Source organism: Erigeron canadensis, chromosome 3 (genome assembly GCF_010389155.1).
Source record: "Erigeron canadensis isolate Cc75 chromosome 3, C_canadensis_v1, whole genome shotgun sequence".
NCBI classification, from domain to species: domain Eukaryota; kingdom Viridiplantae; phylum Streptophyta; class Magnoliopsida; order Asterales; family Asteraceae; genus Erigeron; species Erigeron canadensis.
The window spans coordinates 21665312-21809490 of NC_057763.1; the positions used below are offsets into that span (position 1 = coordinate 21665312).

General features: G+C 32.5%; 12 protein-coding genes and 1 long non-coding RNA gene across 16 annotated transcripts; 4 read left to right on the plus strand and 9 right to left on the minus strand.

The window, feature by feature from the left end:
* Positions 1–6485: 6485 nt before the first annotated feature.
* On the minus strand, positions 6486–12828 carry LOC122593113 (protein SCO1 homolog 1, mitochondrial). Its single transcript, XM_043765470.1, has 7 exons — positions 12630–12828; positions 12288–12461; positions 10785–10875; positions 8837–9049; positions 7763–7852; positions 7539–7671; positions 6486–6887 (listed from the first exon to the last, which is right to left on the minus strand). The coding sequence occupies exons 1-7, from the start codon at positions 12762–12764 to the stop codon at positions 6770–6772; spliced, it is 954 nt and encodes a 317-aa protein (XP_043621405.1). The 5' UTR covers positions 12765–12828; the 3' UTR covers positions 6486–6769.
* Positions 12829–20713: 7885 nt separating this feature from the next.
* On the minus strand, positions 20714–29382 carry LOC122593701 (probable sphingolipid transporter spinster homolog 2). Of its 4 annotated transcripts, none has more exons than XM_043766145.1 (14): positions 29281–29382; positions 27355–27486; positions 27177–27278; positions 25158–25262; positions 24991–25066; positions 24828–24902; positions 24619–24721; positions 24458–24533; positions 24174–24342; positions 23406–23519; positions 22538–22657; positions 22309–22437; positions 21486–21564; positions 20714–21184 (listed from the first exon to the last, which is right to left on the minus strand). In XM_043766145.1, exons 1-14 carry the CDS (start codon positions 29340–29342, stop codon positions 21051–21053), a joined length of 1476 nt encoding a protein of 491 aa, XP_043622080.1. In that variant the 5' UTR covers positions 29343–29382; the 3' UTR covers positions 20714–21050. The 4 variants fall into 4 exon arrangements, with proteins under 4 accessions (XP_043622080.1, XP_043622079.1, XP_043622082.1 ...); XM_043766144.1 differs by having other exon boundaries at positions 23340–23519; XM_043766147.1 differs by lacking the exon at positions 29281–29382 and having other exon boundaries at positions 23340–23519; positions 25169–25262; positions 27355–27447.
* A 15255-nt stretch (positions 29383–44637) lies between these two features.
* On the plus strand, positions 44638–48743 carry LOC122593627 (bifunctional monothiol glutaredoxin-S16, chloroplastic). Its single transcript, XM_043766052.1, has 2 exons — positions 44638–45181; positions 48116–48743. Exons 1-2 carry the CDS (start codon positions 44792–44794, stop codon positions 48617–48619), a joined length of 894 nt encoding a protein of 297 aa, XP_043621987.1. The 5' UTR covers positions 44638–44791; the 3' UTR covers positions 48620–48743.
* A 181-nt stretch (positions 48744–48924) lies between these two features.
* Positions 48925–50662, minus strand: LOC122594061 (metacaspase-9). The gene is made up of 2 exons (XM_043766539.1): positions 50266–50662; positions 48925–49757 (listed from the first exon to the last, which is right to left on the minus strand). Exons 1-2 carry the CDS (start codon positions 50621–50623, stop codon positions 49168–49170), a joined length of 948 nt encoding a protein of 315 aa, XP_043622474.1. The 5' UTR covers positions 50624–50662; the 3' UTR covers positions 48925–49167.
* A 1290-nt stretch (positions 50663–51952) lies between these two features.
* LOC122591147 (acyl-coenzyme A oxidase 4, peroxisomal) lies at positions 51953–56833 on the minus strand. Its single transcript, XM_043763364.1, has 13 exons — positions 56686–56833; positions 55565–55669; positions 55377–55483; positions 54900–54977; positions 54692–54815; positions 54360–54433; positions 54225–54284; positions 53679–53788; positions 53384–53543; positions 53218–53294; positions 52947–53118; positions 52761–52853; positions 51953–52232 (listed from the first exon to the last, which is right to left on the minus strand). Exons 1-13 carry the CDS (start codon positions 56714–56716, stop codon positions 52104–52106), a joined length of 1320 nt encoding a protein of 439 aa, XP_043619299.1. The 5' UTR covers positions 56717–56833; the 3' UTR covers positions 51953–52103.
* A 9781-nt stretch (positions 56834–66614) lies between these two features.
* LOC122594384 lies at positions 66615–68783 on the minus strand. Its single transcript, XR_006322978.1, has 3 exons — positions 68630–68783; positions 67073–67167; positions 66615–66656 (listed from the first exon to the last, which is right to left on the minus strand). It is a non-coding gene; the product is annotated as an uncharacterized LOC122594384 (long non-coding RNA).
* Positions 68784–71293: 2510 nt separating this feature from the next.
* LOC122591684 lies at positions 71294–74698 on the minus strand. The gene is made up of 4 exons (XM_043763934.1): positions 74674–74698; positions 73276–74102; positions 72658–73181; positions 71294–72524 (listed from the first exon to the last, which is right to left on the minus strand). The coding sequence occupies exons 1-4, from the start codon at positions 74696–74698 to the stop codon at positions 71294–71296; spliced, it is 2607 nt and encodes an 868-aa protein (XP_043619869.1).
* Positions 74699–75886: 1188 nt separating this feature from the next.
* On the minus strand, positions 75887–79550 carry LOC122593152 (PLASTID TRANSCRIPTIONALLY ACTIVE protein 6, chloroplastic). The gene is made up of 6 exons (XM_043765517.1): positions 78987–79550; positions 78276–78344; positions 77740–77844; positions 77039–77158; positions 76306–76395; positions 75887–76228 (listed from the first exon to the last, which is right to left on the minus strand). Exons 1-6 carry the CDS (start codon positions 79476–79478, stop codon positions 76112–76114), a joined length of 993 nt encoding a protein of 330 aa, XP_043621452.1. The 5' UTR covers positions 79479–79550; the 3' UTR covers positions 75887–76111.
* A 12534-nt stretch (positions 79551–92084) lies between these two features.
* LOC122590525 (agamous-like MADS-box protein MADS9) lies at positions 92085–93852 on the plus strand. The gene is made up of 7 exons (XM_043762722.1): positions 92085–92279; positions 92458–92524; positions 92816–92877; positions 93008–93107; positions 93210–93239; positions 93321–93365; positions 93754–93852. The coding sequence occupies exons 1-7, from the start codon at positions 92092–92094 to the stop codon at positions 93850–93852; spliced, it is 591 nt and encodes a 196-aa protein (XP_043618657.1). The 5' UTR covers positions 92085–92091.
* A 1724-nt stretch (positions 93853–95576) lies between these two features.
* LOC122590526 (floral homeotic protein PMADS 2-like) lies at positions 95577–97612 on the plus strand. The gene is made up of 7 exons (XM_043762723.1): positions 95577–95767; positions 95924–95990; positions 96381–96442; positions 96553–96652; positions 97180–97209; positions 97357–97401; positions 97507–97612. The coding sequence occupies exons 1-7, from the start codon at positions 95577–95579 to the stop codon at positions 97603–97605; spliced, it is 594 nt and encodes a 197-aa protein (XP_043618658.1). The 3' UTR covers positions 97606–97612.
* A 5154-nt stretch (positions 97613–102766) lies between these two features.
* Positions 102767–105897, minus strand: LOC122594293 (trihelix transcription factor GT-3a-like). The gene is made up of 2 exons (XM_043766770.1): positions 105522–105897; positions 102767–103410 (listed from the first exon to the last, which is right to left on the minus strand). Exons 1-2 carry the CDS (start codon positions 105774–105776, stop codon positions 102874–102876), a joined length of 792 nt encoding a protein of 263 aa, XP_043622705.1. The 5' UTR covers positions 105777–105897; the 3' UTR covers positions 102767–102873.
* A 16109-nt stretch (positions 105898–122006) lies between these two features.
* LOC122594497 (calcium-dependent protein kinase 13) lies at positions 122007–129342 on the plus strand. The gene is made up of 7 exons (XM_043766945.1): positions 122007–122752; positions 124052–124195; positions 124428–124580; positions 125950–126065; positions 126200–126367; positions 128405–128635; positions 128955–129342. Exons 1-7 carry the CDS (start codon positions 122134–122136, stop codon positions 129105–129107), a joined length of 1584 nt encoding a protein of 527 aa, XP_043622880.1. The 5' UTR covers positions 122007–122133; the 3' UTR covers positions 129108–129342.
* Positions 129343–130156: 814 nt separating this feature from the next.
* Positions 130157–131180, minus strand: LOC122593516 (protein SRC2). Its single transcript, XM_043765935.1, has one exon. The coding sequence runs from the start codon at positions 131144–131146 to the stop codon at positions 130265–130267; it is 882 nt and encodes a 293-aa protein (XP_043621870.1). The 5' UTR covers positions 131147–131180; the 3' UTR covers positions 130157–130264.
* Between the last annotated feature and the right edge of the window lie 12999 nt (positions 131181–144179).

Genomic DNA, 144179 nt, shown 5'->3' on the forward strand with positions numbered 1-144179 from the left:
CTAGAGGACCAAAAAAAGCATGTCACATCCACAAGTCTTGTGAAGCAACGACTTCAAGCGTAACCGTGGGGTATGAATGATCATCTCTCTTGTATTGTCCCTTCAACGCTTTAGGACAATTTCTCCAAACAAAATGCGTACAATCAAGACTTCCTAGCATTCCCGGAATCTTGTGTCTCCATTCATGCGCTTCGTACAACCGGGCAACAAGCATATCATACACAACCCTATAATTTATTCAATAAAGACTACTGGCAAGTCCTTAGTCACTAAAGTACAAATTTATATACATTTACGATAAGAACTTTAAAACACCAAAACAACAAGAAAACTACAGTGTAAACACCCTTTTATATCCGGATCTTAACTGCGAGGGGACTAAAATGGATGAAAATACCTGAGATAACTCAAGAAAAATCCACGAGACTAGGGATCATGCCACCGGTTTTCACCCTAGCTCGTTTTTTATAGAACCCCATTGAGACCTCGACGAGCATGAATCCCCCAAAACATTCTAACCCAAAATAATAAAACACCATCCAAAATGAAGGGCACGTCTTTGTTCAGATTCTTTTTATTTGAAATCTTCATGAATCTTAAACTCGCACCACTTTTCCTGAGATAAACTGTGATGTTTTGCACGATTCTTGATCCAAAGGAAGCTTAAGCTTTTTACCTCCTCTTTCGGTCGTTGCCACGAGGGAGGTACTCCGTTAAAAAATTATTTCTCAGTTTCCATAAGCACCAGCAATCCGTGAAGATAATTGCATGAATGACTAAGTTTTTTATACTTTTATCCTTCTCAAAAAGACATATGAGATCGCAGATAGAAAAAGCAAAAATGAAGGTTATTTTACACCATGCACTAATATAGCACCATAACATGTTAGCATATTCACAACAGATCAAAAGATGATCGATGGAATCTTGGAACTAGTTGCATAAAGAGCAAAACGAAGAAGAAACATGAATCTTTCTTTTTGCCAATGCTACTTTAGCGGGTACTTGATCCATTTCTCCCTCCTGACGAAGATATTGACTTTTGCAGGAACCCATTTACTCCGATTGAAGTGGAACTCTTTAGCTTGAATAAAGGAGTTTTTTAAAGTATTTCTTGCTAAAGCAACTGAGAAACAACCAAAGGTGTCTCCCATCTATACCCAACTGAATCTTTTTGAAAAGATGGGAAACATCTAGATTGTAATTTGAAATTTAGTTTTCTATACAAATACATTTCTTTCTACAATAATTAGTTGTACATTATATATAAATGGTGTTATAACCGGTCATTGACCGGAGATAACAATTGAACAAAGATTTGAATGTGGGTAATTGATTTAACATGTCAACCGTTGCCATTAGACAAATAAATATATCGTTAAACAATACACCGTTAATTTTAGAACATAAAACTTTGATGGTGAAATATTACTTACAATGTTCTTGGAAGATAAAAATAAGAACCTAAAAAATTTTGATGGTGAAAATAAACAATCTTAGAAAAATTAATTGTTAAAGTGTAAAGGACTAAAGTATTACCACCTAAGAAAATAAAATAAAAATAAATTTAAATCAAAAACACAAGAAGTCAAACTAACATTCACACAACGCGTTAACTTAAAAAAAATAGAAAAATAGAAAAAAAAAAAAAAAAAAAAAAGCAGGCAGGCAGAGAGGCATCTCGTTGAACCAACTTGCTTAACTACTCACGCGAATTTTATTTATATAGTACTACTGTTATGCTCGGCTGTTGGCCGGGGATAACAGCCATATATCAACTTGAATACATGTCTTAAATTTTAACATGTTAACCCGTTACCATCAGATCGAGGAAAAATATCTACTTAGACATACGCAATAAATCTTAAACACAAGTTTTTGGTAAGATTCACGTTGACGAAATATAAAATTGCAAATCTTTTAGTGATAAAAGTTAAAAGCTAAAAACTTTGATGATAAAAAAAGCTAAGGTTTTATAAATCCAAGAAAAAAAAAATTAATCTCTCAAAGATAAAACTTTAATGGTAAATTTTTTTTAAAGATTTAGTAGGTAAAATGTGAAACATTGAAATGTTGAGAAGATATCTACACAATTGTTAATCAAAAAGTTAAAAAAATAAAAAGAGAAAAATAAAAAAATCAAGCATGCAGACAAACTGCTAAACCAGCTGCCTAGCTAGATTCACTATTCACTTAAAAACATTTTATATAGGTTATAATTAGAAAAATGAAGGCGCAATTATGATTTTCAATCATAGTTCTTAACTTTTGACAAAGCTACTAAAACATTTTTTCAAGCATTGACAATGGTGTTTCACAATAGTTTAACTTTAATCCAATAACTTTCTAGTGGTCAACTTCACGATAAATTGGATGTTAGTTAACGAAGTTGGTTAAAGCTCTATGTTTGGTATGGATAATCTGCTGATTATCCTATGTATTTTCTGCTTTAAAAGATTTTGGTATAAATCATTATGAAATAAAAATTTATTACCATATGCATAGCTTATATTGTTGATGTATAATTTCGGAAAATTTTTTTCTTTTAAAAAATCATGAAAACTTCTAAATTATGTATTGAGTCACATGTAAATTGTTATAATAATGTATGTTGTAGAAAAACAATAACATGCATGATAGCTTTTGGGATAACTGCAGAAAATGGAAATGAACTTTACTCGATTTCACAAAATTAACGATATCCTTTGAAAACTTTACTTTTTAAAAAGCACCTGTTGTTTATTAGCAAAAAAAATAACTTCTGACCAGGTAACCTGCTGACGTGTCAGTTTGATTTTTAATTCACGAAATTATAAATGAACTTTCGATAAATTCACAGAATTAACAATGTTATTATTCTAATTAATTAATTAATTAATTGATAATAATAATAATAATAATAACCACTTTTATAAATAGTAATAATAATACATGCAGATATAGAACCGATAATAATATGAAGAACTAGTAAAACATGGATCTACGATAAACAGTGAAACACACTCCATGAGATCTAACAGATAAAATAAAATAAATAAACGTCTACATGATCACATCGATCCAAACAAGTATTCAGGATATTAGCTTACCATTATTAAAGGAATAACAAAGTCTGAAAAGACGAAAGACATTGTTTACCAAGTGAAATTAAATAAAAGAGATAGATATAAGATGAAGATCATAAGGTGTTATCAGCTCCAAAACCTTCTTGGAATCTGCAAAGTCAACCTAGGGTTTATAAGTGGCGGCTAGGGCTGCTGAATCGGCTCTCTCCTAGGGTTTTGAGGGCTGCTTCAACTTAAATAGAGGCGAAAGTCGGTTGCTGTGCTGGGCATGGGCTCCTGCGGTGCTGGGCTCTTCTGCTAATGGGCCAGGGCGCTGGCAACTCCTGCTGCTATCTGATTTGATTTGTTTGACTCCCGAATCACCTTCTTGTGTCTTATAACTTCATAGGCCTCCATGTTGAGTTGCCTGATGTCATTTACCCTCACTCGCATCTTTCATGAACCTGCGTATTTATCGAATCCATTAATTGTCAATAGTTTCGAAATATTAACTCATTTGTACAGTCATTGTCCACATCACCATGGACTTTGCCTTTAAATAGAAGACATCTCGCAGTTGCAAAAGTGCTCGAAACTTTGTCATTGCAACTTGTGTTTTATACTCCAAGATAATTCTTTCGAGTATTTCCAAGTTTACTAAACCACTTGTATTTCAACGTTGTTTAGATATTATATTTGGATATTTATCTTGGATGCGCAACAATCTTTGTATTTTATTTAACATAATTAATAAATTACATTGAAAAGTACATCCTATAATTATTACGGAGTACTATTTATAAAAGTGGTTGTTGTTGTTGTTGTTATTATTATTAATCAAAATAATAACATTGCTAATTATGTGAATTTATCCAAAGTTCAATTCTAATTTCGTGAATTAAAAATCAAACTGACACGTCAGCAGGTTACCCGGTCAGATGTTACTTTTTCTGCTAATAAACAAAAGGTGCTTTCTAAAAAGTAAAGCTTTCAGATGTTAATTTTCAATGGATTTTAGATATCTATATCTATATTTTCTATAAAGTATGGTTTTCACACAAACGTTTTTTTTTTTTAAAAAAAAAAAGAAGAGTTGCTCCTGCCTTTTTCATTTGCACTACACAACCAAAATTTCAACTAAAATCTATATCAGCCATATTACATGTAGGATATAATCCAATCAACCAATACAATGTTGCTACCCCATGCCATCTAACCTCTAGAATTCAAAAGACAAGAATAGTCCCATGCTTAGTGGACCTCCCACCAACACCCAATTTATAACTACTAATTGTGACAATCACATGTATTATTGAATGCATCAATTTCTAGTGGTCATTAATTAACACAAATCCAACCATTTGCATCTCAACACTATATCCAACTTTTAAGTCCGTATAAAACCATCCATTAATCCAAGCTTTTAACCAAAAGCTTAACCATGCATAAATTAAAGCCAACCCAACCCTGCCTAAAAAGCCAAAAAACAAAATTCAACAATTGTTTCTTAATTTCAACCAGATAATGACCTACATAAAGACCAGACCAAGCCAGAAAGTGACTCATACAATTGTGAGACACAACCTTTATTGACTCGACCAGTTCTAAAAAACTTACACGTTTTGACCTCTTATCCAACTCGCCCATTTTGACCCATCAAGTTATATCTATGTAGTTGTTATGTCAACTACAGTTTTTTGAGAATACTCCACATACACAATTAATTAATGACCAGAATTAATTCCCAATTACTGAACTGCAGATTTAATAAATTCCCAATTAACATGTATTTTCATCATTATATTAGAAACCATCTGTTTGCCAAGACCAGAACCAATATGTTAAGGTGTGACCAGTCCTTCCATATCCACCACAATGCCACATATACGTCAAACACAAACTATATTACTACACAATAGGCATGACCAACACCTACATTCAAAAAGTTTATGACAATAGCATTAAACTATTATATACCAAAAAAGTTAATGTAAAAAAAAAAATACCTCAAATGTCTCCAAATTTCTTACAAACTATTATATACCAAAAAAGTTGATGTAAAAAAAAAATACCTCAAGTGTCTCCAAATTTCTTACCATCCACCTAAATCTGCAAGCAATATGCAATCAACATAGTTATATCCGAATAATAATACAACTTTAAAAGTAAATAAATTTAGATCCACTTGATGTCTAATAACTAACATTTAACAAAAACTTTCTTATGGAATCACCTGTTGCAGCTATGGTAGCGTTCGGAGAGTGACCAATTTTCCAATATCATCAAGTGCACGACGGCTTTTGTTTTGTCCGGCTACTGGACCGACTGCCATGTTCTTCTGCTTCGCCATTCCCACTGCTTTACATTCACAATCACTATAACAAGATTTAATCTTTTATTCAAGAACTTCAATAGACAACATAAAAAAAACCCATTTATAAAGATATGAAATTTAATCAATAAAACATACAGCCCTCCAAAAATTGGATTAAAATATGAAAGAAAAAGAAGCGTGGTGAAAATCTAGATCTGAGATTACAAAACCTTTTTATCTTTCTCTCTATTTATCTTTTTTTCCCCTTTCAAAAATTAAAAGGCTCGCCATTTTTTAAATATATAAATATTACTTACACACTCTTTTCACCTCCAAAAATACACCATTTTCATCACCCTGTATGTCATAATTCTAATGTGGCAACGTCCATAGCTTGACAAGACACAAAAGTGATGTCACCGGGGTGGTCTCCTTTAGTATGAAAAGAGAGATATGTATCAGATTTTTTTGCCAGATATACAACTTTGACTAGTGAATCCGATTAAACCACATTAAACTGTATGATTATCATTTTTGACAACTAGGCCAGTTCATTTGCAAATTAGGTTAATGGTCTACTAGTGTAATTTTTATCTTGGAGAGAATCCACATGGATCGAGTCCAACTCTCCACATTTGTGGAGATAGATTATTTGGGGATTTTCGAAAGTTCTTTGTTTCATCACAGATATTTGTATAATTTAAAAAATGCGTAGAACAGTAGGCGGTAAAAACGGTTCAGCTAAAACCAAGTTTTAAAAAATTGGTATGAAGTAAAAAATATAGACAAAAAGAAGGAAAAAACGGACATAAACAAATAGAGTATAATGAAACAAGGGAATTGCTAACTAGTGCACTTAATGAATCATTTATTGAAGTCGAAATTTCCTAACATATGAAAATATGTATTAATTATTTATTTAATTGTTAGGTTGAATTAATACACATTAAATATATTTTTTGATTAATAAAGAAATAACGAGTTAATTAAATGCTTCTTAACTGATGCACTAGTTAGCAAATCCCATGAAACAATGTATTCAAACAACTAGTGTTTGAAAGTAGTTTATACACTTTAAATTACCAATCAATTACATATCAAGCATTTTGCAAGTGGGTAAAGAATTCTAAAGATAAAATGGCTGTAGGTATTTAAATAATAAAAATCAGTGTAGCTACTCCAAAACTCATTATTTTACCCAAATCATCTCTCTGTCTCTCTCCCTACAAAAATTCTTAATAAGGTAAAAATATAAAGTTAATAAAAACATGAACTCCTTGATTCGTTCCAATTAGTACTACGACTTTTCTCAAAAATACTAACGTCTTGATCCTTGTTCGGAAACGTAGAAAAATATACCCATGAATAGGGCGTCAGTTGAGCACCCTCAGCCGATATGCTGCTAAGAGCATTACGCCCTGGCTTTTTTGTATTGCTTGATCTCATTTATGATTCCTTCTGAAAGGGCATCAACATCGTTATTCTTCCCAAAAAACTTTACAAATTCCATGTTCGGATCCATCAAGTACCTGGGGAACATATGAAACTAGTAAGACTCATGTAACGGATTGTCAATTGCCCAAAGTCTAGTACTATTTTTCTTTTTAACTTCAAATCTACAAGTCACTTTTCGAGAAAAGGAAGTGCCACATTTCAAGCAGACATTTAATATAAGGACAAGTGCACAAATGAAGAGAGACTGGTTTCATATCGTCCAGTCAAACTCCCATCCAAATACATCATGAAATCGAACAATCAAGTAAAAACCACCAAATATATGGTACAAGAGTGATTTCCAAAGAGGCAATATAATACGAAGTAAGTAGAGGGGACAAATTTGAAACATTCAATAACAAAAGGGTTGAGTTAGGTAATATTTTCTTGCATACGGATCGGCAGTATTAGGGTGATCCATCAACCTAAACGTTATGGGTTCAAGTCTCATTAGACACATTTGAAAAGCATGTATTTTTAATGCACAAGAGATAAGAACTCAATATTAATTTATTCAATAGATTAAATTATCATTGACATTCAAACCTTGGTCATCTTTAAGACAAACTATTTATGATAAAAATTAATTTCAAGTAGATCCACTTTCGCATGTACCAAATAATTGTGCAATTTAATGTGTCGCCCAACCCGCCCATTTTGCCACATCTAAGCAGCAGTATACTTACATGATTATCGAATGATCAACTAGGTAATCTGAGCCTTCCTCCTCTGTTTTCATATAGTAAACTCTATAAGCACGAGCAGCCTTCTTGATCTCATCCGGACTACCGGTAAGTCCAATCAACTTCGGGTGGAACTCTGGAATAGAAAATGAAAAGTAATTAAAAATGTATGCAACTTGTGAGATACAAGGCTAAACTTCCCAGATGAGGGTTGAAGCTCGTCATACCTTTGACGTACTCGCCAACTTGCTCTACAGTGTCCCTTTCCGGATCAACTGAAATGAAAACCGGTACTATCTCAAAACCAGCTTTTGCTTCTGCGAAGATGGAAATACACGTTTTCATCACTAACAGTACATGTTGTAGCAAAATGCAAGACTAAATAGTGTTTACAACGGATCAAAAGCTACACATGAAGTGGTTGATTGTGGCCTTTAACCCATTTAACATGTAGCATGGGTATGAAACTACGAATTCAATGTTAATACATACAAACAGGTCAACTTGGTGGATGCACTTAGGTAAAACTAGTAAAAATAAAAAAATTCTAGGAATAGAAAGTTGCAAACAGGGTAAGAGGGCGGAAACTCGTAATATACAATTAATGTTTTATTGATCATTACACCCTTATACTTTTTCCTTCTAAAAGTTTCAATTGGGTAAAAGTTTTTCTCTAGATTTCTAGATCAACGTGATTTAGAGTCATTGCAGCAAAAACAATATACAAATGTATTTAGTAAATTTCACCTTTTCTTCTCCAAACATTCAGTCACCAACAAGCCAAAAAATTGTTTGAAAAGCCATGAGTATCCATTACTCATGTGATCTAATCATCTAAAAGGTATCCTTTTTCTTTTTGTTCTAGACCAAATATAATATCAGTCCATTATGAAAAGTAATTAAAAGATCGATGTCCAGCATGGATGCAAGAAGAACATGGGAAAAACAGTCAATATTCAGTGAAAAAAAACAACACAACAAACAATCTATAAATAAAGATATAAATTCTAGAATGAGGATGAGTAGAGTAGAATAGTCGGCATTTTATTTACTCATCAAGAATGACAATGACTTGGGTAGAAAGTCTATAATTTATTTGAAGATTACTTAATGATCAAAACTATTATTTGGGTAAATATGATATAATATAATATAGATATGTATGTGTATAAATATACATTATCTTTAACTTTTAGAAAGGGTATATTCGATACAAAAAATTATATTGGACAAATATGATATAATGACGTATAATATGGCTATGCATGAAATTCTCGCCAATACAAACATCACGAACTTACTAATTTTATCGATTGCAGCAGCAAGTTTTTGAAGCTCATCTGGACAGATATCTGGACAATGGGTAAAACCGAAGTATATCAAGGTCCATTTCCCCTTGAAGTCATTCTCAGTAACAGATTTCCCATTATGGTCAACAAGGTTGAATGGACCCCCAATGGCTGCTTTACCAGCAGAAGGTCCTTGCTTTACAGCACTAGAAGAAGTATTTATTTCTGCAGCAATAACATAATAAGTGTTAGAATCACATCTAATCATTGCAAAAGATCAAAAAACTGAGTATAAAACAAGTGGACAATTTACGGAGAGAACATTATGAAATCTACGATTAGAAGAAACCTCAATAGATGCATAATTTTCAAATGTGAAATCGAGAGTCATAGAATAACTGACAAAGCACAAAAATTAACAACATGAAACATCATTGTCCATGTTGACTTTTATAAGATCATTACGTACGCTAAGTTCTGAATTCCAAGAAAAAACGAAAAGCAAGTCCCCTTCAATAATCAAACATCACAATGCCCGCTCTATCTGACAATGACCACACGGGTGTGAGTATGCATGCATGCTATGTTGACCATCTCTGTGATAATTTGGGTATGTTGACACCAAAACCCTTCTTTCTGATCAACACATCTTTTACCGGATTTTAACATGTTATTAGCAATTAGCCAATTATGCAATTCAACAATCAGAGAATTTCCTAATTTAAAGTTGGTTCCCTGAGTAAAGTACTGCAATCATAAGAAGCTCTTTTCGAACCAGAAAAACTCCGGTATAAAAAGTCTATAAGTTAACTTGAACGTTTCCTTTGAACTACAGTCGTATTTTTAAAAAGTAGCAAACACAAACCAGTTTGGTGGAAATTGGCCTTTTGGCCCATTAGTTTAAAAGATTGCCTGTAAGGGATATTGAAAACCAACTACTGGTTGGTCAAACTGAGCTCTCAATATGACAACAATAGTACATGTGTGATATGGGTACACTATGGATAACAGGTGAGAACTACCCAGCTGGGTTATACATCCATTTTAACTCTCATGTGAATTGCTTCAACTGTTTAAAGATCATAACATTACTGGTTTGTTTTCATTAAGTTCTAATGTTTAACAAGTTTTGCAAAGAGAGCTAACCCTACTAGGCTGGGATATAAGGTTTAGTCAGCATGATGTTGTAAAGAAAAGGGGAGAAGAAAGATATAATTGAGCCTATAAGTGGAGATATATAACATGTAAAGACAATCATGGTTACAAAACAAAAACTCTCTCTAAAAGTTTGGACAAAAAGGTTCATTCTTGATGATGTCATAAAAAACCATTTAAAAAGGAGCCGGCTTCCAACTTAGAGATATAGTAAAGCTCATTACCGGAAACGAACCAACGGTTAAAGGTTAAATAATTATTTCACCTTATCACTTTATCAGGTACTAAGAAAAAAATCAATACCCAATCCCACTGGTATGCCGGAGATAAGTTACTAAGATGTAGGTGGTCATACCCCTACCAAAGGTTCTAACATCTAAGAGAATTAGCGAGAAAAAAATCTGCTAAGAAGTTGTAAATACATGTAACATGTGACATTAGTTGGTATTCTTCTGTTTATCAGTAATTAGACTTAAGGACTATCTAATCATATAGAGACAACTATATGTAAAAAAGAACTCAAGTTAGAAGCTTCAAAAACGTATAGCCCATATAGGAAGCAAAACTTGGCTGCAGTCCAATGTTAGCTAATAATTGATGTATGACCACATCAACAGGAGTTGTGCTTAATCTCATCTTATGAAAACACTTCTTACAAGATGCAGGATAAATCATGTTAGTTTTATTAGCAATGTACATTTAATACAGAAAAAGATTAGTAAAATTGAAACTAAGTCTGATACTCTATCTAATCAACCTACATGGCTACACCTACGCAAATATCCTACTCACCATAGTTATCTACCTTCAATATGCCGTTTCTTTTCCTGGTCATAGTAGTAGACAACCCCTGCTCCAGTGGCAACCAGAAGAAGAAAGCTCAACCAAGAAATAGGCTGTAAATCATTTCGGTAGTATCAGCTAAATTTAAGGTCAATGAACTAAAATGGATGAAAGCATAGAATATCAAAGACGAACTTCCCATTTGGTTGCACGATTTTTAATCAGGATAGATTTGCTCATGAAAACATGGTAATTGAGTTTTACCAGCTCACTATAAATAAAAATAATCCAAATACTAAAAGATGGGCGTTTTTCAAGTTAACAAGGCACAATGCCCTCGGTCTACTTGCATTAGGATAATTTATCACCTTTTCAATGACCACATAGTAGTTTATTTTAAAGCATAAACAAATCAGCATTCTTCTTTAACAAGATTACAAGAATCATACAAAAAAGAAACCTAAACCGAATGCTGTCCACATTAACGATGTAAGTTTATTTTTTACAATTGCAAGCAATCTTACCTGTCATTATAAGTAATAGCACTAGTTTTCTTATAGGAAATGAAAGGAATGAAGAGGAGGGAGTTTTCATTCAAAAAGATCGATCTCAAATTGGGATGTTCGTGAAGGAACCATATTATTTTTGGTTGTTTGCATTTTCGTGTTTGGAAAGCATAATCAGTTTTCCATTTCCAAAATATAAAATACTATAAAACAGTAAAACTGAATTTTGCAAAGTGTATCTACATGTCCGAAAAGTGAGTTTTGTGTTTTCAATGAAAAGTTGTCAAAAAATCCAATTTGAACATGCCCTACTTTTTTGAGGTTTCTATTAAAAGATTTCTTTAAAACACCCTATCATTTTCAAGTATCTTCACAGGGGACGCAACGTCCAATTGTATCTTAATCTTAGCAACTTGGCATCCCAACCGAGCATTCTGATGAGACAGAACCCCCTACCTCTTTTAGGCTATGTGCTACTTGTGTTTTTCAAACATGACGACTAAATGCATCTTTAAAGTTTTTATGTCGTTCTCTAGAGGTAGAATACCTTTTTCATTTTCTCTAATACATAAACATAAGATAGCAGAAACTGCTATTCTAAGTTCTAACAAGCAACACATATTTCACTGCAACTGATAACTTTCATAGTTGCTAACTTCAAATCAGTAAAACAAGAAAAAGTATGTTCGTATTCTAAGTAACTACTTATCCGGTCAAAACCAATGTGGGAGAGGTATATCATGTAACACTGTTGTTAAATAGACTGGGGAAAAGAATTTGAACCATTGACCTCCATATTTTAAAGCATATCCCCTACCACTAGACTACCATCTCGGAAACAATGTTGCTATTCTACGTAATTACTTATCCAGCCTCATCACACTTGCTCATTTCTAATTTAAAATTTGTAATGCCACATTTCGTAACAAAACACATAAATACGTATACGATGAATTCATTAAGTAAGTATGTAACCAAGAAAGTAATAAATAAATAAGGTATAAAAACGATGATATTACCCCGCCGCGAACAGATTTCCCCTGTTCGGAATTCTGATTGGAATCCTCGGAATGCTTAGATTGAGAATCCGAGGAAGCGGTTTGTTTGACAGCTTCAGTATTATTACCAGCATTAGCATTAGTAGACAAAAACCTAAACCTTGTATATGATCCTCCTCTTCCTGCTATTAAATCCTGTAATAATTTAAATAAAATAACACTATCAAATACAATTTTTATTTCACATTTTTATAGCATAATTACAACAACAACAACAACATTAATAATAATAATAATAATAATAATAATAATAATAATAATAATAATAATAATAAGAGAGCGAGAGAGAAATAAGGAACAAACCGATTGGTGGAGATAAGTTTTAGGGATTTGGTTTGAGAAATGATGGTTAGGTTTTGTTGTTGATAAAAGAGATGACGAGAATAGTCGGTAACTGCGGCGGAGATTACCGGTTTTTGACAGTACGGCGGCGGCCATGGTTTTCCTACGGCTGTCAGTCGGTGTATGTTCCTCAATATATGTATCTAAAAATGTCAGTAGGTGTATTTTTATGTGGACTTCCCATGTCATTTTATAACCCCACCCCGGCTAGTATTATGATAACCGAGTAATGTAAAACGTAAAAATAGGACAACACAAGTAATTACGAAATAAGTAGTCAGTTAAAATAGAAAATGCTAAAAGTTTATTGCAATAAAGAAAATGTATATCAATGTAAGCAGTAAACAATGTAATATTTACACTAAACAATCTAAACATACAAACGGTATAAAAAAAAAGTATCTAAGTAGATCATATATGTATTTATGTAATCATTAAAATAGATAATTAATCAATTATATGATGGAAAAGAAAGGTTTTACCAAGCATGAAAGGATATTAGCCGATTAAAATGATTTATGTAAACAAATAAATATTGCGTATGTCTGTCGTTTGTGTTTTGTTTGAGTAGATTATGTAACTATAAATACATTAATCACCAATGTATATCTTATGATTTAGTTGCATTTTGTTCGTTAAAAAGGATTATATGTTAATAATAATTATTTGGTGTTGCATGACGCCATTAAAAGATTTATTTTAGTTAAGTTAATGAATGTAAGCTTTTGTTTAGCTATTTTTTAGGCTTGGACTTTTGTTTTATATATGAAAAAGATTGGGAAATGTTATTCTTACACCACAAACAATATAATATCTTCATTATGCAGTTGTACTATGTGTAATAAAATTTATAACTTTGTTGTAGATAACAAAATTATGTTGTAAGAATATCAATCCCTTTTTATATTACTTAAGTTTAATTAGCACAGTATCCGTACAATGCGACGGTGGTTATGGCGGTGATGATTTGGTGGTGAGGTGACTTTTGGTTGTAGAGGCGACGTCGAATGGGTAAATAATTGATGTAAAAAGTTAATTAAGATATTTTAAAATACATAAGAATAATAGTTTATTTAATCATTAAATATATGTTTGACAATTCTCATTATGTAACTTTGAATAAAAAGGCTAATGTTTTAAAAATATAGTATAAATAAACTTAGGTGCAGTTTGGTTCACAGAATGTTTTTGAGGGAATTGAAATTTGTCAAAGAAATTGGAATTTGAAGGAATTAGAATCTGAAAGTTTTAATATTTGCCTTGTCTTTGGTTGACAGAATTTAATGGAATTCAGTAAAAGAAATTTAAGTGTAAACTATGTCAAATGACAAAATTAACTTTTTTTTATACTTTTATGATATAGTTTTTTTCAGTTTAACAATAACATTACTATTATAAATCTAATTAAATAATAATAATACTACTATATAAATAAATAAATAATAAGAATATACATAAATGATGATAGAATTACTCATTTACGGAGTAACACACATTACAGACCACACAGCCTGATGTGCAAAATCGAGCTTTAAATTTATAAAACTAGAACTAACTAAAAACTCACTACTACGCACTCACGGACAGTGGACCCGATCGTTTGTAATATAGTTAAGAGATAAGTCTGAGTTCGTTCTCAGGGATTGGAAATGACTAGTTGCTTATGAAATGGTTTGGAAAACGGGTGTTGCTTTGAAAATTCTCTTGACAGTTAAAGTAAAATTGGTTTGCAAAATAATTGCATAAATTTGTAAAGAACTTCAGACAATATAATTAAAAGTCATCCACCTTGACTTCCCTCGACTTCAAATGTGATTGCATTTGATTAAGAACAAATTCTTTAGAGTTTGAAGATAATCGTGACAAGATTAAGGTACTCACGTGGTACCACCAACCGTGAACAAAATATCGAATCACCTAACTGCTAGTTAAATTACCCAAGCCGGTACCACCAAAACAAAGACAATTCTTCCAACAATCAGTTTTATTGACTATCAAATTATCAATTGAACATATGTGACAATAACGTGGTACCACCAACCGATATCAATCACGTTGACAAAATTAATCTTTTCTTAAAATGATATTCACTATCATACCATGAATTAGTGATAATTACTTATAGAAAAGTAACCGTTTTGAAATCACATACACATTCAACTGGTACCACCAACGAAGAATTATATGCAACCAATATCAAAATTAATTAATAAAAAGAATTAACATCATCAAGATCACAAAACAACGATAATTAAATAAACTCTTTTGAATTAAAAATATTGCAATCACATTATCCGTCTTGTTTCATCAAGGTGGATGATTAAACGTTTAGCCACTCATGATCAATCCACAATAATAAATAAAATAGAAGAGAAACATGATGTACCAATCGTTTGATGAAAAATAAATTGCAAGACAGTAAGTAGATACGATCTAGATGGGTGCCCGTGAATCTTCAATGAATCCGCCTAAGAAATTATCTTGATTGGAGAGTAAAGAAACCTTGTTTTTGCCTGAAATTCGACCTAGATTTTTGCTTATATACCCTCTAAAAATCTGATGCAAAACCGACCTAGGTTTCTTTTCCCCGTGCACCCACTGCGGCGCAGTGGGGTTGTGCCTTCCCTCACTGCGGCGCAGTGAGGTGTGGTTGACTTTGACTCCTTGATGAATGCGGCGCAGTCATTCACATGCAACCCCCACTTCGGCGCAGTGGGGCAATCTCCAATTGTTTCCGAAGATTTTGGCTGCGGCGCAGTGGGCTAAGTGCATCCCCACTGCAGCGCAGTCCCTTACTTGTGTGGCAATTCTTCTCTCGATCTTGAACTTGCTTAATTCGCCGTCTCTTCCACTCGATTCAACTCTCGATATCATAAATCATTTCTGGGCCAATAAGTCTTCCAAAAATGCACCAATCGAACGCGTAACCTGTTTAGAGACCGAAAACACTAACAAATACCATAAACGCGCCAAATGCATACGAAAACGACTTAAAACACTATAAGAAATAGGCCAATAAGGATGTGGGTAATGGGTATAAATTAGTCACATCACAGCCCCATTAAAAACAAAAAACCCCATCACCAATCGATTCACTGATAATTTTTTTCACCCCATCCAACAAGCACACACCGGTATGTTACTCCGACTATCCCTCATCAAAAGTCTTTTTCTTTTTTCGAACACACCCATCAGGATCTCTTTTTCATCTTTATTAATCTTTCTCTGATGCCTATCTATGGTGGTTGTTACTCCGATCGCCGTGAATAAATAATGGCGATAGTGACTGTTATTCTGATATACATCAGTGGTGGTGGCTATTACTCAGATAAGCATCGTTTTGGTGGTGGCTACCGTTACTCCGATGAATGGTGGTGGTTGTTATTCCGATAAACAACAGTGGTGGAGAAGATGATATGGTGAAGAAAAGATGAGAGGTATGCTAAATAAATAATATAGGATTTAATTGTAAAGAAGGGTTATTATTGTCAAAATAGTTGAATTCCAATGGAGTTTATAACATTCCATCAATATGTTGAAGGAATCTCAAATTCTGTATATTAAGGAATTTGGTGGAAAATTTTGAATTCCAATTCCATCATATATGTCAACCAAATGTGATCAGCAATGGAATTTAGATTCCAATTCCAAAGAATTCTAAGGAATTCCGTGAACCAAACACCCCTTAGGTTAAATAACATAATATAGGATCACTCTTGTTTCATAATATCAAGTAAGTAAATAAAGGAGAAAATAGTTAATTGGTTAAAAAGAATGATATGATTGGGCCACATCACAAGCCACCTCAATTTGCGGATTTGTGTTTGTAAGAAATGAGTCATTATAACATTTCTCAACATGATATGCATTTAACAAGTGTTAGGTATTGTAAAATAATTATTAAAGTAAAACAAATAATACAAGATCTTGACCCTTAGATCATGGTTAAATTGATGCACGAAGATTCACGAAGCAATTAATGTACTATGATTTTCATGATGCATAGTGATTTTTAGTGAAGAGAAACATATTATTTTATTTGTTTTACTTTAATACTTGTTTTATTTTACCTAAAACATAACAAGTAATGTTTAACTTTAATAGAAAATCAATGTTTATAGCTTGCACCTTAACTTTTAGCATTTATTTTTTATTGCATGTATTTTTTAAATATTTATGTTTTATACAATCTGCTTTAATATAAGTAACAATTATACTCTTTATTGACAATTACATAAATTGTGATATGCGAAATGTCAATATTACACTTAGGGCGTGTTTGGTACGGTGAAATGCCATCAGAGAAATGGAAATATACTCATTTTCTTTGTTTGGTAGTGTTTGAGAAATAAGAACACGGAGAATTCAATTTCCTGAGAAAAGCTTTTATGTACAACTTGATTTCTTCTCTTTTGGTTAAGAAAGGAAATTCTCTGGATTCTCAATACAAATTACAAAAACACGGAGATAACATTTCTCCCATAATATGTGGTTGTAAACAAAGATATAAAAGCTCAAGGCACATGACTTACACATTTCAATAAAAATCATTGAAGACTCCAAACCCCTCACTGTAGTGTATATCTTCTTCCTTTGCAAATTTTTCTCCCCACTCCTTGTATGTTTCTCTGAAACTTCTCATATTTGGAATCTTCATTTTATGTTTGCCTTCTCAGAATTTCTTTCTAATTAAAAGTTGAAATGTTTTTGCTATGTGTTTTCCTAGTCAAACATTTCCTATCATTTAGATCGGAGATTTTGATCGGAACACTGTACTCCTTTTTCTTGAAAACATCAACCATGGTAATATTTTTTTGTATTTTTGGTTTAACTTCATGCGGTCAACATCAGAAATCATTTTATATATTTTATATATCTTGCTTTAGTTTAAGGGATTAGTTTCCTGAAATGTAACTATCTTTGACCGAATGTCTATAGTAGGAAAAAGCTAAAGTTATGTGTATTGTATGTAAGCAACTTGAAAAAATGTTTATTGTATGTAAGAAAACATACGTGGCAACCATATACAGGTGCCACTTGTCAGATTTTAATTGGTTGAAACGAAATTCTTACATACAATAAACATTATTTCAAAGTTGTTTACATACAATACACACAACTTTAGTTATTTCCTACAATAGACATTCGTTCAAAGTTTCTTACATTCGAGGAAACTAATCCCTTAGTTTAATTGATAACATATTTGTAATTCAAAAAATATATATATTTGCAATTACTTTTTTTTATTTCTCTGCTTTTGTTCTATCAAACAATGGAATTGATTTCTTTTTAATATCTCGCGTTGATTTCTCTGTCAATACCAAAGAAGGAATTCATTTAATTTCTCAGTCAATTTCATTTCACTCCAATTCATTTTTCTAAGTTATTTCATTTCACTGAATTTTTCTCTACCAAACATGCCCTTAATGAATTAAATCACACAACCAGTTCTTTATATTTTAAAATATCTCTATTACTCCTCTTTAAATTATATATATATATATATATACTAGCTTAAGAACCCGGGTGATACCCAGGTAGCATTATGATAACTTATTATAGGTTAAACGCGTTGTAATTTAAATATTAAACGTAAAAGCACGACTACATAATTGCTTCCGTAATAAGTAGTCATTTAAAGTAGTATACGCTAAATGTTACCGCAATTAAAAAAAGACTTTATAAAACTCTAGATGTTGAAATAAAACGCGATACTAAAATTAATCAAAATAAAAAAAAATTATCAAAATAACAAACAACAATCTAAGACATTTCGACATGTTTTAAGGTATCCATATCCAATTTATGATATATAATTGATGGAAAATATATTGAAGATTATGTAAGATCGATACACCATTTGATTCCTCACCACCACCATAGGTCACTATCACCATCGCCTACTACCACTACCACCATCATTACCACATGTCACCACTACCACCAATCGCCGTCAGCCCGCCACCACCACCACCGCCTATCACCATCCGTCGTCGCCACCACCACCACCACCACCACCACCACCAACACGAGCACCAGCACCTGTCATTACTTGTCCACCACCACCAACTACCACAATCACCACCACTTGATTTATATAATGATAATGAATAATGATTCATGTGTATCAACTAACCAGCATTAATGCAATAACATGTGAACCAAACGCCCCCTAAATATTAAACCATTTGAATTCATGTTTTTTACCTAGTCAAAATTTTTTCTACCTCCCACCACACATAAATCGACAATAAAATAAAAATAAAATATATATTCATATGTCTTTAAGTTTATATCATAATGTTCCGCTTTAAAGGAATTGATTGCATGATAAAAAAAATGAAGCTTAAAAGAAAATATATATTTTATGGTAATTTCAAATATATCAACCATCAATCATAAAGATTAATATTTAGTGGTTTTGAGACATTAAGATCTTCGACCAAGTCATAGTATGAGTAAAATTTCACAAGTTTTTTCAAAATGAAATTTTTTTGTAATTATTGGAGTTGATATAAAAAGACATATCTTTTAATCAAGTTACAGTTAAAAAAAAAAATTTCAAAGTGGTTACTTAATGTTTTATATCTATACTCCTTATTAAAGAAAATTCCCTCATGTTGAAAGTTACATGGGAGAAATGTCTAAAATGCTCTTCCATGTAATATTTTAATCTACTACCCTTAAAATATATAATATTTTCACTTAGCACTCAAATATTTTCAGTTACACTACCCTTAACATTAATAATTACGTTACATTATCAATCCTTTATCTTTTAAAATATCTCCATTAACCATTTATCAATAATTTACACCAATCGACGCCTCATCTGCCACTAACCGTCGCACCTGCCACCACATCATCGCCGCCACGATCACCGTCGCATTGCGCGGGTAACGTGCTAATAATCTTTAAGCATAATATTGATATTATTATATATTACAATTTAAGACATGCTTTGTTTTTTTTTATAAGATAAAGGGTTATATATTTGTTGTTTTCGGTCTGTAACTTTCAACCCAAATTTCTACATGAAGTGCACTACCATAAATAATCGTAATTATGTTTAGTAATTATCTTCATTTTAATTTTTTTTGCAGTGTAGAATTTTCGTAACTACCTTATTTTATTAAGGAGTTCAATTAGTATTTATGAAGTGATGATGTCATAAATAAATTTCTTTTAAATAAATCAATGAATTAAAAGATTATAGTTGTGCCAAGTAAGCATTTTTTTAGCTATTTTTTAGGTTAGGACTTCAGCTTTATATATGATAAAGATATATATACATCAATTACCTACAACACTTCACGCCGCCCCCACCACCATCTGTCGCCGCTACCATCACCACGGTCGTCGTTGCATTGCACGAGTATCATACTAGTTATCTTTTAATCACGTATGGCGTGAATCTTAATATATAAGAAGTGTTAAAGAGGTCAATGTTAAGTTTTACATGTTACCATATATAATAAACGTAATGTATTTCAGGACGACTTTCGTATGACAAACCTTATTTATATGAAATTGGAAAGTAAATAAAAAATTTTAGGCCTTTAAAAGGATACATCATAATCCCTTATTCAATTTATTAACTGGTGAGCAGGCACCCATAAATAAATTAAATCATATTTGGCCCGTGAATTCTCTTTTCAAGTGGAAAAATTAAATCATATTTGGCTGGTGAATTTTCTTTTCATGTGGAAAAGGGGTTTTTTTCAACTCAAACAAAGCAAAAGGATTTTATTAAAAGTTTCTTGACATACAATTTTGTGACTTTGTCACGTTATGAAAAGTAATCTTTTTTAAACCATGTTATTATACTCCTAAAACACCTCAAATAATCTTAAACTATCTCATACCAAAGATTAATCTCGGACTTTACCTCAAGAGAAGGTTCAAGTAGGCTAACCAAATTAAACCATTAAGAATAAAGTACTCAAATTCATTTTTCTTTTTGAAGGAGGGAGGGGGGGAACTTTCGGTATACACGATGGTAGACTTCAATATATATAGTTGAAAATATCTGTTACGAACCAAGCTTTTTCAACAAGTTCAATCCAAGAATCTTCTAATATTTGCCATGCGTGAGCTCAGGTTGAGTTATTTAAGTTCAACCGGCTTACAACACTAATTACATATATGAGAATTTACTGAAAACTTGATAAGATGTTGAGTCGGGTAGTTTGCATATTGGATCAGACTCTGTCCAACACATGCTAAACGAAAGCTACATAACTGCTAATTGAGAGTTCACGCATACTTTGCCAATAAAATGATACAACATAAAATGGAAAACTTTTGTTGAGTTGAAAACATCAATGGTTGATGATGTTGTACATTTGCTTCGTCTTGAATCTATGATCCATCATTTCATGCTTAAAGTGAAGTAGAAGTAGGAATCACATCATCCGACTTATTTTTAAGCAACGGTATTACGTCTGACTGCTTGGAAGTAGTCACTAGAATTTCGTTGTCTTCATCGTATCTGTCTAAGTTGTGAAGAAACATGCCTGCATAAAAAATGCAACAAAGGAACATGAAACTTTCAATGCCACTTGACCTGATATTATCTACTACTTGGAGATTTAAACCACTTAATCCTCATTAAAAGTCTATTCATTGTTCAATACAGGGGTATTGACCTTGTCAAATATATATGATGCCCTTCTTGATTATAATATATAGAAAAGCTTAATGATTAATATCATTTAAGACTTGTAAAGATAAGGATGGAAAGATACATAAAACGATGGTGCAATTTTAACAAAAATAAGAAAACAGTTAAATGAATATGTTCTTGTAACATCATACCCATAAACCATATTCCAGTTGCCAAAAACAATACTAAAGTTAGGATCAGAATGGATGTCCTCCAGTTGTCAACTTTGTCCTGTGTAAAAAAAATAAAAAATCTTGTTAAGAACAAGATTCTTATTGCATATATAGCTTATCTTCAGAAGATAACATTGAAATCCATCACATCTAAAAAAAGTCCAGAAATGATATTGAAGATGTAACTTGAGGTAGAACTAGGTCAAACATCAATGTACGGTTTAGTAATCTAGATTAGAATATACTCCAATACAACCAGTGAAGCCAATGAAATTAGCTCCCATATTTTCTATTGATTGAGAAATCTCAGTTTTCGGGTTTTTTCTATTATATGGGTCCTCATCAACTTAAGGTGGCTTCACAAACTAAAAGATGTAGAAGGAAGGCAAATGTTATTGTATCAGTTCCGCTACGAATTGGAGGTGCCAAATTTGACCAATTTACCCTGATGAATAGGTCGCTTTAGGTTCGAACATGCCAACTAAAAAATAGCTAAAATGGAAACATGTAAAAGGATCATAAGTTTCCCAAAAGTTTGCTTTTAATGCATAAAACATCCTAAATCATGTTACTCAGAAAAATCAGATTACATATTTATATGCAATATACTTGATCCCTATTTTTTTTTCCGAAAAAATTAAAATAATTAATATCTGGGATAAACTGCTTCGGGTCTATACAGCCTTGTCCATTTCAAACCTTGAAGATTACCCCTTGTTATGAAACTTTATTACATGACCCGTTTTAACCAGTTGTATTCAACCCACCCATATTGTCACCTAGCAGGAACCAAAAGACAAACCTGGAGTTTTCCAACAAGTGCAGTGGATAACACATCACCAAAGATGTGAGAAGACACAATTGACATAGCCATAGCTAATGGTCGTAAAGTTGGTGTAACAGTATGGAGACATACAAAATTTATAGGTCCCTGCAAAGTATACCATGTACTTCTCAAATCTGAATAACAAGTATTATATAAAATATATGCCAAAGTTTATAAATAACATACTTAACAAAAAAGAAGTTACCATATTGGAAAAAATGAGAATCTCCCCAATAAGGAAAAGAACCATGTAAACGTACAAGTTACTGAAACAAAAGGCACTAAAGCAAAATACTGCTGCAAAGAACGTCGTTGTGAAAAGCAGCTGCAAATTGTAAGCAAATACAAAACACAAGTTTATGGCTGAATGTTCAAGAAATGGGGTAAGTAGTCAAAGTTACACAATATTCAGATTCTCAATGTACAATTTGAAGCAAGGGTGGCAAAAATGACCAGGTCAGATGGTTTGGGTAAATGATATTTATTAGTAGAGGCGGTACCAGGAAAAAATTCCAAAGGGGGCAAACTTAGAAAACTTATGAAAAATAAATCTAAAAGGGGCAAAATGTTAAAAACCTATAGAAATTTTTAAAATTTCATGAAAAATTTAAAAATACATGACAAAATTTAAATTTGGAGGGGGCATTGGACCCCCTTGCCCCCCCCCCCCCCCTCTTTAGTACCGCCCCTGTTTATTAGGTATGTGTTAATACAGGTTGGGTCAATACAAAACACTTTCTATTTTTTCTATTATAATTATTTATAATATGAAGCACTTTTTTCCATGTTTATATTATTAATTTTGGAAATAATAAGTATGTCAAATAATAAATATGGAATTTATACGAGTATTTCAAAAACTACATAAATTTTCACCATGTGACCTGTCCGAACCATTTGGATATTTCCTCTTAAGCTTGTTGTTATTTTTACCAGTTTGAACCATTAGAGATTAAACCAGATGGCCAGATAAATCCATTATGAAATAAATGGGTCAAAATTGTCACCTCCAACTTGAAGATTTTATGGATGTCCGATGTCTCCATAATACAGTATATAATAGAAATCTCTACCTTAAAAGCATTAGGTATAGTGGATTTCATGCGATCCAAGATAATACTTCCCCCCAATGTTCCAATAATTCCACCAGTTATTGTGATTCCACCAAAAAAGATATCAACATTATTCTGTGGAACAAGAAATATTTAGATGAAAAACTTGGCAGCTTTCTTCAAATTCATTATATTACACTGAAGTAGGTCTGTAAACGAACCGAACGAACACGAACGGTTCACAAACAGATTAGCGAACGAACGAATAAATGAACATAATGATATGTTCATGTTCATTCATTTGTGTTTGTGAACGAATGTTCACGAACACGAACGAACAAACACTAATGAACAAATTCAAATGAATGAAATATTTATAAAATAAGTATTATATATATTATATATATATATATGTTATAATAGAAACTTTTATTTTTAAACTATTTTTTAAAGTATAATTGATTAGGTCTTAATAGATGTAAACGACATAAACGAACAAATGTTCACAAACATAAACGAACTATTGCTCACGAACGACGGTTCACGAACATAAACGCATGAATGTTAAAGAACTATCGAACGTTCATGAACATAAATGAACGAACAAGAGTTTTGTTCGTGTTCGTTCATTTAACTAAACGAACAGATTTTTGTGTTCATGAACACGAACGAACTTTCCGTCGAACGCTTCGTGAACTGTTCACGAATTGTTTAGTTTGTTTACAGCCCTACACTAAAGTGTATCATTTGTAACACAAACCAAAAATCAATGCAAAAGTCATATGTTACCATTTGATATATGCTATAACCAGCCTTTGGTCCCCAGTATGAATATCCACCAAGGACAAAGTAATAAGCATTCATACCCAGAACATTTATTAGATATATCTTCTCGTGCAAAATAGCTTGGATATCTACCCAAAATCTGGATAACTGATTGGATGTAATTGAAAGGTAGCTGCGACAAAATAAATCCAAATTTATATAACTTAAAACAATTTTAATCCTTTAATACACATATTAATAATTTTATAAAAACAGAGTTCTATATAATGTTGTTGCTTGAGAAACACCTAGCATGTTCCTTGGAGCTATGGTTAGGAAGATTGTCATTCAAAGACATTGGGAACTTCTTATCAATTGATATACCTACTTAGATAAAAACTCATCAAATAATGGTGAAAACTAATATTCTGTTTATATTATAATTGAAAAGCTAAAAAAAAAAATGTACCTTTCATATGTAAAGGTTTCATTGTGAAAAACAAAATAGCAAATGGCAACATTAAAATTGCCTCACCAAAAAATGCACAACGCCAACCTAATTTAGCCCCAACCTATGAAACGACGCAGAACAACAACCATTAATTTTGACTTATTAAGATCAAATAGAATACTTGAGTAATCATCAAAGACCACAAGAAAAAAGGATCAGGTACGTACCAATCCTCCATAAGCATAACCGACAGCAACTCCAGTCGGTAAGGACATGTAGAATATTCCCAGCCATGTTGTTCTCTGTGGAACAAATGGATAGAAGCTTTTTAATAAATCTACTAGGTCGGAAACCGAACTTCATATTTTTGCCTACTATGAGAAAGAGAACCTGATCGACAGGAGCAATGTCATCAATGAATGGAGTTGCAAGACATGAGAAAGAAGCTTCACCAACTCCAACTAGCCTTAAAACAGTAATATATTAGTGATGCGAAAAAGCTACAACGCGAAGGCACATTTTACAAAAGTCTATGGTGCTTGAATTAATCAACTCACATTCGACATACCACGAGGGACCAAAAGTCAACTGAAAATCCACAACCAGCTGCAGCAAGAATCCATACCGACAATCCAACTCCAATAAGCCTAAAAGGATTGATGCTGCACATATAAATCCACTATGAAAATTTTTTTTACCCAAAATGTACCATAATAGAAATTACAAAACATATTAGTACGTAATACTATACAACATAGTACAAATTAAACATTCTGATAAATTACAGTATGTAATAAAGTAAAAAACATGTACAGAAATGGTATTACACAACACATAATGGTGTTAAATGATAAGATACTAACATAGTAAGATACGTGACAATGGTAAGCAATAATTCAAAACGACGCCATAAGGGATGAACGATATAGTGAGTAAATAATTTGAAAACGTGAAAAAAATAACTTATAACAAGCTTGATGTTTAAGATTTTATCTATCTCGATGCTTAAGAATTATTCCTATCATTAGGTCAAGAAAACTCATGTAGTATTCATATTATTATTAATGTAAACCAAAAGTCCAAAACTTTCAACGGACATTTATATAAGCACATCATCATATCAATTTGTTACTAAGGCCCGTTTCTTCTTCTAATCTTGTGCTAAGTGTATTAAGTGGTTAAATGCAAGTAAAATATATGTAATTGACGGTTATTTTTATTTATTAAGTTAAAAGGGAAACATAAAATTTGACTGAATGATTAAGTTTTTAACTATTAACTTTATTAAGTAAAAAAGAAACATGGCCTAAGTGATTAAATAAATTAATTTGTATTTATGTAGTGACTAGTGAGCATATACACATATGGTTAGAGTATTGTGCAACACATTATATCAAGAGCCGGTCCTGAAAATTTTTTCGAAAATACGCCTTTATCAAAAACTTTATAGAATACAAATTCTATAGTTTAACCTAAGTCAAACTAAGGACTCATAATTAACTCAGAATAGCACAAGAATTAACATTATTTTCTTTAGTTATTATTTTCACAACATTATTTTTACCAACATTTTTCTTTTTAAAAATATTTTCTTTAAATATTATTTTTATGTCTAACAAAATGTTTATTTATAAATCTTTGTAAAAAATAAAGATTGAGTAAATTCTTATTGTTATTTTTCCTTTTTGGGCAACTGATGGTGAAAAAATGTATTTAGATTTCAAAAAAAAAAATGTAACTATTTTGATTTTAACAAAATTTATACAAACAAATAAACAGTTCAAACATAAATATTATTTCCGCACATCCAAATAAATCCTAATGTATATTATATTAAATAAAAAATTAATATATAGAAAAATTAGTGAAAAAATGTCACCTTGAATAGTAGAATTGCTATACAGTGAAAGTCATGTGTTGTATTGGCTTTTCTCAAAATTTTAAGGTTTTTAATTTTGATCGATGACAGGACTCTAATTTGTTTTCAAAACTTGTGTTGATATTTGGAACTAGATATGTTAAATCTGATGGGCTATCAATTAATTTTCTAAATCATAATGTTTAATGGGCCTGGTATATATCTGAATGGACTTGAAGCCCTCTGCCCCCTTCCATCTGCTTGTCTTAAAAAGGCCCATAACAGTTTTTCTTTTATGGTAATTACAATAGAGAACTTCATAGTGGTAGATAAGGCATTTGCCTTAAAAATCAACCATCAGGTAGTAACAGAGTTTAATAGAAAATGAAAACCTGGATTTAATATTCTTCATGCTGGATTTATACTACTTTTTTTTTCTTATAAGTGCCAAGGGATAAGAATTTAATAGACAAATTTTTTTTATATAACTCTTATATAGGGAACAAGCTCATACACTCTAGGTAGATTACACCCTAGCTAGATGATGTTACATATGACAAAGATACCCACCAGCCATTCGGCCCATTCCCCGTATATCATACTTGTCTTAAAAAAATTAGTGTAATAGATATAAAATTTAACTGGTTGTTAAACTAAACCTAGCAAGCATTTTGGTATTTATTAAAAAGTGTAAGCTAAAGATTTATGAGAGACTTACCTCTTAGCCAATGATGCAAATATGGGAGAAGCGACAAGAAGCCCAACCATGAAAGCGGATGATATAACACCATCTTTAAAATTGGTCAGATCAAAATCACCTCTGTTAACGAAAACACACTGACTCATGATGTTATCCAAAAATACAACACAACTAAGAAACGGGGAGTAAAACTTACTGAATTCCACTACCATCAGAGCACACACCACTTTGCGTGCAAATTCTGGGACTACCATTTACACTATTACTTGCAATTGTTCCTCGATCCATATAATTCATCACGTTGATGACAAAAAATACTACAAGTAACCTGTGCATATAAGTCCCATGAGATCATATTACACTCAAAGTTAACTAATAAGAGAACTATGGAGGATTCAATTCGTTCTATAGAAAAATTAGTAAGTACAACAACAACAACACAACAAGGACACTCAATCCCGACAAGAGCCGGGGTTTGAAGAGGTATGATGTAAACAACCTTATCCATACCCAAAGGTAGAGACGCTATATCTAGAAGAACTTCCGGCCTAGGGCTTTAGCCCTTGTAAAAATTTCTCGACAACTTTGTCTCAATCTCAGATTTAGAAAGAAAACTCTCGATCTAGAGAGAGATGGAGAGAGAGAGCCGTTAAAAGCAGTGACGGCTTAAGGTTTTTTGAGGCCTCAAACGGTATTAATTTTTGAGGCCTAGTTCATTACCATATAAATTAAAGTAAAAGAGAAAAGCAAAAGAAAAAAAACTCGATTTTTATTATAAACTACTAGTAATAAAAAAGGCGTTACTATAATGCAAATTATATATCGTAGTTAATCCAAAATCCAAACATTAAGTCAAATATACAATATATTGAGGCCTCGAAAATTTGAGGGCCTAAAACAACCCGCTTAATTCCATAGTATTGTTGAGTCACCTCTGGTTAAAAGAGATATTGAGAGAGTACATGTTGTGTGACCAAACCCCAATAATAGCACTAATCCAAGTAATCACCTAAAATATTTTTAATGCATGCATTAGTTTAAGACTCATTTATACCACTAATTCCTAGTGCTGGTCCTAAAGATTTGGATGATCCGTACAAATAGCTCAAAATATACCCATATAAAAAACTTAAAACAAAACAACACAAAATTTTTGAAGAGTTTTGAATCTAGTCAAGCACTTAATTATTAGCTACACGTTCACGTGTTAAAGAAATAAAAAGTTGACAAACTACATGAGGAGAAGACTCTAAATCTAGTGAAAGTATGTCATAGTGAATCATATAAAATAAAGTTTACTTACATTTGTTGTTGCAAAGATGTCACTTATTTTTGACATAATCTATATTATATTAGATAAAAACTTAACTTTTACAATATAGTGATAAATGTACAAATTTTATCTATCCAACATGTTGAAATGTACAAATTTTATCTATCCAACATGTTGACCACTACAGTTCTGATGTATTAACTTACTGATATTAACTTACTGAATGGAACCAAAAGATCAAAACAACTAGCTTTTTTTGCTCAAACATAGATCAAGGAATTGTAATATTAGTTGGGAAGATTGGAACCGATTCAATGTTTGTACATAACTTGTAATTACTTGTGCCACTCCTCAATTGTGTGAATCGACGATTTTTGTGAATAATAATTATTTTTCCAAAAAAAACTTACTGAATGATATAACAAAATATAATGTGAAATTAATAAATACATATGTGAATTGCCACACTACCTTTATTAGTGAACCAATGAGGAGCTGGAGGCTGAGATAAAACATCTGTATCTATTGCCATCTCCCTATCTATGTATACCTTTTATGATTTTTTAAACTTCTGTAAGTCTCTTGATATATATATATATATAAAGTATGTCATAGTGAATCATATAAAATAAAGTTTACTTACATTTGTTATTTGTTGTTGCAAAGATGTCACTTATTATTGACATAATCTATATTAGATAAAAACTTAACTTTTACAATATAGTGATAAATGTACAAGTTTTATCTATCCAACATGTTAGTCACTACAATTCTGATGTATTAACTTACTGAATGATATAACAAAATACAAATGTGAAATTGATAAATACATATGTGAATTGCCACTACCTTTTAGGAGTGAACCAATGAGGAGCTGGAGGCCGAGATAAAGCACCTGTATCTATAGCCATCTCCCTATCTATGTATATAGGCTTTTATGATTTCATAAACTTCTGTAAGTCCCTTGACATATATATATATATATATATAGGGAAGCACTATTCACACCATTTGTTTTCATTATAGGCCCCAATTTTTTATATTATCCACACTAAAGTAACTAAAGTTAACATAATAACATACTAATCATGATGTTTTTTTTTAGAACATTTGACTTTTGTTATCATCAATAATATAATAATAATGACATAGTAATCATGATGTCTTGTTACTTTTTTCTTAAAATATATTATTTTATTTGATTTTTTTTATTTACAATATCATACATTTTACTTTTTATTGCAATTGAAAAACTAAAAATATAATAAAATCCGTTACACTCACCTTATATAATTATACATAATAGTAGATGTAACACCCCAAGCTTGCTTTTTCATACAAATTATTTTTTAGAATAATAATTTTATTAAATTTTAATATATTATATAGATAATTACTAACTATGTTATTGTAATATATTAATATATTAATCTCGCATATAAGGCGGAAAAATAATCTTGTTTAGCTATTAAAAAACTATCAAAAATTTATAGTAATATTTTATAAATAAAATACAAAGTCGTAAATTCAAACTATGTGTAACATCCCAAACTTTTTAATTAACGGTTAACTTGAGTCGTTAAGTCAACACTGTGTGTCCGTTAAGTCGCTGGGAGATTTAATGCTTAGAAGTGTTTAATGTGCTATATGTCTAAGGCTTTAATGCCTTAGTGATTGATGTACTAATGTGTTTAAGGTGTATTTATGTGCCTTTAGAGGTGCTTGAAGTGTTTAACGAGTTGTAACTATTCCCTATAGGTGTTTTGAGCTAAATATGAGTCGTTTAGAAGTTTAGGGACTAGTTTTGACATAGGGTTAAACTAAAAAACGAGATTAGGGTGCAGAAGATGGTCATTAGCCTCTAACTACTGACATTATCATCTTCTCTTTGAACCCTAACCACCCTCTTGTGCCACAATCAATTCCTTGTTCAATTCCATTGATTTCGGGTCGATTCGGAGAGATCTAGGGCTTATATTTCGATCTTCTAATCATCTTCAAGGTATAGATTGCAATCATTACTGATTTTTGATCATTTCCATCTATTCAATTTGTTCATACCTGGTCTTGATCGATTATATGCTTTTCGTTGCTAGAATCGTTGATTTCGAGTTACCCGGTAACCGTTATTGCAATCTATTGGTGTGTGGAGATTCCGGAAGGTATAATCTTGTTGTTACTGATATTTTTATGATATAATGGAGTCATTATGGGTGTCATATATCTGGACCATAGGGTGTGTTAATCTATTGAAAATTGTCCGTTTTGTCGATTCGGTAACCTAAAACGTTTGTTATTGTGATGTAAATCAAGTAGGAGTTAATCAATGATTTCATTGCATCATTAGGCCTTAAAAGAGTCTTCTTTTTGGTGTAAAACCCGTTTTTGGGAAAAATGACAGAAAGAGACTAACTACCTGAGGTACTAGTCTAGAAATAGACAAAAGTTGAGAATAGACAAAAAGAGATTAACTACCTGGGGTAATAGTCTAGAAATAGACAAAAGTTGAGAATAGACAAAAAGAGACTAACTACCCGGGATAATAGTCTCGAAGTAGACAAAAAGAAACAACTTACTAGGGGTAATAGTCAAAAAAGGGACTTTTATCTGGAGTGATGGTAATTACAGGGTATGTGACACATATTTAGACTGTAGGTCAGTTTAGTCTCGTTATACTCATAAATCGGTCCTATGTTGATTATAGGTAGTCGAGAATACTTGCAAAGCTCGATAACTTACGTTATCATTTGTTGTACGCTTCTACGAGGTAAGATACACTACTTTGACACGCTGAGGGTTCAACATAAACATGGTTTTCATACAATAACTTCCCCAATAATAACTTGTTTGCTTATGAGTATTCGGGGTTATACGGGAGGTGATATGGGCTATGTACATGACTATTGAGGCCTGAAATGCAGTCCCTATGATATGAAATGTAACGATATGTTATGCAATGATATGATATGTAATGATATGCTATGAAATGTTATGCAATGATACGATATGTAATGATATGCTATGAAATGTTATGCAATGATATGAGATGTGATGATATGAAATGAAATGTGATGTATGATGATGATATGTGAAATGTGCATGATTACATGGCTTGTTCATCTAGTTCACTAGACTTATTAAGTTGCCATGACACGTGCACGTTTAAGGGCCCAAACGTAGAAGATGTATATGTGATGATTGTTTAGGTTTTGTAAACACCTAAACTATATGTGATGTGAAATCGAGCTCGTAAATTTGATGTGAAAGTGTTAAGCTTAACCCGTACTTGCCCTAGCCCGGTTAAGTGCGTTGATATGGTTGCTCGGGTGGCTCCTTGCAACAAGGTACAACGTGAAGAGTAATACGGGAGGTCTTACCAGCCCCATTGTCCTTGAACATACAGATTACTCCTGGAATTGGCTTGCCATTCCTTAACGACATTGATGTACAGCCGTAAGGTTGTTCATCTAGTCGAGTGTGACTTATGTCTCACTTATAATGATGTATATGTTATACGAGATGCGTGACTTATGTCACAATTATAAAGATGTTCAGATGTGATATGTGATGATGCAAAAGATGACTAGGCACATTAGGATGACCCATCCTAATATGAATGATGTTGATGCTATGATATGTATATGAGATGATATGTTCAATGATATGTGCCTTATCGACTTAATATGACTTTTATATAATGTTTTAAATAGATAAACGTTTTATAAATTATGTGTTATCTTACTTAGCTAATTCGTTAGCTAACACTTGCTCTTTTAAAATGTGTTGTGCCCTTAGGTCCAACAATAGTGAGCAGGTAGATGTGAGGAGATGTGAGGCATGGGTAGATGATCTTGAAGCTGGCTATAGTTTACCCATAGTGGCTGCTCGCTTTAGACATTTGCTTATTGTTTAGATAATAATGACTTGTATTGATGATGTGCTTGGTTGTTTAATGTTGGGCAACCGATGGATTTCCATTTAGACTTATTTTGATGATATGGCTGGTAACACCATTTAATGAATAAACCAAACAGATTTTGTTGGTTTGGACTTTTAAAGTTTAATTACACTTTCTTTAACGCCGTTAGGCAAAACTTTTTGGAAATCCTTATTTTTAAACGACGGGTGTTACACTATGCACTCCATTCAAGATTTATGCGATCTCTTAATAAAAAAGGTACAATTACTATAACCACAAACATATTTATATACTTTAAACTGTGTTAATTGAATGATAATTATTATTTTGCAAATGAGATTGTTTTTCATATTGTATTTAAAAAATATAAATCATAATAAAGATTCTTATAATTTATAAATAAAGATCATCATAATATTATTAATATTTGACATATATCATATATTAGTCGTAATTTGACAATTTTATATCTCTAAATATTTATAAAAGATAAACCTTATTTAACTTTTGTAGATTTAATTTTATTTTAATAAATTTAGAATATTATTATTTCCTTATTTAAATTTGTATACATTAATAATTAATGTTTTTAATGATATAATTATGTAAACTAATATTTTTATATTTTACGATATTACGATATTTTTAATGATATAGTTAAGGTTAAGAGAAATTTTACGATATTACGAGATTTATGATATTATCAATATTAGATCTTCATACATTTTAAGTCATTAAAACTTATAAATTTGAAGATATACGATTCCAAGTATTATACTTTGCAAGTTGTAGTACAATAAACACATGTTCGTCACTTTCATTATTAGTTGATACATATTGATGGAATTATTTGTCGTAGTCATTCTACAAGGAACATGCTATAATAATTTATCTATTATAGAATTTTTTGAAACTATTTTACTCATAATGTGATATTATTATGAAAGATTATTAAGAGTTATAATAAAATATACTTGTGATATTGTACTTGACATCAAATATATGTATTTAATCATGATGCGAGGTCATAAGACGAATAGATTGATTTTCAATCAATTATTCTACGATAATTAGATAACAATTATGATTGTTTTCATATTATTTAATAACAATTATGACTCTTGATTTTAATGTTAATTTTAACTTCAAATATTAAACTTTTTATATACGCAATACTAATATATAAAAAAGAAGAAAATTATGTACTTTTTTGATTGAGAGATAAAAAGCTTCTTAAATGGAGTTCATATTGGATAATGATTATTAGAATTTATAATTAAATTAAATGATGACATAAGCGAGAATCAATTTGATGAAATTGAGCAATTTCATTGGTTAATAAGTCATTAAGTTTTAAAATATGTTTTTTAGATAATATTTCATATTTTATGAGTATGAAATAATCACAATATCTGATACATGATTTAAAATAAAGTAAAATTAAAATGCCTTGAAATAGCAAAAAGTAACATAAAATGTCTCTGTTCAAAAGTTTTACCATAATCATTTATTTGATGCTCTCAAGAATATTAGTTTTGGGCCATTAAAATATAAATAAATGGAAAATATTTATCCTCCTAACCAATTAACTTAAAAATCCTCCTAATAACTTTAAATGGTGACATGTGGATACCACTAATTCTTTTTTCTAATCTCACCCCCTGATTTTTACATATATCCTCATCTAAAAGTTAAGAGGATTTTTAGGATAATATATTAGGAGGATTAATCATTTTCCTAAATAAATAAATGTTAACTTAGGACCAATTACATGTTTAAGTCAGGAACGGGAAATGGGATGTGCACTTAATGACAGTGGGACCACATTAATAAAAAGATACTTTTAATTTTTATTTTGGTAGCTATAATAGAATTCTATATATATAAGGGGATGAGAATATAAGGCTGTTAGGTACCTAAGCTTAAATGCCAGACACTCACATATTAATTTTTTAAACCGTAAAAATCATGGGGCCCAAACATTTATTCATTAAACAATAAATAATAAAATATTACTATGTGAGGGGTTCCATACCTAAGCTTAGGTGTCGGACAGCCTTATATTCCCTTTTCCCATATATATATATATATATATGTATATATATATATATATATGTATGTATGTTAGAGTTTATGTGACTGTTAGACACTTAAACTTAGATGTAGAACCCCTCACATCTTCTTTTTTAATCCATAAAAAGCATGGGGGCTAAAAATTTATATATATAATATTAAAAAATTAGTATGTGAAGGGTTTTATACCCAAGCTTGGATGTCTAACAGCTAAGGGTGAGTACGGTTTGGTTTGGTTAGGTTTTTTTGACTAAAACCGAAACCGAACCGTTATAATTCGGTTTTTGAAAATTAAAACCATTGGGTTTCGGTTTTTTCGGTTTCGGTTTTTTCGGTTTTGGTCTATTTCGGTTCGGTTTTTCGGTTTTAGTCGGTTTTTAACCACTTGTGGTTTGGGTCAAATTGAGCTTCAAAAGTTTATAAGTTTATATCCTATAAGTACACCTTAATTAATTTTAAGAAGTTTTCAAAACAATATTAGTAACAATAACACAACAATAATGACAATAAATCCATAAAAGTGAGTTGTACAAACTTTAAACAAATTTTATATATATCTTTTACGCGTTGTTTAATTATACAATTATTAAAACAAATTAATTTTGTTGTGTATTTTCACTTAAAACATATAAATGATATTATTATATACACCTAAAAATGCAAATATAATAACATATTTATCAAAAATTAATAATAAAATGATATAAATATAAAATAAAGTAAAAATATATATTTTTGGTTCGGTTCGGTTTTTATGGTTTGGTTTTTCATTAGAAACCAAAATCGAACCACAACTTTCGGTTTTTAGAAAATCAAAACCAATGGTTTTTGGTTTTTTCGGTTTTTTCAGTTTTTATGGTTTTTGGTTCGGTTTTTTGCTCACCCCTACTAACAACGACATACTTCATTTTCTTACATATATATATATATATACATATATATTGAAAAAGTGAGTAATTTAAGTTTAGATGGAGAACCCATCACATACAAATATTTTAATATTTATTTGAATTTTAAATAAATACATGAGCCCTATGAAATTTATGATTATAAAAACCAAATTTGAGGGGTTCCCCATTTAAGAGGGACAACTCCATATTCACTTCTATATATATATATATATATAATAATTTGTGATATCTTAAATAGGGGTGTTCAAAATTTTGGATCGGATATCTGAAATTTCGGATAGTAGATTTCAATATCCGAACATATATACGAAATTTATGATATCCGAATTTTAAGAAATATATATACTTTTTCTCGAATATTTTTGGATACTGACTACAAATTTCTCGGATAGCTTAGGATAGTTTCAGATATTTTCAGATAGTTTCGGATATTAAATAACAAAGCATTAAAAATATTTTGAAAAATAACGTTTACGGATATCCCAAATATTCAAAATTTTCAAAAATTACTATCCGAATCCGAAATCAGAAATTTCAGATATCCGATTTTTCGGATAAAAAGTTTATTGGTAGAAAGGTTAATGAAATGAAATATTCTTTTAGTTTATTGGTGAATAGTTAAATGAAGGAGTGGATTAATAGGGGTTTTCGAAAGTCCTGATTTTTAAGCATACGTGTAAGATAAAATGCCGTTAAAAAATAAATAAATAAAAATGAAATGAAATATTCTTTTAGTTTCGCTCCCTGTGTAATTGATGTGTACAAGCACGTTTCGATAAATGAGCCTTTTACACCATTAAGATTGATAGATATTTATTGAAATATTCTTTTAGTTTATTGGTAGATAGTTAAATAAAGATAGTGAATTAATATGGGTTTTTAAGAGTCATGATTTTTAGACATACGTGTAGGATAAAATGCCATAAAAAACAAAAAATAAAAATGAAACGAAATATTCTTTTAGCTTCGTTGCCCCGTGTAACTGATGTGTACAAGCACGTTTCAATAAATGAGCCTTTTACACCATTAAGATTGATAGATATCTTCTGGATTTTGCCATAAATTTCAATAATGATGCATCTCAATTCGGGGCACAATATATGCATATGCATTAATATATAAAATTGACATGCAACTACTTCAGGCTATTGACCCTTACAATTGTTTATCATAATCAACGTTTAAATTAAATTCGACTAACTATTCGACTTCAGATATTAAAACTGGTTTAAAACTTGTTTACAATTGCCAATATGATTTATTAATTTAGAGCAAGTGACAACTCGCAGATGACATAAAGTTCAGTGACTATAAGGTCTTTAGTTTTAATCTTACAAGGGTATTTTCTAGAAATATTGAGTTTCCTCATGAATGGATGATTTGGATACTTGGGTTGCGTTTGATTCACAGAATTTGATGGAAATGAAATTGAATTCCATTCTTTAGCTTGTTTGGTAGGTTAAAGATGGAGGAATCACATTCCGTTGGAATGTTAACATTCCCTCATTTGATGGAATCTTCATTCCTTGGGGATAGGGGAAGGAATTTCATTCCATCTCTCACTTGAAGCTTCAAAAAATCAAAAACATTCTGTTAAATTCCATTCCTTCAAAAAATTTCATTCATTCCAAAAACATTATGTGAACCAAACACGCCTTTGATTTTGACATATGATTGGGTTATAAAATTACAAGGTCTTTAGGTTCAATCTTACAAGGGTGTTTTCTAAAAATATTGAGTGTCCTCATGAATGGGTGATTTGGAGACTTGATTTCGAAATATGATTCGGTAATAAAATTATGATTATACTTATTTGTCATTGATAAAAAATATTTGCCATTAAAACAAAAAAGGTCTCCAATTAAATTAACATAAAAAAATATTAGATGGATCATATTGTTATACAAATGGATCAAAGTCTTTTTGAACAATTAGGTGTGGTATATTTTTAGTGTTTTTTAAATAAAAATTAAGTGCGTGCACAAATTATATATTTTAAAAAATAAAATAATATATATGCACATTCAATATATATGTTCGATATGTTTGTTATAATGATAGACGCACATTACACGGGAGGGGTTCTCTCAAGTTCTCCCAACATAACTAGTTAAGTTAGAAAAACTTGAAGGAATCTTTTCCCACATTACACAAGTGTATCATAAAATTAAAAAAGTCTTGTAATAAAGTATATAAATGACTAACCGGTTGTTGACCATGGGTACACAACAACCTTCGAGTCAAGATGCTTACAAAATGAATTTTAAAAATAGCAATTGCACAAGTACCGAGCATGTTGCATTATAGCAAAGCCATTCATATGATGTTACGTATATTATTACAAGTATATATATATATATATATATATATATGAGAGAGATCAAATAAGAAGGTGTGTTAAAGAGAGAAGGAAGAGAAGGTTATATTAACCAATCAGAGTGTGACACGTCGTTTTTAAAAAAAAATTACGCAGTGGCATTTTTGTAAATAAATCAAACTTTTGGTCAGCCTGGGTTCTGGGTCAGCTTGGGTTCTGGGCCAGCTTGGGTGGTCAGCTTGGGTGGTTAGCTTGGTTGGTCAGCTTGGGTCAGTTTGGTCAGCCCAGGTTTTGGGTCAGCTTGGTCAACCCCAAGCTAACCCAACCCCAACCTGACCCAACCTGGCCCAGAACCCAAGCTGATTTAACTTGACACAGACCCGAAGCTGACCCAACGTGACCCAAGCTGACCCAAACCCATAATCTACATTTGTGTATATTATGTGTAAATTGTGTCAAGCTAACTCAACCCCAAGCTGACCCAACCTGACCAGACCCCAACCTGACCCAGAACCCAAGCTGATGCAACCTGACACAAACCCGAAGCTGACCCAAAACCCATAATCTACGATTATGTGTAAATTATGCCAAGCTAACCCAACCCCAAGCTAACCCAACCTGACCAGACCCCAAGCTGACCCAACCTGACCCAACCCAAAACCTAAGCTGACCCAAAACCCATAATCTACATTTGTGTAAATTATGTGTAAATTGTGTCAAGTTAACCCAACCCTAAGCTGACCCAACCTGACCAGACCCCAAGTTAACCCAGCCTGACCCAAGCTGATCCAACCCAGAACCCAAGCTGACCCAAAACCCATTATCTACATTTGTGTAGATTGTGTGTCAAGCTGACCCAACCCTGACCCAGACACCAAAGTGACCCAACCCCAAGCTGACCCAAACTGACCTAACCTCACCAGACCCCAAGCTGACCCAAACTCACCCAGACCCAACCTCAAGCTGACCTAACCTCACCAGACCCCAAGCTGACCCAAACTCACCCAGACCATAAGCTGACCCAACCTGATCAAGCTAACCCAAACTAAGCTGATCCAACTCAGGCTGACCCAACCCACTGAGAGTTGAAGCTGACCAAGCTTCACAAAACTTTAAATTATTTACGAAATTGCCACCGCGTTTTTTTTTTAATTTAGACACATGTCGCGTTCTGATTGGTCAATAGGACCTTCTCTCCCTTTGCTCCTTAACACCCTTTCTTCCAGGATCCTCACCCTATATATATATATATATATTATAAGTAATATACTTAAATTTTATTTTAAAATGCTATGTAAGAAAAACTTATTCAAAATTGTTAATGATAATTATAATTGAAAGTTTTTAAGATGACATAATTCTTTCTTTTTAGCACATATGAAGTTTTTACGTATAAAAAAAAAGTCAAAGTTTTTACTTAAATTTGTTAATTGTGGTTTTGGTGTTGACTGATAAGAAATTTATAGCTTATGACATGAATATGTTGGTGATCATTGAAAAAAGATAAGAATTGAAAGTAAAAAAAAGTCTAAAATATAAAAGATGTTTAAGTAGCAAAATATAAAGAAGACCTGTCGGCAAAAACAAGAAATGTAAAAATTTAAGGGGCAAAACTTACAGAAATCAAAGTTTGTAGGTAAAGCCAAAAATCAAAAGTTAAAAGGGTAATATATAAAGAAATAAAAATTTATGATCAAAACAAAAAACGGAAAATTTGATTTTTTTTTCGAACATTCAGTCAGTATGCGACATCAGGGAAAACTCACCGTAAAATGGTGAAGCATTGCACGTACCTTAGACAACGAGATGTTGACCATGGGCCGTTACAAGTATTCGGAGGAAAAAACCTCAAGACCACAAATAAAAATAAAATTTACTATTGTTAATGTAGTTAAGGCTACATGTATTAAGGGTGGGTTATTCTAAAAACAATAAAAAAAAAACACACACACACAAAAACTAATCTAAACCACAAACTTTATTCCTTTAGGGGCAAGGGTATAGTGGCAATTTTGTGGCTCTTTGACAAGTTTTGACTCTTTTCTAGCCAATTATATGTTGTCATGTGTACTTGCTAAAAACTTGCCAATTTATACCAAAAAATAGCCAAAAGTGATGGTGCAATAGCAAAGACTTCCCGATTTGCCAAGTTGTGTTTTCCCATGTTCCACCAAATTTTATATTGATTTTTATTATAAAAAAAAAGTACACTCTCCCTTGTCAATTCTTGCTCCCAACGTATATCTTGATCTGCAATATTTGGTTGATAAAACTTGCCGATGCTTTTCGCCAAAAAGGGCCAATGGAGGGGTATAGTGAAGCAAACATGCTGCTACTTGCCGATTGATTTTGCCGATAAAACTTGCCGACTACACCCTTGGTCCTTATTAAAATAGTAAAATTCCGCTTAGAAAACATCATATTATCATAAGCATGTGAATTGGTTTGCTCCAGTGGACTAGTGCATTAAAATAGTATACGCCAAAAATTTTATTATAATAAATACGCACATGTTACTTTTGTATTAAAAAACAAATTTGTATCACTACTACAAAAAGTAAGAAATATGTATGGATTGTCATAACAACAACAAGACGACTACGACAACAATAATAATAATATTAATAATTTTAAATACTAATAGTAATAACAACAACAAGACGACTACGACTACGACAACACCAATAATAATAATATTAATAATAATAACACCAAAGTTAATATTTTAAATAAAAATAAAATACTCATAAAAATAAAACAACAACAACACAATAATAATAATAATAGTTTCTTGAGTAGGATTAACTTTGTTATACCTAAAAGTGTGAGAGTTTAAATAATATCATGGTTTCTCACTGATTTATTGTAACTTTTATAAAAATCTAGTATGAGTGTTGTTATATATAATAATAATAATAATAATAATAATAATAATAATAATAATAATAATAATAGGAGTAGTTTTGCTATAGCTAGAGATGTAGTAGCTCAGATAGTATCGCGGTTCCCCACTGATTTCTTGTAACTTCTATGAAAATTTAATAAAAGTAGTTGATATCGCCTATTTTACACATATTTATTTTACACGATATCAATTCGTTTATATTTGAATTATGTCATTTTTATAGACTATTATATTTAATATGTGTTTTTATATGATTATAGGCCATTGGTAACCTAACTTATAAACTGATCGATCAGTAAACCCATTTAGAGATACAAGATAATAAACATGAAGTATAACCTCTAAAAACGCAAACCAAACACCGGGAAAATAAAAGCCTTGTCGGAAACCGTTGCCATAACTTACAAGCTTCCGTCGTGTTTTCTGCTTTGTCGCGTCGTCCACAATTCCCAGCAACCATCTAAACAACTCAGCCTGTCGTGCAGCTGAAAATAAGTACTACTGTATATGAACAGTTGAGTATTTCAATCATTGAGATTGGAGCAAAAGATTTGGAGGAAAGACAAATAAATAAATAATGGAAGAAAGACGGATGGAAAAGTGGATCGGCATCGGCTCATAATTTCTTAAAATGTGTGGCTATGGTTTTACTTGCAAATATGTACTTTTTCTATTCATCGAACTATGGTGATCATGTAAAATCAGTTACATGAAAGTTAAAGAGAACGGAATCCATAATCCGTAATATTAATTGCAGGAAGTAGGAAAGCAGGATAGCATCAGATTTGTTTTTTTTTTTTACATACATATTACTCGTATTATATATCAACGTCAATTCAATCGAGATATTAATTGGGAAGTGATCCCTACACAATATCTTTTAGCTATACACAACAAATATATACATTATATAATTATACTATACAACTATATAATGCATTCAATGTTGTATATGGCTAAAAAGTGTTGTGTAAGGATCATTTCTTATATTAATTTGGTCTATGCATATATATAAGTGGAGACATTTTAATAAAGAGTAAATATTATTTCATGTTGCTAAATAATAATTATTATTTATTTATTATGTCAAAAATTATAAATATGCATAATACCTTTTTTTTCTTCCATTTTTGCACTATACAACTAAATAATTTATAACTCGTATACGATCTAAAAACAACAACATGATTGGATCAGTGATAAACAATTTGACATCTGGAGACAGATGTCATGAGTTCAATCTTTATCCCATGCAAAGGTTGGAGGGTCTGTTCTACCATTTAGGTATAACATGGAAGCAACCTCTCTACTTCAGTAGAGGTAAGGTTTGCCTACAACTTAACCTCCCACATACACCGTTGAGGTATTGGGGCTCAAAACCCGCAGAAGGCGACACTGAGGAGTTCCTTTCTTTTCCTTTCCTTAGTATACGATCTAAAGTAAACCGACGGTTAACGACTGCAAGCTAGATATTAATAACCATTTGATTATATAAATAAAAAGACATGATATTTTTTGAATATTGTTATTTATAATAATCAACAAAAGCAAAAGTTATGTATATCTCCAATAAGAATATGGAAGAGCTAAATAAATGGTATATAAAAATTATCAATAGAAAGAATGAATTTGTGGACAAGATTGCTTAATCCATCTTTTTTTTCTTCTTTTAACTTTATTCTTATTCCCATTCAACCTGAACATGTATATAAAAACCAATGTTTATAAAAAAACACTAACATACAATTGGTTTATAAATAATTCCACTTTTAATTAATGTGACGGGTGACGATAGAGGTTAATAGGCTTAATTTAAAAGCCATTCTAGCGGTTAGTATCTAACACGCTCTTAGTTTTCGATCAATATATTGAACAATAACACATGTTATAAATTCTTATATAAGAAGTAGCTTATCCAAATCATGATTTAAGGTATAACATATAACATGACACTCATAGATAGAACTATAAGAACTCAACGGGGATGAATTATAAAACAAGATGGAAAAGAAGACAATAAAAGTATGTATCTACAGTTTTACACAATGAAAGTATATGTATTTATAATAACTTGGATTATGATAACTATAATTTGGTAGATATAGTACGAAATTTGTATTTAAATATTGAAGTTTGTTCATTTAGACCATTAGATTATCCCCTCAAAAATAAATCCACACCCTTTATTTCCCTTCCCCTTGTCTTATTCCTCCCACCAAACACAGACACACAGACACACACACACACACACACACACACACACACTATGACTCTTTCTCTCTCTCCCCCGCTTTTCCGGCAACCACTCTCCGGCGATGGAATCTTGAACCACCAGCATCTCCACCTTTATCTCTGACCGGCGACGACGACCAACTCTTCCTCCTTCTTCTCCGGCGATACAACCGCCGAAAAATGCAACAACTTCGCCGGAAAACTTCAAACGCCGATAAAACCTTCGTTCCTTCGAATTAGAACATCACACTTACACCAAAACACTCACAATCACACCGCGAACAAACCCTGACCAGAAATTAATCCAATCTATACTCGCCGGAAAACTTGAAAAACTCACTGGAAAAATTAAAAACACTAAGCTTTGTTGTTTCTTTGAATTAATGCATAAAACTTGTACCAAATCACTCAGAAACACATTCCGCACAAACCCTAGCCATTAAACACTGTTTTTGAGCTCGCCGGAAAAATGATATTCCACCATCTCTTGGATCGCCGCCCATCAAATCCATACCATTCCCATATGCGTCCCTTGACGGTCAGTTTAGAACGGATAAGGGCCTCTGGTCCGTTCCGTATCCACCCGAAAACAAAATTGATTAGCCGGAGAAGTCGCCGGAGAAGATTCGACGGTGTTAGTGTCTTGGTGATTACCAATCAAGTTTGATTTGGCTTGACCAATCAAATATGATTAGAAAAGGTCGCCGGAGTAATTCACCAGAGTAATTCGCCGGAGTAACCAATTTAAGCTTGATTTGGCTTGACCAATCAAATATGATTGGACAATGTCGCCGGAGTAACCAATCAAGCTTGATTGGCTAGACCAATCAAATATGACTGCGCAGTCGCCGGAGTAACCAATCATGTTTGATGGGATTTTGATGATGGTTGATCCAAGGGCTGAGATTAGTCCCTTGGTTTCCATCATTTTTAAAGGATCCATATGAATCCAACCCTTTAAATATTATAGAAGTTTTACCAACATTAGAAAACTAATAGATAAATGCATCCTATATATAATCCTATTTTTAATACAAAGTAATATTAAATTTTAATAATTTATAAATGTCCTAATAAGTAAAGTTAGATGTGATTAAATAAAATTTTTATTTAATAAGTATTTTTAATGAATTTGACTAAAAATACATTTATTGTAATATAGCACCACATATGGTTTAAAACATGCTACAATCCTGTTTTAGTTAATTGGTAGATCATACGTGTTTCACAACTCATTTTCTGTTAGTTTATCACACTAAACTTAATCAATTATATCATGAAACAAAATATATAAAAGATGATGAGGGAAAGTACTCGTACGTTGCGGTGGTGAGATGGTGGGGGTGATAGGTCATAGAGTGTGATATGTAATAGGAGGTGATAGATCATAGAGTGTGATAACCAAATTCCTTAGCTGTATGGGCTCCGTCCTCGGATTTAAAAATTCGTCGAAACTATATGGAATGAAATCTGTAATGAAAGAGCATGAAGTTTTAAGAACACCCACATAATTTTTATAATTAATCGATGTACGGTTTTTGAGATAAAATTTTTTTGGATGAATTAGAAGAATAAAATGATTTATGGAGGAGGGATAAGAGAGAAAAATGTGTATTTTAAGATTTTTGGAGAAAGAAAAAAATGAGTAGTTGATATTTTAACTAATGGTATTATGAATCAGGGGTATTTTAGGGTTTTTAATTACTTAAAGTTGAAATAATAGAGGAACAAACTTTAAAAAAATAAAGAGAACAAATGTTTTATAAAAAAATGGAGAGAAAAAATTTTTTTTATATACATTGTAGTAGTAGAGAGTTAGAGACTAGTAGAGACAGGGTCAAATAAACTAAATCTTTTTGTTATTCATAGGAAGAAAAAAAAAAAACTAATTTGGGGTAGAAGTATCCTGCAAAGAGAAATACAAATACTGTAAATGGAAAACCCGACCCATACTTTCTGATTATCATCTTCATTATTTCTTGATTTCTTCTTTCTATCTATCCATGGCGGCGATTAACCTCTCACCACCACCAAAACCCACCACCTCTTTATCTTCCTCTCATACTTACACTCACACCCCTCCAAAAACCTTATCTTTCCACTTCACACCCCCTTTCAAAAACCTTTCCTTTTTCTCCTCTCTGTCTCTTAAACCCAAAACCCGTCGTCAAAGAAGTCATCTCCTTGTTGTTTACTCTGTCGGGAAGCTGTCAGAGACAGAACTGGTCCCTGTTACCTCGGAATCCGATGATGCCGTGTTTCCATCTGTTGCTGGTGTGTATGCAGTTTATGATAAAAATGGTGAGTTGCAGTTTGTTGGGTTGTCAAGAAACATCCAATCGAGTGTCGTATTTCATCGAAAATCGGTTCCTGACCTTTGTGCTTCTATAAAGGTACTTACTTTCATTTTACCCATTTCATAATTTTTGCTACTTCTTTACACTTACATATTTAATTATTTATAGACCTCATATGTATATACATACATAGACGTAGCCCGTAAACCAGGATTTAAAGTGACCCGTAACACGAATTGAAAATCAATTAGAATTTGTTTTATAAAAAGCCTTATGTAACGAAGGACGGTTATCCCAATATCTCAAACTTGTAACACCAACAAAGAATGAACACATTTTGAAAGAATTCACATTTCAAAATTGAGTGGACCATAGGCCAGGCTACCCTGTTGCTTATAGCTAGTTAGTAGTAGCTAAGATATCCCCATTAGTATAAATAAATTAAGCTAGCATAAATGAATTTTGGAAGTGGTTCTTCATTCTTGTCACTTTGTTTAGGATATGTTATATTTTTTTAGATGAATGTATGTTTTGGTTTAGAATTTTTGTGTACTTGTTATGAATTGGATGTCAATAGTGTTAGCATAAATACTTGTTAGTGGGCATAAAGGTAACCGGATACATGTAAAAGATAAAATAGGAAGTTTATTCTATGCAATAAAGGTTTTGACAGTCTGATACCTACTTAAAACATACATCTATAAAGTGAAACACAACTCGTCGAAATTAAACTTGAAAACATACGATTGTTCAATTACCAAACACAATACATACATAATATTTCCAATGGCTCCTCTGAACACCTCTTGTATTTCTAAATAGTAGAGATAGAGGATATAAAAGTCACTTCAATGGCTCCTCTATGTTAAGTTAAGAGAAACTTTTAGAGGAAGCCAGTTTTTTCTCTATATATAGAGGAACACTATTCTTCTTCTGAAACTATTTTTTTCAATATAAATGTCTGTTAGTTTGCAAAAATGTGAACTAATAAAGCTTCAACTAATTTTCGAGTATGGCTTATAAAGTTGGTTGGAGATGAGTTTTTTTTAGAGGAGGAATATGCCAAATAGATACTCCTTTTTCTCTATAGATGGAAATAGACATAGAGGCATGGTTGGAGTTGGCATTAAAACAAGTCAGCGTGTACATCTTATTCAGTTTTTCTTCATTAAGTCCTATATGGCGATGTACGATAGTTTTATACTTGTATAGTTGTATGCATTAAGCTCTGAATGAATTAGTGTTGCCCACTTTTTATGCTTAGAGTCTGTCTTTAATGGTGAAGGAATAGTCAGAATGAGAGTAAATGACAATTTTACCCTGTAGCATGCATCAACAAGTATTGAATGGTCGGTTCTCTTACTGCTTACCTATCATTAAGGAAAATGATGCCGGGAGTGTGTGTTAATACTTAATACTCTTCGCCAAATTTAGAGATTTATATGTAGTCTTTCATTTACCTTACTTTGATGGTCATTGATTTCTATTTGCCTAGTTTCTTTTGAAATTATGGGAAATAGCTGCATATGATACTATAACTTACATTTTTCCAAAAACTTTTATTACATATGTGAAGTATACTATGCATTGTTGTTATGTGGAAGTGATTTTCAAGTATCTTTATGCATTTTCTTGATGTAGAAGTAATACAAGTGGTTGACGAAGATAGGGGTTTGAAACACGTAAGGCATGTGACTAGCACTTTAGCTTTTGACCCTTGTCGCCTTTTAAAACCAAGGTTTTAGTTATGTAATACATATGGTATCTGTACCACGGTATTTTTTTTTGGTTTAACATTCAATGGGTTGTGTTTACTTTTGATTGTTTATGTTTTAAGCATGTAATGTTTCAGTAAGTGTTTAAGAATGGCATGGTGTTTTGTTACAGTTTAGCAGTTTATGGTATTCAATGTCTTCGGTATGAAATTATCTAAATTCGTTCTGTTTACATTTACCATGTTATGGTATTTCATGTTGTTGGTATCAAATTTTCTATATTGGTTAGAAGTTTTGTCAAGGTTGTAACTTGTAAATATCGCTTTTCAGTATCGTCTCGGTCGACCACCGATAAGCGATATATCGGGGATATATAAGCCGAGATAACTGAGATTTACAACAATGAGTTTTGTGCAGAAAACATTGGATAAAATATGATTGTTGGCATGGGTGGATCAACTCTAGCAAAGAAACCGCACTTTAATTTCTAAAAAATTCAATTTCACATGTTGCAATAATTTTTAGCTCAGTTGTTCATTCTTATGGTTTAAAGATAATTCATTGCTGATAAGACAAGATTTTCTAAATGTTCATTTCTCTTCCTCATTATGAGAATTTGTTATCATGTTTGCCCATAGGCCATTGTATGTGTAATTGCTAGTTTACCATAATGTCTATGCCAAAAATTAAAAATAATACTACAATGACGCAAGGCCTGTTAGCTATGTTCAGAAATTAGGAATATCAATGTAGACTAAGGAGTTAGTTCCCACTTCAGTTAAAGTAATGTGTCATGCCCAAGCAGTTTAGGTTGCCAATAACATGGCGTGAGCTTCTGCAGCTAGTGTGATGACAAAGTTGTCCAAATTCCAAAATGTGTCACACCCGAAAGAATAGTTGCACCTACTTGTTATTGTCTTATGAATCCCTACCCTGCTCTTCTATCACCAGGCGAAATGATGCATCAGAGGTAAATATGAGTATAATGTGTGTTGGCTTGATATAGCCTGTGAACTCTTCAGTCTTTATTAACTGTTATAATGAAATAATCATTTTTTTGTAAGCAACAAAAGATACTATCTATGAGAATGAAAAAACATTATGCTAGGCTCGTTAGTAATTGTTAGGGTGTGCTCACAAAGGTTGTTAGAATGATGAGCATTTTGACACGAAGGTAATATGAGCATACTGCAAAAGCTCTTATCTTAATCGATCCATATTCTTGAGATTGTGCTATGATGAATATTTACTATTTGATATTATTCACAACATAAACTAGGCTCAAATCATTATCTTTTTTGGCATAATTTAATAGGTGGGAGTGGTGGATAATCCCGATAGAACAACACTAACCGAAGCATGGAAATCTTGGATGGAAGAACACATAGATGTCACAGGAAAAGTACCCCCAGGCAATGAAAAAGGGAACACTACATGGGTCCGGCAAGTACCTAAGCAAAAGGCCGATCTAAGAATAAAACCAGGGCGAAACACACAACTAACAGTTCCTCTAGAGGAGTTAATTGACCGTATGGTAAAAGAAAACAAGGTGGTGGCTTTCATCAAGGGATCAAGAACGGCGCCACAATGTGGATTCTCACAAAGGGTTGTTGGTATTTTGGAATCAGAAGGTGTGGATTATGAGAGTGTAGATGTGTTGGATGAAGAACATAATAGTGGATTGAGAGAGACCCTCAAGAGCTATAGCAATTGGCCTACTTTCCCACAAGTTTTTGTGAATGGTGAGTTGGTTGGAGGGTGCGATATATTGTCTTCTATGCATGAAAAAGGTGAGCTTGCTGGTCTGTTTAAGAAATGAACAGCAACCAGGTCATGTATTATTTCTTGTAGTACATTTTTATGAGTCAGTGCAGATGGTCCTATTTATATCTTCTCAAACTTCATATTAATTTAAAATATATGCTATACATTTTAATTAATAATTAGAGCTACAAGGTGGGTATTTGGATGTGTGTTCAAAAGTGATGTGCAGTTTACTTTAAAAACTGATTAATACATCAATAAGTTGCAATAACCAGATATTCAGTTTGAATACACAAACACGGCTTAAATATCATACGTAGTCAATCACCATTTTTTTAAGTTAATACATATTGTGTGTCTTTTTATTTCTTCTCGCAAGATGGTTAAATAACAACTGTGAGAAAGGTAACCAAACTTTCAATCACCATTATTTTAAATTATACATATTGTCTTTTTATTTCTTCACAAGTTGTTAAATAACAACTGTGAGAAAGGTAACCAAACTTTCAATCACCCTTATTTTAAGTTATACATATTGTGTCTTTTTATTTCTTCTCACAAGACTGGTTAAATAACAACTGTGAGAAAGGTAACCCAATTGGATCAGACTCGGATGTTGTTTAGGAATGTTGAGTTTGCATGATCATCGCTGCAATAAAGACAAGGATGTTGCTCAAATCCTTGTTTCTGCAACAGATTTCTGGCCATTAACACCACCTCTTTATTACTCAAGTCACCACTGTTCTCTTTCAACACAATTTGAACCGCATTACTGAATGCACCGTAAGCTTTCCCATTAGCCCCGTGAGGGTTCATATCTGCAGAAGTTTCGTTTGCTTGGCACCCACTTAATAAAATCCCATTGTCATCATGTACTGATGGAATTAAATCTAGTTCATGTGAAGGCAAAGAGAAGCTGAGACTAGTGGTGGTTCCGAAAAGCTCAAGCAAATGTGTGCCAACATCATGAGTGTTTATCTGTGTGATTGATGAGAGATGATGGATTATTGATTCAAAAGGTATCGTTTTGGATTTTGTTATGCCGATGCTTGAAATTGAATTTGGCTGTAGTGAAGAAGGCCCAATTTGTTCCTTTTCTTTGTCGATGAGTCCGCCACTGTGGCAGGAATCTGAAAGAATGGTGAAACTTGCTCCTTTAGGTACTTGATTTACTAGCTTTCTGAAATCCAGATCTGTGCATTTAGAAATCAGGTTAGTGGCAAACAAGAATGGACAAGATTGGTAGGGTCTGGGTGGGTTAAATAAGTAGTCAAGACAAACTGGTTGGGTTTGTTCGCGCGCAAACTCACTTTTGTGAGATTGTCCCTTATACCGCAATAAATAAGTTTATGATTAGTATAATTACAAAAATAGTTGCTTAGAATTCTAACCTAAGTATTTGAGTACAAACAATTCAAGAGGTTGTATGTATTTACAATAGATTTAAATGGTTTTGAGCTCATTTGACCCTTTCACTTTTGGGTAAGTTTTTCGATTTTGCCCATCTGTGCTAATAAACACAAACCTAATTGATTCATTCATAAGTAAATGGAATATGAATTGATTTTGTGGCATCAAATTTAACATCTTACTCGATGTGTTAACGGTGCATGTTTGTAGTAATTTCCATCTACTTGAAGTAAAACTGGTTTAAATTTCATTAAACAGTTTTCTGCTATGCTAATGTGTAAGAAAACTAACCTGTGATGAGATTGAAATCACAAGGAACAATCGCTTCATCCATATGGAAAGGGTGTGCTCGTCTGTTTGAAGGAATTCGTGTGCCGTGCCCACTATAGTGAAAGTAAAGAACATCACCAGGCTCAGCCTCTCGAACCATATGGTCGAGTGCTTCCTTCATATTTGCACCAGTAGGCTTAATAGGCGATTCAGGTGCATCAGTTAACAGTTGAATGTTTTTAGGCTCGAACCCAAATCGATCTATGAGCACTTGTCTCATGGCTAACACATCATTTATGCAACCATGCAGCTCATTCGGTGTGTTGGCATAGTTGCATCCTACTAAAACTGCTAATTTTTTGCTTCCGGCTTTCTCCATCTTTAGTACGTATAATCTCAAGTATTTTGGGAATGAACTTGTATGGTGGTCATATGAGGATTTATAGAATTGGAAAACTTAAAGGAAGAGTGTTGCTTTTGATTGTAGGAATGTGATTCTTAACTTGGAAGTGAAAAACATGTAGTTTATGGCAATTTATAGCTTAACTATATCTGGTTATCTTTCTCCATCAAGTACTCTAAGACCATTTGTAACGGTAAGTGAAAGATATAGGTGAAGGGTAAATGTGAAAAAGGATGAATGGTTAAAGGATGTAGGTGATGAGTGAAGGTGAAGAGAGGAAGGTGATTGTGATCACCTAGGTAAAAACACAAAATGTGGGGTTCATTTTATTTATATATATTTTTTCTTGTTTTCTTTTATTTTGATTGGATATAGAGTGGAAGAAAAGTAGAAACCAAATAATAGGTGAATGGTTACGGGAAAAAGTAGAAGGTGAAAGAAATGAGAAGGTGATACTGATGTGGCAGAAAAAAAATGTAGATGAAAATGTGAACGGTTACGAATGGTCAAAATGCCAAAAAGTTGGATGATCAAAATTTGAAATCCTTGAAAGCTGTAAATGATTTGATGCCCATGTATACGTGGATTTTCCTTTTTTGGAAAGGAATCGTCAAATATTACTAGCCCCCGGTATCCAAAGGTGAGGGATAGACTATACCATAGTCGATTGTCTTAACTGGACATGCTATATCCAGTTCTAAGTAGGCATATAAAAATCCATACAAAAAGGCCCTCGTCTAGAGGTTAACGGGGATCGAAACCCCGTTTGCTGCATAAAACCTGACTCAAACAAGTGGTATAAATGTATTATCTAAGAAACGAAATGAAAGATAAGATTTACTCGAATGAAGCATTAGTAATGGACTAATGGTAGTGATAATGATAAAAACAACAATAACAATAGTAATAATTACAAGTCTTACTAATTAAGTGGTTATACTTTCCTACTACTGAGAGGCACAATAATGGAGTTGGCTTGTTAGGTCTAAGGGAAATGGTTTAATGGAGGAATAGATATTAGCAACAAATGTGCTACAGCTCCAAAAATATTATTGTTTCCATTATTCTAGGTAAATCTTAAACTGGGTTTCTTCAGAGCCTGCTCAACCCTTCCTCGAAGACCAATGCATAAGCAACGCGTTACTGGTGAAGCTGTCCGATAAGGGGCTCATGTTCAAACTTCAAAGGGTCTCAAGAATGTTAATCACAAGTGTCTTATCCTCGTTCTTTGTATCAATATTAACAAACTGTATCTATCCCTCACTTAGACCAACTACTATCAAAAACTACAGAACGAGTTGCAGATGCTAAATTGGTACATTATTCATGCATGTTCATGTCCAAATTGTAACCCACAATGAAGATTTTCTTTTATTTATTGAGTTCATCCAAACTTTCAAATAAATACATATAGCACAATAAAGAACAAACAGCTTCCCCAACTAGGAAACACAAATTACAAGCGGCTTTGAGTCTTTATGACAGGCTTGAAACTTGCAATACCTGTAATCTCCCGACCTGTAACCAATGTGTTAATGTCATATGTTCCTTCATATGTGTAAATTGGCTCCAAATCTCCAAAAGCCTGCCACCAAAAAATGACACTGAATTACACAAATAATTATGAGGAAGAAAAACCAAGAGAAGTGCATCACTAAGATTGACAGATACAAATAAAGGACTCCTAATTAGTAACAGAGCGAACAAGCATTAAGGACTGAAGGCGGAATTCTTAATAGATCTATTCAGATCATATTGATCTAAAAGGATCATATATAAAACTTAGGGATAAGTATTTGGGAATGTAATGAAGTATACACAAATGTTTATGCTGTGTAATGAATTACTCGAATGTTTATTATATGTAATGAACTTTCAAATCTCGGTTATTGGATGTACTGGGTATATGTGGTAACCATATAAGGTGCCACTTAGTTTTTGATTGGTCGGATACATCCAATAACCGAGATTTGAAAGTTCATTGCATACAATAAACATCCGAATAGTTCATTATATAACATAAACATTTGTGTATAGTTCATTACATTTCCATATACTTATCCCTAAAACTTAAGGTTGCAACATGTCAAATGTAAAAAGATGCCGAATATACCTTGGCCACTAAAAAGTCGGATATTATTCCATTTCCACCAAGTAACTCACGACCTAGTGCAATTGTCTCCCTAGCCCTCAACGTGATCCACGACTGCATATTTTATAAGTAGTCATTACATCAGCAAAAGCACTTCTACTGTATCATATATAATTTGTTAAAATTTAATCCAACAATAAATAATACCTTTCCCAAGCTAGCCTGACCAGGAGTCATTTTACCACTCTCATACAACTTGCAAAGACGCCAACCAATGAGAAACATTGCTTGGACATTTGCCAACATTTGAACTAGCTTCTGCTGATTTATTTGGAAAGCTGCCAATGGGGCTCCAAACTGCTTTCTCTCTAGTAAGTATCTAGCAACCATAAAAACCATTATCTTCATATATGTTTAAAAGGATAAAATCATAATCTCAACTATAGCAATAAGAGTTTGCAATTTTAAATTTTTATACCTATGGCACATGTCATAGACACCCATTGTGATGCCAATGGGTTGCCAGGCAACCATGACACGAGAAACAGCCAGCACCTGCATGGATAATCAAATACGTTGAAATAAAATAATATTAAAAATGAAGTACATATGTTTGACATTTTATTCAAAAACTGATGTCATACTTTGCTTGTATCTTGGAAAGAGTTGACCCCAGGTAACCTGTCTTCATCGGGGACAAAAACTTTCTGCAAGAGAATATCTCCATTCTGAACCATTCTCAACCCAATTTTATTTTCTATCTTGGTAGATTGTAACCCTGGGGCATTCTTTTTTACAATGAATCTGCAACCACAGAACCAGAGTACTCACTTGTTAGCTTCCGTATGATAGAAGATTTTATTTCTTCTCATATACAAAATCAAGTTTGACTGTTTTGAATTACATTATTAATTCTAAAGATATGAAGTGTTTTCTTACCCATTTATCTGGTTTGTGTCCTTATTTTTAGCAAAAATAACTAAAATATCAGCAAAAGTGCTGTTTCCAATCCATCGTTTTTGGCCTTCAATGACCCAACCTCCTTCCACCTGATAATGCAAAATCATCAGATATATAATAAAAAATATACTTTTTTTATCCAAAAAAACCACAAATAATGATTCTGCCTCAGCTAGAGGTGACCGCAGCGCATAAATCTAAGTCAAATAGCCTCGCCCTTCACGGGTAACTTGGACAAGGAAAACCACATCCATTTCCTGTTTAAGATAACTTTTTTTTTCTTCTGATTATACTTGCCACACAAATGAAGTAATTGGTTATAAAAAGTTGAAAAATCCAGACACTGAAAAAAAGGTTTCAACTCGACCACTCATTTCGACTCATACAAAAAAAATTGGCCATTGTGACCATCTGATTTCCAACCAGCATAACCCACCCATTACACTACCTCTTTTTTTCACTAAACCGCGTATAGTTATGGATAAGGAATCCAAATGACAACAGAAAAGAAATCACGGCATTGACCTTTGTTGCTGATGTTCTAAGGCCACTCGCATCACTTCCATAGTCAGGTTCAGTCAAACCCTAAAGCAAAAGAAAACTACATCATTGTTATCCGTTATGACCAAGACCATTACAGATCATATACCAGTAACTCACCCAACAAGCAATAGTGTCAAGTTTGGCCAATGATGGCAAATATTTCTGTTTTTGTATTTCTGACCCACAGAGAGCTGTTGACAGACAAACAAGTTATATTATTAGTAGAGGTTGCAAGACAGGTAACAGGCCGAACAGGTTCAGATGTTGTAATACATGTGAAAACAGACTAGCGTTAAAGTTAGATTTCCCGTTTGTCACTCAACACTCAAACTTTGCTTAAATACTATTGTCCATTTTTTAAATCTTCTAGATAACTAATCATATATTAATAATTATATAAAAACAAGAGAAGAACAATGAATGATATAATATTACACTAAAGATCTTACATATAGTGAGCATTGCCAAAGAAGAATGCACTAAGATGAAAGTGGAGCAGCTTGCATCAACTCTGGCTAATTCAGCTGTAACTATAGCATTTGCGGTGACAGACAGACCTGGACATCCATACCCCTAGAAAACACAACTACTAAAGAGATCAGATTTGACCCTACCTTTAAAAAAGAAATCAAGCAGTTATAAATATAATCAAAATACCTTGATAGTTCCTCCAGCTATATTTAGGGCACTTAGTTTTGGAACAATTTGGAATGGAAATTCTGCCTTCTCCCAATACTGCATACACTCATTAAAACTCAACATCAGATAATAACAGATGTAGCAATTTAAATCCAATTACCTAGAGTAATGTTGTTATATGAAATCGTATCCGTGATCATGTTAATTACTTATAAAACCCACAAAAGGGATCAAATTTGTTTGTTTGCTGGTTCAAGCAGATCCGACTCGTTTTGACCTGTAGTAAAATTACGTGTTTTGACTCTAATCTGTTCTACCCGTTACCCAACTTGACAAGTTCACTCATTCTTCAATGTCTAGATTTATATTGAGAACGGATGTACACAAATCACAAATTTATACATCAATAAAATATATCCTGAAAGCTGAAAAAAACCATCACGCAAATAGAGAAGCACTCTTTTGTTTAGTGATGAGCACAAAATAGTGGAGTACCTTGGTCATTATGGGAGCAACGTGTGTCTCGACACACTCTCTTACTTTTAATCTTAGAGCTTGCTCCTCAGGGGTCAGAAGATCATCGAAGTGATAGTAGTCTGATTCTGCAATTTTTAAGTAATAATGACTTTAGTAGAGGAGAATACACGCATTGTACTTAATTAAATTAGTCTTATTAATCTTACTGGAAGGTGGAAATACTGAAGCTGGTGTCGCTTGAGGAAATGCCTTGGACACATCCAGAGCAGGAAAATTAAAATACAAGCTCTTTGAATCATTGTTCTGTTCATCTGTAAGAAAACAAGTAACAAAAATTGATAAAACGGCTAAAAAAAGAAAAATTCACTAGTGTATGACAGACTAACAAAATATGCAAATCTCTTTGTTTCAGCTCACATTAACACGAAATTACCAGCCCACAGCACTATCAACAGATCGCATACCTGAAGCGTACTGGTGTACCAGCACACACTACTGTCGGAAATTCTTTTGGAATGAGTTTATTTTTCTGAACAGTTTGAATTGCTGATTAGGAACCCCATGGCCAGATGAGGCTCTAGGAGGGGTAAACCTGACCCCGTCCCGGCACCAAAAAGTTTTATAGTGTTGGTCATTATTTACAAAATTGTTTGTTTATATAAAAGATTTCGCTAAGGGCCATGGACCTTTTGCCCGGCTCGTCCTGGGCACTTGAATCCTCAGGACCGACCCTCCCCATGACCACCTTTTCGTATGTGAATCATACAAAAAACGATGAGCTATTAATATCCGTGTGAAACTTCAAACGCTCTGTTATTATGTGTTCACAAGTCATAATCTTGATACCATTTAGTACGGTTTATAGCTACGAGAGTTAATGATCCGAAACACTAAGTATATACCATAATACCAAAAGGTTGTAACAGCGGAAAAGTTTCGGTTTCTTACATGTTAAACATTTTTTAATCCAATTATCAGACCCAATACCTCATTTCCATTATGAATTTAAAAAACTCTCCTATTTTTATTTTTTTAATATTATAACTCATAATAATCCTACTTCTACTACTGCTAAAGAGCAAATGAATGCATCACACAATGAAGTAGTAAATTCAAAGTATATCAATAATTTTAAGTAAGACAAAATTAATTCAGCACATAATTATAAATAGATAATAATAATATAAAAATCTAACAGGCTCTAAGGATCACATGGTCTAACAGGTTTTGAGAATCAAAATGTTCATAAAAATCTAAAAATAAATGACAAGATGATGATGATAATAGTAAATTAGGAGTAATAATAAGAAAAACAAGATAGATATACCTTCAACTTTTTTGGATGATTGGATTGTCATACTCGATTCCAGAAATTTATTTTCTTTTGAACTTTAATTTTACTACTAGTAAATAAATAGGATATAGTGATCTTTTTTTAGATGATGATCTTCTCTATCTCTATTTGTACATACGTGCTCTTTATAAGTCAAACCTATCAATTTAAATACTATAATTCTAGACTAGATACATATCTATCTATTATAATATATTTAAATATTTATTTATATATAATTTCGAAGGGTATATGTGTTAGTATTCATGAGATGGGATAGGCACGCATAACAATGTAAACTTGTATTAGTGGTAGCATGAGGTAACACAGGACCGTAATGATCGATCCTCCTAATTATTTATTTTAAAAATCCTCTTAATTAATAACATCGTGAAATATGAAAAATCAGGGGGTAAAATTAGGAAAGACAATTAATAGATTACATGTATTAACAAGTGGATATATTAAGAGGATTAGTTAGGAGGATTTATCATTTTCCAATACGAAAACATCATTGTTGCTCACATTGCGGTATGAGTGGGCCGGGTGCCTAAGATTAAAAATAAATATTAAGATTTAGAAAAAGGAAAATTACTTTTTTTTTTTTGAAAATTTGACTTTTATTCAACAAAGACCACCCACCAAATCGGTGAGTAGGTCACGGAAACATATACATATTTACACCGTATCGAAACTACACCATTTATCCCATGTAATCACATCCTTTTTCTTTCTAATTCTATACCATAAAAAACTAATAGCTTTGATGTCCTGTACAATCTTCTCGGTGCTTGTCTTGCCATTGTTGAACACGTTGTCGTTTCTAGTCTTCCATAAAATCCAACAGGTCACGAACACAATTCCTTTGAAAACCATCCTTTTCTCCTTGCAAAATCCAGCCACATTATATAGCTTAAAAAGGTCTTTAACCTCAAACATGAACAAAGGTGTAGATTTGCACCATACCCCCACCTGATGCCACACTTCCAATGCCACCCAACATGAGCAGAATAAGTGTTCCGCAGTCTCTTCTTCATCATTACACAGCCCGCACATCAGCGAGCCCATGTTGCAGTTCCTTGTCTTAAGAGCCAACCGTGTAGGGAGTCGATCCAAACCAACTCTCCACATGAATATATTGCATTTTTTCCCTACCCATTTGGACCATTTAAACACAAAAATGTTGTTATTCTGTACACTTCTGATGACACCTTTAATCGCCTTCACACTGAACTCAGAATCCTTTTCCCCGTTCCAGACCCATCTATTTTTTTGATCCTTAAGAAAGACATCTCCAAGGGCTTTCCTCAGTTTCTGTAACTCTTCATTAGCCTCGTTCCTTTCCAAAACACACCCATCATCCGAAAAACCTCAAAACATCTTGTATTTTGATTATATTTATCTGCAACCAAACATTTTTTGTTATCATCCTCACTAAAGAGAATTGGATAAACTTGTTTAAGGGGTTCCTTGTCGATCCATGGGTCCAGCCAAAAACGAAGAACTTTACCATCACCTACTTCCCCTTTCAACAGATTCTCTAAAACAACTCCCGATGCCTTAGTCTTACTAAGTGTCTTGACAATGGAGCTCCACACCCCACTCAGTGCCTTATTGATTGGGAGAGTTGACCAACACTTTTTAGTCTCATGTAAAGCCACAATCACTCTCCTCCATAAACCCGTTCTTTCTATTCGATATCTCCATAACCACTTCGATAGGAGCGCAATATTACAATCTGCCAGTTTGCACAGCCCTAGACCACCCTTCGAGACCGGTAAAGTAACCGTATCCCAAGCCACCCAATGTATTTTCTTGGATTCAGACGCCCCGCACCATAGAAACTTTCTTATGATTCCTTCTAAACCGTCAATTACCTTAACGAGAGCCTTGAACAACGAAAGATAATGGGTAGGGATGCTCTCCAAAACAGCCTTTATAAGTGTCACACTGCCTCTCAACGAGAGGTAAGAAGCTTTCCATCTTGATAACCTTGTTTTAAAGATTTCAAATAGAAAATTCCAATTCGATATTCGATTCATGTTGCCCCCAATTCTTATTCCCAAGTAGTCAAAAGGTGCACTCCCAGATTTGCAACAACAAGTACTAGCCATGTTTTATTTTTAAACCCAAGCAAAGATTAAAACACCTAATAATACGGCCAACCTCTTTCAGATTAGCTTCCTCCCATTTGCCAATAAAAGTACAATCGTCAACATATAGGAGGTGAGAAATCACCGGTCCTTGGTTTGGCAAAGCAATCCCTTTAAAGGTTTTGTTATCCACCGCCCTTTTCATCATGCCAGACAAAGCTTCCATGACGATAAGAAAGAGGAATGGCGACAACAGGTCGCCTTGCCTCAAACCTTAGAGCAATTAAACTCAAACGTGGGTGACCCGTTGACCAGGATCGCCGATCTAGCAGAAGATAAAACGCCCATAACCCATCTACACCATCGATCTTTGAATCCCATTTGAGACAAAACAAAAATAAGGAAGCCCAAATTAACGTTATCATAGGCCTTATTGAAGTCCACTTTAAAAATAAAACTCTTATGCTTGCTTTTTTTCATCCATGTGATCAACTCATTCAAGATTAAAGGCCCGTCAAGGATCAAACGGTCACTAAGAAAAGCCGTCTGATATATAGAAATAAGAGAGGTTAAGACCTTTTTGAGCCTATTTGCTAATACTTTTGAGATTACCTTGCTTATAATACCGACAAGAGTGATGGGCCTATAATCATTCAGGTTACCCGGGTCTTTCACTTTGGGAATCAACGTTATGAATGAAGAGCCACAACCTCGATTAATCCTGCCATTCTCGAAAAAAGAATTGAAAATATCCATAAAGTCACCTTCCAATTTCTCCCAGAATTTTTTTATGTACTTGAAAGTGAAACCGTTAGGCCCGGGTGCTTTGTCATCACTACATTCGAAAACCGCCTCTTTTATTTCCTCCCTAGAGAACCTGTCCTCCAGAGCCGAAGCTTCATGATCAGAAAATTTCTGGTTTAACAAGCATTCAATCGTCGGTCTTGTACTCCAGTTCTCTTCAAACTTGCTCCTGAAAAAATCATGTATGTGTTTTTTAACCAATTTCGGCTTCGAGACCCACGAGTCATCCACCATAAGACCCGGGATCTGATTTTTTGACTTTCTGTTGTTGATCAGCCCATGAAAAAACCGAGTATTCTCATCTCCATCTAGAGCCCATTTGCATCTAGACATCTGTTTTAGATCTTTAGCCTTACTATCTTCCATCTCGACAATCCTTCTTTTGCATTCAATCTGGCTCCATTGTTGTTCTTCGTTCAATTCCATCTCTTCCATTTGCAAATCGAGTTCTTCGAGTTCCTGTTTACATAACTCAATCTCTTCCTTATCTCTTTTCTCGACCTTATCTCTCCATTCTTTAAGATGCTGCCTCACCCACCTGAATTTTCTCATAAGCTTAATATCAAGTGGACCCTTAAATCTAAATGAGTCAAGTGCTTTCTCTACCACCTCAATACATTCAGGTCGGTCTAACCAAGAGTTAAACACATGAAACGGTTTGGGCCCAAAATTACAATCATTCACACAAAATAAAATTGGGCTGTGGTCTGAGAAAAGTCTTGGAAGAGCTCTGAAAATTGCAGCTGGCCACTTGTCAAAAACGCTTCTACTAACAAGTAGTCTGTCAATTTTACTTAACTTCTTCCCGTTGTCATCCTCTTTCATATATGTGAACTTACTTCCCTTCATCTCATACTCAAACAATTCAGCCTTCTCAATGAACTCGTTAAAATCTCTAGCACAATTATGTTTGAAATTGGAGCCTTTTCTTTCCTCTTTCGTTTTCACCGTATTGAAATCCCCTATCAACAACCAATACCCAGGGGTCGAATGAATTAACCCAGATAAGGTATTCCATAATGTTTTCTTATCCCTATTTACTTGGGGTGCGTAGACATTGGCTATAAAAATAAATTCGTCGACACCTCTTATTATTATATATACTAAAAAGCATGAATCGGTTTGCGTGCGTCACACATTTTCAACACTTTTAGTCCTTGTCGTTAAATTTTTTGCAGCAATGGTCCTCATCAGCTAACGGCTGTTAACGTGCGCCGCACATTTTCAACACTTTTAGTCCCTGTCTTTAAATTTGTTGCAGCAATGGTCCTCATCAGCTAACGGCTGTTAATTTTTTCCTGCAATTATAGACCCTGTCATTAAATTTGTTACAACAACGGTCCCTACCAGCTAACTCTAACCTTTTAACTTTAGGTTTCTTAATATTTGCCATATAACTTTAACCTTTTAACTTTTGTCACATAACTTTAATTTCTTTTACTTTTAGCACAAAAGTTTGCTTTTATTAAGTTTTTAAACATATGTTTTTCTAACTTTTGCCACGAAAGTTTTATTTTTCTACTTTTTATGACGGAAACTTTTAACTTTATTTAACTTAAATTTAATTTTTTTTATTTTTGGCACGAAAGCTTTGTTTTATTTAGTTTTTAAACTTTTATTTTTCTAATTTCTTCCATGAAAATTCATTCTTTTTACTTTTTATCACAGAAACCTTTAAACTTTTACTTTTTGTCACATAACTTTTATTTCTTGCACGAAAATTTTGTGTTATTTACTTTTTATACATTTGTTTTTCTAACTTTTGTCACGAAAGTTTCATTCTCTTTACTTTTTATCACATAAATTTACGAAGTTTTCGTCATTTTACTTTTTGCCACATCACTTTTATTTTTTCTACTTTTGACACAAAGTTTTGTTCTATTTACTTTTTTATACTTTTATTTTTTCAACTTCAGCCACCAACGTTTTATTTTTCTTTACTTTTTATCACATAACTTTTTACTTTTTAACTTTTGCCATGAAAATTTCATTTTATATAATTTTTCACATGTTTACATGTCACGTAATGTCTCCCGGGACAACGTCCGGGGAAAAAAAAACTAGTTACTATACAAATGGAAGACCCTATTTTACAAAATAAACGCACTTCTCAAAAGTTACAAATTTAAACACAATATCCGTGCCTTTTGGGTATAAAGACCACAGAATGCATGAACCAATTAAAACTGACCACTTGGCCATGATATCTGCCCTTCCCTTACCCTATCTTTCTTTCTCTCTCTTCAACCCATTTCAGGTAAATTAAACAAATCAAAGCAATAAAATTACAAATCAAACCACTTTACCTTCAATGAATTAAACAAAAACAACAAAATCGTCTTCCATCAAAATTGATTCCGTATCTTGGGTAGTGAATGGATCAATTGGTTTAATCGATTTTGGTATTTTCATGAGACAAATGATGAACAAGAATTAGTGAGAGCTAAATGATGACCTTGAAGAATTAAAGGGGTGTTCGGATTTAGGATTTGGATTTAGTTATATGAGTTCTCTGAGCTTTGAATGGTTTGCCTACTTTGGAATTGTGTTATTCTATAAGTCAAAACTATCTTGATAACCATCAAAAGTCTCTGGAAAGTTCGGTGATCGGTAGTGAGTCATCGTCGCCTGCGGCCAGTGGTGGTGGCGGGAAAGCTAATTGAAAATTTTCTCGTCCTAGTGAGTGTCTTTGGGCACAAGGTATTGCTTGCACAGTCAATGTTGGTGAGTGTGACTGTTTCTTTTTGCTGCTAAAAATGAACCCATACAACAATGTTAATATTGTATCTGATGTTGGGGTTGACCATTAACAACACATCTGAGAATATCGGGTTGAGATGATAGCATCAAATGTTCCTATGCTCAATTTTTTCAAAAAAAAACAAAAGTTAGCGGAAAAGAATACACGAGCAGATATTAATAGAGCTGACATGGTTTGATGGTGGCCTATGGACTACCTTAACTTGTTTGAGCCGAATGTTCTAAGGTATTGTGACCGTGTCATATGAATGATTTAACAGCAATACAAAGACATAAAAGAAAACAACCTTATATAATACTTGCTATGTTCAACCATTTACACTCAAGATGCACATAAACCTGGACTGTCATCTTGAATAAGACCTCTTATGTCTCTGGAGTTCGTAGACCGTTCCTGTCACTAAATCGTCTTTGTTATGAGCAACACCCAGTACAAAGGGGAAGGTTCAAGTGATTAGGATAGGTAAATGGAATTCGGGTTACAGTCACACGATCCCGACAAAAAAAAAAAGGAGGTTAATTATTCACACCTTTGATCACCTCTTGATGAAAATCAGAGATAGCCAGGCAAGGAATTACAAACTAACTACCACATGCCCACTACCACCAAACTGGCTAAAAACTAGGACCATGAGTTTGACAGAGTACAACTAAAAAAACTTATAATTAAAACACTTAAAATTACAACAATAAATTAAAACTTGGCATGGGCGGGCAAGTCATCACATCTAATCTTTTTATCCAATCCAGTTCCACAAAAGGTGCAGGCGTGCAGCCCAGTCTAGTCATTAGAATCAGCCTTGGTCTGATCATTCAGTCTTGCTTCATATCGATGATCACGACTCCTGGATGTTCTCTTATATCTATGGGAATCTCTACTCTTTCTGGAGTTGTCTTCACGTTCATCGTGACAAGTTCTACTCTGCTTGTGGCCGGCTTCCTGGACGAATCTTTAGTATCCACGGACTCCCTTTTCTCGTGCAGGCGATCCCTGCTTGTTGATCTTCTCTCATATCGGGCGCTTCTTTTTGCAAGTTTTTTCCTTCAGAGAGGCGATGGAATCTACACCAATTATAGGAAGTAGTAATATTGGTAGTAAACACAATACCGCTTTAAGAAATTAACAAGTTACTGATTAAGGAACAACCTTCGTTGCCATAAACTTAGGTCTCCTTGTTGATGACTGCAAAACAAGTTAAACTTAGCATAAACCACTGCTCCACTAGGCAAAGTTAGGAAATTTGCAAAACATGGACTTTTACTATCGCACTGGTAGAGTATTGGCTCAGTACACGTTATGCCGAGGAGGAAAAAAGGTATCGCGTTGGCCGTTGGGTAATGTTCAAAATAGGTAAGTTTTTGGTGCAACCCTCATATACAATTAAAAGATAAATAATCTATTTTTTGAAAGCTACGACATATTCTGTATCATCTCAGTAGACAGATTCCATAAACGTTTGGAAAAGGCTTATCTTATCCTACGAATCTATAAAATTCACATTATTTTTACAATATTTATATTCAAATAAATAAGAAAAACCGTAATTAACTACACCAAAATTAAGAATCCTTATATACCCCATGTGGGTTTGCCATCGGAAGAGTTCGATCCAGCAAGAAGAATCCGTACCTTGAGGGTTTTTCAACCAAGATCCATACCACTAAAAACCATCAAGGGTCTTATAGCCTTCATCGTAATACTAACCAGCACCGTCTCGTACCGCACACCAAAAAAAAAAATCGAAATTCACACACCTCGGCTTAGGGTTTTGCCTGATAAAGTGAAGACTATAATAATTAATACAATAAACTTATATTGTTGTTGTTTAACTTATTCAAGGATGTGGTCCGATGGATGAAAGAACAAAAGAAAGAGTTGATTCAGATTATTTTTTCCTTATAATCTGTGAAGGGTGGAGAAAGAGGGTGTTTGGTTAAAAAGAAAGAAGAAGAAGAAGAAGAGACACGTGTTAAGTTCTAACTGGGTCAATAAATCCGTGTGGTGTATAAAAAAAGACACGGGTATAATGTCTAAATTGGTAAGATTTAAAAAAACAGTCTAATTTATAAAATAGGGCCTCTTTTTGGTTTATTCAAGTAATTTTCTCTTTAAAAAATGTGAATTTTAAGTATTGAGTTTTATATAAAAGTCAAGCGAATGGTAACTTTACTTAGATTAAAATTAAAAATTAAAATTTAAGTGTCTAAAGAGACCCCCAATTTACTATTTATATACCTATATATCTCATTAATTACCTTTTTAATCTTCTTAATCATTATATATCTTTTTCAAAAAACTTCATTTACTAATTTTGTCTCTTTCTAATCATTACCTAAAACATTTTTTAATTGATTTATTATATTAACACAATATATAACACAATTTCAAAAACAATAACAAATATAATGACATTAAAATATGTCTTTTATAAAAGTCCAAAAATAACATAAATAAAAAAGAAAAATTTCAAAAACAATAACATAAAAATATCTAATTACTTATATCGACAAAAATTCTTTCATGCTCACAAAGTTGATCATATAAATCTAAACGTTGCTTATATATCTAAAATATCTCGGGGCGCCACATTTTTCTTCATCAAATCAGCCACATAATGATATTGATTTTCAGACAACCTCATTGCATACGGATGACCTTTCATACTTTTAGCCGGTGGATGATTATGTTCACCACAAATGACCATTAGTGTCCAAAAATTATACTCTTTTGAATATTTTCCTTCTAATAAGAATGGACACTTAATTTTTTTTGAGAGACATGCTTTGTTTGTAGTTCCCTTAAATTTGTATTTACCACCGCGATCGCATTTAAGTGCAACTTTATAAGTGAAACCGCTTGCATTTGCTTTGGATCTTTTAGTAACGATGACATAACCAAGAGAACGAGCCGTTGTTTGTACCCAATTTGTCAAATCTTCGCGTGTCATGAATGTCTACGACAATAATAATAAAAATAATGTTTATTACCTCACAAAAAAAAAAAGAAAAAGAATAATAATAATAATAATAATAATAATAAGCTTAAATAATGTTTAAATAAAAAGTCTACCTTATTAGTGACAAATTCACTAGAATCCGACATCTACAAAACCAAATCGTTAGTATTAAATAATAATAATAGTATCCTTAAAAAACAAATTTAATAAAATCATGTAAAAATTAACGATAATAATAATAGACTACTACACTAAAAGGTGATGTTTTGAGGAAAAAAATAGTAGAAAGGATGAAAACTATGGTCAAAAAGGAAACTGGACCACATCCTAAAAATACTGTTCAAAGATGTTGGAGGAAAACAAAAATAATATAATAATAAAGTATGGAGAGTATAGATCCTTTTTTTTTAACGGATGAAGAGTACAGATCTAATCCCCATTTGTGATCCCACTTTACACTTTATCAAACCTCTTTCTTCTCTACTTCTCTCCAACCTAAATCAAAAACACACACAATATTCTCCTAACCACCCCTCTCCAATGTCTCACCACCGCCTCTCTTCTTTGGCTACCGTCGCATGCCACCGCTAACCCCTCTTCTCCTGTGTTCTCGCCACCGTGTATTAATCTAACAACGAGTATCTTTTTTTTTATAATTTCTCCATTAATGATATAAAACACCGATCTATTTTTTTGTTTAAGAAATAGATTATTTTGTTTGGTTTTAATGCAACTGTGTGTGGGATAAATATGATTAGATATGTGTCGTGGCCGGCGACTGTGTATGGCGGTGGTGACCAGAGATTGTGTACAGCGATGGTGGTCGGAGATTGTGTACAGAGGTGGTAGCCGGAGATTGTGTACGACGGTGGTGGCAGTAGATTCATGTTGGCTGTTAGTGGTAATTCTTTTGGGTTAATTGTGACATTTTGTACAATTTACCTTTACTTTGTACTTAGATTTTGTTGATGATTTGCTTTTGAAATTTGTAAAAGTTGATTGATCTTTATATATAAATATGTATTAGTGTTAATATGATATATTAAATGCCTGTACTTATAATCTGATCATGTGGTGTAACACCCCACCGTTGGCGGAAACATGAGTTGTCATGAAAAGTATAGCACGACATGGAATTATATAGATACTGCTAAATGAAATAGAATATAATAAATATATTCCCAAAAACATGAGTTCAAAGTCATAACAGTGCTAAAATAGCTTATTACAACCAAGTCCATAAAGAAATAATTCAAGGCATGTAGCCTTAAAGTCTGACAATTATTAAGGAGTACTAATCTCCAAAGTCCAGCCTAGCATAGCAGCCTTTATCCCTGATTAGCCTGAGCACCTGAAAAGTATACTAAAACGTGTCAACACAAAGGTTGGTGAGTTCATAGGTTTTATGTCAAAAGTCTAGTCAAGAAATAAGTCTTTTGTCAATTCTTTTAGATCTAAACAAGTAATATTCAATATATAACGAGCAGAGTTACGCCATAATAAGTCCAAATGCCTCAATGTCTGGCCTTACGGTACCTGCCTTAGTCTAAAGTCTCAAGTCTCAACCCATACAATAAGCACGTCCAAAGCACAACAAACAACACATAATCACACACATACAAACAAGATCAAAGCACGTCAAATGACACAATTAACTCTATACGCACAGGCTCAATATTGAACATAAAACATAAATCGACAAAACTGTTTGAAAATAAGTATACTTTTCACCCCAAAACTTGTAAAAAGAGGGGCTACGAAACTCACCTGAAAGCAGCACAAGCACGATTATCCTAGATGAACGAACAAGGACACGAGTAGTCAAATACACCTGAAGCACGTACACTAACTGTCAGAAAGTCCTACACTGTCCACAAGTCACCCAGTAAGTACTTACTTAATTGTACAAGTCCGTGTCCTATACTAGTGTCTTAGGAAATGCCATTATGTCTTATCAATTGTCATTATATATATATAATAGTCATTTTGTCCTTATAAATTGTCCAATAATAATGTCACGTCTCATGGATATATCTCGTCAAGTATTCATTTAGAACGTCACGATTTAATTTGTCAAGTTCGAAAAGTCGTATGATTTTTATTGTCTTTATAAAGTCCTTGAATATATTTGTATATAGTCATAAGTCCATATTAAGTAAATCCTTGTATGTATATTATATGCCCATATCAATTTAATGCTATATATATCTAATTAAATTAGTTTATATATATATATATCCAATATAATTTCAATAATATAAAATTTTTGAGATTTGATTTTAATTATAAATCAATTAATTAAAATATAATTTTTATTTATTTACAATAATACTCAAACCCTAATCTTTATCATTAAGCCGCCGTTGACCAAGTTTGACCAACAGTTTGACCAACGGTTGACCGAACCGAAAAATCAAGATCTAAACATCAAAAGTACAACCCAAATCAAATTTTTGAACCAAAAACATTTCTGGCCGGTTTGACCGGCGTTGACCGGCTCAAACCCAAAGACAAATCTAGATCCAAACACAATTACCAATCGAAAACCAACAAAACAACTCGAAAATTACATGTTATTCACGGATTTAGTAAATGTCGAATTTATATATATAATTTCGGATCTCATGGGACACGAACAAGAACCATACTAACAATATGTTATTCACGGATTTAGTAAATGTCGAATTTATATATATAATTTCGGATCTCATGGGACATGAACAAGAACCATACTAACAATATGAAGCTTTTCGGATTAAAAGATTTCGGATCCTTTGGTTTTCGGGTCTATTGTTTCCGGATTCGAAGATTCAAGGGACTTCGGAGCCAAACATTCCGGATCTAAGAATTTCGCATATATATATACATATACGTATACTCATATACAACCGAAAATAAGTTTTTGTTAAGATTTCGGATCTTTTTATTTCATACATCCATAACCGATTTTAACCATAAATACATAATATAAATCGATCCATGTATACACATATCTATACCCAAAACCGACTTTTATACATATATTTGTAAAGATTTCGGATCTAAAAGATTTCCATCAACATAACAAGCCTATATACTCAAAACCGAAATATATATATATGCATTTTGTCAAGATTTCGGATCTATTTTTATATATACTTACATACATATATAACCGAATATATATATATATATAGAAGAACTTCGGATTTAAGAGGAGGAAGAAAGAGATTTATAGCCGAAAATATATATATATATATATATAAAAATTTCGTGTATATATATACATATATGACTAAAAACGGGTTTTTGATGAAGAACACGCATGGATCCGACCAAACTTACCAAGATCTTGAAGATTAGTGAAGGAAAGATGAAGGTTTAATGGTGGTTTGTGGTGGTGGATGGTGGTTGTATGGTGAATCCGAATAGAGAGGGAGGAGGGAGGTATGGGGCGGCTAGAGAGAAAAATAGGGGAGGGAGGAAGTGTGAGGGTGGAGTGTGTGTGAAATGAGGGGAATGGAAGAAGTTTTTAGGGTTTTGTTAGGTCATTATGCTCCCAAGCCTCACTTTTTTTACTTTCTAATAACATGGTTTGACCCGACAATTCACGAATACTTGCGACTCGTAAATTTATTTTGTTGACATATTTAAATGTAACTTTTCAATAGCTTTCTAACGGATATAAGCATGTTTATTTTTACTTATTAAATCTTTAATTGATTAAATTTTAAGTATTTTACTTAATTTGGCATTTCCACAAGACAACTAGTATTCCTCCTGTTGTCGAGTCCACGTACAATTTTTCTAAAGTCTAAGTGCTCACAAAGTCCGAAATAAACACAAATCCATTTATTCCATGATAAAATCTTAAAGGTTAACGACGTACAGAAACGAAACAACTAAAAGTGAGCGGAAAAGTAATTCAGGAAAGTACGTTCAGATGACGGTTGTCACATGTGGATATGAAAAGTTTATTTTATTGCATTGGAAAACTAAAAGACTGGAATATTGACTGATTATTAGGTTTATAGGGGGTCCCTTTAGTATATGGGGTACATATAGCAAGTCCCATTTAAAAGGTATGAATTTTAAGTGGATTTCTACACGGTATGACTTGCCATAATATAGTTTTTTGTGTGAAAGGTAGGAGAGAGATACGTTTTATAACATCCTAAACTTTTTTTCCGTTTATATTGACTATGTCGTTAGTCAACTTTTAATTCTGTTAAGTAACTATATGTTATTTAATGTAGCCATTTAATATGTAAAAAATTGTATCGACTAAGTAATAGTTATGCAAATCAAAATGTGTGTGGTTTATTTAATTAGTAAAAGATGTATATTTGTTCTCATGGTAAATAGTTATATTAATTGAGTCCGAATTGTAGTTATAGTTTTATAGAGACTTGAGGGGATTTAAGTGAGTATTTGACAAAGTAAAATCTGGGCTAAAGGTGATTAAGGTTAAAAATTATGTTATTTGTCATTAGCTCCAAAGTTCTCTAACTTTCCTTTTTGCAATTTCTTTGAATGTGTTGTAATTCGGTGGTGTTTTCGTGAGCATTTGGCTCTCCATTCTTTCCCTATAGGTATAACATTCATTCTTGGTCATTTGTATGACCATTATTCATATTTATGATTCTAATTCGTTCATTTCTGATCCATTAACGTTTTGTTATTGAATTGGGTCTTTTTGAATGCTCTAAGGATGTGATTGTAAATTTGTAATCCTTTCAGTTTGTTATCTATTGCGGTCATTGGTATGTTGATTGGGGTAATTTAAAAGTTGTGCATGTTTAATTACTAGAATAAGGTACGAGGGGTTGAATTCATTTGGTGATCGAATTGCTTGAAAACAAGTGTTCAGTGTTGTTGGAATTTGAGTTAACAATAACTAATTCATCATAACTATCCATGATTCGCGTCTTACATTTTTGAAAAGACCCATGTGTTTTCTAAATTCGCAAGAACGAAATTTTCTTTGATTTTGCTTCAAATTGGGTCGAAACCACCGATTTCTAAAAGTGATCACAATCTAAATGAGTGCAACAAGTCAATCTTCAAAAATCATAGAAAAATTATGATAAGTCCTATTAAGGTTATTCGAACGTCTATTGTTTGATCAAAGAGTTATCTTTAATGTGATAAAAGAGTTTGCCCATAGAAGGCTTTCCTAGGATGTAGGCCCTTCCTTCAAAAGCAAACTAGAGTAATGACAACAAGTGATTGAGTTTAGTAGTTCCTCGTAAGCTCATCACAAAAGCAGAAAATGAAATAACAATAACCTACTACCGAGCATTTATCGGAACTAGATGAAATAAGATGAATTGATACAGTATTTTGTAGATACATAAATTTAGCCGCTAAAGTTACTTTGGCCGATTGATCTTCATGAGGAAGGTCAATTTCTATAGATCCATACTGGGGAGGAACCGAAAAATGAATTGATCTACCAACGAAGGTTCATTTGATTATCAACTTGTACCACATAAACGTATTAATAAAATGTGTTTACAAACTGAACTATGCTCCATATCTATACTTTTATACTATCTATACTATATTATAAAGCAAATAAGGTTTTAAGTTTCAGCTTTCAACAATGTACAAACTCTAATGCATGATGTACCATATCTTAACTACTCATTTTTCTCTCTCCTCAAATCTCAACCGTTCATTTTTCTCTCTCATCCATAAATAACTTTATTCATCTAATTCATTTAAAATCGTTTATCTCAAAAATCATACATCGATAAATTATAAAAATTGTATGTGTGTTCTTAAAAGGGCAAATTACTTCTAAAGGTATCTTACTTGTTTTTTTTTTTGAACGGCCAACAAAACCATTTTTATTCATCCACTACATCTACCGGGAAGGTAGATTACATTTTACACGTTACAACTTGCCTCATGCCTTTATAAACATACAACAAAAAACAACAAAACAACAAAAAAAAACATTAGCCACCTACTTTTACTTCCCTTGAGTTGACCCCCTGCCGACTTTTAATCTATACAAGACACGCCATTATCCCTCCATCTAACACAATCCAAGTTGTACAACCTCGATCTATGTCGGATCCATAGTAGAGATAACGCCTTGATCTCTTCCAGTACCGTTGAGGTCCTCGGTTGCAATCTGTTGAAAACCACGTCGTTCCTTGCTTTCCATACACTCCACACTGTTACTAAAATAACTGCATATAGTGCCTTTTTTCTATTCTTAGTTCTAGGATGAGGATGAAACTGATGTATCTTCCACAAATCGCATACCCCAAAAGCAAAAAAAGAAGATATCTGATTCCATAGACATATTTGTTCCCATACAGCTTGCGTAAATGGGCATGAATGCAACACATGTTCCACTGTTTCTGTGCTCTCCCCACAAAACACACATAGGTCCGACGATAATATAATATTTCTTCTTACAATGTTGTCTTTTGTTGGTAGTCTGTTTATATTTGCTCTCCACGCCACCATATTCACTTTCATAGGCACCCAAGAATTCCAATGAAACCTGTCAATAAGAGACTCCCTCCCGAACATGCTCAACTTTTCTTTCAAGCTAGCTACTGTGAACATACCAGTCTTGTCTAACTTCCACTTCCATGTGTCAGGTCTATCCGATAGAGTTACATGAGCCAACAACCCCTGCAACCTTACTAACTCATCTTGTTCCTCCATAGAAAGCGAGCTTGATCTCCACTCCCATGAAAATATAATCGTATTCTCATTGAAGATTATCCTTTCATTTACAGTACACAATTTCTTTTTCTCTTTCGCATACAAGTAGGGAAATAAGGTTGCCAATGATTCTGCTCCGGCCCATACATCAATCCAAAACAGGATGTGACCCACAGATTGGACAACCCCGACAATAGCTTTTTCAATGCATACCTCCTTGTGCCTTAAAATTTCTGAAATTTTTGCAATTTGTTTCCAAGGGCCCACCTGAGACAATCTCTTTGGAATAAATGACCATGATCTGCAGCTACTACGAATTGCCCACACGACTTTTCTCCACAACCCGCCAATATCCACTTTGAAGCGCCACCACCATTTAGAAAGCATAGCAAAGTTTGTGTTCTGAAGCGAACTGAATCCTATCCCACCCGTACATTCTGGTGCTATCACTTGGTCCCAAGCAACCCAACTTATCTTAGAATTATCAGAGTTTCCTCCCCAAAAAAATGTCCTCCTAAGTCTTTCCAATGCGTCGATGACTTTGGATGGGGCCCTAAAAAGAGAGAAAAAAATAAGTCGGAAGAGCATTTAATACTGATTTGATCAAGGTGATACGTCCTCCAATGGATAGTGTCCTCGCCTTCCATAGGGATAATCGCTTCTGAAATTTCTCCATCACAGGATGCCAGTTTCGTTCCAAATTCATGTTTGCCCCAACTGGTAATCCTAGATGGATGAATGGTGGGAAACCCGCTTTGCACCCGAGTGTCCTTGCCATGGACTCCACATCTTCGTCGTCTACTCCAATACCATACACGCTGCATTTAGATAAGTTAACTCTAGATAAGTTAACTCTCAACCCCGACATAAGATAAAACACTCTTAAAATTCTTTTAAGATTCCTCCCATTTTGAATCGACCAGTCCCCCAAAAAAATCCCGTCATCAGCAAACAAAAAGTGGGACAGTAGTGGCCCGTCCAAGTTGACCCGAATTCCTTGAAATAAACCTGAAGCTACAGCTTTTTTCATCATACCAGACAGTGCTTCCATCACAATGAGAAACAAAAATGGAGATAATGGGTCCCCTTGGCGTAAACCTCTTGACCCCACATATTCGGCAGTTGGAGACCCATTGACTAATACAGAGGCTCGTGCTGAAAACCCACCGTCTCCATTTACACGGAAAACCCATCTGATCCAAGATCGAGTCTAAAAACTTCCAATTTACCGAGTCATAAGCTTTATCTATGTCTACTTTGAATAACATTCCACGTCTTTTAGTCCTCTTCATCCACCCAATCACCTCATTTAAGATAACCGGACCATCAAGGATACTTCTACTAGCTATGTAAGCTGTTTGTTCCTTGGATATCAACTTTCCTATTACCTCTTTTAACCTGTTGGCTAGTACTTTTGACAACACCTTATTTAAGCACCCGACAAGACTAATGGGCCTGTAGTCAGAGATCTTCATCAGGTCACTTACCTTAGGAATCAAAGCAACAAATGATGACATACAACTGTTACTAATAGTTGCCTCATTGTGGAATTTGTCAAAAAGCTTCACAAAATCATTCTTAAGAGACCCCCAAAATCGTTTGATAACTTTAAAGTTAAAACCATCCGGTTCCGGAGCCCTTTCACCCGCACAATCCCCCACTGCAGATTCAATTTCGGATAAAGAAAACCTGGTCACAAGAGCATCGGCTTCTGCCACAGTAAGGCGGATTAAATTTGGACAACACAACTTTGGCCTATCGGAAATAGGTTCAGCAAACTTGTTACTGAAGTGGTCTATGATTTTCTCTTTGAGAAGAACAGGTTCAATCAACCAAACCCCATCAAACTCCAGACCATTAATCCGGTTATTAGATGTATTGGCCTTGATTACCCCATGAAAATATTTAGTGTTCTCGTCCCCATCCACTGCCCATCTCACTCGCGATTTTTGTTTAGCGTCTAATGACTTTAACCGATCCTCGTCACTTAACACCCTTTTTGCCTCTAGTCTTTCTCTGAGTTCCTCCTCAGACAGAGGCCTTGATTCAGCACGAGTCTCCAGCTCTTTTACAACGCTCACTAACCTCTGATATTCCCCATTTCTCCATTCATTATCCTTCCTCACCACATCTTAATTTTATTCTTTAACCATTTTAACTTTGTGAATATCGCCAAATCCGCAGGACCAGAAAAAACAAAAGACTCACCCAACCCTTTAATGAACTCCTCAAACCCAGGTCTTTCAAGCCACGAGTTATAAAAACGGAAAGGAATGTGTCCAAAATCTGATGGACATGTAGGTATCTTACTTGTTAACTTTTCCTATTTTAAGTAGAAACCAAATTCTCCTTCTAATTAAATACGAGTGTATGTAAATTCCGTCTATTGTGATGACGAAAACCACCATCCAGTTTTCTCAAACCTATGTGGCAGCAGTATTGTGTGTGTTTTAGTTTGACCATTGACTATTTCTCCATGTCACTTTGCCATGTCATATCACTTTTACGAACTTTGACTGTTTATATTTTCTAGATCATGACCGTTTTATGCTATATTTATACACATAAAGCAAAATCACCACCATATTTGTACAAAAATCACCACCACCGACGACGTAAAGCAGGAAATCACCACCATCTCACAACAACAAACCATTTCAATCAAACTGGATATCTCAATAATACAATCCACCCACCATTACCGTCATCAACTCCATCGTCAATCATCGCACATGATCTACTATAAAATTAAACAGAAAACATATTTTTATTGAGTTGAGATGATACAAAGTTATTGTTGATAAGTGTTTGTCAAGTGTAAGCTTTACCTGTTGTTGCGAGGCTGTTAGTGTGGTTGTTAGTGTTATGAGTTAAAAATATTATATGTTGATCATTGTTGGAGATAAGTGTTTTTGGACTAATTTCATTTTAGAGATGGATCAATCATGAAATCACTAATATGTAATTTTTGGGGATTTTTGAAATGGTTCGAGCAGGTGAAGATGATGATTTAACTTATTTGATCTTGAAATTACCAATAGTAATATTTATTTAATTTAATATTTATAAAAGAAAATGTGAATCTGGTAATGTTGAAGATACATTATCTGGGTAGTAGTTGAATCATAAAGATGATTATTTTACATATTCTTATTAGGCATTGTTATTTGGTCAAAGTTAGGCCAACTAGGACAAAACAGCCAAACATGAAGGGTGGTATTTTGTGTCCCTTAGCATAAATTTACACTGTCATACCTTAAATTAGACTAAGATTTTGGTTTATACCTATTTTAGTAAAAATTGACAAGTTAGATACCTTTAAAACTAATTTGCCCTTCTTAAAAATTTCATGCTCTTTCATTAGAGATGTCATTCGATATACTTTCGACGAATTTTTAAATCCGAGGGCGGAGCTTGTACGCCTAAGGCATTTGGCTATCAAAGTCTATGACCAATCACCCTTACCATCTCACCGCCGCAACGCGCGGGTACTTTCTCTCGTATAGTATCAATTATGAAACAGCTTGCAACAAGTGTAGTACTACAATTTTCAAGTAGCTACTTGCAGCAAGTCGTCATTGAACAATATATCAGAAGGCTCATCAGTTATGAACCAAATCACGAATATGTGAATAACCCCTAATTTCTCATTTCAGGTTTAGCATCACAGATTTCATTTTTGGTATCTGGTGAAACTTGGTGCAGTTGAGTTGTGGGCTGACAGAGTGACAGGTCCTAACCAACATATGAAATTCCACACAGAACACAAGATTCGATGGATCCTTAATGTAATGACCTAATAAAACCCTTGTACCTGTGCAACAACGGACCTTCAAGATTTATTTAAAATCATAATTACAGAACCAGATACATAACGATGGTCATTGACTGCTCATTACTATATACACCCACACATGAGAAATTTATATTTTATAAGATGCAGAACAACCAAAAACCACATAAGATTGTCAGCTGGATGTCCTAATATTCTGTCATTATAATCTACAAAAAGAATGATTTGGCACAGATATGGAACACAACACTCAAACTTGATTTCATCTCTAAGATAAAGAAAGGTACCTACTCACAAACTGAAGGGCTATGTTATACAAAATTTAGTACCTGTCGAGAAACTAAAAACTAGAACCAGTTTGAAACATTGAAGTCCCGTAACTTGCTGAGATGTCTTTCCATGTCCTTTCTACCCTTGTCCCACTCTTCTCTATGTACTACAGTCGTTGGATCGTCTCTCTCTTCCTGTAAAGATATATTTGAGTCATGATAAATTCGATAGTAGCCTAATAAGTAGAATTGAAACTGAAATGGATAGTCACCGAGGGTATAATCTTGAAGGACGTCGCATTATCCCGAATAACAAGAAAGTCGTTTTTTCGATCCCTGTTTCTTCCTTCTGGAACAGTTACCTGTATATGACATCAGAATAGTTCCATCACAAAACAATAACTTTATTCAAAAATGCTTCGACTTGCAATTCAGACTTATTAACTTATCAACACTTAAGCCAAACAGGTCAACTGAAATTACTCAATTAGAATACTACCTTCAAGAAATACAAGTCAAAAGCCAAAGTGCTTTTCAAATGTATAGAACCGGATAAAACATTTCATCTAAGAACTCAAGTATTAAATGAAATAATGTAATATTTGCAATCGTATATGACACTAACTGTTTATAATATTCTAGTTATCTATGGTTTTTTGAAAGGTGTTTCGATCTCACTCGAACTGTGTGAAAAATGAAAATTTTTGCCCACAGGTCAAATGACAGACTGAGCCGTCCATTTAAAAACCTCTAGTCGTGGCCAAGTACTTGATGGTAAAGCCAAACCAAAATTTTAGCAGGACCACAGTTCACAGATTGAAATTATTTATCACGTTAAGAGTTCTGATGAAATTTCATGTACGGCTTCTACTACTACTTGTGACTATATAAGTTCACTAAAAAAATATAATACAAACCCGACCAATAACATAAATAAACCCATGATTTGTTTGTGTTGGAGTGGAATAATTATTTAATTTAGTTCAAAGCATGGTTTGTACTCACCAAAACTTTTGCCCTCGTAATCGACTTCGTTTTTGAATCAATGACATAAATCTCTTCAAAGTCCAACACAAAATCTGGATCATCTAACCGTCTGTTCCGGTAGTGCTTTGTCAAAAACACCTTTAGAGAGAAAAGATTGTCATTATATTGCAAAACCTAAATGAAAATAGTAAACATACTGTCTGACATGTATTTTTTCCTCTGATTATTTACCGAGTTATAAATATAAGTCTGTATCGACTTTCAAAAATTTTCAGAGTTCTTTTTAATCTCTACAAAGCTTTCATTTTTCTACAATTTGACCTGCCAAGTCAGAATCAATATTGGAAGTGGCAGCAATGTTAAGCATTTACGCATGCACGTCTTTAAGGAACAACATAACGGAAGTTTGTGGACAACAACAAAACTTACTACTCCCAAACAATGATTTGTAAAGTGCAAATTTATGGATAGGTTTTTTACATTTACTCAAAAAGAATGCTTGACTTGGCACCCGACTAAAAAATGTTGGTTAGGTCAAACGTCTAACATATAGAGAGTAGAGTTTCCTGCAGCGGCATTAAGGCCAGGTATGATCTATGGGTAGAATGTAAGTACAGCATGTAGAGAAAATGAATATAGATAAGATATATCGACAAGATATGTCTATGTGTGCCTTTCTTCATATAGAGAACTAAGTAATGCACATTATCAATTTGCACCTTCATAACCTCCCACTCTGATTTGTACATGGGATCTCTAAGCGCATCTATTGGTGGTTCTGTGACATTGTAGGTTCCCCAATCACTCTTTGCACATCTTATGTACTGCAACAAGAAGAAATGCATATCGTTATATACTGGTGAAAGATATGAATATTAGTATGGGAAGCTAAAAGTACACAAAAGGTTGAGTTGGTTGACAAGTTACAAAAGGTTTGGGTTAAAACATGTCTTAGAGCTCAAAGTGTGCGAGGTTTACCTGCTAGCACCGTTTAGTCCATTTTCTTTGCTAATAGCGCAAGCAATAATCAAAACAATCACTATTACAATACCAATCAAAATATCTGAATAAAACAGATAGGAGGTTCTATGCCTCAAACTAGGCTTAGGCAAATTTAGAACCCATTCACCTATTACCTAAGTTTTTCTTTTAACCCGTGTGACATGTTCAAGACACAACTGAAATTGAACCGTTAGAAGTAAACAAGTTGAATCTGCCTGTCTAGTTTATATGCATTGCAAGTAGGAAAATAGACCTTCTCAGGCATCGGTGCTAGAACTCTAGGGATAGCATATACATCAGTATCTGGTTCCGTCACATACATCTGCAAAACAAGAAAATGATTTAGAGAGGTCCTCTAAAAGCACAACATAATCAAAAAGGGGGTCAAAGGTATTAGTTTTCAAACATCAACTAAATCAAATAAACTAGACTATTGATTCAACAACTTTTGAACGTATTACCAAATACACGGTTTTAATGGCCACCACTTAAAGTTATCAGATTATAATTATATAAAAAAGAAGATAAATCTAGTAACCAAACACGCCCCAATTACGTTATCTACTGGTCCTTGCATTAGAAAAAAAGCAGCAAGAACACTCACATTACCTTTCTACTACAAAAAGATACTAAGATAAAGTGTAAGCTTCAACTAAACTTGATGCTAAACACAATACTCATAACATTCATAAATGACATTGTGTTCAAAACTAAACTATATTGTATAGATTTTTGAACAATTGTGACTTGAAGAAAAAAGAAATCAATTTCATCAAAATAATCATCTCCATTTCACAGAAAAAGCGATTTCTTTTACTGTAAGCATTTAAAAAGTATATATCTAGTTATAACCCAAATCCAAACACCCCTTCAATTTCAAGCTAACTAAGTTAAAGATTCTTAAAAATCCATCCAAAAATATAAATTTAACCGAAAAAAAAAAAGCAGAGTTATCAAAAGGTACCTCACGAAAATCGAAAACATCATTATCAGGATCAGGAGGTTTTCTAATAAAGAAATCACAATCCATCAAACTAATTTTATGAAACTCATCTTCATTAATTCTATAATCAACAACTTTTTCAGAATTCCATCCTTGTGTAGACACAAAATTCTTACTCATCAAATTCATAACATTTCCATCTTCACTATTTATTTCATCATATTCAACATCATAATCTCTTTTATTATCCCCTTCATCTACTTCTTCTTCTTCATCATCATCCATCATTTCATCTCCCCCACCACCACCACCACCGCTGTCGGCATCCCCGGATTCTCCGCCGTCTCCGTCGTCAGAAAAGATTCTGAAGTCGCGGCGGCGTTTGTGGGTTTTCAGGTGGGTGAATGTGAGAGTGGTTGTACGGAGTGAGGGGATTTGGGAAATGAATGTGAGAGTTGGGAAAGTGGTGCGGCGAAGAGGTGGTGGTGAAAGGAAGAAGAGGGTGGTGCTCATGGTGGACACCGGACAGGACACTTTTTTTTTTTTTGGTTGGGGTTTAAGATAATGTTTTGGGGTTTTGGTTTCTGGCAACAAAATGGGTACCTGTAAATTTTGAATTTTAAAAATAAAGATAATTTTAATGGATAAATTTTACAATGTAATAAGAAATTATTGTCTTATTTATATCTATACTACTATATAAAGCAAACTGTCTTTCCCCTATTAGTAATTAAGAACCTGAAATGATCATATTACTCTTCTTATTTATTCACTAATTTAAACATCTTTACTTATATACCTATAATACCTTTAATAAAATAAATTACAACATAGATTCTCCAATCCTTAAATAACCATATTAACCCTTACCGCCGCACATCATCACCACAATTGCCGCAGCCACACCTTTTTCGTTACCACCATCACCGCTGCATCGTGCGAACACCCCGTCTCGTATTATTATATATAAACTTATTTCCTTTACTATAATTTCCTTTTCATTTTTTTCCATTTTTATTTTAAAAGATAACTACAGAAAATAGACAACACATTTCTATCAAAACATCATCAGTAACTTTAAAAGTTTTACTTTTTAGCAATGAACTTTTATTTATTTCCGGAAATAATAACATTTGACACACATACATGATGACGTGGACAATTTTTTTGACTACGTGACACTTTTTAATGACAACATTATTATTTATTTATTTATTATGTAAATTTATCAACCATGTCATTTCCACCCAAAAAATGATCATCACTCGGTTTCAGTTTCGGTTCCGGCAAGGTAATTCTTCGTGTCAGTTTTCTTCTGAAACTGATTTCAGCTTGATTTCATTGATTCTTGTTGAGTCTCTTTCATTTTCAAGCATTAAAAAGTTGTGTATGAAGATCTTAAAGGAGACACAGATCTAGCTATTCTTTGTCTATCTCGAGATTAAATATCTCTAAAGTTAGATACCAAAACGTCTTCGTTTTCGTCGAAGAGAGATATTGTTGATGTTCATGGTGAAATGAAAGTTTCATAAGACAGATTTAGGTCGTTTATGAATATTTCATTGGAGAATGACATAGATCCAGATAGCGGAGGTCCAGAGGCTATCTCAAACACGAACAAACCGCCGACGATTTCTAAATTAGTTGAATAAATCGATAAGAAATCACCTCTATCTCCAACACTGCCGTCGTCGGTGTTGGAGTAATCTGACAATAATTAAGAATTCATTGCTAAAAAGTGAAACTTTTTAAGGTCACTGCTATTTTCATAAATTGGTCGAAAGATCCTTTTTATTTTCTGTAATTATAAAGAATGTCACGTCATTAAAAAATGTCACATAATCTAAAAACTCTCCACGTCACCATGTACGCGTGAAAAATGTTGTTATTTCCAGGATTAAATGAAAGTTCATTGCTAAAAAGTAAAACTTTTAAGGGTCAATGTTATTTTCGTGAATTGGTCGAAAGATACTTTCTATTTTCTGCAGTTATCCCTTATTTTAAACTTGAAATTGCATGAAAAATGGAACCGTGCCCGACCCATTAACCTCTCGGGAGGGAGGGGGTCGGTTCGGCCCTAGGTTCTACCATTCTGGGTTTAGTTTTCATTGGTTGAACGGAATGGACTTACTTTGTTTATACCCCTTATAATACAAAGTAGAAATCTATTTTAAGAAATTTAAGCACTCTACCAAGATCTAACACGCAGTTACTTTTTTTCCCCTTCCTATTTAAACACACGCATATCAATTCCTCCCCCATTGTTTTATATAATCATCACCATTTAACCACCACAACGCGCGGCTACCAAACCTCTTAAAATACAAAAGTGGTTTGGCCAACATCTTCATTGTTTTTGTTGAAGTCTTGGTTCATTTTGTATGGAGAAAATAGAGTTAAAAGCATTCGTTTGAAGATTAAATTCAATGGTGTTATCAGTGTTTGAAAAATAATGGTGTTATCGGGTGAGGTGATTTAAAGATTAAGAGTAAGACCCCGTTTGTTTTTTTCACGAGATTTACGTTTGAATCTTAATACCGCTTCTGAATGTTAAATGTGGTTTAAATATATGTCTGAAATCTGAGTAAGTATTACTGTTTGTTTTCTTAAACGTATGAATACTTATAATTTTCAATTTCACATTTACACTTTTATGTTTTCTCATATTAATCATTAAATATAGGCCAAAGTACTTTTTTCGACCCTGTGATTTTTCGAATAAGCATTTTTCATCCTCGCCGTTAACTTTTGGCTAAAATCGTCCATGTGGTTTGCATTTCATCCCTGCCGTTATAACTTTGCCGTTAACACCATCACATGCAAGTTACGTGAGGGGCATTTTCGTCTTTTCATAGAGTTAAATGCAAAAATCGTCCCTGTGGTTTATCGTTTTTGCATTTTTCGTCCTCGTCGTTAACAAATCCAGAAAAATTTAAAAAAAAACAAAACAAACAAAAATTACCAGTACCAATTTAATCCAAACAAAACAAAAACCTATATACCTACATTTGAGGATCTGTTCAATCACTTTCAAATGCAAACACGTACATACAATGTTTTAAATACCGGTAGTATTACCCGTAATACCGGTTTCGGAGGGTACCCTGGTACAACTATTTTTGATATTTTTGGTATTACCATTCCGGTATTCACATTTTTTATTTTTTGAATTTTTTTTAAAATTATTTTTATAGTACTTTAATGTTATTTTTTGTAATTTGTGAACTTTCTTGTATTTTGTTATAAAGTACTTATTTGGGGGGTTTGTTTTTCTTTTTGAGTGAGTTGTAATTATATTTTGACTATTTTCAGTAAACTATAATAAGTTTTATAACATTTTTTTAAAAAATAAAATACATTAAATTAATTGTACCGGCGGGTATTAAATTAGATCCTCGTATGTAGGTGTATATATAGGTTTTTGATTTAAGTTTGTTTTGGTTTTTAATTAAATTTTTGATTGGAGATTTGTTAAATACAAGGATGAAAAATGCAAAAACGACAAACCATAAGGACGAATTTTGCACTTAACCATAGGGACAAATGAGTGAAAAGACATATATGCCCCTCACGTGCAAGGCGGTTAACGGATTCAAGGATGAAATGCAAACCACAGGGACGATTTTAGCCAAAAGTTAACGGCGATGATGTAAATTGCTTATTCGAAAAACCACAGGGACGAAAAAAATACTTTGGCCTTAAATATATAACAATTTAACAGTAACTTTTTTTTTTTATCACTTTAACATTAAACTTTTAATTTTTATGTTTTGACCATAAATTTTGATTTTTTATATTTTGCCCCTTAAACTTTTGATTTTTTGGCTTTGATCACAAACTTTGATTTATTTATGTGTTGCCCCTTAAACTTTTGAATTTCTTAGTTTTGCCCATAAACTTTGATCTTCTTTATGTTTTGCCACTTAAACATCTTCTTTATCTTGGATTTTTTTACTTCCTCATACTATATTATCTTCTTTCTTATGATTACCAACAACTTCATGTCATTGTATACTTTTTATAAGTCAACACCGGAACCACAACTTATAAATGTAAGTAAACTCTGAAACATAGTAAGTGAAATTGGCTTTTCTTTATTACATAAAAACATCAAATATAGTAAAAAAAAAAAAAAAAGAATAATGCTTTTTTAAAAATTTTCAATTTTAATCTTGCTTTTGTTTTTCCTACATAATTTTTGAAAATAAATTTTAAGTATATCACTTGCAGAATATATCTTTACATACTTGTAATTCAATTTTTAAGCATCTTAACTTGAAGGTGTTGCATACATATGGTCAACAACCAGTTAATCACAGACTAAATGATGAGTATAACATATAGTGTAATATTTATGCTATGACAAAAACGTTATGTTATAAATACTTTTTACAAGACTTTTTACCTTTATGATATGCTTTTTTAATGTGTGTTTTTTTATTATGTGTCGATCATCGGTTTTATATACGTCGCAGTTTTTAAGCATCGTTACGTTTCCCGAGACAACTCCAGAGATATAAAACTAGTTTATAGTAATATGACAATTGTTAAAAACAATTATAATTGTTTTTTATTTAAAGTTTGATTGGATACAAAAGGAGGTCCACTCCACACTTCATATCAAACCTCATCCCTTCCCTTTTATCTTTATATACAACTTATATTTTTACTTCTTTTTTTTTTCTCCCAAGATTGAGCCCTCATCTTTCTCATCTTCCATAGATCTTTTTTGGATGATATGAAAATTAAAGGGAAAATAAAGCATGACATAATTTTGCTAGATATTCTTTTAAATATCCAATTCTGATATATGTTATATTCAGGCAGAGTAGATGTTGGTTGATGGGTGACGGAGGACAGGTGATGAACATCAGAGGGGGATAGTGGGTGGCAAGTTGCAAATGATAGTAGCACACTGAGGGTGTAAGACTGTGACGATCACTTCCTATGTTGATAAAAAGTTCTCAGATGTCAAAAAGAGGAGGTTATACATCTGATCGAATATGATATGTTTAGAGGATTTTCAATCTGGACCTGGATAAAAAAAACAAACAACAACAAATTTGGAAACATCTAATTCGGTAAGATGTAAGAGGTTTTTTAGAGTTTTTTTAAAAAACAAACGACGCCTAAGAAAGAAATAGGAAAATGAAAGCAAATGACAACATGTGTGTAATGACTATCTATTAAAAAAAACAAAAATCATTTGGGAACTTAAAAAATAAGTAGTATCGAGTTGTTTGCAGCTTGCACTGAGCAAATTATATATATTACTTAATAACTATATGATTATAAGAAAAAGAAAAAGAAATAGTAACCACAAGGACAAAAATCTTGGGTTTTGTTACAAGATTCTAACATTTTGTAAAACATAAATTAGTTTCTTCAATTTTCTCAATTTCTTTTTCTCTTTCACCTTCAAAAACCTACATGACCACACAAAATTCTTTATGACTAATATTTTCAAATCAAAATTCAATGGAATACTTCACAAACCCACGCTTAAACCTTCACGAAATCTGACCAACTCCTACTCAAGTATCATAACCATTGTCGTTTCTTTAAATTCGAATGTCTCTTTTTCTTTAAATACATATATATATATATATATATACGAACATATCATTTATGTATACACTAATATATTATATGTGTACAAATTATATATATGTATACACGGGTTACAACGGGTCAACTCTAAAATTCCGGATTTTAGTCCGGTCTGACCCGAACCCAAAAAACCAATAATATTCAGAGCTGAACACTGGACCGTTTGTGCTTCGAGTGGGTCGGAACGGGTCGGTTATGAGCGGGTTAGATCCGGGTTTTGGGTTTACGAGTCAAAATTTCATGCCTACAAAATACTATGGTGGCTATAAGAGCTGCAAGCACCATACATGTAACACCCATCGTTTAAAAAGAAGGATTTCCAAAATTTTTCGCTTAATAGTGTCAAAACATTGCAGAAGTATTAAATGAAAACGTTTACAATTCCCAGGTTATATAAATGTGCATATCCGCGTTAAACATCACATTTCACATATCACGTTATAAGGCGCAAGTCGTTGGATAACATCACATCACATCACATTACATATCGAAGAATTCACAATCCTAATTGTGCCTATCATCATTCACTTTCACTTTTCACTATGCACCTTAATGTACTATTCTTTTCTTCCTTTAAATTCGTTCCAGAGATAAGTTAGTATGTTCTTCAACACTTGATAAAGTATAGATACTATCTAATACATAATAATCATTTCATAGTTTTTGTTCATTTGAATAAACTTTTAAAATTACACATCATAATTGAGTAAACTTTATAGGAAATATAAAACATTTCATGTAAAATTAACAAATCACTTTATAAGCAATGATAGCTTAAAGTCAATTCTGATATCAGTTACATTAATACGTCAATATTTTGTGATATTAGATTCGTTGCAAGTAACAAGGTATAAATCAGGGGCAATGTGGGGATGGTGTTAGTTACTTCATGTTATCCTCTTCATACAATTGGCATATTTACATCCTAGTTGAATTTAAGCACTCTTGATGATGAATTTAAACAATTTAAGCACCCTTGATGATGAATTTAAACAATTAAATTAAGTTGTAAATGGTTCTGTTTGGGTTAATATTTTATTTTAATGGGTTAAATAGTAAGATAATAATAACTTAAGTGGAACCATACAGGTGAAATAGATTATTTGAATTGTAATATTCGCTTCTCTCTCTCTCTCTCTCTCGAATCTACCTAAGAATGAGCCTTGTAACTGTTCTATATTTGAAAATCTCGAGGTTTATAGGTAAAGATCTTTTTAAGGTATTATTGCATGACTCCATTTAATTTCTCTCTTCAATATTTTGGGGATTTCTTCGAACAAAATGTACACATAGTAGACCCTAAAAAAATTAGAGTTGATGAAATTAATAATACTTAAATTTTTTTATCTATATATAAACCCATATAAAACATATTGAAATTCTATTTTAGGTAATTTATGCACTTTTATCAGTATCCCCATATTGCCCCTGATTCACACATTACCTCTAATTCTATATCTCTAAACATAATCAGACAAACACCCTACCAAGATCTAACACTGATGTGTGAAATCGAGTAATAAAATTTATAAAACAAGAACTACTAGAAAACTAACTACAACACACTTGCGGGCAGTGAACCCGTTCGTATGCAGTATAGTAAACCGGTAAATCCGAGGTCGATCACAAGGACTTATTAAGCAATTGTAAAAATAAAGCAATTCAAGTAAAAGTGAGTTTTTATGGTCGAGTTGCCACGTTGCAAAAGTTAGTAGAAAAAGTCAGTAATCCCTCAAGATTAATCGAAAAGAGAATTGTTTTTATGACAAAAGAGATTTAAAAGTCACCCGTCTTGATCTCGCTCCACAACATATTCAGATTGCACATAAATGAAGTTCAAATTCAATTTTAGTTGATAAAGATAATCGTGACAAAACAAAAATACAAACTAGTACCACCAATTAACGTTTGTAAAATCATTTAAATCACCTAATTAATTAGTTCTTTTGTAAAAGCCGGTACCACCAACGCTTAAAACAATTTCCCTAACCAACTAGTTTATTTGATTATCAAATTAACAATTGTACCTATGTGAAGATAACGTGGTATCACCAACCGTTACACAACACGTTGACAAAATAACTCCTTTTATTAAATGATATTCACTATCATACCATGAACTAGTGATAACTGTTTTTGACAAACAATTAATAGAAAATCACAAACGTATTCAACTAGTACCACTAACGAAGAACACATATGCCACCAATATCAAAATAATAATTAATAAGGAATTAAATCGTCAAGATCTCGACACAACGATAATTGAAATCAACTTTGAATTAATAATATAGTGCAATCCTACATATTGTATCGCTAAATCAAGACGGATGATAGAGAATTTAGTTACTCATATTAAAATAAATAAAACAAACAAGAATGGAAGAAATCATATTATACCAATCAATTGAAGAAAATTCGATAGCAACAATGATTCTGATCCAAGACTGAAAAGATAAAAACCCTAACAGTTTGTTTGCCTTAAGAAACCTGAGAACAAAAGTATTGCTATGAAAAACCCAATTAAAATTCGTCCCTTGCAAATCTCTACTAAAAATCGTCCATAATGCAGAATCCTAACAAAGTATATATATGAAAATCGTGTGTAACGGCCGTTACATGGCTAACTCCCGTTACGTTTGTACTACGCGTGTAACCCCCGTTACTCGGCTAACTCCCGTTACGTGGCTAACTGCAAGTTACAGATGATTTTGGAATTTCTCCTTGTAATGGGTGTTACTCCAGAAACGGGAGTTACAAGCTCCAGGACTCGTTTTCTTCGTCTTTCACTTGATTTTGACCGAATCCTTCTCCCGTTTCTTCCATATGTCATCAAAATCAACTAGTTCATTCGTCTAATCAATTTCCAACCTGAAAACACAACCTCAAAGCATCGAAAGTTGGATATAAAACTATAAAAATAACGAATAATTGGTCCTAAAATCACGTGGGAAATGGTACAAAATATGACACATCAAACACACAGTTACTTCTTTATCTCCTTCCTATTTACACACGCAAATCAATTCCCCCCCACTGTTTTGTATTATTATCACCGTTTAACCGCCGCAACGCGCGGGGACCAAGCCTCATTTTTCTTTTAAGAAAGTCCTCTCAAAAACTTTTTGTCGTTTTTACCAGGGACGAAGCCAAAAATTTTGTTACGAGGGGGCAAATTTAAAGTTGTTTGTCATATTTACCAGAGCCATACCTAAAAATGTAAATAAAAAAATTAGGCCCTATCAAAAATCGGTGTTGAGAAAGACGATTTTAGCTAATTTGTGAGTACCGACTATGGAAATATTTGTCTTTAACAGAAACGTCGATTTTTGTAATTTTGGAGCATGTGGTAACCGATGAGTTGCGTATATTAAACAGTATAAGATAGGTTCATCGAAATAAATGATATATGATAATGTAGTTTATAAAATAATTAGTTACCTTACTACTGTGATTATAATTATTACTTGAAAGAAATATATATTATAATAATTTGAAAAAAAAAAATCTTTTTAACATACAACAATATCATTGATGTACTATATATTTACCTAAAAAATAAGAAATATTTTCTTCAATCTCTCTATTTTTTATTAGAAACTAAAACAACTCAAACTTTCATTCTATGAAAAGAGGAATCTATATCAAAACTAATGATTACTAGTTTGAAGAACAGACTCACGACAACGAATGTGACATTTGTATGAATTTTATTTCTCAAAAATCTTTTTAAGGATAAAATAAATATATACTCTCAAATAAAAAATTACAATGTACCAAAATTAGAGTGAGGGCAAGTGCTTCTAATGCCCCCATTGTGTCTCCGTCTCTGGTTTTTACTTCTTTTCTAGTAGTGATGCATGTTTATATATATTGACAGTTCACGATTTGCTAAAATAACTAGACAAGAAAGTAAAGAATTGAAAGTAAAAAACAATAGTAATATTCAAGTACGTAAATCTATGCAAGTCAAATCATATGTATCATTGATTAAACAGTGAATACACGGTCGATGTTACAACTTATCTTACAAGAAAATACATGAACATACAATTGCCAAGTTTTAGACTAACTAGGAAACTTAAACAATTACAAGAGAAAATAAATGACACACACTTTATGGTGACAAATACAAAGTGTTACTAGTATTGTACCCGCGCGATGCGGCGGCGGTTTGATGGTGACGACGAGTGTTAGTGGTGACGGCGGTCGTGGTGAACTATTGTTGGTGGTGAGTGTAGGTAATTGATTTAATGTAATTGATGTAAAGAGGTAGTGAGAATATTTTAGAAAATAAGGGATTGATGATGTAAATTAATTTATCAAGGGTAAAATGATATTTTTGTGTCTAACACTTTTATGAGAGAGATAATGATAATTATTATAAGATAGTATAGATTGTTGAGGCTATGTTGCTTTATATAGGGGAGAGATTAGGGCAACACAACCTTGTCTTGATAGTGATGGATAGTCAGGTTGTCGAGATCTCATTGGCTCAAAGTACTTGAATCCAGGAGCTTTTATCTTCTTTACCAAAACGGGTATGAAAGAGAAAACTCTTCTTTTGGTCACAACTGTACCTTTGTCATACAAAGTAAAACACAGTTGGAAGAACCACCATGTAACTTCTTGTCTTCTTTTGATTTGAATTCTTCCCGCCTTGACTTACAAATTGGAAAGGAGCTCACCTACTAACAAGAGTCACTGACTCGCTGATGACTTGCTGACGTCATACGTCAGCAACCAAGTCTGGTCAGTGAATCCTTGACCAACATATATATAGTAACTGGAATTTTAATTTAAAAATCATATAGTATTAAAAAGATTTTGAGAAGGACAAGTTAATTAATAAAATAAAATATTACTCTAAGATATGACTTTGAATACATTTACCAAATGATTAAGTGATAAGTCTCTTTCTTTACAATAGTTTGGAAGTTCGAATTCTACCCTGGACATATTTATGGTGGACCTAAGTGACCTTCTCCAGATTTTTAGGTGATAAAAGTTTTCATCTAAAGATGCATATTGAAAATCTATTCGGTGAGGACTCTGTAGTACGAACCGGTTATCTACTTACATTTACGAGTAATTAGCTCAGCCTTTTAAAAAAAATATGACATTGAATACACTACACATAACACATCCATAAATAACCAAGAGCAAGAATATTTTATTATTTCTATTTTCAAATTTTATGAATTCAATCAGATAAATTCTAAAGTTGAAACCTATTAACTTTTTTAACTTTAATATACATATAAGTGTGGGTATAACTCAAAACAAGCATGAAAAGAAATTGAGGTGAAAAACAAATTAATTTTTTTTTCCATATAAGTTTAAATTAATTTTCGTATAATAAATTCAGTTTTTCTTTTCATACAAATTAAGAAATTGATGAAAATTATATGAATTGATTGAGTTTTAAATGTATTTTTTATTGGTATATTTTTTTATCAAGTATTATATAACACAAATCAAAATATTTAAGGTTAAAAGTTTATAAAAAAAGACTTTGAAAATTCAATTAGGACACATTTAGTGGGACGAGTGGAGTATAAATTTATATGAGGGAAGTTTTAATTGTCTATATCTACAATTCTACATATAGTTAAAAATATACTGTATATGTGAAGTTTTACTACTTTTAATTCATATAGTGACATATCTAACAACGTAAAAAATATCTTAGTTGGTTCTTCACTTGGCTCATAGGTTTGAGGTTCGAATCCTCACTTTGGCACTTTGAGATATGTATATATCCGACAGTCTCTCCATGAGGACTTGGTCTAGCCGTGTAGGTATACCCAGGTTTGAGTTTGAGGAGCAGAGTTTACCCCTATTAATTTTTATGTTTTCCAACAAATTAATAGGATGGTATTTCACCCATTGGGTATAAGGCAGGAGTTAAGGGATCTCTTTAGCGCGATCCTAGTTAATACAACGTATGCTAGACTTCCGATGCGAGTAAGTCTCACCCTTAAAGAAGAATGTAACATCGAAAATAGCACATTTTATGACCCAACATTTTACCAAAATTTTCCCGAGTAGGTCTAAAATTAAGCTTGTTTAATTAATAAGACTTATAAGTAAATTATGAACGAAAATTACAAATAATGATAATTAGTTATGTACTATGTCAGTTTTATGGACTTTTAATGCATCAAAATGTAGTTTTTAAGTGTTCTCATTTTAATTTCGTTCTCATTTGATTGTCACCATATATATATATACTAGTTCTAATACCCGTATACAATCTACGGTAGCTATATAGATTGTACTATAAAGAAATTCGAATATGATTCGTAAGTATGAAATAAATTATGGTTAAATTAATCGATGATCGAAACTAAATTATAATAAAAAGTAATAATAAATATAATATATGTTTAGTTAAAATTTTAAATTTACCTTAAATTTTTAAAACCACATCAAAATCAGAATTTGTAAGTATAGTGGATGATGACAAATAACCTTGTGATTTCGGAACGTAAACTCAAATTTTTGAAGTATAAATAAGGTTATAATGTCTTTTGTATTAATAAGTCAAGAGTTAGAGTTTAATTCTATGTCTAATAGGGAAATTGAATTTATATACAACTAAAAAAAGCTAACTTAATAAAATAACTAAATTATAAGGACACGTGTCGATCAAAAATCACCTTACGTGTCACTTCAAAAACATGTTAATCCTGTTTTAGTTTACTAGTAGATATTGCCTAAAAATAAATTAGTAGTATTTCGATGTAGCTAGATTTGATGGTTTAGATACGATCGCTTCAATGGAAATACCATATGCCTCCATTCTATACTTTTGATTAGACTCCTCATAAACCATCAAAACTGTCATTTTGGACATTCAGAAACTCCTTATCCAACCCTGGGGTTAATTTGGAAAAAAGTAAATCAAAACTACATTGATAGAAAACACTTGTAACTTTATTATAACCATATATGAACATGCCAATTGACCAAAGGTTAGTAAAATGAGTAATGAGTCTAGCTAGGGTTAAATGAAATACAGTAATAAATTAATTCAAGAGATGCCAATAATGTGTAGCCTAGCTGATCAGAGATACTCCGATGTGCCCAAGGTCTTGAGTTCGATCATTAGAGATGACAAACATTGGGAATTTTTCTTACGAGTACTTGTAACGGCGCATAGTCAATATCTCATTGTCTAGGATACGTGCAAAACTTCATCATTATACGGTGAGTTTTCTCTGATGTCGTATACCTACTGAATGTTCGAAAAAATAATAATAATACAAGAGATAATATATAAAGATGCTGTTGGGTTGAGTATGCCAATAAACATCACAAACAAACACACCCTTCCTGATCTCATGGAAAGTCTATTTTCATCTTGCCATTAGTAGAAATTCTCTTATTCAAGTACTGTTGTGTGTATGTATATGATCCAAGTATACATTGAATCTCTCTATATCAAAATTTAACCATATATATATATTTTTTGATCTCATCAGAGAAAAAAATTAATTAATCAAAAGGAATTATGGGGAGAGGAAAGATAGAGATAAAAAGGATAGAAAACACAAGCAACAGGCAAGTGACATACTCAAAAAGAAAGAATGGAATCATTAAGAAAGCTAAAGAAATAACTGTTCTTTGTGATGCTAATGTCTCTCTTGTTATCTCTGGATCTTCTGGCAAGATGTATGAGTATTGCAGCCCCAAAACCAAGTATGTTTCTCTTATATTTTGTTGGTTTTTTATTTCCATATGTCATTCTATTTTAGGGTTTTCTTTGTTTCCATGACTTAACATGAAGTGTTTTTTTTTTGTTGGCTAAAATTGATTAAAACTAATAACCTAGCTATTTTCTTGGTTTGATCTAATTATGATATAATATTGGAAGCAGCCTGATTGACATGCTGGATAGATATCAAAGACTTTCAGGAAACAAGTTGTGGGATGCTAAACATGATGTATGTTTTTAATTACTCTTTTTGTCTTTTCTTTTTTAATATATTTAAAGATCTGGTTCTTTGGGTGCTACTATACTATGGGCATGACAAGGGGTTTTTGTATGCTGAAAAGATGTAAAGTAAGTTGAAAAAAATGGAATTATAAGGCCAGATCTAGAAATAGGATATCTATGAGGTGTTACATCCATATAAGAAATGGATCTCTTGCAGTAATTTGGTTTTTCTCTCTCTTCCCCTATACTTGCAAAAACCTGTGAGATTTAGAGCTTTATTCTTGATTTACTATAATAGGATTTGCAGAGTGAAATTGACAAAATCAAGAAAGAGAATGAAACCATGCAAATTGAGCTAAGGTGTATATTTCATTCTTCATTATTATATATTAGTTTTCTTTGTATATATATATATATAAATAAACTAAACAAATTGTGTGGATTGATGTATACTATATGAGTTGTATATATATATTTGTGTTTATTTCAGGCACTTGAGAGGGGAAGACATAACATCTTTGAGCATTGAAGAACTAATTGCTTATGAAGATGCACTCGAAAACGGACTCACAAACATTCGTGATAAAAAGGCAAGTGTCTGTCGATACGATATTTCTGTTCAAAACCAAAATATAGTATAGTACATGGATATATATTTGCATATGTATGATGATTTTCTTATGGTTTTACAGGATGAAATCCCCAAATTGATGAGGAAACATGTAAGTTATAATTATATCTTATATATCTTTGACAAGTTTATTGTGACTATATATGCTAACTTATGTATGTTTGTGAACTAGGAACAAGCTCTGGAAGAGGAAAATAAGCAACTTATGTATTTGGTGGTAAGTAAATTTAAGTTCATACATCTTACAATTCATTCAACATTATTGATTGATAAAGCAGATATCAGTTGTTCCTTGTTTAGATATATATGAGTACATGCAAATAAGGAAATTTTGTTAATTTCTTATAGAAAGAAGACTTGCTTTCATGATGGAGAAATGCAGCATGAAGATAAATATTACAATAGAAAAATTTCTAATTTTCCAGGAACACTCATGTAGATTATTAAAATTGCAATTTAATTGGAAAATAAACACAAACAAATATAGCATATAACTATACTATATTGGCACTATAACTAGTAGCTTTATGTCCTATATATCCATTTATATATTATATATATCTCCAAGTTGGTTAATATATCTATATATATGAAATGAAATGCAGCAACAAACTGAGATGACAAGTATCGGAGATTATCAAGGTCAGCAGCCATTTTCCTTTAGGGTTCAACCAATGCAACCTAACTTGCAAGACAGGATCTAAATCTTTTCTGCTGAATCAGTCGATCGATTTGTACGTCATTAAGATAAGGGGTTGATGTAGTTTCCCAGATCTATATGTTTAATTAGTACGTGTTGTGTGGTGTCAGTATGACTTATGATAATTAAGTATTCGAAAATGCTTGCTTATGATATTAACAACTGTGGCGTACGTGTTCATTATGAAATGATCCTATGGTATTTTTACACTTTTAACAGAATTGGTCGTAATTTATTGCTACTTAAAAAGGCCGGTCGTCAGGATAGATTGCAAACCGCTCATTGTTGATTCAGGGAGCGAAACGAAGGATTTCGTAACATTTTTATCATATATGAATTTACCAGCACAAATTCAGGGAATTTTCAGAATGAATTTAGCTAGAAATTCAGTTTAAAAATGATCTTATCAGATTTTTCCGAAAAGCCGAACATAATTAAAACTTTTAGTTTCTTAACTAAAACATCGGTCATGAATGTAGTGATCTTACAAGTTCTATGTAAGTTCAGTTTCGTAAGCTCGCTAGCTAGCAGCAACATGTTTTGATAAACTTTACCATCTTAACATTAAACATCATATTAACAAATTTAATTTGACAATGATTCTAGCTAGCTGGTTGAGCCATGGGGTTCGGTCCTGCTTAATTGGCTGACATGTTCTGGTGGGGTTATTTCTTGGTAATCCATTGAGATGTGGTAGCAGCCCCGGTTTTAAGATAGTCTAATCAATCAAGTCAGGGGCGGAACCACATTGTAGTTAGGGGTAGTCAGGGCTACGGGTCCGCTAAGTTCATGTAGTACAAATTTTTCAAAAAATGATGTATTTTTTATTGGTGCTACGAGTCAAATTAATATGAGATACCGGTCAATGTGACCAACTTTAAACTTTGGAAACATTTTTCTATCAATAAAACTTATAAAGATGTATCTATATAACTAAATGATAAATAAAAACTACTACAAATGCCAAAAAATTCTTAAAAATCCATTATAAATAGCCAAAAATTATTAAAAAACGCTAAAAGTTGTAACAATTTAGTCGTTATCATTATTATCTTTACTTAAATGCCGATACAAAACTAGTGAGAAAAAAATTGTGTCACCAGTCACTTTTGTGTCTGGTTCCGCCACTAAATCAAGTAATTTGTTTTATCCATCTTGAACATATAACCTAGAAAACAAATAATATAATATATAATTAAGTAGATGCTACAATATATGTATTGTATATATATGCTTTTGACTAGACTGTCTAGACCTTTCATAAACCATCAACTACCGTCATTTTGGACAATAAGAAATTAAACCAACGTTAAGTTAGTTCTTCTGTTGACAGCTTCGATCAATCATATATTCTTGTAAAAAGACTAGTTAGTCAAACATTGATTGAAAACACACTTGTAGCATTAAACCATGATGAATAAGATTATGCTAATATTAGACCAAAGGATACTAGAATGAATTATATATAAATAATGAGTAGTCTATGGTTATATACAAGAGATAAATATATGTACGTTATTGGGTTGATGATATATATACAAATAAACACGCTCTCCCTGATTCCTTGGAAAGTCTTTTGTCTTCCAGCCATTATTAGAAACCACAACTTTTATTTATTTATTTTTCTTAAAAAACACTAGTTAACCATTTAATTACTTTATTTTTAAGTCCATTGAATCTCTCTAAATCTAAAAGTTAACCATTTTTTATTTTTGATCAAAAGGAATTATGGGGAGAGGAAAGATAGAGATAAAAAGGATAGAAAACACAAGCAACAGACAAGTGACATACTCAAAAAGAAAAAATGGAATCATTAAAAAAGCTAAAGAAATAACTGTTCTTTGTGATGCTAATGTTTCCCTTGTTATCTATGGATCTTCTGGCAAAATGTATGAATATTGCGCCCCAAAACCAAGTATGTATATATATATATAATCTCAAAAGTGAAAATTCTCCCATCCATCACTTTGGTTTAGGGTTTTTCTTAAATTTATTTTAAATTTTTTTACCTTGTTATTTATATTCTTATTTTGGTTTTATTAATATTGGATTTGTGATATGATAAAAATTGGAAGCTTGATTGACATGTTGGATAAATATCAAAGGCTTTCTGGGAACAAGTTGTGGGATGCTAAACATGAAGTAGGTCTTCTTTAAGTTTTTTTCTCTCAACTATATATATAATACCTTTTGTCTCATATATATATATATTTTCTAATTCTTTACAACATCTGGGTATTTGGTGATTTCTTTGTATGCTAAAAAGATGATAAGTAAGTTGAAAAGAAATGGATGTATAATATGGCCAGATCTGGAAATAATAGGATATAGGATCCAATACTTTTTTCTTTTACTAGGACATCTATATATATTAACAGATCTGGATATTACACTAGCTAGTGTTCTCTTTCTACCCTTTACTTGCAAAAACCTATGTAAAACTGATGCTATATTTATATATGCATTTGTTTATCTACTAGTTTCTTGATTGATGTCTTATTAGTATTTGTTTATGGAAAAATCCCATCATAGAATCGGCAGAATGAAATTGATAGAATCAAGAAAGAGAATGAAAGTATGCAAATTGAGCTTAGGTATTATTTTCTATTCTCTCTCACATACATTCACTTCAAGTCTAGTAATGAAATATTATACAAGTATATATATAAAAATATTTATATACTCTATTTATATTTCGTTTCAGGCATTTGAAAGGGGAAGATATAACATCTTTGACCTATGAAGAATTAATTGGTTATGAAGATGCACTTGAGAATGGACTTACTAACATTCGAGATAAAAAGGTAACGTACGTTAATTAATTTGTTAGAAAAATATCACATATATTACATATACATATATAGGGTAACAATCCGGTGTGAACACTTTTAAAATAAGAACTGTGAGAAGATTTAAAAACATCATTTTGATGCATTAAAAGTCCATAAAACTAACATAATGTTTAACTAATTATCATTATTTAAGTATTTAACAACATATTGATCCGTCAAAATCGAAAAAATCACGTTTTTTGTTTGTGCATCCATCTTGGATGCATATTCATCAAATTGATGCATCCAACAAAAAAACGTGATTTTTTGGATTTTGACAAATCGATGTGTTGTTAAACACTTAAATAATGATAATTAGTTATGCAATATGTCAGTTTTATGGATTTTTAATACATCAAAATGTAGTTTTTAAGTGTTCTCATTTTAATTTCATTCTCATTTGATTGTAACCCTATATATATATACATACATACAAATAAATGGTGATTTATGTATATTAGATGTTCTAATGACATTCATATTTTTGTAATTCGAAACAGGACGAGATCCCCAAAATCATGAAGAAGCGTGTGAGTGTTGGTTCTATATATTTGATCTATAAATCCTTTAATTTATTTAATTGTGGACGTTCAAGTAGAATATGTGTGTAGCTTTGAATAGTTTTATGTGTAAATTAGAATGAAATTCTAAATATAATTTGCTTGCACGTAAAGCAGGAGCAATTTCTGGAGGACGAAAATAAGCACCTCATGTTGTTGGTGGTAAGTAGTTGATCATCATATATGCATCCATTTAACAATTACTCTTACTCCGGTCATTACGAGGCTTCCTATATGTTTTTATAATCGATATATTTGTATATGCAGCAACAAAGTGAAATGGCAGCCATGGGAGAATACCAAAACCATGAGCCATTTTCGTTTCGTGTCCAGCCAATGCAGCCAAACTTGCACGAGAGGATGTAATCTCATTTACCTAATTAAGGTTGCTTATATGCAAGTCTTAAATCTCTTCATCAACCTTGTTATTTCGTTACTACTGTACGTAAAAGGCCTGTTTGTATAATTGTATTACATGAACTATTGTGCTTTAATTAGTCATGGTGTTTGTTGTGTTATCAATAAGGCAATGGTATATTGCTCCTGGAACTTGCAATGTAACCTGCAACTCTTATGTATTACTATTAATTAAGATCATGATGGTGATGAGGGGAAATAGCCTAATTAAGAAGCAATGGTCGTTTGCATGCACCCATTGTCTTAGATCGACCTATCAAGATATATATGTACATGATATAATTATAGTTCATTTCAAGTTATGTTAATTAGAACAGAAGTTTAAATGTGAGAGTTGAATATATAAGGTAACAATCTCATACTTACTTTAAAAGCAAAATATATATATATATATATATATATATAAAGAAAATATTTGTAAGTTTTGTTATTTGATATATTTTAACTTGATTTAGAGATACTAAATTGACTAACATATAAGTTATACATATGAGTACCAATTGCATTAATAAAATATAAAAATATATTTTTAATTAAAAATAGAAATTTAAAATAAGCATTTATTGAACTATTTATCTTTAAAAATGTTCAATATTAAATATGACATCATAGATAAAATAAAAGCCTTTTGAAAAAGGATATATACATGGCTCATAATGTTTTTTTCTTAAAAATAATTTTACAACAACAACAATAACATGACTCAATCTCTGCGCGGGATATAGGGAAAGTAAGCTGTAGACAGTCTTACCTCTACACAAAGGTAAAAAGACTGCTTCCATAGGGACCTCCGGAATCTGAAAAGAAGAAATACCTGTCTGTTGTGTCCGCAGATTTGGGAATAAGACGAAAAAGAAAGATGAAGCAATATGTGATATCGAAGTTATTTATATGAAAAAAGGATTTTTTCTAATATAATTGATGGAACCACTTATATACTTATTATTATTACTTAATGATTCATAAATAATAATTTGTGAATGGGGATTTAATATGGTGGACTAAATGAGAAGGAAAGGAGGTTACAATATTCATATAAAGATGGCCAACGAAAATAAGTTTTATTACTTACTACTTATCATGAGCACCATACAATGACATGCAGTAGTTACAATATTTTAAAGGGTTATTTAATTGAAAAACACTTCAAGTCCCGGATGTTTTTTTTATAATCTTACTTTTAAAATTGTCATTTTGTACAAACACAAGCTAGCAAAATTGAAAGTTTTCCAACTATTCCAAGTCAAGTTAGTGAATTTGCCACGATTTTTGATCGATAAGTAGCTTTTAGCACTTTAGCTTCATCTATGTTACCTCCAATAGTAATGGCCTTATGGTTGAACTATTTCTCATTTCGTATTCTCCAAATAATGACCCCCACCATCGTGCTGATAATAAAACATGAATTGTTTTAAACATTTACAATTTGGATAAACAGGAAACCCGACCCTTATCTGGCAGTACTTCCCTTACCATTTCCTTTTTGGACATGTAGGTCAAACATTAAGTTTTCAAATTAATCGACCTTCAAAGTATCAGGATAAGGATTTATTGATATAACTTGTTATTGACCTCACTCATCAGTGAGTTTTAAGGAGCAATAATAAACAATAAGTTTGTTAACTCATCACCTATTTTGTAAGTCAAAATTAACCATGAAAACGAAAGAAAAAACTTGGACCCAAAATGGTTACATGACTAACAATTAACAGGTCATGTGATTTACTTTATTCATTTACATATATAACAACAAAGTCTAAATCGTTACACAGTTTTTCTTTCACCCTTACAAAAAAGGGTTTTTTTTGCAACCAAGTATTTTATGACGACGCAGTTTCATCGCAATAAAGTCCAATAAACGACCAAAAAAGTTACAATTTTTGACTTTGATAGTCAAACTAAAATCTTTGCGGCGTTCTTCCCAAGCAATCCTTCTTGATAACCTCATCAATTACCACTAGGGTATTATCTTTAATAAATATTAAAAGAGAAACTTTAATTCAAAATTGAAGTAATCAACCCTTTATTGAATTTTTACCTCTTTTATCCACCTTTGGATCAACATAATGATGTCATCTTTGACACAACTTTCAGTCAAATACTATTTTAATCCTTCAACTACAGATTAAAAATTCCAACAATACATATATTAATTACTATTCTACTTATTTAACCATATCAAAATTAATATGTATAGTTTTTTGGATACTTTTGTTGATTTACATCGATCTCATAAAGCATATGTTTATCTTTCTTTTAACTTATTTGAATTTCATATATGATCTTTTCATAAATCTATTTATAGATTAATATTATAAAAAAAAAATTACATTTTCTTGATTTGTTATCAAATAGTGATTGTTTCAAAAATTATATCGTTTATTAAATTTGTAATACTTGAATTTCTAACAAGTATAAACAATTATATGTAAAGTTTATTAATTTGTGTCAAGTAATATTATGATCCATCTTTCATTATACTTTATTTTTCATAATTGATTTTAGTACAAATAGATAATAACAAATAATTTTGTATTTGATTATATAGTCTAAGTGTTACTTATGTTATGAAATATAATTAAGCTTAGATGTCGGACACTCACATATAAATTTTTTAAATCATAAAAATCATGGGGGCCTGTACATTTATTCATTGAACAATAAATAATAAAATATTAGTATGTGAGGGGTTCCACACCTAAGCTTAGGTGTCGGACAGCCTTATATTCCCTTTTCCCTATATATATATATATACTTGATGTTATATGATCAAGGATGAAACATATGGTTATTATAGTTTACTCTGAATCATTTGAATGAGCTCAACGGAGATATTTTGACAAACAGCTATAATCAAATATATGAGTATTGTAAATTAACTACACATTAGCAAAACAAAGAGTAAATATTTTCTCTTAGTTCACTATATACAATATCATGGAAGATCAAATTGTGTTTGATAAAGTGTTGACATCGATGCATCCAAGGAATCCTGAAACATCTGGGTTTAAATCATCTTACTTTGGAAGCAGTCGTATATGTACAACCCAAAAATCAATAACTTTGCTATGGCTTCAATAAAGGAGAATACATGCTTGTCGATCATAAACACGAAATCAGCTTCTACAAAACAAATATTGTTCGTGTATCAAGTTATTTTATGGATATCGTGGATCCTTATAACTTTGTTATTATACGTAGTGAACTACTTCCTTACATGGGGCTAACCTTTTTAGTTTTTAACCCAATGAAAAAAACGCATGTTGTACAGAATATAATCATTTGTGACACTACATAGAAACTAAAATACAGTTGACAGGTGGATGATATACCAGTGTCAAACCTTAGTCTTTAAAATTATATTTATAATATGGTTAATTGATGAAAAGAACAACCGTTTGATTGGAATTGTTCTTAATTTATTTATTGTTGTGTTAGTTTTATAGCTTTAAGTATTTTTTTATATAGCTGTGTTAGCTTTTTATACGTATATATATAATTTTGTTATAGGTTTTCCCCGCGTTTCACGCGGGTTATAATCTAGTTATTGTATATACATTAATGTTCATAATTTTAAAGATTACGAGACTTAAAAATGTTTCTTACTCATAGCAGAAATATAAACTGTAATAAAATAAAGGGTAACTAGGATAAATGAAACCACCTATATATCGTTCTTAACTTCTTTTTTTAAAAGCAGCGGATAAATGACTAACATCCCCAACTTTGATGCGTCCATGCTGGGTTCGAATCTTGACAATGCCCTAAAGGTTTTGCTCTCCCATATGTCGATAGGTATAATATTGCTAAGGCCCCCTCACCACATTTGCATGTGACAAGATTTGAACCCATGACCCCTAAAAAGAAATCACAAAGTGAAAACTCCCTAATCACTAGGCTAAGGGAAAGAAAAAAAACAAAGTTGTCGCATATTTTATTTTAATTTTTTATTGTAGAAAATTTGAAAAATACAACGATGACATGTAAAGCCAAGTCACTAGTCCACTTGTCATTTTTATGGTGTGACAAGTCATTTTTTCATTTAACATTGATGGATTAAAAAAAAATTCTTTTATTTATTGAGTTTTAATAATATAATATTTTTTAATATCGACTTAGATATTAGTTAGCAGTTAATATTCGAGACATTTAAAATAAAAATATGTTTATTTAATTTTAATAAAAAATTTTGATATGTCGGTTACATTATTAACGATTTTTTTAACAATAAATGTTTTCTAGTAAAATCATTTTGTCTCTTTTGTGTTTAGAGTTAAGCATCTAGCTCATTAGTTGGTTTGTAAAACATTTTTTATATTTTAATTGTTTTTCTTTAAATATATTGAGGTAAGTTCCACTTATCCATCTTGCTTAATTGTGATATATGTTATTGAGAAGTTGAAGTTTAAATATTCGATCGACAACAAATTAAGTCAAATGAAGAAATGTGAAATGGCGTGCACGTGTTCGTAGCTTTGTATGAATCCGGTGGCTATGTCGTTTTGTCATATATGATTTTTGGATGTTGACGCGGTTTGGTCAAAACACTATTTCATCTCATTGACTTTTTACTATTTTGCTCTGTATTACATATCCTCACTAAATACTATTCTGTTCACAAAAATTTTATAATATGATCGAAATGTAATTACTAAAGAATTTTGCATTGGAGAAGTCAATTTACCCTTATTGCTAATTTGACTTTAGAAAAACGGTTCGTAATTGTTAAGGACCACGAAGTAAGTTTGGAAACTATTTAACGAAAGATGACGATTTTGTGAGATAAACAAAATATAAATGTGAACAATAAAAATGATATAGATTGGGGTATCATTTTATCTACAACTTCAACATCTATACACTTTTATAAAAAGTTTAAGCTTTGTATAATCTTTCACATTTTCAAGTTTGAAAACTCTTAATTATAAAGAGTTTAGGGCAAGCAGTATTAAATAGTTTCTCATATTTTTATTAAGGATAGCGATCGGGAATGTTGGTATTTGCTTTTGTCAATTGTTGAATTTGATGATCGTTAATAAAGGTTAGCTAGGGTGTAAGAGATTAAAGATAAAATCAAGATAATATGTGATAATAAATTAATTTTGTGATGTAAATTTCAAACGACTCTTTGAAAGCATGTTCGTACGTTGCAAGTTTTGAATAATGCACAATTATTTTAACCAAATTCTTGACTATTTAAGCAACAAGTCCACAATATTACATATCTTGACTTCTAATCTTTTCTAAAAGTTCAGTAACAAGAGCATCCCATTTTTGAGATCTTACTTCTTCTTTCACCATTCTTTGCTCCTCTCTCTCCCTCCATCTTTGATCCAACATTCTTCTTTCGTTCGCTAACACTTCCATCTTTTCTTGCCATGCGATCTCTTTCGATCTCCTCTCTTCCTCTTTCGCCTCGAATATTTCCATCCATTGCTTCTCGATATGCATTTGTTGCTTCATAAATTCATCTAGAATCTCTTTCAAGTTACTAGCTATACTACTGCTAGGATTATTTCCTGTTCTACTACTCTTTGTTGTCTTCAATTTTTTGTTAGTCTTTTCTATATGACTTTCTTCATTTGGTTCATCATCATCTGAAGATAATTCCATCATTCTCTTTTTCGATCCGCTTGCTACACCCTCGGCTTCCATCCATAGCATCCTTTGCATTCGAGCTGAAAAAATCGCTTGCATATCGTTGTAGTGTGGGAATTGTTGCCTCATGCCATCATGTTCAACTGCCTCACATCCCTAAAATTTAATTCCAAGAAAATAAGTTTATTTATTTTTTTTCGAACAACATTGATAGGACTCAACGACATGTCTTTTCATCGTCCGGTAGAGATCAACCACATCACCAGCACAGTCAATCCGAGGGCATGACTGGCGGTGGAAGTCCCACTACCTGGAGGAAACTAGCTAATATATACACATGATTATGGAAATTTCAAATGAATCAACTTTTATTTTCTTGCTGATATGTATATTGTATACGACATGCAAGTAGGATTAATTAAGTTTCTGAAATCAAAGAAGTAACGTATGCTTCAAGAAAACTCAATATAAGTGATATAGTGGGTGTTTCTTTCAAGCACAATCATGCATGAAAACAAACAAATTTAATTATGAATCTTATCTACTAAAATCATGTAGGCATCGCAATTATCTAATTAACTACGAGTACTATCCATCTTAAAAGATCCCATCTCATTTAAAACGGTCAAACGATATGTGAAATATGACAACAAATTAAAATTGAATCCGTGAAACCAACTTTTCCCCTTATCTCCCCCCCCCCCCCCCCCCCCCCCCCCCCCCCCCCCCCACACCCACACATTATGTCAAACTTGAGTGTAAAAACCTTTTAACCAAATAACCTTGGTTCACTTTGTTCTAGTTAAAGTTAATGGTTAACTAATTCACGTAGTGTAATGCACAATTTTGTATATTAATTTGCAAAGAGATGTGATATAATTAACTCTATGGTTGAAGATTATAAACAAGGTAAGATGTTTATCATCTGCAAGCTATGCAAACATTTATGCTAAAAAAGTAGTTAATCTTCGATAGATTTATGATTTCATATGTATTATTATGGGACTTGCTAATGACAGTTTTGTAGGCTGTTGTGGTAATATTCATGAAAATAGTTATAATTTTACTATAAAAATTCAGAGGGTAAATCTTTTATATGAAATATATAATTTTTTTTATGCACATATGCTAACGGGATTATAGTTAGCATTTTCCTATTATTATTTATGAAATGGAAGATACGTACTCTGTCTGATGTATACAAGTGTGAAAGCATACATTTACAATTAGAGTAGTATAATATATTTATGTTAACAAAGTACCCTTTTGTTAACACCCTTTCATCAACCATATTACCATTCATTATGATTCAAAACGCCAAACCAAACACCTAATAAAGTTTTACAACATTATTATCTAGGGATAAGTATCCTGGAATATAATAAACTTTGGACGAATGTTTATAGTAGGAAATAACTAAAGTTTTGTGTATTGTATGTAAACAATTTTAAAAAATGTTTTATTGTATGTAAGAAAATATACGTGGCAACCATATAGAGGTGCCACTTGTCTGATTTTAATTGGTTGAATACATTTTCTTACATACAATAAATATTATTTTTGACTTGTTTACATATAATACACACAACTTTAGTTATTTCCTACTATAGATATTCGTTTAAAGTTTATTACATTACAAGATACTTATCCCTATTATCTATCCATATAGAAAACACACAAGGTAGTCACACCTCCACAGACTGCCTGGGGATCGATAAAACACTTTCTTAGTTCTATAATTCTATAAAAGCTTTTTAAAACACAAAATAATAATTATAAATAAAGGAAAACATATAAACATGTACATCTTGTAAATCTTGCTTGAACCCACATTGGTTTTATTTTATCTAAAAAGTTTTATCTAATACGTCATGAATACCGTACCCAAAAGAGAGACTACTTTCAGAGGAACATAATCATCTCAAGGAGTGATAAGCGCATTCTTGACCTCTGTTTTAAAAGACAAATTAAATTATTTCCAAATTCCAACTGATCCAATCCTGCTTGTTATTAAATTGCTCCGTATCTGACAACTTACCTAGCTAGTAATTTACCTACGTATATGTAATACCCCTCGATCTGATTATTAGCATCCTAAGTTTGCTCGTGTTGCAATGAGCGCGGCTAATTAACCACAACAAAAAAGTATATATGTTTGAACATATACAGAACCATTAGCTAGGGTTTACACCCAACCATATATTTAAGATCAAATCCAGATAGATATATGAACCATACAAATTAAGAAACACATATATTGCGTGTACCTTATAACGTGTGACAAGATTCTTCCATTTGGCTTTACACTGCTCGGCGCTTCGATTATACCCTCTCTCGTTCATCTTTTTTGCTATCACTTCCCAAAGAAGCTTATTGCGCTTTGTTTCCATGAACGTTTGATCCAATTCCGCACGCATCATTAAGAAATCTCGTGTTTCTTGCACACTCCATTGTGTAAACCTTTCACCACCAACTCCGCTATGTATGCTTGGATCGGTAGTATAAATGCCTCCATGCTCCATATATTTGTATATGTACGTAGGCGTACCTACATATATATAAATATGTATCGAACTTTATGATATATTTGGAAGGAACCAAATTTTTGTGAGTGTTTTTGCAGATGAATATAAATGGAAAAAGATAGGTTAAGGAAGAACTAAAAGGCTTTTATAAAATCGTTTTTAGCGTGTTTGTGTGAATCCAAAGTGTGAAAATGGTTATATATAAAAGAGTACATATATTTATATCTCTTGTTAACGTGGCAAATTGGATACAAATTTGTAATTTGGTTGTGTTTTTGGCATGGAAAATGAAGTGCTTCAAAAATAAAATATGTATTCATATTCATATATGTGCTGTAAATTAAATTTGTACTTCATAGATATCACTATTAATTAAAGTTATTTTGTTTTGTCTATCTGATCTCATCCTTCTACGCGTAAACTATATAATCCCTCTTCCAAACCATATGCAAGCCAAATTTGCCACAATCATTCAATGAGCCTTGGTATAATTCGTTTATCCAATTTGTAATTAGGCTTTAATAATACATCAAGTTATTATGAAATTTATTTAATATAGTGTAATAGGATTATATGAAAGCAAGTCTAAAAAGTTAAACTAAACTAACTAAAATTGAACTTGGCTACTTTATTTAGTATTTCTAACATGATATACGTTCAACTTTCTCATTCTTGTCTAATTTGATCAAATGATTTCTTTTAGGAAATTTTATTACGGAGTAGAAGAACGTTGGATTTAAAAGCCAATTTTTCCATTTAATATTTACTATATGGTTATTAGACGACTTGAACACGAGGTTGTTCTAGAACCGCTACCATCAAGTCATAAATAAAATCGAGAGAACCAAATCATTAGGACTCATCTTAGATGAAGTATTATATATCTACGTAGTAATAATATCAAAAGGGTGAGTACGTCTGAATATAATGAAAAAAATATATTTTCAGTTTATTCATCATCTTACATACGAAAATATATAAATATTATCATACCAAATATTTTTGTAATAATGACACACATTCGAGGCTTTGAGCCATTGGACATTTGCAATATATTACATCATCATAAAAGTCATGCTTACCGAAGGTTGTGGGGCACGTCTTGAAATATATCCTCTGACCAAATTCTTGAAAGTTTTTCCACCCAAATTCCAACATCACAATTGTTATATGAATTTTCTTTATCTAGAGCTGGTTAATTTTTCTCTTTGTATTATGTCAAAAGTCAAACATGACTGAAGTCAATTTATTGGTTATTTTCTTAATTCTAATTTCAAAGTCAGGTTCTTCCTCTATACCTCATCTAATTAACTAAACTGATCATACGCATAGATGGCTTTTGATAACACATAAAGATCTATCTTAAGTTCTTAACCTATTCGAGGAGAGTAAACTATTGTCTTGAATGTATGCATTTTACTGGACATTTTTACTCTTTTCGGTCCATTCCAAACATAGTTGTCAAAAGCAAGCAACGCAAAGATCCCAAATAGGCGAAGGTGAGAGGCGGAAAAAAAACGCATGCAAGGAAAAAAAAAACGCACTAAGTAAATAAATATAAAATATAATATTTTTGGAAAACTCAAATGATAAATTTAGAGACTTAGTAGAATACACATATTAAATTTTTAATAGGCATATCTTTAATTCTATTTGTCATTTTTCTAACCAAAGTTTAAAAAGTGGAGAAAGAACTACTTGGATTTCAATATTAAGGGTATTTTTAAGATGGGCCAAACTTGTGGCCTCCGCCCTATTGCTAGAATGCTACCATTCAGTTGGATTGATGTTGCCATTCAAGCTATCTTATGGATTATTATAAAACATCGTAGCTGTATTTCTTTTCAAACAAAACCCAATAACTAAAGGTTTTATTTGATGATATTATATTACTAGTGCTTATGTTCCATTCATTGGACGGGTAGTCTCAAGATATATAAATCTTATAATAATTGTGAAGCAAAATAAGTGTATGAACCAATATTACAACTTAATGAATACGAAAGATAAAAAAGAAATATATGAAAATTAACTCTAGATAAATATTGATTCCAATTTACCCATTTTTTCAATTTTAGTTAAATAAAAAGAAAAACAAAAAATGTATGACCAATATCACAACTTAATCAATATGAAAACTAAAGAAGAAACATATGAAAATTAACTCCATATAAGTATTGATTTCAGTTTACCTTTTTTTTTCCAACTTTAGTTAAATAAAATGAAAAACAAAAAGTATAGATTATATAATTTAAAAAATACATACCCATTCATCAGCAAAAACCATCTCAAACGTTTTGATTTTTTTCGGGTTGTTCCACTCCGAAACAATCCATAAATGCACAACACGAGTCGTAGATGATGGTTAACATTTGTTGGCTTAAAATCTTCAATATGAATTGTTGTAGAAGAAGAAGTCATAATGAACCTATAATGGACAACAAACTAAGTTAAAAAAGATAATCATAACAATAACATAAGAATTCAATGTTAGATAATAATAATAATGATTAAATATGAACAAAGTATATAAATAAAAAAACCTTATTGTTAGTCGATCTTAGCTTTATTTTTTATGTAGGTTTTTTTATTAGGGTTGAGAATATGTGAGGGTTTTTCTAGGTGATATATATATATATATAGATAGGGGTTTTGTTAAACAAAGTCCTAAGAGTTTTCGTTCACGTGCATTAAATAGTTATACACTTACCATAAAATTCAGGGGGTGGGCTTTTGATATGAAAATATACAACATTTTTATGCACGTTAAGTGAAACCCTAAAAGCTTCATTTAACATTTTCCTATAAATAATAATAATAAAGATTTTTTTATAAGATTTTTTTTTGTTAAAGATCGGCCATTTTTAACTAAATAAATATTGAAAAAAATAGAGGGATAATAAGGATGAAGTATTAGGCTAAAGGAGGAGATTAGGAGTGACAAATGTACTAATCTTTTTTAATTATATTATAGATATATGCGCAAGATTACAAAAAATAAATAATTCGTATGGTATATCATAAAGAACACTAAGAGTAAAAAAACAAATACTTTAGCTTACGGGATAAGAGATGTGTTTAAATTTTGATAGTAAAAAGATTTCTTTTCATATAAAAGGATTTATTATAGAGTTTAAATATAATTTTTTATTTAATAAATAAATAAATAAATCTAGAAAAAAATATAAGAGCTAGATTAATTAATAGGAAGGATTACACATAAGAAGGGATATTAGGGGTGCAAGTATACCCCTAACCAATAAATAAATAAAAAGAATCTAGAAAAAATAAAAGAGCTAGATTAATTAAAAGGAAGAATTAGATCTAAGAAGAGAGATCAAGGGTGTCAAATATACACCTAACCTTCTCTTTTAGTTATATTATAGATTTATGTTTGATTGGGTCTTAAATATAAAAAAACAGTAAGCCAAAATGGTTCCATCTTATTAAAATCTATGTTTTTCTTATAACTTTCTAGCGTCTTATTAAATTTTATAGTTAACTAGTCCTAATACCCGTACGATGTATGGTAGTTATATAGATCATATCATAAAGAAATTCGAATGTGTCCCATACATGATTTGTGGGTATGAAATAAACTGTGGTTTAAGTAAACCGATGATTGAAACTAAGTTATAATAAACATTAATGATAAATATAATATGAGTTTAGTTAAAGTTTTGGATTTACCTTAAATTTTCAAAATCATATCAAAATCGGAACTTGTAAGTATAAATGAACAACACATAGCCTTGTGATTTCGGATCGTAAACTCAATTTTTTGAAGTCTTCATGTTATTAACTTATTATAAGTAACTAGGTCTTTTACCCGCACGATGTGTGGATATTTAAAAAGGTTGTTTTAGTTATATGAATATTTATAATAACTTTTAACAATTATAAATTATTTAAGCATGTACATATACCAAAATATAACTCTTATTGTTTATGAAAATCTTTGCATTTACAAAAAAAAACATTATAAAATATTCATATTAAATATCACATATTATACTTCATGCAATACTAATAAACATAAAATTAAATTAAATTGTAAATGTAATGTAAAATCATAACCATCTGTTATTTTTTCAAAGTGATATGTGATCTATTAGAATTTCATCACACTCATTCAAATAATATAGTCTCATGAAACTTAAGTGGTGTTTGTTTGTGACTTAATAAAATAAGTCATGACTTAATCAAAAATACTTATTCCATTAAGTCATCAAAAGTGTTTGTTTTCGTGACTTAATAAACAAAAAATAACTGTAATAACTTAATCCATACAAACATTATTTATCCATTCAGTCACTAAATCAATTCAGTCACTTAACTGGTAAAAAAATAAACACGCCCTTTTTCTTTTATATTTGATATAATGTGTTTTTTTATTTGAAAATAGTTGATATAAAGGTAATTGATGCAATGGTAATTACAATTAATTAAGAACAAACCTATGATTCAAATTAGGTTAAATTAACATGTAATTGATGCAAGTGTCTTGAAATAGTTTTTATAAAACGTAAAATCACCACCAAAAAAAGGATAAAAAATAATTACAATATGATAGTAGAATAAGATATGAACATTTTAAAAACCAATAGTATAAAATGTTTTCCAATTTTAAAAATAAAATTTAAGTTCATACGGTTTCTACTATGACATAGGATTTGATTTTTTACTTTTGTTTTTCTTTTAAATTTTGTGTATATATAGATTTTATTTCTATTTAATCTAATATTATGTTTATATAATAAAATTTAGTGGATTTATTATATTGTGAAAAAAATGTAGAGAAGCCACATAGGATGAAGACTTATGTGGCAATTTTTAAAAATAGGTTTAAATTGAAGAAAGCTTTAAAAGGCTAAGATTCCTATTGTTTTAATAATTATATAGATATAAGTAATAGGAGTTGAAGAATTGAGAAAAAAAAAGAGAGACAATTTTATTAATTAGAAAACGATCAATCAAATAAGGTTATAATATCTTTTGTATCTATAAGCTAAGCAGTTAGAGTTTAATTTTAAGTCTAATAAGGAAACTGAATCTTTATACACATCAAAATCGGAACTTGTAAGCATAAAGGAATAACACATAGCCTTGTGATTTCGGATCGTAAACTCAAAATTTTGAAGTCTTCATGTTATTAACTTATCATAAGTAATATAAGTAATAGGAGTTGAAGAATTGTGAAAAAAAAGAGACAATTTTTATTAATGTTAAGAGTTAGAGTTTAATTTTAAGTCTAACAAGGAAATTGAATATATACACAATTAAAAATGTTAATTTAATAAAATAAATAAACTAAAAAGACACGTGTCAATCAAATATTACGCCACGTGTCGTTTAAAAACATATCAATCATGTTTTAGTTTATTGGTAGAGGGTTGTGATCAAAAAGATCTACTAAAAAGTCTAGAAACTAAGGGCCTTTTTACAGCCGTCAGATTAACAAACATACACCGTCCAAATTAAAAAAAAAAAAACACGGGGAGGGGTAACGTGGTAATTTAACCTGTTATATTCACCAACACTATATAACACATACAAAAGCCCCAATCAAACCCTAAAAACAAAATCAATCGTGAAATCAGATCCAAACCCGTTGCGACACACACCTTTGACAATAGAAACTCTGGAGATCTCTAAACAACAATCTCCGATCGTCGGTCATATTACAAAACCTGGAGATTTCTCCGGTGGTGGTACAACTAATTGACATAATCGTTGATAATCTTCAATAATTCAGTGATGGAATCAAAAGAAGAATCAGTTTTAGAATCAAAAGAACATGATGTTTCTGACGACGAGATTATTGAAGATGAAGAAGGGATATTTGCAGACGAGGAAGAAGACAACACAGGTACATAACCAATCAAAGTTAATTTTACATATCAACGTTGATTGCACATAGAAATATAGCTTTTCAGCTTGAAAATAACATGCTTAATCCAATCAAAATTGATTATAGACAGGAATACAACTTTTACGCTTAAAATCAAAGTTGATTGTACATAGGAATATAACTTTTCAGCTTGAAATAACATGCCTAATCCAATCAAAATTAATTATAAACAGGAATACAGCTTTTACGCTTACAATCAAAGTTGATTGTACATAGGAAAATAGCTTTTGTGCTTACAATCGAGGTTGATTGTACATATGCATGTAAATTTTGTGTTTGAAGTAACCTGCCTAATTCAATCAAGTTGATTGTACATAGGAATATAGCTTTTGTGCTTAAAATCAAAGTTGATTGTACATAGGAATGTTAATTTTCTCTTTGAAGTAACCTGCCTAATCAGATCGAAGTTAATTGTACATAGGAAAATTTTGTACTTTAAATAACATGCCTAATGCAATCAAAGTTGATTGTACATATGAATGTGGCTTTTATTCTTGCAATCAAAGTTGATTGTACATAGGAATATAGCTTTTGTGTTTGAAAATAACCTGCCTAATCAAATCAAAGTTGATTGTACATAAGAATATAGCTTTTGTCTTTGTCTACATAAGTTAAATGATAATATGTGCATTTCCTTTTTTTCATTACAGTTTATACTGTGAATGTAACGCCTATAACATTACCAACAACTACAATAATCCAAACACCAGGAGGATCAGAGTTTTTTGCGCCAATAGTAGATCCAAGAATGTTACCGGTCAAGGGAAATATTTATGGAACACTAGAAAATTGTGAAGCATTTTATTTAGAGTATGCTTCTCATGCTGGATATGATGTTAGGAAATCTTGTCAGAAAACTACTAGGTCTGGATGGATCAAACAAAAGTACTATCTTTGTAGCAGGCAAGGAACACCGAAAAAAATGTTTCACTTGATACTTTAGAAACAAAAGAAAAAAAATTAGGAAGAGTACTCATGAATGCACTAGATGTAGAGCTAGAATTAGATTTGATTGGATATTTGATACCGAAAGCTACAGAGTAGGTCTTTTTGAACCACATCACAACCATGAGATGCTTCGTCAAGAGTACAGGCACTTATCAAGGACCGAAAGACAACTAAAATATGTCGAGCAGCTTTTTGTGTACAATGCACACCTTGCAAACATTGGACCAACAAAAGCTCATTAGTTGTACAGTAACATGAAAGGGAGCTATCAGAATGTAAATGGGACAGTTGACGACTTCAGAAATTGGAAAAGAGACCTGAATGTCTTTATTAATGAAAGTGACTCTCAAATGGTAGTTAACAAAATGGAGGAGAGAAGGGAGTACATTCCGGGGTTTTCGTTTGAATACATTCTTGATGACAGTCAATTGCACTCACTTTTCTGGGTTGATGAGGTGGCGAGGGTCAACTATCAGGAATTCAGTGACATTATGTCGTTTGATGCGACATACCGAACAAATAGGTATTATTTTTTAAAACCATATAGATCAATCAAATGTGATTGGAAAATAGAAGTTACATCAGATTTGATTGTTTTTTTGTTTGTTTTTTTTGGTCAAAAGGTACAACATGATGTTCGTACTGTTCACTGGAATTGACAACCATGGTAAGTGTGTAACCTTTGCTGCTGGGCTGATAAGAGATGAAAAAGCGGAGACCTACACATGGCTTTTAAACTGTTTCATGAGGTCGTTCAATAAAGAGCCAACGATGGTGGTAACCGATCAGGATAAAACGATGGAAATTGCAATAAAAAATGTGTTTAAGACGGCAAAGCATAGGCTGTGCATGTGGCACATAACACAGAAGTTGCCAACAAAGGTAATTTACTTTGGCAATCAAAGATGATTGAGTACTATTTAATGTTTAAATCTTTTTTAAAATATGCTTTTGTAATGACCAATAAAATGTGATTGGATACAGGTTAAAGAGGCAATTCCCAAGTATTGAAGAAGAATTAGAAAGAGACTTTAAGAAGAGGTTTGACAATATAGTGTGGAATATGCATATCGAGCCACATGTTTTTAAGGCGAACAGTGGGATAAACTAATGAGTGATTTTTCGTTGAAGAATGATACATGGTTCAAGTACATGTTCCAAATTAGATCAAAATGGATACCTGCTTACTTCACAGAAACTCCAATATTTGGTCTGATGAAAACAACCTCAAGGTCAGAAAGCGAAAATGCTTTTTTTTCACATTTCACAAGACAAGGAGCAAATTTGGTACACTTTATGAGTGGCTTTGAATCTGCAATGTTGAAGCAAAGGTCAACACAAGAGAAGTTGGATGTTGATGACATCAAAAAAAGCCGAACATTGTGCACCAAACTGAAAATTGAAAAGCATGCTTCAAAAATATACACAAAAACAGTTTTCGAGATTGTTCAGAAAGAGATAGATGCTTCGCTGTATGCATGTTCAGTTGATCAGATGACTATCAAGGGTGATTGTAAAGTTATCTTATTAACGAAAAATTAGAGAAGAAAACACTGGATACTGGAAAAAATGTGATACAATACAAGGTATGTTTCTGTTCTATGCACAATTTTGAAGTTAGAGTGATTTTATTTAGTCAATCAAATATGATTAGTCAATGAAAAAATTTTTAAAAAATCTCTATCCATGAAGGTACTTTATAACCGGCAAGATGGATCGATTATGTGTACTTGTAGACACTACCTTTGTTACGGTCTCCTATGCCGACATTGTTTTGTGGGTCTCAACAACAATAATGTGGAAGAAATACCTGCACAATACATAATGAGGCGATGGACGAAAGGCATCATACCACCAAATTTAAGATCGAGAAGAAACAGATTCAACAATGCAAATATGGGTACTCAAAAGCTGGTTACTGATGTAACCTCGATTGTTGAAGATTGCTTGCATCTACTTGTTAATGATGAAAAAAAGCTCACAGAATTTCTGGAAAAAATGAAAGACTTGAAGAAAAAAGTTGAGGATGAAATGCCAAAACAACCTCAAAGAAAAAAGATGACGTTATAGAAAAAATGACGGGTGTTTCTAAGTCGGATACAAATAGAATAAAAAACCCACCAGTTAGCTCATACAAGGGGTTCTTCAGAGACAAACGTTTGATGGGTGGAAAAGAAAAAGGGATTATAGAAAGCAACAAAAGAAAGAGTAACTGCAGCCTGTGTGGAGGGACAAATCACAACATGAGGACTTGTGGAAAAAAGAAACAAAAAGCGAATTAGAGTATGACTTCTGATGTGTCTCAGATCACCTAGCAAGACACTATTTTTTATTGCTATTTTTTTTTTCCTATTTTGCAGATTTTATTCTTGGGTTGATAGATTTTTAACAGCTTACAAATTTATACCTGGTTGAATATTTGTAGTGACCAATCAAACATGATTTTCTATATCCAATCAAAAGTGATTGAAAATGTGATGTGCTTGAATGTGTATAGTGTGTTACATTTCTGTGTATAATGTGTTACATTTCTGCAACATTTCACAATCTAACTTGCTTGAATCTGTGTATAATGTGATACATTTCTGCAATGTTGTCATATTTTGTCACAGTGCAAAAAGAGACCATCAGCTAAATGCAAATGGAATGGAACATGGAAGGACCATCACTGCCGGGCTACTGGTTTGCACATATATATTCCACACCTAGTCTGGACCAAAAGTTTTCTAAGACCAACTTCGACAGGTTGTGGTATTATCAAGCCAGCCTATCTGTATTTGCTTGATCGGTCTAAATTTACCAAATTTGATTGTCCAAAACTGTGTCCAATCAAGTTTGATTGAATAGTGTTGGACAATCAACTTTGATTGCACAAAAAATTCACCCTATAAACATTGTACAACATTAAATTGTAATAATCATTTTACTGCATAAAGTCTTATCACATTCCACTACATTTGAACACATTCAAAAATACACAAGTCTATTAAACGGATTCAAATACACAAGTCTACTAAACACCATTCAACTACAAAAGCAAACAGTTAAGCAAAAGAGTTTGAGTAAAAGAGTTTAATCACCCATTTCCTGAGACACTGCAGAGTTTCTATGTTTCCTTTCATCCCTACCTCCTAGAAAAAAGCTTTGTTATTGCTGCCCGGGAATATTTTTCTGAAAACGCTCTAGCATCCTTTAGTATCATTGCAGCATGTTTGTTTATCTCATGCGTCAGTATCTTTGCAGTGTACCTTACCCTCAGCTTCAACAAGACATACTTCTGGTCTTTAGATTCATTTGGAAGTCCACAATTCCATGTATCCTCATACTGTCCCTTAAACGATTCCATGTGGCGCATGAGAAACACGCCACAATCCACAAAGTTATCTTTTGTATTCCATGTGAGGATAAATTGTGTAGCCTTAAGACCTTTAACAAGTTGAGCAGAAGGATGTTTCACATGCATCAAGTGAGCCGAGAACAGTTTATGCTGTATACAACAGTTTTTTGAAAACCATCAAAACGAATGTACAACTTATATTGCATATTACAAAAAGAAGTTTATGCTTATATCAACATCAAGCCAAAAATTAAATGCAATCAACTGTTTTGACAATTAGTGAACCCAATACATGCTTAAATCAGACCCAAAAGCTAAAATTGCACTAACCACATATTACTGTTGATATCATATATAACAAAGATGAGAATTGATTTATACTTACCACAAAACTTGTCACCTTCTTGTATTTTCCATTGAAGGTTCCGACATCTTCAGGAATCATATTGTCGATTATGTGCAATGTCGGTTTCTCCCTTAGATCATAAACCAACAAATAGAAATGTGATGAACGACAGAGAGGGAAAAACACTTGTTTGTATGATAAAGGTAAAGTCTTAAGTCTCCAAAATAAACACATTACAACTATAGAATCAAGAATGATTAAGTATAAGAACAGAAAACTAAAGGCTATACCAGATCAAAGTCTCTGAATGACATTCCATCACAATGATTGCCAAAGAAGGAACGCAAATTATCCTCACATAAAGTCGTAAGCACTTTGGAAGATTTCTTCTTGGACTCAAAGAATTCTTCCGACTGTTTGATAAAAAAAAAGGCTAAGTAAATAAAAATCGAGCTTGTTAGTAGTTACAAAACTTGTAACAGATTAAAAACTTACAAGAATAGATGTATTGAGAAACAATCTAGATACTGCATTTGGTTTCCTAGTTCTTTCTTGGAAATTCAACACTGCGGCCCAACAATCTATGACACCAGATTCAATATATGACCCGGGGGCTAAAGATTGGAACATAAAACGCATACCAAAGCTTGATCCGTATACACCAGGGGACTCAAAAATCATTTGACTATAAATCAAAAAGAAAAAAACAGCTAAATTATGATCATTTTCAGTTTATGAAAATGATCAAATTAATACTTATACAGGAAGTGGGAAACTTACGTTTGAGAAATATCTAATTCTGAAAACATTTGCATCGCAACACGCAGTTCTGAATGACAAATACGCGAATTAACGGGGGTTTTCGCGTTGACATATGGAGATTGCAACACAGGAGCTGGTCTACGTCGTCGTTTACCAAATGCTGGCTGCAAACCACTTAGGCTAGACGGAGGCTCTGGATCTACAACTTTAGGAGGAACACTCATATCTTTTTCAGACTCCTGAGACAAAATATGAAATGTTGGTGTATATCTTACCTTCTTTTTTGAGCGTTTGGGAAGGCTAAGTGAATATATATCACTTCGATTGAGAAATTCTTTCATATCTTGAATTACCTCATTCTGATCGAAGCACAACCACTCTGAAAATAACTCTTCTTCTTGGTCAGTAGCAATATCGTACACTTCTTCTTCATCAGAAAGATGATCATCTACTTCTTTATCGCCTTCACTCATCTTCTCTACATTATCATGAACATCGGCTTCAGGATTTTGAACATCAGCATGTACTTCATCGGAATCAAGATTCACACCATTTAATGCTTCATTTTCTCCTTGATTAACAAGAACCGGAATGCCATCATCCACAAAATCTCCTGACTGCATGACATCACCAACTACATCATCACTTACAACACCTTCTTTGACTAATAAAGACGCCAATTCATCATCATCATCTGATTTGCCCTCACAATCCTTCAATGAAAATATATCAATCATCTTCGCATGACAAACTTTAAAAACTTTATCATCACCAAACTTTGCAGCCACATCTTTGAAAGCATCCACTAGTACATTCTTCATACTTGAAACGACATCTAAATTGTCTTCAATAAACTTCAGATACTCCTATTATAATATAAAAACAAATAACCACATCGTATCCAGTCAATGATCACTAAAAACACCTACCAAATTAATCAAAACACAAATTCTTTACACAATCAAAACTGATTGTATACACTGATTCTATACACAATCACATATGATTAAAAACATTCAATAGAAACTGATTATGTACAGACTACTTGACCTGACACCATATTCAATCAAGTCTGAACATATATTGGTTTAATACAAATCAAAACTGATTGTATACACTGATTCTATACACAATCATATTTGATTAAAATAATTCAATCAAAACTGATTGTATACCACTCGACCTGGCAACATATTCTGATCATATTTTAGTTTAATACAAGTAAATGTATATTTATCCGACACTAAAGACCAAACGGTAAATAAATAATGTAAATAATCACTAGTCATTATAGTACCTTCTTTTCATCAGAAATGCCTTCCTTGTTAGAATCACTAACATGCACAAAACCTTCACCCGAATCTTCGTGTTCAACAAAATCAGGGGCAAGTTCGAGCAAACCAAAACCTCCATTGAGAATTTCCTTATCAACACGAGCTTCGATAAAGTCACTCCAATTTCTAAAGACTTGACGTTGTCGGCAAACGGGAACACTCTCACATATCGTACAGTCAAGATAAAGGAACTACAAAATAAAAGGGAAAAAAAAGAAATTTTAAAACCAAGAAAAATATAAAAAAAACACATATAGAATATACATAGGCATGCACTTACAGTTAAGAAAATTGCTAGACCGGCATAAGAATTTTTTCAGGATAAAGTCGGTTCCATTGACTTTTACTATACTGTAATTTTGTCAACAAGTGACCACACCAATCAATATCAGCAACTTTTGTTTTCCTAGATACGTAATCCAACACATCATACTTCAACAAACCGTTGTTGTCACTACATATCATCGTATTCCAAAACAACATTAGAAAGTTGATCGTAAAAAGAAAATCAGTAGCACCATTGGATCTACTGATAATAGTTGCTAGTGACGAATTTCTTCTAGTTCCACTAAATTGACTTAACCACTGCTTATGGAATTCAGCATCAGGCTGAAACTTCCCAGAATGAAGATCAATATTCACCTTTTCAAATCCCTAACACATCCAAAATAGCTTGCTCATCACACTTAATGTCCCCCTTCGAGGTCCTAATGACCATATCTTTGCCATCAAACGAATCCATGACATAGTAAACAAGTTTTGGAGGTAAACTCTTGATATTAAAACCTACAAGGGAACCAAAACCTAACTCGCGGGGCAGCTTCTTCTGAGCAAGACTAAGTTGAGTCATAACACTAGCAAATGCACCAGGTGTGGTCCTATAGACGATAGAGGTAAAATCTGAAGCATTAACTGAACATTTCTGGGCAACTTTCTTGGGAGCTCTTTTGAGATCTTGTCTAGGACACTTAGGGGAGTTCTTATTAGAAGCTAAACGAGCACCATTCAGGGACTCCTTCTTAGAAGGGTCCTTCTTGGGTTCCTAAGACTCAGGACAGTCTTTTTTAGAAACTAAACAAGGAGACTTCCGAGAAACCTTCTCAGTAGAGACATTCCTAGGTTCCTGAGACACCTTTGCCTTCTTCTTCTCTCTAACACGCCCCAATTCAGCAAGAGGTTGATTTAAATCATCTGCAGAAATGGCATTGTTGGGTTGCTTAGACACCTTCGCCTTCTTCTTCTCTTTATCAGGTTGCAACTCTGCAACATTTTCAAATGCAATAGACAGAGAACTAAAACTTAATACATAAACTAGTACCAAATATTATCAAATGCAATTTATTAGAGAACACTAAAATAGCAGATTTTTCGCTAAACAAGACAATATCAATGACGTAACCGAAACAACAACTACACATGAACAACCAGCATAATCTGATTAAAACTACGAGAAGCAAATTATTAGAGAACACTAAAATTGCAGATTTTTCGCTAAACAAAACAATATCAACGACGTAACCGAAACAAGAACTACACATGAACAACTAGATATTTGACTGTAAAATAACACACATTCATATCATATTGAATAAACAACCATACAAACATACTTGTAGCAAACAATCATACATGCTTAGATGTAAAAATTAAACAGTACATCTACAACAAAAATTTCTTTAATCTACAATTAACATTTACTAAATTTATGGAATAAACTAAAAACCCTAGAAATTAATAAAACACTAAAAATAAATAAAACACATAAATTAAGGATAAAAAGGAACAAAATGAAGAATATAATACACGTACCAGCCAACGCCTATGTAGAAATATTCGGAACTACTTGATTATCACTTGGAACGACAGATTTACGTTTTTTTTGATAACTAATCAGATTCTTCATTATTACCGGTGAAAACGCCATACTTAATCGCCGGAAAAAATGAGGGTTAGGAAAATCGCCGGCCGGTGAAGTGATAATCGTGGAGAGAGAAACCCTAGGATGTATGTGTGTGTGTTGATTTGGGGGAAACGAAAACGGGTTGGGTGAAATGAACGAGAGAGGGGGGGGGGCACGTGTTAATTTACGGATTTACACTTCCGTGTGTTTTTTACATTATGTGATTGAATTTAATCTGAGCCGTTGATTACATAAAATGAAGGATCAGGATGTGTCATTTAATTTCCAAGAAAAAAAAGAAGACTCAAATGAACAAAGTTCTGTTGGTAGATACTGTTTTTAAAAAATTAAAAAAAAATACTATGATACTATCATCTTGTATTCTTATTTGTAGTTTTAAACATTACTACAAACTTCGTTCAACATAAACAATACTAAACTATCTTTTTTGGTTTAGTTTAACATCTTAAATGATAAGGATTCATTTCTTTAGTCTATGGTTGGATTAGTGGTAATCATCCTTGTCTCTGAAGACAGAGGTTATGGGTTCGATCCTCATCCCATGCAAAGGTTGGAGGGCCTTTTTTACCATTTAGGTAAAAACTGGAAGCAGCCTCTCTACTTAGGTATAGGTAAGGTCTGCCTACATCTTATTAGGTAGAGGTAAGGTCTGCCTACATCTTAACCTTCCCCATACATCGTCGAGGTATTGGGCTCAAAACTCACGGAAGACGGCACTGAGCAGTTACTTATTTATTTTATTTTTTTCTTTAGTGTATAAATGAAAACCTTCCTAACAAAGACTTTCTTTATGTTCAATATTTTGTGTTATCTTAAACACGTGTTAGAATTTTTAATTACATATGAATTAAAATAATTCCACTATTCATGTAAAATCTCGTTATTGTGACAACTTGATAAAGCGTATGCTGTCATTTTCTTCTCGATAGTAACTTACCACATAGCCACCGATACAGTATGTCTCTAGACACAATTTTTTGACTTAAGATTTGTTGCATCATGAAAAACCAAATTCAACATTTAACATCTATTTGTATCTATCTCGATATATATATATATAGTTACATAACAACTCCTCTCAATGTGGAAAAAATCAACTTTTAGACATAAAACGTTATCATAGACATGATGTCGTTCAATAACCTATCAATTAAAAAAATTGTTATTGCTAAGAAATAAACGATAATGATACACCTCGTCACTCATATATTATTTAACTTGAGGTTGCAATACAAAAAAGTCAAAATTTGCTTTCGATTAATTCGGGTCAAGATCAGCTACTGACATTTGATTCGAGCCCAAGTATCAAAAACCAAGTTCGTAAAACCAACCTTGTACCATTTTATCTTTCATATTTGTTACTTAAAAAATAAACACAATATTATCAATTTTGTTGTAACTTAGTATTAATAGGGTCCATCAACTTAAAAAATGTAGGTTCAAATTTTGTTAAAAAAATTTGGAGTGTACATTAAGTGAACTTATATATATAGTAGTAAAATTAGATGTTTAATAAAAGAAGATCTATCTTAAATTCTCCATTAAAAAGGATTAAACATGACCACTTAAAAAAATCTAGGGACTCCACCCTTACAAAAAGTAAACAAAAACCTACAAAGCAAAACAACTAATCATCAACAAACAAACAAAACTCTTTCTCATAAAACACTTTACTCTTTTCTTTTTCACACAACTACTTCCTTTCCTTCATCCCCCTCTCTCTCTCTCTATCCAAAATCCAAATATACAAATTCCATTCCAAATGGTATAACCAAAAAAAAATTTAAAAAAAAAAATGGGAAATTGTTGCAGATCTCCAGCAGCCGTAGCAAGAGAAGATGTAAAGCCATCAAATGACCAAAATAACCGGAAAGATAAACCCACAAACGGTAAGAAAACCCCAGTTACTGTTTTACCTAATTTATCTAAAATCAATATTGAAGAGAAATATGCTTTAGATAGAGAACTGGGTCGTGGTGAATTCGGTGTAACTTATTTATGTATAGATCGAAATTCACGAGAACTTTTAGCTTGTAAATCGATATCGAAACGAAAGTTAAGAACAGCGGTAGATGTAGATGATGTTAGGAGAGAAGTTGAGATCATGAAACATTTGCCCGATAATTCGAGTATTGTTACGTTGAGGGAAGCGTGTGAGGACGAGAATGCGGTCCATTTGGTTATGGAGTTGTGTGAGGGTGGGGAACTGTTTGATCGGATTGTCGCCAGGGGACATTATACGGAACGGGCTGCCGCCGCGGTTACTAGGACTATTGTTGAGGTTGTTATGTTGTGTCATAGACATGGTGTTATTCATAGGGATTTGAAACCCGAGAATTTTTTGTTTGCGAATAAGAAGGAGAATTCGCCGCTTAAAGCTATTGATTTTGGCTTGTCTATTTTCTTCAAGCCAGGTGTGTCATTCTGTTTCTCTCTCTTTTTTTTTATATTTATGTATATATATCGATTACGGGTTTTAGTTGGGACTGCATTTGTATATAGATTGGCACATTAAATTTAATAATTAAGATTTATCGATATATCTGTCAAGACCTGACTTTGGAACTTATTATGTGTTTCTTGGTCTGATGATTTCTATATAAATGATTTGTTGAAAATAGTATCTTGAGAGATTACATACTCTTAGTCGTCCTGCCTTTGAAACCAATTTTTGATAACTAAACACCATCAAATTCCACCACGTGTAGATGTGTTCTGAATCACCACTGGTTACTAGGCATAGCAAAGCCTTGTGTGCTGTATATCTGTTTCTCACTTATCATTGTTTACTATAAAGTTTAAAGTAAGTTCTAACGATTTAAGTAAGTTGCCTATATAAAGACCTGGAAACTACGCTGTGTAGTTTAATTCCCACGCTTTCTTCCAAAGGTTAAACGCTACTCTACAGAGACATAAAGTTTTACTCTACTGGCACATATTTTTTCGGGAAAGGATCCCCTAAAGTTATCCCAGCTTGACTAGTTAAGTTGGGAAGATCTTGACCCTTGGAATAAAACCAGGGGTCCAGATTTAAATATAAGTTTTAAATCTTGACCCTTGATTTTCATCCAAGGGTCAAGATCTTCCCAACTTGACTAGTCAAGTTGGGATAACTTTAGGGAATCCCCTCCCTTTTCCTATTTTTTTCTTCGAATGGGCCGCTCTGACATGCATGCTCATTTTCAACTAATACACTCTTTATAATGACCGAATGTTGGGTTTGAAGCCATTACCTCTTTCCGTTGTACATGCCTTTTGTGAATCAGTTCCGCTGGATGCTGTAATCTTGTTAGAAGGTTTTCTCGAATTCTTGTTGTTTGTGTGTTAGGCCTTTCCTGTTTTGCTGTCAGCATTTTTGTTGTATATATGTTATGTTTCAGATTGAGCTATATTCAGCTTTAAGTAAGTTAAAGGACTGTGAATCCCCAAAACAACATGACAGTATGACACAAACCTGAATGATTGCATTTAGAATGACACATTAAACTATTTGTTCTTTGCTCACTTACAATGACCAGGATGTGTCCAAGGTCTCAGATATATCGTAATCTATAGTTACTTCTTGCTGGCATGTTCAAATATATTTTTTCTTCTAAAAATCATATGATACTAAATATGTAGTAAAATTTTCATTTTATTTACCAAAATAATGTACAATTTAGTTCTTATATCTATGAAAGAATATTCTGGTAACCAACTTATTTAATATGCAGGTGAGACATTCTCTGAAATTGTTGGAAGCCCATATTACATGGCTCCTGAGGTGCTTAAGCGTAATTACGGACCAGAGATCGATATATGGAGTGCGGGAGTAATTCTTTACATCTTATTATGTGGTGTACCACCATTTTGGGCTGGTAAATCTTTTTTTGTAGATAATACCTATAGTATTAGACTATGCACACTCGTTGAAGTGTTACTGTGTTAGTGTTATCTTGTTCTGGGGAGGGGGTGTTTGAAATCAGGGTTACCCTCACACTTCACTTTTTGTATATTTTTCTATTGTTGGGCTATTCGATTGTGTCCTTAAAATTCATTCATAGTGTAGAAGTTGAAATTCAATATGCTTAAAGCTAGTTTATGATGCAGAGTCAGAACAAGGGGTTGCACAAGCCATTCTTCGCGGGCAAATAGATTTCAAACGTGAACCATGGCCTAGTGTTTCTGAAGGTGCCAAGAGTCTTGTACGTCAAATGTTGGAGCCTGATCCGAAGATTCGGCTCACAGCTAAACAAGTGCTTGGTATGTTTATAGTTGAAGCATAACTAAAACCTAGTTTTTGCATTATACAAGTTTCTAAAAGTTAACATTGACTCTGCTTGAATGATTTTTTGCTTTAATAGTGTAATTCATAATGAAGAATAGTCAAAACTTGTTGGGCGAATTTGATTATGTGGAAACTGCATTTTACATTGTTCGTTCTATTTTTACAACTTAAAGCTACATGATAGAGTTTTTAGTAAATAAACTGTTTAGAAGAAGAGTATTGCATGTCCATGTGGATCCACTTTCTCCTGCTTATTTTCCTACTTAGCTAGTCAAATCTTGCATTTAAGACTATCATGTAACATCATGTTCTCATTTGGCTTTGAAAGATAGTTTACATTGGGTACAAATATTTGGACAAGAGATGAAGAGTGTGGTAGAAGATATATGGTGCTTATAGAAGCTCAATACTGAGAAACCAAATTTCTAGTAACTTGCTTCCATAATTTGATCATAGTTATTTCTGATGTTGATACATGAATATTGATTGTACCTGGTGATATGTATTAAGCCACCTATTGTGAACCATTACTCCTTGCAGACTACATTTTCAGCTGCTTTTGCCCTTACATTATCTTACTCTATTCCATGACTGTATGACACATTCATCATGGCTATGATTGTTTCAACTAGTGTGTAAAACACTTTTGGCTTTTTGTTAAAGCGGTGAATATTTTAAGTGTGACTGGTAGAAGTTCATTCTTGTTAAATACAATGACTCGCTTGACATTAGAAACTCTTATACTTTGCCTTAAATTTTAATACCAAAGACACAGCGTTTTACAGGTAGGTACTTTGTCAAAAATTGAAGCCATTTCTGTCCGCTAGAAGGTAGTTTCATATAGTACAGGATTATTAAAAATCCCAAAGGGTGTGAAATGCAACATCCTTTTTCGTCCCATCAATTGCAATACATAATTTATTTGTTTCACAAGAGATTTTCATTTTTTTTGGTGTTTGGAGTGTGTTACACTGCAATCATCCCTATTCTGAAAGTTCGTAAATCACCTGTTTGTAGCATACTCATCCATAGAAAATGTAGTAGTCAAATTAAGTCACATGATTTGCGTTGATGTAAATGTTCATGGCCATTTAGGGCTTATTGGGTAAAGGTCAACAACTTCTTGCAGACCATGAATATTCATGTACTTCTAAATGTTCCAATTACTTATTTGCTGGAGGAAGTAGTGTTCATAGGACATGGATGATGTTCCTGTTGAACAGATTCAGTTGTAATATTTGTTAAGTGACAACTAATAGATATGAAATTTGATCCTTACATACTGTATTAGACATGCATCTTTATTTTAGTTGTTGGCTAATGTATGACCCCCTATGCTTTCAGAACATCCTTGGATCCAAAATGCTAAGAAGGCTCCAAATGTTCCCCTTGGTGATGTTGTCAAGTCGAGGCTAAAACAGTTCTCATTAATGAATCGATTCAAGAGAAAAGCTCTAAGGGTTCGTCAGTTTCTCTTCCTTTGCTTCTTTACTTAACAAAATGCTGGATGTGGTAAAATGATGTCACTTCTGCAAATGCGTACATGTGAATGATCTTCACTGACTTATATTTGGAATCATTCTTACTTGTATAGGTTATTGCTGATTTCTTGTCCAATGAAGAAGTTGAAGACATCAAAGAAATGTTCAAAAAGATCGACATTGATGATGATGGCACTGTCACAGTTGAAGAATTAAAAATTGGATTGCAAAAGCTGAACACACACCTTGCGGAATCTGAAATACAGTCTTTTATTGAAGCTGTAAGTATGGCTTGTCCTCTCTAATTTTTGAGTCAGTTTGCACCAAAAGGTAGATGATTTTTATTTGATATTTTCCTTTTGAGGTACAAAGCTTTTGTTTTTCGTAGATAAAGTTATTCAGTTTTTTTTGGCTCCCAAGAGATGAATTTTTGATTGTGTCGGCTACTACCCATCACCACCGATGAAGCGGTGGTTCTGGGTGGTAACTTACTCAAAAGGTCAAATATCCCCTTTTTGATGCCAAAACCAAGTTGAAGCCTTTTAATTATTAAAAAAATCAAGTTTTGTACCTCAAATGGAAAATATTCCAAAAAGAACCTAGTACCTTATTATGCACATTATACAGAATTTTAGTTTAAAAGTTGGTATATCATTGCAGATGTTGTGTTCTCCATTTTCTGAAAGTATGCACATATGTTGCTGCTTATGGTCGTACATCACACTAAACTAGACCAGCCATAAAAAGTTATCTTAGAGTTTAAACTGTGCAGAAACTCAGTATCTTATAAGAAGTTTATGGGTCCATTTGGGTACAAGTTAAAGACAAATGCGTGGTGGGTAAAGTAATCAAATGAACATTTAGAGTGGTTTTCTACTTTTTATACTTGATACACGAAGTTGCCAAATAATAATCTTGATAACAGAAATGTCAATAATTTAGTTTGTTTTAAGGGATTAATCACTGGATGACCAACGTACTTTCTCTCTTGTACATGGCTGACCATTAAACCGGAATATTGATGTGTAAGTGTATCACCAACAAACTTTTCAAATTTGTACATGGTTGACCAAATGTTCGAGCCACATTCAAATCTGCTTCTCTCTCATCTCGAACATTTGGTCAACCATGTACAAATTTGTAAAGTTTGTTGGTGATACACATCAATATTCCAGTTTAAAATATGTTGGTCATCTAGTGATATATCCGTTGTTTTAATAACTAAGAACTTCTATATGTACCTTCATTTTCTTCGACATTTATACTTTGGTGGAAAAAGAGAATTAATGGGCCATCATGGATTCCCAGTCGAACCTGACCTACAACATGTTTGTTCTTTTTCCCACTGCCCCTATTTCATGCTATAAATCTGGAACTTTTGCCATGTAAAATTTGACAATATAATTGTTTTTGACTCGTAAATAAAGGATAGTAGTTATCTCTAAGATTTTTTGATGTGTTTTTATAGTTCAGGAAAACTGCAGTAACTAAACTATCCCTTTCAAAATTAAATCTTTGCACTTCTATCAAGTAAGGAACAAACAAATATGATTATTGGAGGGTCGAGCCGCGAGCGTTGGGGAGACCATTAAGGTTACTACATTTTTTAAATGAAAGGACAAGTTGAAGTGACAGGAACATATGTCACACTAAATGCAAGACAGAGATAACACACTTCTTAGTTCTTTCCCTCAAACTTTGTTAATACAATAAGCATTGTTGCACTGTGTCATTATCGCATTTTACGCTGATAATCTATCTCATAGCCTTCTGATCTGATTTATTTAGTTACTTAGATATTTGTGGTAGAATATAGTTCCATGATCATTTTTAATGCTTGAATTCGAGTAAAATTGTCAGGGATACTGTTTGCGTGTCAACCCACTCCGTACTTAGAATTTAGCCAATTCAACGTGAACCTATGTTGACCGAATACCCAATCACCCAACTTTACCACCTTTTACCTTAGAACTAAAATTTAAGCAAAGTTTTTAAAATTATGAGGTTGGACATCTAGGAAGCAGAAGTTCAGGGAGGGGCGTGACTCATGAATTTGGTGTATTTTGAATAGCAAGTCTCAGTACAATTCCTTTAGACCCCCCTTGTATTAGTCACCTGTGTATCTCCATTTTTATAGCGGATTAAGTTTTCTTCCATGCATTTTCATAACCCTGAAATTTCATATTTTTATTTTGCTAGCCTTTGGGTTGATGAAAGAAATCAAAGTGCATCTCATCTTAAACCTGTGGGTCTCAGACTGTTTATGGCAATGCTGTAGATTAATTACTCAATACGAAGATATTGTTTGTTGGTTACAGGTAGATATGAATGGAAAAGGCACACTTGACTATGGCGAATTTGTTGCTGTTTCGCTACATGTCAGGAAAATGGCGAATGATGAGCATCTACACAAGGCTTTCTCATACTTTGACAAAGATGGTAATGGCTATATAGAACCCAATGAGCTACGGGATACCTTAATGGAAGATGGAGACGATACTTCTGCAGATATTGCAAATGATATCTTCCAAGAAGTTGACATAGATAAGGTAACCCTGCCGTAAAAAAACATAGATGTAGCAGCTTGGACCCATTTAGTTATGAATGGGTCGATTTAGGTTTTTTCGTTACATGTCAAGTTGGTTATATGAAAAAGTTTTATGTAAAATGTAAACTAATCGAATGGTCCGAACACATGAGAAGTCATTTCAAAGTGTAATTATAATGCATAAACTTCCTATATCTTGTTATTCAGTATTTTTTCCATTATTGTTGAAATTGAATAGATTGGTAATAGTATTCTGCACACTTGTCACCTTTCTTTTGCCATCTTGTAACCTCACATTTAAATAATATTTGATGCTGCAGGATGGCAAAATCAGCTATGAGGAATTTGCTGCCATGATGAAAACAGGAACCGATTGGAGAAAGGCTTCTCGACATTATTCAAGAGGAAGGTTCAACAGCCTGAGTGTGAAATTAATGAAAGATGGTTCTCTAAACTTGGGGAGTACCGAGTAAGATTTATCAGAAAGATTTCGCTTGATTTCTGTTTTTTGTAATTATATTGCCGGGTTCTGTTTGATTAGGCGGCCTCCTTCCGCCACCATTGACCTACAATAGGATTGATGAGAGGTGAGTTCTTCCTATGTTATCTCTCCTTAAATGTTGTAAGTTTGTCCGAGTCCCTTCGTGTAGTTTGATTCTGGCCTATTTTACCGTTAAAGTGTTCTAGTGAAGCTTTATTTGTTTATTACATCTATCTGGTAGTATTTTCAATTTATTGTCAACAAAATAGCATTTTTATTTTCTGATGCAGTGTAGCTGGTTTTATTTAAGTATCTTAGGTCTAAAGTTACAAACTAAGCATACAGGTGACACATGTTCGTTGTATGTAAATGGTGAAATACTTTGTCAAAGTTGAGCTGTAGGAAACCTGTGAGCAATGGCTTTAAGTTTAGACAACTTCTATCCTGATGGATATATTTAGCTTTGAACATGCTAAATCTAGTTCGGATTGTCTGTAACCAAGGATCTAAAGTCTTCACCAAACTTGTAAATTTGGTTCCTGATATACAACACTGTTCGTCGGTTTTGCAATACCAGCACCACGTCAACACTACTAAATTAAAAAACGATCAGAATCATTCTTATCAACAATACCTTAGTGCTTAAATTTTCTTGTTAGTATCCTTTTTAATTATGTACACAGGATTCAGTATTCGTATTTTTACACTTATTTTTAAAAAATAAACCCAAAAATAAAGCAACACTGAGGGTGTGCGTAAGAATTCCAAACTCGTTGATCGTTCAGCGGTATAAGGACGCTGAGAACCGAGACAGTAAATTGACATACCGCTGCCAACAGTGTCTCTTTATGACAAACCGAGCAAGTGATTTGCTCTATTGAGAGCACTCTTAAGAATCAGCTAATCCAGTTGAACAATAATCAATGATCGTTAATAATAATATTTAATGGTTATCATTACAATGATTTCTAATTGTTAGAATCGTTTAAAATAATTATTTTAAGCACACCAAAACAAGATAATAAATTTGGAAGAGAGTAGTTTTTAAGTGATCATTTAAACACACCACATAACATATCTTTTTTGATAGAAATAAATTAATAAAAAGAGTATAAAGAAAACGACACAGGAAAACTAATAAGAATTGGCCTAGTAGTCATCATCGTCATAACCAAGATCTTCCTCAACCTTCTCGGCCGCATCATCGGCAATCTTGTCTTCCACATAATCAACTCCCTCCGCTATCGCTAACCCTCCCAATAACCCTGCAGCTGCACCAACCGCAAGCCCCGTCCCAATCCCATACTTGCTCTTTTTCTCTTCTTTATATTCTCCATAATTACCCGACTGTCTCCCATAATCAGGAGCCCCGTATGCCTGTGCATATTGAGGTGGTCCGCCATATGCGTGGCCATATTGAGATGGCCCCCCGTATGCCTGACCATATTGAGGTGGACCCCCATATGGTGGACCCCCGTATGGAGCTGCATACTGGTATCCAGAAGGGGGTGCAGCGTACGGGTAATTTGCTGTCCCACCATAAGGTGGTGGGACATCACGAAAGCCTGGTTGTCCTGTTGGGACACCATATGGGGGAGCATAATATGGATCAGGGGCTCGATATTGAGACTCTTTTATAGTAACTTTCATTTCTAATTTGCCATGCGGACGTCCTGATGGTCTCTTCAATTTTAAACTCTCGGCAAACACCTCACCAATCCCGGCTTTATCAACAATGTCCTTGACTTTAAGCTTACTTGATCCGATCAAGGGCTTTACGTCTTCAGCAGCATTAGCATGAACTACGTCAATATAGAGTGTCGAGTCTTCAATGGACTCGACAAGTGGGATGACAAGTTTTTCATCCCAAGTAGGCGACTCGTCGCCTTCTTCATCGACGTGTGTCGAGTATTTGTGTTTCGGGTCAACCCAAACGACAACATAAGGTTTGAGAGGGCCATGTCGCCAATTGATGTTTTTGAGGTTTTTGGCTGCGGAAATGGTGACTTCTAGTTCGTATCGACCAGCCATAATATTTATTGGTCTTGTGTTGAATGGTGTGATAGAAAGTGAATGGCATATATATAGCAAGTCGTTACGCGTGGAATATTAAAGAAGCATCTCGAGTAAATGGCATATTGGCATGCATAATGCCAATAGTGGGTATAATTGTTGTAAATTGCCTTTTCTGCCCATATAAGCAATTCAAGGTTCAATGACTTTTATTTCGTTTGATTAACAATCGGTCATTGTGCCGATTTGCAGTCAAAATGGTTACTGCGAGCTGAGGTATCCAGTAACTTTAATAATTTACTTGTGATGAAAAATTGAACCGAAGGTTTTTCTCTTAGCTATAACTGGTTTCCTCTTGTGGGTAGTTTTCGGATTCAACGATAATCGGGTGAGCCTGTGGTCCTGTAATAATTCAACGTGTTTTTTAAGAAAATTGGTCAATTTTATTACCTAGCTCTTCTAGTTTCTAATGGTGGAGTGAATTAGCTCTCCTAGTTTCTAGTGGGGGAGGTGGTAAATATCTATCTTTGGACTTGACTTTCGCTTCTGGCAATTAATTAATTGGTTTCGTTGAGCGTGGGTTAGTGGTCCTTGAATAACATGTTGTAACCTATTTTCATAAAAAAACTTTAAAGGTAGAATGCATTTATATTTTGACTAATAAAGAAACTATTTTTAAATTATAAGCAATAAAAGTAACATCGTTAATTTTTAACATTAGATTTTTGTTAAATGTCAACGTGACATGCCACATCATTAGAAAAAATCTACGTAACATTTATCTTAGTAATGCACACCCATTATATACACATAGCAATGCAAACCTCATTTCTATACCTATCATTGATCATCGATTTTTCTTGCACCATTTTTATACCTGTCATCGATTTATATTTATGTCACCGATAAATGATCTTCGATTGTTGGAGATAATGATGTTGTAGTATAAATTGTTTAGAATTATAGATTGACCCTTTGATGATGTGGCCATTTTTTTTTTAATCTGGAATGTCATGTTGACACTTAACGAATGTTTAACATTAAAAACTAATGTGTTACTTTAATGTTTACAGTTTGAAAACATAGTGCCTTTAATAACAAGCTATTTTTTCTACAACATATTTACATTTTATTAAACTAACTTTAATTATGCATATAAAATAATGATTAAATGTAATATAAATTTATACAGTTTTATGTTATATCTAGATTTGATTGAAAGAAAAGTTTTTTATTTTTTTTCTTTTGAAAGTGCACTAAATTTTGAGAGTTTTTAAAACTAAAATTTTTATGCGTTATCTAAAATATCTACATAAAAAAAATACTTATATAAATAAAATGTAGAGTTGTATTCATGAGAATCTTTAAAAAGTGGTGAACTCCAAGGGCTACATCTCAGCCCTTGGATCAACTATTATATATGATCAAAATTAATATGAAAAAATACATAAGAAAGGGTATTCTAGTAAATTTGCACATAAAAAGAAACCACTCCTTCCTCTCACTCTTCGTCTTCTCAGATCCAAAACACACACATTCACACACACAGTGAAACACACATCAATTCTCCCCTCTCTCTCTCTCTCCCTCTCTCTCTCTCTCTCCTTCGCGTCCCGCGACCACCACCACCACCTTCAATGGCACAACCATATTGCCTTTGTCTTCGTCATCATCTCCATCATTCATCATCAATAGATTTTGAAGATGTTAATAACAATGAAAGATGTATTGAATACGAATATTACGACTTTTTGTTATGTAAATTCGAATTTTCTCAGGTGATAATCAAATGTAATTTGATAATATGTGATTAGATCTATTCTAACATTTGAACTTGTTAAACTTTATTAGTTATTCAATTTGAACTTGTTAAACTTTATTAGTTATTCAATTAACTTTGTTGTTTGGTATAATATTGCCTACAAGGTGTTTGATAAAATGTCTAAACCAAAGTTTGTTATATATGATTTAATATCAAATCACATCTGATTGAGTATTGCATATAAGGTGTTTGATGAAATGTCTAAACCAAAGTTTGATAACCTTTATGATTCTGAATCAAATTTGATTGTGTATAGGTTTATTGATATAAAACCCATTTGTTTGTAACTGTATGTGTAAAATCACATCTGATTGAGGTTATAGAGATTTCTGTTTTTGTAACTGTATGTGTAAAATCATATTTGATTTTGTATATAGATTCTATAGATTTGTGCTTTGTAACTTTGTTTTGTACAATCAAATTTGATTTTGTATTGAGGTTTTAGTTACTTGTGTTCTTATGCCTAGAATCATATTTGATTTTACTCTTACGGTGTGAAAATCCTATATATAATGAACTATTCAAAATCAAAAATGATTTTACGCATACATTGTGAAAAACCTATTCAAAATTAACTATTCAAAATCAAAAATGATTTTACGCATACATTGTGAAAAACCTATTCAAAATTAACTATTCAAAATCAAAAATGATTTTACGCATATATTGGAGAAAACCTATACAAAATTATATATGATTTTTTATAACACATTGAGAAAAAACCAAATGAGTTCCATACAAAGAAAACCATTTAAAATCAAAAATGAATTTATCCATATAGTGTCAAAACCCTATACAAAATCATATATGACTTTATTCATACATCTAGACAAAAAAAGTAAGTTCGGTATCATTAAACATATTAAAAATCATATATGATTTTGTATATGCTTTCGTACAAATAAACTTATTGAAAATCAAAATCGATTTTAAGCACACTATGAAAAATTTATTCAAAATCATATACGATTCTACGTATAAATTTGAGACAAGGCAAATGATCGAGTTCTATACAAATAAACCTATTTAAAATCAATTTTGAGTTTACGCATACAGTGTGAAAAATTATACAAAATCATATATGATTTTACGCATACATTGTCAAGAAAATATACAAAATCATATATGATTTTGTGTAGCATATTGAGTCAAACCAAATGGCTTCCTTAAAAAAAAGTTTATTCAAAATCATTTTTGATTTTACTCATAAAGTCTGAAACCTATTCAAAATCAAAAATGATTTTACGTATACATTGGGGAAAAGCTATACAAAGCACGTTGAGACAAAACAAATTGAGTTACATACCAAGAAACTCATTTAAAATTAAAAATTGATTTTAAGCATACAGTGTGAAATACCCATACGAAATCATATTTGATTTTATTCATACATCTTGACAAAAGAAATGAGTTCGGTATCATTAAACCTATTCAAAATCAAATTTGATGGAATTTCATTTGTTTGTGTAGATATATGGAAATTCACTAAACCTATTCAAAATCAAATCCGAGGGGAAAGTGTGATCACGAGCGCCTTCGGCCTCGTACTTTAGTTTAGGGTTTGAAGTCGTAGGGTTAGCCGTTTAAACCATAAACCAAAGCTTAATTTCTAATCAAAAATGATTTTACATGTATAATGTTTATCTATGTAAAATCATTTTTGATTTTATGTATACATTTTAGAAAAGTTGCATTCTAAAACCCTAAATACTAAAGCCTACAGTGGGGGAACGGATATATACAGTACGCTTAAGGGTTTAGGGTTTGAAGTTGTAGGGTTAGCCGTTAGGATACAACTTCAAACCCTAAACCCTAAGCTACCATGTAAAAACCTGGGAAAATCTATGCAAAATCATTTTTGATTTTATGCTTACATTTTAGAAAAGTTGCATTCTAAAACCCTAAATGCTAAAGCCTACAGTTGGGGGACGGATGTATACGGTACGTTTAGGGTTTAGGGTTTCAATCCTACAACTTCAAACCCTAAACCCCAAGCCACCATGTAAAAACCCGGGAAAATCTAAACCATAAAATCTAAACCCTAAAATGCTAAAGCCTACAGTGGGGGAATGGATGTATATGGTACGTTTAAGGGTTTAGGGTTTGAGGCTAACCCTACGACTTCAAACCCTAAACCCTAAGCTACCATGTAAAAACCCCGAAAAATCTATGCAAAATCATTTTTGATTTTAAATGTTTTCTTTGTATGAAACTCATTTGCTTTTGTCTCAATGTGTTATAAAAAATCATATATGATTTTATATAGGTTTTCCTCAATGTATGCGTAAAATCATTTTTGATTTTGAATAGTTGATTTTGAATAGGTTTTTCACAATATATGCGTAAAATAATTTTTAATTTTGAATAGTTCATTATATATAGGATTTTCACACTGTAAGAGTAAAATCAAATATGATTATAGGTATAAGAACACAAGTAACTAAAACCTCAATATAAAATCAAATTTGATTGTACAAAACAAAGTTACAAAAAACAAATTTATAGAATCTATATACAAATCAAATATGATTTTACACATACAGTTTGAAAAACAGAAATCTCTATAATCTATATACATAATCAAATATGATGATGTACATAAAAGTAAACAATAACAGATAACAAATCGAATTTGATGTAACTCATATATTTTCACAAAACAAATGGAGTTTATATCCACAAACCTATACACCAAAAAATTAATTCAGAATCATAAAGTTGATTAAATCGTATTATCAAACATTGATTTAGACATTTCATCAAACACCTTATGCAATTCTCAATCAAATGTGATTTGATATTAAATCATGTATGATTTTGAATAGGCTTATAGATATCGAACTCACTTTTTTTTTTCTAGATGTAAGAATAAAATCATATATGATTTTGTATAGCTTTTTCACACTATATTCTTAAAATCATTTTTTGATTTTAAATGGTTTTCTTTCATTTGGTTTTGTCTCAATGTGCTATAAAAAATCATATATGATTTTGTATAGCTTTTTCCCAATGTATGCGTAAAATCATTTTTGATTTTGAATAGTTGATTTTGAATAGGTTTTCATACTTTATGAGTAAAATCGAAAATGATTTTGAATAAATTTTTTTATATGGAAGCCATTTGTTTTGACTCAATGTGCTACACAAAATCATAAATGATTTTGCACATAATCAAATATGATTTTTTATAGGTTTTTGAAACCGTATGGGTAAAATCAAATTTGATTTTGTGTAGGTTTCTTGGTATGAAACTCATTTGTTTTGTCAAAATGTATGCATAAAATCAAATTTGATTTTGTATAGCTTTTTACACTGTATGCCTAAAATCATTATTGATTTTTACTCATTTGTTTTATCTCAATGTGTATCATTATTGATTTTTACTCATTGTTTTGTCTCAATGTGTGCACAAAATTAAATTTGATTTTGTATAAGTTTGACACCATATGCATAAAATCAAATTTGATTTTGAATAGTTTTTTGATATAGAACTCATTTGTTTTGTTTAAATTCTTTATACATAATCAACTTTGATTATATACATAAAGTTGTAAAAACTGAAATCACTAAAAATATCAACACATAAATACATAATCAAATTTGATTGTAGGCATATAATCACAAACACACAAGTAACTATAAACTCAATACAAAATCAAATCTGATTGTACAAACAAAGTTACTAAATCAAAATCTCTAAAATCTTTATACATAATCAAATTTGATTCTAGACATTAAGTTGCAAAAATAGAAATCACTAAAATATCAACACATAATCAAATTTGATTATAAACACATAGTCACAAACACACAGGTAACTAAAACCTCAATACATAATCAAATTTGATTGCACATACAAAGTTACAAAACATAAATTTAACAAATTCAAAATTTAGAATAATGTACAATCAAGTATGATTGGCTGTACAATCAGTATATACGTATATAATCAAATTTGATTTAGTACATACATTTTGGTTTAGACATTTCATCAAACACTTTGTGGGAAAAACTCATTATAAAAATTTTAAACAACAACAACCAAAGATACAACTTCTTATCATATAAAAAATAAAAATAAGAGAAAAAAAAACTACAAATCATGGATAAAAATGGTTTGTTTATTCATTTCTTAAATAAAAAACATAAACTACATAAAATATCACTCTAATAACATCTTAAACATCATCTTCCACTTGTTGTTGTTATTGTTGCTAGTGTTTAATATAAAGATCCAGATTGTGGTGGTGGTGGCGGCGGTCGGATATGGTGGTGGTGGTGGTGGTCACCGTCCAAGGAGGAGAAGAGAGGGAGAGAGTGTGTGTTTGTTTGTGTGTGTGTGTTTCTATCAGGAGGAGGAAAGGGGAAAAAAATTTTGTTAAACAAATTAACATATATGCCCCTCCATGTTTTTTTTTAATTAAGGCATAAGTTTCAATCCTGCCCATTGATTGAGATGATCAAATGGCTAGGATTTGGTCCTTTGGATTCATGAAAAATTAAGGATTTAAATTAACAATTACCACAAAATGTAATTATAATCTCTCATTGTTTCTATTTTAATTTAGGGTGAACATCATATATACCCTTGTTAAACACCAAAATCTCATATTTACCCAACTCATATTCATAATATCATATGTACCCACTTTAAACCCAAAACACATCATATATATCCAAATGATAATTTCAAAACTTAATATTAATATTAATATATATTATATAAATCATAATAATAATTAACGCAAACTGAGTTGATGATTATATACTTGTCATTCTATGATCTGATATGTAATTTGTTTAAAAAGGTTCTCAAATTATAATACGCAAACCGAGTAAACAAATCTACTTGTATTATCTTTAAATAACATAACAAGATGAATTGTCCAAAACAAAGCTGTATTTTTAGTTTACTGAGCTTAACGAATTGAAACTGAGGCATAGAATTTGCTTTTGTAATGATTTTTGAAAGGCTATGATGTATGTGATTACTCATATTTGAATACAATGTTCATTACTCACCATATTTCTAGCTATTTCGTTGAGAGAATAACTTACACAAAAATAATGTTAATTTTCTTTCTGTAGTTGTAGGTTGAGCCAATTTGTAACTATATACCGATGATGAAGAAAAGTAAACACGTAATTTAGGGGTTTTTGTGTAGAAGAAGGATATAATAGTCAATAACAAAATTGTAACACCCCACCGTTGGCGGAAACATGAAGTGACATGAAAAGTATAGCACGACATGGAATTACATAGATACTGCTAAATGATATAGAATATAATAAATATATTCCCAAAATTATGAGTTCAAAGTCATAACAGTGCTAAAATAGCTTATTACAACCAAGTCCATAAAAAAATAAGCCAAGGCATGTAGCCTTAAAATCTGACAATAAATAAAGGAGCACTAATCTCCGAAGTCCAAGTCTAGCATAGCAGTCTTTATCCCTGATTAGTCTGAGTACCTAAAAAGTATACTAAAATGTGTCAACACAAAGGTTGGTGAGTTCGTAGGTTTTATGTCAAAAGTCTAGTCAAAGAAATAAGTCTTTTGTCGATTCTTTTAAGTCTAAACAAGTAATAGTTCAATATATAACGAGCAGAGTTACGCCATAATAAGTCCAAATGTCTCAATGTCTCAAAGTCCGGCCTTACGGTACCTGCCTTAGTCCAAAGTCTCAAAGTCTCAAGTCTCCAATACATACAAAAGCACGTCAATTAAGCACGTCATTAAGCACAACAACAAACACATAATCACATACATACAACAAGACAGAAACACGTCGAATGACATCAGTAACTTTATACGCACAGGCTCAATACCGAACATAATCAGAAATTGACAAAACTGTTTAAAAAGAACAAGTATACTTTTCACCCCAAAACATGTAAAAAGAGGGGCTACGAAACTCACCTGAAAGCAGCACAAGCACAAATACCGTAGATGAACGAACAAGAACGCGAACAGTCAAGTACACCTGAAATAAGCCCACTATCTGTCCAAAAGTCCTACATTGTCCACAAGTCACCCAGTAAGTACTTAGTTAATTGTACACGTCTATGTCTTATAGTAGTGTCTTAGGAAATGCCATTATGTCTTTTCCAATGTCTCTCTCTCTCTCTATATATATATATATATAAATAGCCCTTTGTCCTTATAAGTTGTCCAAATAAATAGTTCGTTTAATAATGTCACATTTCATTGTTTATATCCTGTCAAGTCTTCGTAACAACGTCATTATAAAATATATTAAGTCTGGAAGGTCATATAATTTGTACATCGTCTTTACAAAGTCTTTTATTCTTTGCATTTATATATAGTCATTATAAAGTATATGAAGTCCGATAAGTCATTAACTATTGTTATATAAATGTATAATTTATATAATCTTTACAAAGTCTTATATTTAGTTATATGTCCATATTAGATTAATCGTTATATATATACATATGTCCATGTCAATTTAATTCTTGTATATATATATATATGTACATAATAACTCCGAAATTATGATTGTTTGAAATGAATTATAAACATGGCCTAATTAACATGATTCCAAATCTGAATTTTGACCAAGAATGTTTAATTTTGACTTTGACCAAAACCCTAATTTTGACTTTGCCAATCCTTAATCAATTTTGACCCAAAGAACCCAATTTACCCAAACCCTAATTTCACCAAAATGACCAATTTAGACACAATGGAAATCTGCCCTTTGACCAAGGTTTGACCTGCGTTGACCAATAGTTTGACCAAACCGAAAATCAAGATTCCGGGTAGATCCGGTTACAAGGATGAACTACAACCGATTTCAAGAACAAAAATTGCTAGAACAACCTGAATCTATAATAGATCTAGTCAAGAACAACCCGAATACAAATCGAAAACCACATATAAACTCGGTTTTATCAATTTTTCGATTTACATACATGTTCTAAATGACCGAAAATACAAAACACACATTAAATCTAGACAAGAACATGGATTTCAGATTCAAAGTATTCGGATCTAAAAGTTTTCGGATCATAGTTTCCGGATTTCAAAAGATTTCGAGCTTAACAACTCGGATATACAAAGATTTCGGTACAATCTTCATGGATTTCAAGGGTTCTCGGTTCAAGATTCGAACTTAGCAAGATTTCGGATATCATAAACACATAAACACTTTTAAACCGAAAACATAAGTTCTTGTCAAGAAAGATTCTGGATTTCCAAGAGTTTCGGATCTATATATATATATATATAAATGCACATAACCGAAAATATATATAAAATGTGTAAAGATCTCGGTTTTGAGATGAGGAAGAAGAGGAAAAACCAAATTATATGTATATTTTTGTAAAAATCTCGAATTTATATATATACATATATTTTCGAAACCAATCTATACATATATTTATTTGCAAATCTCATGAAGAATATATTTATATATATATATATATAATTCATGTATGTTTAGGCTCATGTATGTGTAGAAACCAATTTTTAATGTTGAACAAACATAGATCCAATCAAAACTTACCAAGATCTATAAGAAAATGAAGAAAATGATGATTATTGATGGTGGTTTGTGGTGCAACTGTGGTGGCTGCCGAAAATAGGGAGGAGGGGGAGGGGGCGGCTAGAGAAGAGAGGGAGAAGAGAGGTGTGTGTATGTGAAGTGAAATGAGAAAATGGGAGGCTAGGGTTTGGAATTTTAGGGTTTTGTTGGTTCATACTCCCCCCTTGACCGAGTTTGACTATCTTTGACCTCCTTAAATCTCATTTGACTCGACAATTTAAGAACACTCGTGGCTCATAAATTTATTTTGTCGACATAGTTGAATGTAACTTTTCAATAGCTTTCCAACAGTTATAAACATGTGTATATTTGTCTATTAAATCTTTAGTTGATTTAATTTTAAGTATTTTACTTAATTTGGCATTTCCACAAGACAACTAGTATTTCTCATGTTCTCGGGTCCACGTACAATTTTTCTAAACTCTAAATGCTTATAGAGCCCAAGTAGAACATAAATCCATTTATTCCATTAATAAAGTCTTAAAGTCCAACGACGTACATAAACAAAACGAACTAAAAGTGACCGGAAAGTGTTTCAGAAAGTACGCTCAGATGACGGTTGTCACAGCATTACCCCGTTAAAAGAATTTCGTCCCGAAATTCAACTCGAACTAGTCCCCTTAAACAATTGGGGGTATTTTGTCTTGAAATGATCTTCCCGTTCCCAAGTATACTCAGGCCCTCGCTTTGAATTCCATCGAACTTTGACAAGTGTATACTTGGTTTTCTTTAGTTTCCGCACCTTGCGGTCGACAATCTCTAAAGACTCTTCAACAAAATTCAACTTAACGTCAATCCAGATTTCGTCCATAGGCACATGACGATCTTCTTCAGCTAGACATTTTCGAAGATGCGACACATGAAATACGTCGTGAACTCCCTTAAGCTCTTCCAAAAGTCTCAATCGATAAGCTACTTCGCCAAATCTTTCTAGTATCTCAAAAGGTCCAATAAATCTAGGTCCAAGTTTTCCATTCTTGACAAATCTAACCACTCCTTTCCAAGGGGAAACCTTCAGAAGTACACGGTCCCCAACATTGAATTCTAAAGGTCTACATCTGACGTCCGCATACTTCTTTTATCGTTCATGTGCTAATCTAAGTCGCTCTTTAATCTGAATTATTTTCTTGGCAGTCTCTTCAATAAGCTCAGGCCCAACCAATTGGCTATCGCCAAAGTCAGACCATGCGACAGGTGATCTACACTTCCGTCCATACAATGCCTTGAAAGGAGCCATATTAATACTCGAGTGATAACTATTGTTGTAAGAATTCTATCAAATGTAGATAGTCATCCCAGTTACTACCAAAATCTAAGACACAGGCTCTCAACATGTCTTCTAAAGTCTGAATAGTACGTTCACTCTGACCATCAGTTTGTGGATGGTACGTCGTACTCATGTCTATCCTAGTCCCAAAAGCCTTCTGAAACCCTCGCCAAAACTGAGAATTAAAGCGAGTATCTCTGTCTGAAATAATCGAAACTGGTACGCCATGTTTCGATAAGACTTCCTTTACATATTTCCTCACCAATTTCTCTGTGGGGTCTTTTTCATGAATGGCTAGAAAATGAGCAGACTTTTTCAATCTATCGATGATCACCCATATCATATCATGACCCTCCTTCATCCTAGGTAGTTTGGTAATGAAATCCATAGTTATGTTGTCCCACTTCCATTCAGGAATTTCTGGTTGTCTGAGTAATCCAGCGGGCTTTTGATGTTCCGCTTTCACCTGTGGACATGTCAAGCATCGGCTTACAAACTCAGCAACATCTTTCTTCATGCCAGGCCACCAATATAACTCACGCAAATCATAGTACATCTTGTCGGTGCCCGGATGTACCAAATACCTTGTATTATGAGCTTCGTTCAATATCAATGTTCGTAAATCGCCAGTGGAAGGAACCCATAGTCTGTCCACGAAATACAAGCCATCATCGTCTCTTCTATCCAAATGTTGTTCCATTCCTCGTAGTTCCTTCTTAAGAAGATCTTTATCGCCAACAACCACCAATTGTGCTTCTATGATCTAATCTCTAACACTTCTTTGCACTGTAATACTCATAACACATACTCGTCTAGGCTTAACCCTTTCCTTACGACTTAAGGCATCGACCACCACATTGGATTTCCCCGGGTGATAACGAATGTCACCGTCATAATCACTGAGTAACTCAAGCCATCTTCGTTGTCTCATATTCAAATCTTGTTGATTGAAAATATGTTGTAAACTCTTTTGATCCGTGTAGATTACACACTTGGTTCCATACAAATAGTGCCTCCAACACTTTAATGCAAAAACCACTGCTCCTAATTCAAAGTCATGAGTTGTATAATTCTTCTCATGGACCTTCAATTGTCGTGAGGCGTAAGCAATCACTTTGCCTCTTTGCATGAGCACACAACCTAATCCTTGACCCGATGCATCGCAATACACTACAAAGTCATCGGATACTTCTGGCAGACTCAAAATCGGCGCATTACATAGCTTATCTTTCAAGATTTGAAATGCTGCTTCTTGTTTTTCACCCCAGATATACAGCCTATCCTTCTGAGTTAATTGCGTAAGCGGCAACGCAATCTTAGAGAAATTCTCGATGAACCTCCTATAGTAGCCAGCCAGACCAAGGAATTGTCTGACTTCCGTCGGTGTCTCTGGTGTTCTCCAATTCTTGACTGAATCAATCTTGCTAGGATCCAAGTGTATCCCATCCTTACATGTCCCAAAAATTGTACCTCATCAAGCCAAAACTCACATTTAGAAAATTTTCCATACAGTTTTTCCTTTCTCGGTAATTCCAGTACTTTTCTCAGATGTTCAACATGTTCTTCCTTTGTCTTTGAGTAAATTAGAATGTCGTCGATGAACACAATTAGAAACTTATCCAAATACGGTCGACACACTCTATTAATCAAATCCATGAATACTGTCGGAGCGTTAGTCAATCCAAAAGGCATCACTGTGAACTCAAAATGTCCATATCTTGTTCTAAAAGCAGTCATTGGTATATCGTCCTCGTGTACACGCAGTTGATGATACCCTGAACGTAAGTCAATTTTTGAGAAACACTTTGCTCCTTGAAGTTGATCGAACAGATCATCAATCCTAGGGAGGGGGTAACGGTTCTTTACTGTTAACTTGTTCAGCTCACGGTAGTCAATACACATGCGAAACGAACCATCCTTCTTTTTGACGAATAAGATAGCTGCTCCCCATGGTGACTGGCTATGTCTAATAAATCCTTTGTCTTGAAGTTCTTTTAATTGCGTGGCCAATTCTTATAATTCAGTTGTTGCTAATCTATAGGGGGATTTTGCTACAGGAGCTGCATTAGGAACAAGACTAATGCTAAAATCAAGTTGTCGAGACGGAGGTAAGCCAGGTAAATCATTAGGGAAGACTTCCTGATAGTCCCGAATGACGGGGACATCAATCAAGCTAACCTCTTTAGCAGACGCACTCATGACACGACCCCCAAAAGAATCAGACACCTCGCCCTGAACTTCTAGTATCTCGCCATTTGGTAAGGGAATTCTAACAATTTTTGCACTACATAGAATCGTCGCATCGACCAAAGACATCCAGTCCATACCAACAATAACGTCAAAACTTCCCATTTCAAAAGGTACTAAGTCAATAAAGAAAGCATGATTATTAA

Coding starts and splice junctions, on each gene's coding strand:
- LOC122593113 (XM_043765470.1), bottom strand. CDS start 12,764: ATGGCCGCCGCCGTACTGTCAAAAACCGGTAATCTCCGCCGCAGTTAC. Junction 12,462..12,629: donor AAACTTATCTCCACCAATCG/GTTTGTTCCTTA, acceptor AAATTATTACAG/GATTTAATAGCAGGAAGAGG. Junction 9,050..10,784: donor AAAGAAACGGCATATTGAAG/GTAGATAACTAT, acceptor TTATTGCTGCAG/AAATAAATACTTCTTCTAGT.
- LOC122593701 (XM_043766144.1), bottom strand. CDS start 29,342: ATGGCTATAGATACAGGTGCTTTATCTCGGCCTCCAGCTCCTCATTGG. Junction 24,534..24,618: donor GAAACCTTTACATATGAAAG/GTACATTTTTTT, acceptor TTATCTAAGTAG/GTATATCAATTGATAAGAAG. Junction 21,185..21,485: donor AACTGGAATATGGTTTATGG/GTATGATGTTAC, acceptor TTTTTTATGCAG/GCATGTTTCTTCACAACTTA.
- LOC122593627 (XM_043766052.1), top strand. CDS start 44,792: ATGGCGGCGATTAACCTCTCACCACCACCAAAACCCACCACCTCTTTA. Junction 45,182..48,115: donor ACCTTTGTGCTTCTATAAAG/GTACTTACTTTC, acceptor ATAATTTAATAG/GTGGGAGTGGTGGATAATCC.
- LOC122594061 (XM_043766539.1), bottom strand. CDS start 50,623: ATGGAGAAAGCCGGAAGCAAAAAATTAGCAGTTTTAGTAGGATGCAAC. Junction 49,758..50,265: donor TGATTTCAATCTCATCACAG/GTTAGTTTTCTT, acceptor CTAAATGCACAG/ATCTGGATTTCAGAAAGCTA.
- LOC122591147 (XM_043763364.1), bottom strand. CDS start 56,716: ATGACAATCCAATCATCCAAAAAAGTTGAAG. Junction 52,854..52,946: donor GTCAGGCTAGCTTGGGAAAG/GTATTATTTATT, acceptor TAAAATATGCAG/TCGTGGATCACGTTGAGGGC. Junction 52,233..52,760: donor CCGACTTTTTAGTGGCCAAG/GTATATTCGGCA, acceptor TTTTGGTGGCAG/GCTTTTGGAGATTTGGAGCC.
- LOC122591684 (XM_043763934.1), bottom strand. CDS start 74,698: ATGATTGACGATGGAGTTGATGACG. Junction 73,182..73,275: donor GTCCGGTTATCTTAAATGAG/GTGATTGGGTGG, acceptor GGAAGTTTTTAG/ACTCGATCTTGGATCAGATG. Junction 72,525..72,657: donor ATGAATTTGGAACGAAACTG/GCATCCTGTGAT, acceptor CTCTCTTTTTAG/GGCCCCATCCAAAGTCATCG.
- LOC122593152 (XM_043765517.1), bottom strand. CDS start 79,478: ATGAGCACCACCCTCTTCTTCCTTTCACCACCACCTCTTCGCCGCACC. Junction 78,345..78,986: donor ATGTTTTCGATTTTCGTGAG/GTACCTTTTGAT, acceptor CTTGTTTTGCAG/ATGTATGTGACGGAACCAGA. Junction 76,229..76,305: donor CCTTCAAGATTATACCCTCG/GTGACTATCCAT, acceptor ATATCTTTACAG/GAAGAGAGAGACGATCCAAC.
- LOC122590525 (XM_043762722.1), top strand. CDS start 92,092: ATGGGGAGAGGAAAGATAGAGATAAAAAGGATAGAAAACACAAGCAAC. Junction 92,878..93,007: donor ACCATGCAAATTGAGCTAAG/GTGTATATTTCA, acceptor TGTTTATTTCAG/GCACTTGAGAGGGGAAGACA. Junction 93,240..93,320: donor CCAAATTGATGAGGAAACAT/GTAAGTTATAAT, acceptor TTTGTGAACTAG/GAACAAGCTCTGGAAGAGGA.
- LOC122590526 (XM_043762723.1), top strand. CDS start 95,577: ATGGGGAGAGGAAAGATAGAGATAAAAAGGATAGAAAACACAAGCAAC. Junction 96,653..97,179: donor CTAACATTCGAGATAAAAAG/GTAACGTACGTT, acceptor AATTCGAAACAG/GACGAGATCCCCAAAATCAT. Junction 97,210..97,356: donor CCAAAATCATGAAGAAGCGT/GTGAGTGTTGGT, acceptor CACGTAAAGCAG/GAGCAATTTCTGGAGGACGA.
- LOC122594293 (XM_043766770.1), bottom strand. CDS start 105,776: ATGGAGCATGGAGGCATTTATACTACCGATCCAAGCATACATAGCGGA. Junction 103,411..105,521: donor ATCTTGTCACACGTTATAAG/GTACACGCAATA, acceptor ATTAAATTTTAG/GGATGTGAGGCAGTTGAACA.
- LOC122594497 (XM_043766945.1), top strand. CDS start 122,134: ATGGGAAATTGTTGCAGATCTCCAGCAGCCGTAGCAAGAGAAGATGTA. Junction 122,753..124,051: donor GTCTATTTTCTTCAAGCCAG/GTGTGTCATTCT, acceptor TTTAATATGCAG/GTGAGACATTCTCTGAAATT. Junction 126,066..126,199: donor TCAAGAGAAAAGCTCTAAGG/GTTCGTCAGTTT, acceptor TTACTTGTATAG/GTTATTGCTGATTTCTTGTC.
- LOC122593516 (XM_043765935.1), bottom strand. CDS start 131,146: ATGGCTGGTCGATACGAACTAGAAGTCACCATTTCCGCAGCCAAAAAC.